The sequence below is a fragment of the Peromyscus leucopus genome, chromosome 19, assembly GCF_004664715.2.
Source record: "Peromyscus leucopus breed LL Stock chromosome 19, UCI_PerLeu_2.1, whole genome shotgun sequence".
In the NCBI taxonomy this organism is placed as follows: Eukaryota; Metazoa; Chordata; class Mammalia; order Rodentia; family Cricetidae; genus Peromyscus; species Peromyscus leucopus.
In genome coordinates, this window is record NC_051079.1 from 58,001,890 (window position 1) to 58,146,068 (window position 144,179).

Sequence of the window (144,179 nt, forward strand, 5' to 3'; positions counted from 1 at the left end):
GAAGTCAGACCCAATTTCAGTGTTGGTGCTAAGCACCTAAGATTCTCCCATGATATCACTTCTCTTGGGATTTGATGATAGACATGCAATATAGGAAAATATTTTCTTATGCAAGTCAGCTGTGTGTCTAAATCATGGGAGTTGTTCTTCTAATGCTTATGAAAAAAACATTTTTTTCTGTTTTTATTAGCACATATTAATTATATAAATAATAGATGTCACTGTGACATTGCATATATACAATATGCTGAAGCTAAATTTTATAAAATTCACTTTGAATCACTTTCCTTGGCTATGAGGGACACATGACTGCTCTAACATCAGCAACTGATAATAATCCAAAAAAGCATCACCAGTTCCTGTTCTCTGCCCATCTTTCTGCCTTTAGTCTTTCTATAAACATGACCAAACATTTCATTCCAGGCTGTATAACATTAAGAAGCTGAGGGCAGAGGGAATCCTTAGCAGCTTTAAATATACCAAAGGAAAAGAAACTGTTTACAACAAAATGTGCTAAGCTTCATGCTCTGAGTGCTAGAGTCTGTGCATGGTCTCTGGAGATAGAAGGAAGAACGGCTGCCTGAGGCATGTGTTCCGTGAAATGTCCTTTAGAACTGAGCTCTCAAGTCCCAACATAGAGTCACTGAGACACACTGATTCAATTACAGGAGATCCTACAGTCCTGGCTTGTCCACAAGCAGCTCTACCACAGACCAGATGGTAAGAATGCAAACCCTACCTAGACCAACCAGCCTAGGCCCCAACCAGGCTGCTTATAAATCCATACTTAACTGATGAAGAACTGACCTCGAAACCTTCCTCCATATATATATATATCAAATCCAAGGAGCGTGGTTTACCAATCTGACATCTCTGTAAAGGGAAGATGTTTAAGATGAGTAATCTTTAGACTCACTGAAAAATGGTTTATACAATCTTATTACTGTTTATCGGACAATGGTAATATTCAGATCATCAGAGCAAATTCTACATGATTTTACATGATTGTGTTCCTCTTCTCTCTTGAATATGTAAAAACACTCCCCTCTAGTACCAGCATTATTTAGACTCTGTGGGTTTTTTTTTTTTTTGCATTTATTTAAACAGCTGGACAAGCAAATCATCAACCAAACTATACTAGAATTTACTGATAAACTCAATCAAACAACCACCATAGCTAGATAAGGTCCCTTTGATCTTTACAAATTAAAAAAAAAAAAATGAAGGTTCAAAGAGTCCAAGTTATTTTTTTCAAGTTAACAGAGTAGGTCACTGGCAAAGCAAAAACAAAAGTCCAGCTAGCCCCTGCTAAACAGCCTTCTTTCCATTGCTTCCAAGAACTTGTGTTTGCAGGGAGACTTCATTCTTTTGCATATATTAAATAGTTGAGAATAACCTGAGGATATAATAGAGACACATGGGTCACACAGAAGCAGGAGAATTATTGCAAGTTAACGACTAGCCTCCTACACATAGCAAGTTCCAGGCCTGGCAGTGATACACAGTGACACCTCGTCTCAGAACAAAACAACAACAACAATGGAAAATAAATTTAAGTAGAGGCTTGGAAAATGGAAATACTGTCAACATCACTGTGAGGCATGTGAACGTAATTCTGTGGTGTGGACCAGAGACCCCACTACAGAAATGCATGTACCAACCATTCACATTACCCCCAGAGGTGGAGCTGCTTTTGTTAAACTAGAAATGGCTAGCAGGCTGGGAAGAAACAAGGCAACACTATAAATTAAGCAGACTCTCTCATAAAGCCATATCACCAAGCAATATAAAGAATAAAAAAAAAACTTATAAATCCATTTCTATTTCTTTGTAAGACACCTAATGTCAGGTGTAACAGCCATGCTTACATGCTATAGCCAAAGACAAACACAAACTCAAACTGAGGGAAAATAATTGATAAGTATTTCTATTTGCACTTAGTTGTTGAAGTCATTGTGTCTCCAACTATAAATACGAGCACCAGACATATTTGCTGAATTCACTTACACTGTCAAATATAAAACCCACTCAATTCAAGCATAATTAGGAAATGCTGCATATTCACACTATATGTAGAGGCTAGAAGCTGATAATGTAAGAGTATACATCTTAGTAGTGGTTACTAGACCTCAGAAGGCAGGGAGAAAGCACTTGATGGGAAGAGGGGTGTGACTACCTAAGAAGATAACTTACAATGTTCTATAGCACAAGATATCCATGACTGACAACAAACAACTGAATACTCCAAATTCAATCATAGGACTTATTTTATTTTTCTCAGAACAAGGAAATGATGTCACAGAGTGATTACATATGCCAATTATCTTAATCAATCATTACACATTGTCTACATGAAACAAAATGCAAACACCATCTTTCATAAACGTGTCAAATTGTCCTATGTCAATTGAAAAGACAAAAATGGGATTTTTAAGTCAGATGATGGACTATACAATATTACTGTGTGACTCACTGAAGGAGAAATGTGGGGATAAGAAAAGCTGCTATTCCACAGAAAGCAAGCGAGGAAGAGCCCAAGAAACTCACAAAGTTAGCAACAGAATATCTGCAAAGATAAAAATCATTGTATATAATATATATTTTTAATATATATCTACCATCAAGAGCCATGTCTAGGTTCATGGTCCTGCTGCAGCAGGAGTCTGTGCTGATGTCTGTGGCCTGTCTTACCACCAAAGGCCATGCAGATGTCTGTGGCCTGCTGCAGCCTGAAGCTACTTTGATATCCATAGGCTGTGCTGCCACTGGAAGTCGTATTGATGTGGGTGACCTAAGGCCATGTTGATGTCCATTGTCTGGGCAGCCTCTGAAAGCTGAGTCCATGTTCCTGCTGCAGCAGGAGGCCATGTTTGTGGTCTGCACTGTCACCAGAAACCAAGTGGAGGCCCATGATCTGTGTTCTGGAGGACTTCAAAGAGCAAGGATACTACTTTTGCCATGACATCGATGACTGCAGATACACAGTTGAGGAGAGACATGGATGGCCCCTGTGATAACTCCTACCCCCATACAAACCTATCACAAAAAAGTAACATCCTAGATAGGAAGCCATCGAAGAAAACCCTTAAAAAGTATGATGGAGATGTCCAGCAGTAGCTCTCCACTACTGAAGGCTTCTGACAGAGGTGTAGGAAGGGAAGGATTCAGCTCTGTCTCAAGGGTCAGGCTGCTAAGAATTTGACCATGATGCAGTGAGTGTATAGATAACACAAAATCAATTTTTTCCTTTTTTCTTTTTATCTTTTACTTATTTGTGGGGGTGGAGTCACAAGAGGGGGCAGACATGAAAGGACTGGGAAGGGATTGTGGTCAGGCCACATAATGTGAAACTCCCAGAGAATCAATCAAAATGTTATGTGGAAAAAAATATATATAATGTATATATAATATAAACATATTATTTATATATAATAAATCTATATAAATCTTTTTAAAACAAGACATGATCAGAGAAGAACCTCGCCATGATGTGAGAAATATGAAGCAAAAGACCTCAAAACAAGCTAGAACCATAATATTAAAAGCAGTAAGGGCAAACATCTACCTAACTACAAAGGCAAATAGAGATTATTATTCCAAAATCTCTCATTAGTAACATTAAAATCAAGAAGTCATGGAACAACATATTCAAGCCCAGATATTTCACTCCCAAAGAAGCTATATATCCATTGTAGCTATCTTTTAAAATTGTCTGGAATGGCGGTACAAGTCTGTAATTCCAGCTATTGGGCTGAATGGGGCAGGAGGACCACAAGTTCAAGGCCCATCTGAAACTCAGAGTGAGATCAAGGTCAGCCTGAAAAACTTAACAAGACCCTGTCTTAAAGACAAAACAAACAAAGAAGAAAAGAAAAAGAATGATGTGGTATGTCTGCGTAATGAAATCCTATTCAGCCATAAAAAAATGAATTTAATATTTGCATCTCTGTGTATGCATGTGTATGTGTGTCAATGTCTGTGTGTTTATGTGTGTCTGTGTGTGAGAATGAGAGTCAGAGAGAAAGACAGAGAGACTGAAAGACACAGATGAGAATAGAAATGTATGGAGGGGGACTATAAAAGAAGACTCTAAAGAAGAAAGGGAAGAAAAGATAATGAAATATACATGACCTGAGAGCAGAATGGTGACTTACAGGCAGTGGCCAACAGGGGGAAATCAGAATAAAGCACAAAAATACCATAATGAAACTCATTACTTCGGATAATAACTTTAAAATCATATTTTTTACTTCAAAAAGAAATAAATCCATTTTAAAAGTGGCTAAGTCTTAACTGTAACTGTTACAAAAGGAAGTGACTAGGGGAAAAATGACCTTTAGGTGAGATGGATCCTGTAAGGGACAAGTGTTATATAACAAGAAAAACTCATGAAATCTGGGCAGGGACCCTCTACAGTTGAGTTAACAGTGTACCTCACTGTTACACACTTGGCTAGTCTGTTTCTGTTGTAGCTCACTGTTACATGCTTGGTCTAGTCTGTTTCTGTTGTAGCTCACTGTTACATGCTTGGTCAGTCTATTTTACCACCAATCAAAAACATATTTACAACCCTCCTCCCTTTTAGTTCCCATTGGGATTTGCTGCAGACTTCCTTCTTTGGAATGCTTATCTCCATCTCAAGGAGTAGGCAAAACTAATAATAAATATAGCAAGTGCAAGAGCGGTAACTGCATTATTCAGCAAAGAGTAATCTAGATAGATATCACTATAACTCATTACGTGAGTTTTGAGTGTGCACATGCAGGTCATGATACCAGAAGAAGGATCTTGAAGGAGAGGAAGCAACCATGGGCTGGGTAGGATGGGTTTAGAAGACTTCTGTTTATTTTCCAAGAACATATCAAGGCACAAGAGAATATTGTTTGAATATCCTTTAAAAAAAAAAAAACTGGGCCACATTGATCCTTCTCTATGCCATTCTGAGAGAGAAGAAAGGGCTGTGGTTCTTAAGTCTATTAACAAGTTGTACGCACTTCTGTTATCAGCCTTGCTAAACCCAACAGGAAATATTTTATTTACTAGTAGCCTGACTCTTCCCCCAAATATTTAACAACCTAAAGGGCACAGGCACTGACCAATCATAAGTAGCTCATTGTACCACCTTAGCTTGCCAAGTTTATACTGAAGTGGTTGAGCATATGAAGTCTGGAGCAATTAGTGATAGTAGCCGGATGATTGTGGAGAGCTGACAAGGAAATGTTGAGCATGAAATGTCTACACTAACAAGATTCATTAATGCTCTCATTATGTAAATATATCTTATCTGCTGCTTATGTCTAAGAGGATGAGTGGCTGTCAGAGTGGATGTCATGTACCAGACAATGTTAAAAGTTATGAGGTCAAGAAGGGACACAGACCTGTACCTCAACTATATTGCAATGCAATGATTCACTCTAGCTAATAAATGCACAAGGAAAAGTAAACATTTTAAAGTATGTTTTATAGTACCTTGATATCAAGACAGAAAAGGCACTTTACTGGCCCCAAAGCAAATCAGTAACATACATTGGATTTACCTGATTGTGGGGAAAGATCAATACATATCCCCAGTGCTTCCACACCCACCAATACTCCTTTGAGAAATGCCCTTGCTCTTATGAAAAACTAGCAAGCATTGGATGGGAATCAACTCATGAAATAAATGGAAGAAAATCAGAGCATCCTAGAACTTTTGAAGTAATATAAAAATAGTTTACTGATTTAGCTGTATTCCATATCCTTGCTAAGTCAGTTTCCTTATGTGTATGAATTATTAAAGCTAGAATAAATGGCCTTACTGATGTGAATACGGATTACCAAGCAAACATTCATGCAGCAGATATGTGTTTTCCAGTGAGAGGGTGCTGAGGTGGCAGAACCCATAAGATGTGGTGCTTAATGAAAAGTAATTAGGTCACAGGGTCTCTAGCCTTAAGAATATTAGTGTTGTTTAGAGCACTGTGTCAACTCTCTCGTGACTAAATTTATTCCATTGAGAATGAACTGTCAAAAACCAAGTTCAGCCATTTTGGCTCTATATTTTACATTGAGCCTTCTGCAATTGACCCCCTTTCCACTTTTCTCCCATGCTGTTTGGCCTTTCCAGGCATCAGAGTCATAATCCATGTAAGCTTGCTTCCTTTATAAATTTCCCAGCCTCAGTTATTTTGTTATAGCAGAACAGCACAGAATATAATAGACACAGTTCTACAACTTGAGTTAGTGATGATACTTTGAAAAATATCAAACTGTTGACTTCCCAGCTTTCTCATTCTTTCAAGATTCCATTGGATTATGTAAAAATAATCCTGTCTCCTTCCCTTCAGCAGAAAAAACCCACATAGAGCTCTCACACTCCTGATAATGATACAACATCACACTTTGTTCAAATTTTCACCTACCTTACCTACATTGGATCCATTCAAGAAGCGTTAAGCTCTCTCATGGAATCAATCCCTTCCAGCTATAAGTTGGAGATTTTAAGTAGACCTTCTCACATATGTTCTATACAAATTTTAGGGGAATAATGTTTCAGTTTGGATTTTTGCTTTATTTCTCTATTTCTTTTCTTTCATGTGCTTGTATGTATTAACTGGGGGTGGAGGGGAAAGAAAGGGCCATATGTAACCCAAACTTACCTCAAACTTCCTGCTATGTTGTCAAGGATGATGTTAAAACTTCTGATCCCATTGTTTCAGCCTCCCAGGCGCTAAGATTACAAGCATGCACCACCAGGCCAGGTTTTATGATGGATGAAACCTAGAGCTCTGTGTATGCTAGGCAAGCACTCTACCAACTGAGTTGCATCCTCAGCCCAAGAAATTACTTTTTACAGAACAAGTCTTTAGTGACCGTAGTTAAATTTCTTCCGGGGCCCCTTGTTGCCTCCAGTATTGCATGGCCTTTCTCAAGAAGGTTTCCTTTTCTTTACCACCCAACTGCCAGATGTTACAAATGCCATTTTCCTGCTTCCATCTTTCAAAACACCAGCATTCATTTTGCACTACACTGACTAGACTAAGTGTTCTGGCACTCCATTCTTAGAACACTCTGCCTGCTTCACCTAAAGTGCTCATTTCAGTTGACAACTTGTAAATTTTTTTTTTCTTGCATAAGGTCTCCATTGTCAGGTCTGATTACACAGAGCAGACACCATGGCAATGGCACTCAGCAGGCTTAAGTGAACAAATATTGGCTCTTACATAATCTTTACAATTCAGTACTAACATAGATAGCCTGCATCATTCTCCATTCATCTTTCCAGGGAGCTGAAGATTTTGACAATCTGGTCTCTGGATATTACACTTACCTTGTAGTTAAATGGAATAAATTAAATAAAATGAACTCAAATAAAAAAAATAAAATTCGATAACACTTATAGTAAAATGGAATAAATTCATAAGTTCATAAATTCAAAATGATACTCTAAAGATAAGAAAAAAATATACAAAGTGTCGATACCTGCAGCAGTAACGTGAAAGCACAAGTAGAATGCACGCCACGTGCACACAAATAGAAGAGACATTAATATTAACGGCAAACCTAAATTACGTATTTCTATGTGAGCACAGTCAGCATGAGGAAGAGAACAGTGGGTGAGATGAGGAGCCCTAATGAGGACAGATGCTCTACCCACAGAAGAAGGATGAATTATCTGAGTGTTCACATACAAAAGGGAAGAAAGAGAACTCAAAATTTATCAGCACTGAAGTTAGCCAAAGCCCTGTCATGTGCAGTGTTCAGCAGCAAGGTGAGACAAGAGCACAATATGTGGTTTCTGTTGGAACTATGCAGAATTGGAGAGGTCATGCTAAATCATACACACACACACACACACACACACACACACACACACACACACACATATATGCACATATAGATATATATGTATATGTGTTGTGTGTGTGTGTGTGTGTGTGTGTGTGTGTGTGTGTGTGTGTGTGTAAATATAACAGCTGAGGCTATTTTTGTTGTTTGTGTGCATATTGTTTCAGAGCTGACCACATTGTTTTATGTAGCCAATTAAGGGCATCATTCCTGGGAGAGACTAACTTTCCGTCTCTCAACTATCATTTGTTGCCTAAGGAGATTTATCTAGGGGTGTACCCCATGAGGATTTCCCCTTCCACATTACCATGTCTATTGATACTGTCACTGTTCAGGTATTGTTTAGGCAGCCATTTCTGGGATACAGTCTTGCAGCATACATCTGGTCCTCCGGCTCTCACAATCTGCTCCTTCTACAACGTTTCCTCAACCATAGGTGCTGGAGTTGTGTTGTAGGTGTATTAGTTTGGGCTGGACTACCCATAATCCATAGATCTCTGCATTATGTCCAGTTGTGGTTTTCTGTTATGGTCTCTGCCTGCTGTAAAGTGGTTTCTTTGATGAGGGGTAAGAGCTAAACTTATTTGTGGTATAAGGATAAAAATATTTAGACTGTAGTTAGGAATTGCATTGATTTAATAAAGTGGCAGTAGTATGTTCTCTTCTAAAATCCATGACCTCACTAGCCCTGGGATGTTGGTTTCTAGCACAAGGCATGATTTCCTCCTATTGAGTGGGCCTTAAGCCTAATTGATCAGCTGTTGGTTACTGCCAACATATGAGTATCATTATTGTATCATTAGGGATGTCTTGGCTCACTGGTCAGTATTGGGTTTTATAAGCATCATGGCTGACTATGACTACTGATTGCTTCCCTCCTTGGTAGCTTGCACAGTACTTTCTGGTACTATGGAATTAGGCTTCAAGAAGGAGGCTTCCCAGTTAGATGCAGCTTGAACCATCTAAGTCCTGTGTCCTAAGTGTGCAGTGTCTTGAGCAATAAGGACTTGCCTTCAACCTTTGGGAGGCAGCCAAGGGCAACAGCAAGATCCTATATAGTTTTGGAAGTCTCTTGGAGTCACCTGACCACTAACTCAAACAGAGGTTCCCCCTATCTGGTACTGGATTTTTGTTAGATTAATTAAGGCTCTTGTGGGAGCATTGTCAGCCTGAGGAAAGAGAATATAAAAAAAAAAAAAAAAAATATATAGAGAGAGAGAGAGAGAGAGAGAGAGGAACTTATACGTACTGTATATAATTTTCAGTAAATAAATGATTTCCTGAGGCTTTATCTAATGACCAGAATATCTTCCTCCTCTTCTCTTTTTACTGACCTCATCCCCCAACACCCCAGGTGGAGTTATTTCCTGCTGCTGTCAGCTGCATGAATATGAAGTAGGAATTCAGCTGACTCTGACAAAGCTAGACCTGGAAGAAGCCAAGGGCCTTTCCAGAAGACAAAGCCAAGGTTTAAGGAGTCTTGGTGATATTGGCATTTGAATATTGGCCATTTCCTGCTATGAATTTCTCAGGTGCTATTTTAGCTTTTCCATTCCTAGAACAGTGTGTTTGATTATTCATTGGGAACAATTTCCCTATACAATTAAAGTATTTGGATACATCTCCCAACTGTGCTAAAAGCAGTCACACAGCCAGACCCCTAATTTCAGACCTTTCTATAATTATTGTCATTAGCAACATCCGACCAGACCTTCTCCAGACAAAAGCATCTTATCTGAGATATTTCCAAGACTTTCAGAGAACAGACTGCAATTTAGATAAGCATCCACTGAGACTACTGCCTAGGACTGGCAGATGTGCTAATTAAGCTTAACCCTCCTCTCCTCCAAGTGTTATCTCTAACTCTAGATCTCTTAACTCAGAACTAAAGGGTTTTTACTTACCAGGTACATCAAGCTGTGACTCAGGTTGCCTAGCTACTGAGTACACTTCCTCTATCCTCCCAGAAAATAACACAGCCAAGACAGATATGGCTCCAAAGGAAAGAAAAGGCAGTTTTATTTTCACTCATGATTTAGTGACTCATGGGCTCCTAATAACTAACTCTTATCACTTCTAAGAATATAGTTTGAGCACATGAATTCCCCTTTTCCATCTCTTAACTGGATTAAGCCCTCAGTTGACTCTATTCCCCATTAGTCACTTCCCCTTTCTGCTGTAAAGGATAACTGACAATTACTGCTCTTTGGGAAGATCTTATCTCCTCTGTTTGACCCTGTAAGAATTCAAGCCTGTGTGACCTTGCCTTGGTGAGAGAATTGCTACTTTGTATGGATATATAACTGAATACCTCAGAGAACTAGGGAAAACTAGAGGACAGAGACTAAAGAGAGAACTAGAAGAATGAGATGGAAGATGGGGAACAACAAGGTGAGGAAGAACTAGATGGGAAAGAACTAGATGAGAGAATATGGTGGTATTTTATTTGTACTGAAATGTGATTTTAATTATATGTTAATAAATAAAGTTGCCCAGGGGTCAGAGCTATTAGCAAGCCATAGGAAAGCGGGGCAGTAGTGGCGTATGTTTATAATCCCAGCACTTGGTAGGCAGAGCTAGATAAGTCTCTATGTGTTCAGGGATACAGCCAGCATTGGAGACACATGCCTTTAAGACCTGGAGGGCTGTACATACAGGCAGTGATGAGGCAGTCACGTGTTTGGGCTTACAACCAATGAGAAGGAAGAACAGAAAGACTATATCAAGACAAACACACAGAAAGTAGATCCCTTTCAGAGAGGTAGGACCAACCGCAGGAGGAAGGGTAAGGTTTTAGCTCTGGGCTCTGACCTCTTGGCTTTCTCTTTTACATTGGTTCTATGTTTCTTATTTATAAGACAGTTGGTTACATCTACAAGAGAATTGAGATAGAACTTAGAAAGAACAGCAGAAAAAGCAGAAAAATGTAATGAGAAATCAGGCAAGAAAGGAGCTAAGTAAGTAAGAGAGCAGACTAGGAGCTATGTAGAGAGAGAACTGACTCAGAAGAATAAAGTGTATGGACTAAAGAGTTTCATATATGTAGATTTATTCGAGAATCCCTCAGATTAATTGATCCATCACTGGTAGTGTCTCTTCTGGAACTCTGAGAAAAGACTATAGAAGGGCTAGACCCCATTAGCTTTTGTTAACCTACTTAGTTAAAATATAATCATATCACTTTCCTCCTTCCCTTTTCTCCCTCCAGCTCCTCCTAAGGACTGTATCCTCTCAAGCTCCCAATCTCTTTATACTTTCCTGGTTTCTGCAGTTACTTCATGTAATAAACTCACATCTGAAGACTTGGAGCTGAGATGAGAATATTCATCATTTACCTTTCTGGGTCTGGGTTATCTCACTCAACATAACTGTGGGAGCTCATTTTCAGGTTCCTAGTTGATTTACCAAGCAGGTCTGCATAGAGAGGATGATTGGACCACAGGCCTGAGTGCAGGTATCTGAGGTAGTCTGCACTTGGCTGTGTTGGGAAAAGGTCTTTTGCTCCACCTCTTGGTGTTTCTATAAATACCCTAGGGCAGAGACAGTCAGGGCCCATTGGAATAGGTTCTAGGTCCTCTCATGGCTATCCTGTAAGTTTCTGTTTATCTCCACACTCTAAATCCTTCTATCTAATGTTTCCTGCTACTCTCACTCAAAAAAAAAATTCTCTGGGGAACTGTGGGATTAGTTGGTAGCCACCCCACACATAACCTTTTCTAGGTCCATCCATGTACCTGCAAATTTCATGATATCTTCTTTTCTTCACAGCAGAATACTATTTCATTGTATATATGTACCACATTTTCATTATCCAGTCATTCATTGAAGGGCTTTCAAATTGTTTCCATTTCCTACTTTAACTTTTTATTCAACCATTTAAAAAACATTATTTAGCTGGGCATGGTGGCACACACTTTTAATCCTAGCATTTGGGAGACAGACAGGCAGATCTCTGAATTCAAGGCTAGCTGGCCTACAGAGAAAGGTCCAAAACAGCAAGGGCTACACAGAGAAACCCTGCCTTGAAAAATCAAAAAAAAAGATAATATAAATCATATAAACTATTCTTTTCTGATGTGCTGTATAAAACCCAACAACAGTGCCGGGCGGTGGTGGCACACGCCTTTAATCCCAGCACTCGGGAGGCAGAGGCAGGCAGATCTCTGTGAGTTTGAGGCCAGCCTGGTCTCCAAATCGAGTTCCAGGAAAGGCGCAAAGCTACACAGAGAAACCCTGTCTCGAAAAAAACAAAAAAAAAAACAACAACAAAAAAAAAAAAACAGGTCTGTTTTGTCCCTAAACAAAAATAAAAAGATTGCAAAAGTCCAACTTGTATTACTATCTAATAGTAATGAATTACTATCTAATAAGAAATGAACATAGTACACAGCCATGGTTATCATTTGCAAGACACTAGCTCCTAGAGAGAAAGAAAACACAGTAAGATGCACCAAAAATTCCAATCCCCCTTTGCCTACACAATACAAAATTAGCAGAATACACAGCTGTCTCAACTGGATGTTCAAGCCATCCTTTCTGCTTCTGCTCTTCAGTAAACACATACTCACAGGACATTTACTGCTAAGAACTAGTCAATGCATGAGATAAAGCCCCTACTATCAGCATCAAATGAAGACGAGGACAAATGACAAATACAAAAGGCTGTTTGGTCAGGGTGGTCCCCGAGCAGACATCTGATGACAGCAAACATTGAGTAACGGAGACAAGTTTATCCGGATGGAGAGAATGGGGCAAAGACCTGGAGGAGAGAGCACAGATGTAGTTATTATAAAGGTTAAGGCTAAGCGGTCAAATCTCAAAGTAAATGGAGTGTAAGAAAATGTTCTGGTTTGAGGAGATGAGACAAGAGTTGTTGCCATGTTACAAAGGAGTTTTACGCTAAGTTAGGAACTTATACTTTACTATGATAGGAAAGTATCAACTTGAGAAGAGGTGCACTATCATCTAATATTTGTAATGAATGTGTTCTTGGTGGAGAATAGAGCAGGGAGGCACAAGGGTAGAAGTAGCCTTGTCTTATTCCTAGTGCCTCCCTTAACTAAATTATCAACACCATAGCAGCTAGTATTTGCTGAGAACACAAGTACTCAGCCATACCTTTTCTCATTTACCCTTAAAACTACAAGGAGTAAAGGACCTATGGAAAAATCTCAGTAGTACAGAACCTGCCTAGCACAAATAAGATCCTGGGTTCATCCCCCACCACCACCAAGAGAAAGTTCAAGGAAGATCAAGTTCACTTGTATACAACTAAGGGCTTGTAAATAATGGAATCATAACAGAATCTACCTGGTTGAGAAGTACAAATTCTATCCCATATAACTCAGAACATATCCTTTTTAACACTGGACTTGTACTGGACTTTGTTCAGATCTTTGCAAATATGACCTTTATCAAGAATAAATGCACTTTTGCCCAATTCCTTTAGGAAAACCCAAGTTTCATCAACTAGATCAGCTCATGCATCTCACTCTGGATGAACTCCCAGGTGATTTAGCTGTTTAAACTTGTATCTTTACCACCTTTTAAATTCAGGGTCTAGCTATATAACCAAGCTAGTCTGGAAGTCACATACCTTATTTGTTGGCACCTCTTACCCTATACTTCCTTCGCTCCTCAGACATCCCCCATCTGGCACAGTAACAAACTATTTAAGAATCAATTTCAGAATCTACTTCATTCTACTACATCTTAGATGTTTGGTGTTGCATTTCAAAAAAACCCACAACACTGAAAGATAGAAAGCAATCAGAAAAAAAAAGTGATATAACAAAACTTCACCCCATGAAATAATTTAGAAACTATATATTTAACCTTAACATTACATGTTAATATTAGGAAGACTGAAATATATATGAGGTTTATCTTGAAAGGTAAAATTATAAATGATCTATAGATGGCATAGACAAGCAAATCATAGCTTAACTGAAGCAAGAATAAGGAACAAAGAATTTCAATTATAGAGAATTTTCTATTTCTAGAAACAGTTATGGAAAAGTTAAATGGTCACCTTAATAAAAGTAATGCTTTATATTGTACGTGATGTTTTGTTTAAGGAAAACACTCGTGTAATTCCGAGGTAGGCAAGCAGGAGAGACAGTTTGGTACTCTGGGAACCCCATTTGATTTTGGGTTATGCACAACCCTCCTCTTATATACACTAGTTCCTTCACTTATGTGTATACGCACACACATTCCTTTCCAGGCATGCACTTAGCAACCTTGGAACACCCTCAACCCCTGACCTGTATCATACTACACACACTATCTTCTTTGAACAAATAGTTTTGCCACCCCTGGAAACAATCAAATTTAGAGCATTCAAGTGCAGTCCTAAGGTATCCAGGTATGCAGACTAGAAGGGCCAATTCAACCTCTACTGTTGGGGGTGCAAGAGCAGTAAAAAGAAAAACTGTTTCCATTAGTAACCTATTAGGAAGAATCCCCTATTTATCATATGCCTATGCATAACTGGGCATGCATATGATTAAAATCAGATGCATTATGGGTACATACACAGTACAGAAATGATTATATAACCTGATCAAAACAGAGAACCACCCAAACTATGTCCCCTATTAACCAGCTTTTCCTCTTGAGCTCCATAAAAGCTTTAAATAGTAATTGGGGCTCTTGAGTATTCACTCCTGTGGCTTGCTATCAGTCTTTACAGTATGTCCTTCTTTAATCTGTACTATCACTTACCTCCAAGAAAATTACCTAGCTCCCTTTGCAAATATGTATAAACCCATATTTTCAATTATTTGAGTAAGAGGAGAAGAATATGGAATCACGCACTCTAGGCCCCAATCACCAAAAACAACTCCAGCATTCTTGCCATAGGTCCAGATTTCTATCTCATGAATTACTTTCTCTTATGAAGTTATCAGATTCGTTAGTGTTTGGAAACGCTAGCTCAAACATTTTCACTGTTCTTTGGTTTTAATAAGTAACCTGATAGTTTTATTATTACTTATTCTTAAATATTATGTTGCATAACAAGGAAGGCAAGAGTGAAAGCTAAGGTGTTTTGTTTCTCCTCCCAGCAATGCCTGTCTAGAACCTGATCAACAACTGTACTAGTGAACATTCTAAGGTCCTTCAGTGCAAATTTATCCTGAAGGGCCTTTTCCTATTGATTTCCGGCAACTGCACTATCAGTAAAGGGAGTGTAGTGTTAAGACATGTGACAGCACTCTGTCCCACTCTCTATGCCAGAATATGCTGTCCTTAATGACTTCCAATGCCAGGCTGGACAATCCACTCTCCATGATTCTCTGCATACCCACTCACTCACTGTGATGGTAAGTACTGTCAACTCAACAGGATCTAGAAACTGAGAAATGGACTTCTGAGCATGCTGTGGGACATTATCTTCATTTTAAACAGAGGAGGATAGACTGAATGAAAGAAGACAGCTCAGCAGCAGCAGCATGCATTCAGGGCTCTTGGACTTCTGACCGTGGGATACAATGTGACTGGATGCTTCAACTTCCTGCTGCCTTGACTTCTGTTCATGATGGAATGCTACACTGAACTCTGAACTAATAGAAACCTTCCTCCATGAGACTGTTTTATGACAGCAACAGGAAAAGAAACTAGATACATCAACAACTTTTCTGTGCCATGGAGAATGGCTGTTCACCTAGTGACTAACAATGAGATCTGATGTAGCCAAGAGTAACCTCCATCTGCCATCTAGTGGACTCCAGGTACTTCAGTAAGGTCTTAATTCTAATTTGCTCTCATCTTTTCCAAGTTTGTCTTTCTTCAGCTCTAGCTTACCAAGTAAGAGTTCGCTCACATCTTTTGTTTGTAACTTTAAAAATTACTAAAAACCTCCCATGTTTTCAATCACTATAAAAATTTATTTCTCTATTAGACCCAAACTGATAGTTGTCACCAAGCCAGGCTCAAAGCAATATGATGCAAAAGCAGTGTTTTGTTCTGAGTCCCTCCACATCTATGTACTGCAAACTCCCAACTCATCAGCATTAGGAGACAGGACTTTACAAAAAGTATTTGTCATAAGCATTTGTAAGATAGGTTGCCTATCTAGCTAGTAAAATGCAAAATACCAAAACCTTTAAACCCCCAACTGTTCAGAGCTCAAGTAATGAAAAGACATAGCTATGCCCAGCTATAATAGTTAGAAAACTTCTGATCCTATTTGAAGAACAGCAGAAATATTAAAAAGGAAATAAGTCTGAAGTAGGTATGATTTATCTCATTTTAAGGTGGCTTTCCATGAGTGGAGGTGATGAATAGGCAGTACAGAGGACTTTAAGGAAAAGAAAATCCCATGATAAGATAATGGTGGCTCCATATCAGTCTGGTGAATGTCCAGACTCAGAGTTTAAACACCAAGGGACAACCTGTGCTTGGCAGCACTCTGCCACCAAATAGCTTTGAAATATATTGTGAAGGGTGAAAGAGAAAAAAAATCTATTAATAGAAAATCCATGTATCCAAAACACAGGAAAAATAACTGTCAGGACAAAGATGAGTGTTTATTCAAGTGTGTTTGACAGTATGAGTGAATGCCATATGTGTACAGGCGCCTTCAGAGATGAGAAGAGGGAACTGGGTTCCTTGGCACTGGAATTACACATGGTTGTGAGCTGCCCAACCTGGGTGCTTGGAAGCAACTGTAGGTCCTCTGTCATCTCTTCAATAATTGAGAATTTTATTTTATAATTTCATGTAATAAGGTATTAGCCTAATCTATTAAGTACAAAATAATAAAATACTAAGTATAAAATAACAAATTAAGTACAAGAAAACCTCCTAACATAAATTTTGCCAAAAAAAAAATAATAATAATGTGACTACAGAAACATAAACCAAGGCTAATTCAAGGAGACAGTTCCTCAATCGGTCAGAAATCTCTATGAAGCTGAATGATGAATTCACATTGATAGTAAGGCCAGTATACTTCAGTCTTGACTGAATTTTTTCATATCTTTAATTTCTGATCTCAAATACTATGAAAGTATCTTGAGTATGTGTGCATGCAGATGTGGAGGCCAGGACGACAACCTTGGATGTCAAGCCTCAGGAATGTCTGTCTCCCTTATTTATTAAGAAAGTATCTTTGACTAAGATGGCGATGAATTTTGAGTGGCTTTGGCAGTACCGCTTCCCGCCCATCTTTACATTACAGCCGAACGTGGACACTCGGCGGAAGCAGCTGGCCGCCTGGTGCTCTCCGGTTCAGTCTTTCTGTCACCTGCACAAACAGTCCAGCATGACGGTGATGGAAGCCCAGGAGAGCCCGCTCTTCAATGATGTCAAGCTACAGTGGAAACTTCCTGTAGAGTCAATCCAGGTTGTATTAGAGGAACTACGGAAGAAAGGAAACCTCAAGTGGTCGGATAAGAATAAGCCTAGCTTCCTGATCGTGTGGCGGAGGCCAGAAGAATGGGGGAAACTCATTTACCAATGGGTTTCCAGGAGCGGCCAGAACAACTCTGTTTACCCTATATGAACTGACCAGTGGGGAAGACACAGAGGATGAAGAGTTAGTTCCATGAGCTGGATGAGACGACCCTACTTCGATGCTCTACAGGCCCTACAGCAGGAGCACAAGGCTGAGATCATCACTGGCAATGACGGCCAAGGAGTCAAGTTCTTCTAGCAGAAACCTGTCTCCGTCTACTTCTTACCTCCCACTTCTCCAGGGCTTTCAAAAGGAAACAGACCAAGTGTCCCACAGACTGGACCCGTCACTCCACCCAACTCAAAGGGCTCAAGTCCTGAAAGCTCAGACTTACAAATCTTTCCCGCTTAGTCCATTCTATCTGTCCCCGGGATAGAGTGAGGCCACGGTGCCAGGGAAAAGGATGTTTCTTGCCCTACCTCCTTTCCCATCCTAGACCGTCCCTGGGCCAATGTCTATAAACCTGACACTTTACATGTGTTCTCACACATGAGTACACACCCATATGCTCCTGCACACTTTTCTTTCCCCTTCCACTCCTTAGCTGCTGTTGTCTCCCTTCTCAGGCTGGTGTTGGATCTTCCTAGGGATGGGGGAAGCCCTGGCTGCAGGCAGCCTTCCAGGCAATACAGAGATAGGAAGCCACAGAGGGGGCTTGGCAGTGAAAGGCGGGCCCACTCTGATTTATGATATTAATATCTCTACTCCCACAAAAAAAGGAAAAAAGAAAGGAAGGAAGGAAGGGAGGGAGGGAGGAAAGAAGGAAGGAAGGAAGGAAGGAAGGAAGGAAGGAAGGAAGGAGCAAGGAAAAAAGGAAGGAAGCAAGGAAAGAAGGAAGGAAGGAAGGAAGGAAGGAAGGAAGGAAGGAAGGAAGGAAGGAAGGAAGGAAGGAAGGAAGGAAGGAAGGAAGCAAGGAAAGAAGGAAGGAAAAGGAAAGAAAGGAAAGAATCTTTGACATGGAGCTCACTCATTAGTCTACAAAGCTGGCCAGCAAGCAGTAGGAATCCTCTTCTCTCTGCCTCTCCAGACCAGAATTACCACATGTGCTTTATCATTCTTAGCTATTTTTTAAACATGAGTTAAGCATGAGTAGCAAGCACTTTATCAATAAAATCATCTCTCCATTCCCTTTCATTTTTTTTTTTCTTTTTGAATTTGAGACAGCGTCTCACTATGTACCTCTGACTATGCTGGAATTCACTATGTAGACCAGGCTGGCCTCAAACTCAGAGGTCAGCCTGCCTCTGCCTCTCAAGTGCTGGGGTTAAAGGCGTGAACCACCACACTCCACCATACCCTTTGATTTTTAAATTTTTATGCTCAAAAAATTGAAGCCCCTTCTTTTTTCCTATTTAACATTTTCCCAATATACCTTAAAAAGTAAGAGCAATGAATTGATACAATTTTACATTTATAATACAGCTTTAATATCTAACTTTTCTCATTATCTAAAGTCTCAATTCAGCTATCTCATTACTGACATATCCTCCAAAACTCTAAAGAAAAATGTGAATATTAATTATACATGTAACTAATGACTTTTTGCAGAATTTCATGAACATTTAGATTTATTTTTCAGTTGTCTTTCTTATATATATTTTTAAGTTGGGATTAATAACTGGTTCAGTCAATTCCTTTTATTAATAACTGGTTCAGTCAATTCCTTTTATTTAGGTAAAGGCTACCTTTCTTCATATATATATATATATTTTTTGGTTTTTTCGAGACAGGGTTTCTCTGCGTAGCTTTGCGCCTTTCCTGGAGCTCACTTGGTAGCCCAGGCTGGCCTCGAACTCACAGAGATCCGCCTGGCTCTGCCTCCCGAGTGCTGGGATTAAAGGCATGCGCCACCACTGCCCAGCCCTTTCTTCATATTTATTATAAAAGAAAAAAGTAATGCTCCTTTGGTAATATAAAACTGCTTTAAAATATAAGTTATAACATAATTTTAGAATAAGCTGGTTATATTTAGTATAAGGGATGTGTTCTTGCAAAAGGGAACATTAACCAAATGAATGTTAGTCAGTCATTAGAGCACCATGTCTTTGCTGATGCTTTCCAGCAATGGTATAGATTATGTGGGACAAACACATAATTAAAATGTAATTGGAACTTACAACCTGGATCTCTCTTTAGAAACTGTCGATAGTGCATTTTGCTAGGTGAAATGACTCTCCCAGACCTACCTGACATAACTGTTACAATCTTCCTTTTCAAAGCCAGGTATAACTTAATGTACATGGAAATTCTTTACTTGGTTGAATAAAGCCATTTACTGTGCAGTAGAACATGTCACAAAATAGAATGTCAGCAGCACAGACATCGTCTCAGTGTTAACAAATTTACTGGCAAGAGCTTCTTGAACTAGCCAGACAAATAGGTGGGAAACTTCACTGACTAGGGAACACAAAAAGACAGGGTCTCTACTCTACACCATCTGATGTTAAATGATGCCTTAATAACTTGAGAAAAAAAATTCTTTGGCCAAATGTGCTTAGAAACTCCACATAACAATAAATTTATTTATTAAAGCTACAGCCTTTTGGGTAGTATGCTAATTTGTAGTATTTGACCATATACACATACACTCTTTAATTTCATCACTTTTAAATGCATTAGTTATACTTTATTACATAATTTTAGTCTCACTAATGAAGATGTTTCCTACTTATTATAAATATTAATACTCAGTAGAAACTGCAAAACACAGCTCTGCTCAGTTCTATCTAGAGATAAATTCAGAAAACTGTAGGAAATAGCTTTAAATTACAATCATTTCTGGATTTTCCACACTCCTTTTTTGTTTAGTTTCAGATTTGTCATAAGATCATGGTTTTTAGTAAATTGGGATTAATCCAAAGCTAAAATCTGGGCAACAACAATATATCAAATATACTCTCTAAAATGATTTGTAAACTATCGAGTAATATCAAGATTATTACAAAGAATCAAAGCGCTAATTAAATAACAAGGTTCCATGATATCACAATAAAAGAACATTCCATTAGCACTGAGTCACCAACTATTGTAAATCAATGTCATTTACAAATATAACATGTTAAATATTCAATTTATGACATCTTAGAAGTAACAAAACCCTTTATGATACAACAATTTAAGTTATTCCTTAAGCTGCTTAAATATATTTAGTACACACACACACACACAAATATAAAACATTCCTTAGCATCAAAGAACTAAACGAAAAATGATGTAACAGCTGGGTCCAGATAAATGGCAAGAAAGGAAATTATCCACTTCTGAATATTAAACATTTTCTGATCTGAAGATCCAAGGACTACTTCAGGACATATATTGGGGTCTTCCAATTGTGTTTTTGTATAAAATCAGGCCTATGAATATTTCCAAGTTTAGATTTTCGAAATATACTTGATATAGTCATAGAATAATGTATGTCTTATATTTACTTTGTTAATGTAAGTAATAGCAAAAGTACATAATGAGTTGTATGGTGACTGTTTATTGTGGTTAAAGTTTTATTTTCCTCTTCACATTTTTGATGACTGTTTCCCACTGGTATCATCCACTAGGTCTCTCAGGCGTGATAAATGTTGTAAGGCCCTTCATTAAAAAAACAAAAATACATTAAACCAATATTCAGAAGTGACTAGCCAATGTAGAGCAAGAAACGATGATTACATTATTTATTGACTTCAAAATTACTGTAAGAAATGAAGTTATAGAAAACCATAAAACTTTGAGAACTATTTCTTATAAACTTTAACATCTGAACAAGTAACAACTAAAATACTTTAATGTTGTCTAAATATTTGCTTGTTTTTAACTCAAGTTTTAGTTAATCTGCCAGAGCCTAATTAAAAAAAACATAGCATCACAATTATCATATTTAATAAAAGGTTTTTCATATAATTTTCCTAACAGCTCTGGAAAACTAATTTTTTCTTTTGTCATGCTATATGTATCATCTAGGAGACAAGGCATATAATTCATTTAATAATCTACAGTAAAGATAGCTTAAATCTTAAAAATATCAGTAAAAATTCTTAGTAAAACTTATTTTTGTCAAGAAGAAAAAAACAAGTAAGTTCTTCAAAAGGCTGAATAATGCATACACTGAAAATCTAGGGTTGTTTTTGTTTTTGTTTTTCAAAATACACATTAGATAAAAGACCACATCTTCAGCAAATACTGTAGGTCAAACTCAATAACTACATGTAGAAGAATGGAACTCAATCTTTCTCTTTTATCCTTTACAAAACAATTCCAAATACATCAAGGACCTCAACATTAGACCCAATAACTTGAATCTGATAGAGGATAATTAGGAAATATGCTTAAACTTATAGGCACTAGAAGGAACTTTCTGAACAGGAAACCCAGGAGCACAAGCATTCAGACAATAATTGATAAAATGAACACCTCAGGCACCTACATCACTTCTTGATGGCAAAGGACACCATCTTTTAAGTAAAGAGGCAGCTTACAGAGGCAGAAAAAAATCTGTACCAGATTTTTTACAGCTAACACAGGTTAGTGTCTAGATTATAACCCAGTTCGCAGCAGCGCAGCGATTTAAGAGCACCTGCGCCCTTGTAGAAGACCTGCTGGTTCCAGTTCCCGGCACCCGTGCAGTGGCTCACAACCACCACTAACTGCAGTTCCAGGGAACCCAATACCTTCTCCTGACTTCCACACATGTGATACACATACACACACACATGCAGGCAAAACGTTCATGCATATAACATAAAAATAAAAGTAAATCCAAAAAATAGTTTTAATTAAAGCACATAATTAAACAGTTCTCAAAAGAAGAAATACAAGCAGCTGATACATATAACTTTCCTAACATCCTTAGCCATCAGGGAAATAAGAATTAAAAGTACCTTCAGATTTCATATTACTTTAGAATGTTTAAAAATTTTTAAATAAAACAAATGATAGAATGGATGTGGAAAAATAAATACATATGCATTGTTGGTGGGAGAGCAAATTAGTGCAGCCACTATGGAAAACAATATGGAGATTCCTCAAAAACTGAGAAACAGATGTACCCTATGATCTAGGTATACCACTACTAGACATATACTCAAGATTCCATAACCTACTACAGAGATATTTGCTCATCCATGTTCATTGCTGCTCTTTTCATAAAAGCCAGGAAATAAAATTAGCCTAGATGTCCATTAGCTGATTAAACAGATAATGAAAATGTAATACATTAGACAATGAAATATTCAGCTCTTAAGAAAAATGAAATTCTCAGATAAATAGATGAAGCTGGAAAAAATCATTGAGTGAAGTCATTCAGACCGAGAAAGAAAATGTCACATGTTCTTTCATGTAGATAGTAGCTTTGAATCTTTAGATGTGTTTCAAATGGAGTACTCACAGAAGTTGAGAAACTTGTAAGGAGTCATATGTGGAAGGGATTTTCAAAGGAAAGGAGCTAGAACACAGGTGGCGATGAAGCAGGAATGGAAAATAACAGAGCAAGAAGTGGGATAAGAAGAGGTATGAAGAGGAGTAACACTAAGAAACCTTGAAAATCTGTGTGGAAATCTAATACTATAGAAGCTTCCTAAAATATACGCAGGCACATAGAAAGAGTTGAAATAGAATTACCCTATTATAGTGGACAATGCTTCTCCTAGCACCACAGACTATCAAATAGAAAACCCAATGCTAGTTATGAGTTCTCTCTCCCCAAAGGGTTTGTCAGTGAAGTCCTACAATCTCCCTGAAATATTAGGCTATGGCCACTGTTCTTGGCTACCCTCCAGAACTTGATGGTAAAACCCTATTGCTGAAAACACCACATACTTGAGTCATAGGGTGTGAAGAAATCAAACTAGTACCAATGTGAAAGCTTCATCCATATTGCTTAGTTTTCATAGTACTGAAAGATACTATGCACGTTAAGGAGAAAATTAATTATAAATCCTGCCTAGTTGTGAACTCTATAAGCTACAATAACCATCAGCCTGGCAAGATATGCCACTGTTGTAATAGTGGCATGAATGTTATAGGAGTAACCAAACACCTTCTATTGGATTTAAGGTCCACTGAACAAGACATAGTTCATATTCTGATTCCAATAATACAGCCAAGAACTCATAGCTAAGTGGCCATAGGCCCTAGGGGAGAACCTGCTACTAATATTCTTCTAAATGCACACTGTATTACACTGACTCCTAATAACCTATCACATCATCTTCATTAGAGAAAATTCTTTTTGTAGAAGACAGTGATTAACACAGAGGCCCACATCTGGCCAACATGCAGAAAATATGAAAATGAGGGAGTGTTCAAAGCTAAATGGGGGCATCTGTATCACACCCATTCCTTCAAATGCTCAGAGATCATCACATTTCATATTTCTATAACTAAATGCAAATGTAAAGAACTTAATTACCTGACAATAGAAACAACTTCTAGTATTCAATAATTATTTAGCACACTATGACTAAGAAAGTTAAATGTACTGTTATATAAAACTTAATATTCTACTTCAGATGTGTAAAGTATCTTTTACACGTTTAGTGTGTGTGTGTGTGTGTGTGTGTGTGTGTGTGTGTGTGTGTGTGGTGCGTGGTGTATGTGTGTATGCATGCTCTTGGCACTTGTGTAGAACTCAGAAAACAATCTGTAGGAATCAGTTATGCCCTTCACTACATGGGTTCCAGGAACTGAAATCAGATCATCAGGCTTGGCAGTAAGTGCTCTTACCCACTGAACCATCTAGTTAGCTTCATATAGTTAACTGATGCATTAATGGCTAGATGAACTCATTTCATAACAAACTATTGTTATGGTCTATCCACAACAGTACTATATATCTCAAATTGCTGCCTTTATTCTGAAATGAAAAGAGAAACTGAGCCAGGCAAATATATACATTTTAAATGAGTATCTTTTTAGTCCTTAGGACTATTTAAATAGGAAGTTGCACAGGTTAAAGAGAAAGAAATGTTCTTAAAAAAATAATGCACTCCATGAATAAGGAAGACACTCAGTGTTGATCTCTGGTCTCCACATGTACGTGCGTGCGCGCACACACACACACACACACACACACACACACACACACACACACACACACACAAATACAACATATAAGCACACACACATTTTAAAATAAATTTTTTAAAAAAAGTGTGCTGCCGGGCAGCGGTTGCACACGCCTTTAATCCCAGCACTCGGGAGGCAGAGCCAGGCGGATCTCTGTGAGTTCGAGGCCAGCCTGGGCTACCAAGTGAGCTCCAGGAAAGGCGCAAAGCTACACAGAGAAACCCTGTCTCGAAAAACCAAAAAAAAAAGTGTGCTATAAGAAGCTTAAATATGCCTACCATAGATTACTCTTGGAACTACTGAATTCCACCCTGATTTTTTGTCAAAGGAATGACTAAAATGGATTTGTGTCCATATTAGTAAAGAATACTTACTTTTGAAGAGACATAGTAATAGGAATCATATTTTCCTTCAGCTGTAATTTAGAGAAATCATCCTCTGACACCTATTATTAAAAACCAAAAAAAATAAAAATATTTGAAATAATTAGTTATACCAAACTATTTTTAGAGAGCAATTATACTTTCATTTTTCTTTCATTCTAAAACTACACTTAGACTCACCATTCAGTTCTTCTAAAATATGTTTCTGAACACATGCCCATTAAAGAATCTTACTTTAGCTTGAAATTACACCTTCACAGAGGTTAGGTGTCAATGATGTTTAAGAGAGTAAGTGAAGGACAGGTTACACTGTGTCTTAATGCTATGATTAGAATGTAGAAACCGAGAGACGGGATTTAATTGGCGGAAGTTGCTCCCTGGGGCCTTCCTCACTTTTCCTCCTCAGCAGGATCGTGAGATGCTCAGCTTCTCCCCTTCCTACCCCCTAACTACTCCTCCGGCTGCCTCCATGTCCTGCCTCATCGTGGGCCCAGAATCAGGGGAGCCCAAGACTATGAACTGGAAGCTCTGAAACCATGAGACAAAATAAATATGTTTACGTCACAGCTACTGCCACAGTGAAAAAATTAACACAATTTTAGATATAATCACACTTCTCAGTTCATAAGTCAATGCTTACTTGTTTAATCTCTTCTTTTGGCTCTCGATTTTTATTCTGATTAAAACTTTCTTGTACTGCTTGAAGATTAAATAACATTTGTTTCAAGGCTTCAACAGGACCATGATGTTTGCCTCCAGATAGGGTAGAGCTCTAAAATTAAATGAGATGATAAAATTAAACTATTCAAATATAAAAGGAAACAAGTACATTGGTTATTGTGTATTATTCCCCAGCAAAGAATTAATGCAAAAATCCAGACAATGTATTAAAATTGGTGTTTTAAAAAATCAAATCTGTTATATCTGTGGTCTTACCTAGCACCAGACCCTGCAAGCCACAATACCAACCTGTCAAAAAAAGATGTGCCTACTGGTAAAATAGTGCCATGACTGCTACAGGGTAGTCTTTCTGATTGGATTTGAGGAATGCTCCACAGAAGGGAATTTTATGATGTCTGTCAGCAGTCCACAACTGGGGAAGGTCACAAGTCTAAGGCAGAACTTTACTATTGCTATTCCATTAAGTGGTCAAGCTGTCTAATTGCTTTCTACACATTTAGAACCACAGACCTGAGCTGCTTTTGGCCTTGGTCAGGGCAGCTTCTTTTTGTAGTGGACTGTAGTCAATGGAGAGATGCAAAACTAGTTAAAATGATGAGAATACAGGACTGAGTTCTCAGCCATAATTCAGACACCTATATTAGTACCACATGGCTATGGGAACACCATGGAAGAGGAAAGAAGAAAGAGCCCAAGGAGAGGAAGGAGTGCTGTGCTGTCCTCTGGAAGGAGAGGAAGGAGTGCTGTGCTGTCCTCTGGAACTCACAGCAGCTCTGGTTCCATGTACAAGACCTACAGAAGACATCTCTAGAAGACCGAACGAGCCATCATCCCAGCACAGATGGCATAAATGATCTCCAGGCCCATCCTTTACTGAGGAGTGAAGCTGCTGGGAGAGGAAGAATCATTCTGTTCTGAGGATGTGGCCACTGTAGGTTTCTCTGCTCCTGTGGATGATGCCACACCCATCACATATGGGCTGTACTAACTGGATTTAGTGATTAACAAAAACAAACAAACAAAAAAAGAAAACAAGACATAAAGCTGAGAGAGGGGCAGGTTGGGGGCAAATGGGTGAACTTGGAGGGTGAAAATGGGGGCAGGTAAGATTGTATTTCACTGTATATATAAAATTCTCAAAGAAAACTGTGTGTGTGTGTGTGTGTGTGTGTGTGTGTGTGTGTGTGTGTGTGTTAGCTAATTACTCCTAGGCATGGGGTCTGACTTGGAGGGTCCTTGATACACACCCAGTGCCACCCCACTAAAGAAGACGGATCAAAGAAAGTGTTTTTAAAAATCAAAACTACTAACTCACCACCTCACCATACTCAGTCTCCAGGTAAAATTATTTAGAATTAATAAACAGTTTAGCATATTTCTCCTAATCCTTGATACTTTAAAATGAATATTACACTTAGAAGCGTAAAACCACAGCTTTTGGACAAAAAGAATCCATGTAAACCAAAACGTTCTTTTCAAATGTCTAAAAAAAAAATAGTTATCAACTGAATGAGGAATCTTTTTCAACACACTTTCAAGTATGTTTTCCCTGGTCAGAATAAGGGAAAGAGTAAGCCTTCTTCACTGCCTTGTGAAAATTTAAGATGTTTGCAGTTACCATGCAAATGGACTGATTCATCCTCAAAAACTGAAAGAAGAATGTGTGTGTGTATATGTGTGTGTGTATACACACCAGCTACTCCTCTTGGTTCTACACCCAAAGAACTACATCAGCATGCCACAGAAGTACTTGCACATCCGTGTGTACTTCTGTACTATTCATAATGGCCAGGAAATGGAACCAACCTTGATGTCTAGCAACAGCTGAATATATAAAGAAAATGTAGTACATAAACACAACAAAAAGTTTATGCAGGCATAAAGAAAAATAAAATCACATTTGCACAAAATGAAATCATGTAAAATAAAATAAGCTAAACTCAGAAACACTAACTTTCTCCTCTTAGACACGAGATTTAAAACTAGGTTTTCAATTATATGTGAGTGTACGTGTGTGCATGCGTGTGTATATGTTTTCATACAGAGATGCTATCTTTTTACCTCTTTAGAGCCTTCCACTTAAAGATCTAACAACCAAACATGCTAACTTCTCATGTATTCTAAAAGCCTGACAATACTTAACTATACAGGATGGTCAGTTCTTTGACATTAGTCTGTAAGGATATTCAATTTATTCATCTATTTGGGAATTTATATCTTATGCTGGCCTGGAACTCACAATCCTACTTCCACCTTCTGAGTGCTAATGTCTCATGACATTTCTTAGGAGATTCCTAAAGTGGCTACTTCAGTTACAAAAAAAAAAGACAGCCCTTTTATCAGGAGGTGGGGGAGAAGAATGAGAAGTTAGTGCTTAAATGGTAATAAGATTTAGTTGGGGAAGATGAAAAGGTAGGACACAGTTGTTGGTGATGGCTATAATATCAAGTTATTAAAATGTCACTGATGGGGCTGGAGAGGTGGCTCAGAGGTTAAGAGCACTGGCTGTTCTTCCAGAGGTCATGAGTTCAACTCCCAGCAACCACATGGTGGCTCACAACCATCTGTAATGAGGTCTGGCGCCCTCTTCTGGCCTGCAGGGACACATGCAGGCAGAATACTGCATATATAATAAAAAAAAATATGACTCTTAAAATGTCACTGATGAACTATATACTTAAAAATGAATTAACATGGCAAATTTTTGGCCATGTATACTTTACTACAATAAAATAAAAGCTCAAAAAAAGTATTAGTACTTAATTATTCAATATTCTAAGACTTATTACTGAACTCTAATAGTGAATGTCTCTGAGGACATCATCTTTTTCCTCCAACTCAGTAATGTTCCATACATTCAAAAAACTAACAGACCAAAAGCTGCCTCCATGTGAGCTGGTTACAGAGAAGTATCAGAACAAGAAAAAAAAAAAAAAAAAAAAAAAAAAAAAACCTATCCAAACAGAACGAAGACCGGCCTATGGGAACTGAGAACACAGATAGGACAGCTAAGCAGTGCAGAGAAGCAGAAGGTAACTCAGTGGGGAGAAGTAAGCCAAACCAACAGCTCTCTGGTAAACAAGGGGACACAGCTTCATCAAAAGGTAAGTGAGGGAGTCCTAGTGAGCGTGGACAAGCAGTCTTACCCACAGATAAGATCGCTTCATAAATGGTTCAAAGTTTTGTTAACTTCTTTTGTGACTTGTCCAGCAGGATGGGTGAGCAATGGAGAGTGTAGCATGAATTTTAAAGGTCTTATTAATAAAAACAAACCTGGAGCCAGGTATTGGGGTGAATGCTGGAAGATCAGAGAAGCAGAACAAGCCACAGCCACCTCGCCAATTCCTCACCTGATCCTGTTTCCTCAGATTGGAAGCCTCTAAGTCCTCATCCGGAATGAATCTCAGCTGAACTGCTGCTAAAAGCCTTAAAGCTTAACCAGGCTCTAGTTTCTGGTCTTCAAACCTTATATACCTTTCTGCTTCCTGCCATCATTTCCTGGGATTAAAGGCATGTGTCACCATGCCTGGCTGTTTCCAGTGTGGCTTTGAACTCACAGAGATCCAGATGAATCTCTGCCTCCAGAATGCTAGGATTAAAGGTGTGTGTGTGTGTGTGTGTGTGTGTGTGTGTGTGTGTGTGTGTGTGTGCCACCATTTTCTGGCCTCTATATCTAGTGGCTGTTCTGTTCTCTGACCCCAGAAAAGTTTATTAGGGTGCACAATATATTGGGGAACACAATGTCACCACATTTCCCTTTCTTGTCAAAAATTTTAAAAAGCTTATACCTAAGAGCCGGGCGTGGTGGTGCACGCCTTTAATCCCAGCACTCGGGAAGCAGAGCCAAGCGGATCTCTGTGAGTTCGAGGCCACCTGGCTACCAAGTGAGCTCCAGAAAGGCGCAAAGCTACACAGAGAAACCCTGTCTCAAAAAAACCAAAAAAAAAAAAAAAAAAAGCTTATAACTAATACAAGAAAAACTATATCCAAAAAGTATATACAATATATACAGTCAAGAATTACATTAACGATGTCTAGTCCATTAACATTTGACAGATTTAGAAAAAAAAATTTTCATTACTTATCCTATTTAAAACAAGTTCCTTTTTAAAAGTAGATTCAATAATCTCCCTTTTTATCTTATCATATCCATATTCTCTCTTTTTTTTGAGTAGATCTAAAAATCTACCTTTTATCTTATCATTTCTATATCTTCTCTTTTTTCTTTTTGGAGTAGATTCAATAATTTACCCTTTGATCCTATTATTTCTATATCTTTTTTCAATGATCTACCTCAGGAGAGCACTCCTGTTACAGTGGCATCTTGACAGCCACTAGTCTTAGTTATATTTCCGTTGTTGTGATAAGACAACTTATAGAAGAAAGCATTTGTCTGGGCTTACAGTTTCAGAGGGTTAGAGCCCATGACAGTAGCAGGAACAGCCGAGAACTCACATCTTGGTCTACAAGTAGGAGGCAGGGAGGAAACACACTGGGAATGGCACAAGTCTTTTGAAACCTCAAAGCCCAAGCCCCAAGAGTGGAGATGACACACTTCATAAACAAGTCCACACCTCCTAATCCTTCCTGACCAATTCCACCAACAAAGGACCAAATATTCAAACATGAAAATATAGAGGTCACTATCATTCAAGCTACCACAGTACCTATTTGCTTAAATTAAGATATTCTCGGGCCTAAGAACCAGGAACCTAAATTCAATTTGCTGCTGAAATAGATGCTGGGAGAATTTTATGGAGAATAAGAGGCTCACACACTGTTAAACCAAATAAATAAATAAATAAACAAGTAAATTAATAAATAAACTGGAGACATCAGGTGGTTTAGCCCAGGTAGTAAATGGTACAGGGAGAAGGAAACCCACTCTTGATAGTTTCATCAACTGAGAAAAACAGATAGTCGAGTCTGAGGTCAGCAAGTGTGTGAAACCCTGAAGCGACGAGATTTACTGCAGTTGATTCCAAGAGCTCTGAAGATCCAGCAAACTGATGCTATCCAGTCATATCCCTCTAACAGAATGGTTAATGTTTAAGCGTTTTGAAAGGTATCAGCCTACACAATCTCAGTGCCAAAGCTGCCTTCTCTCTGTACTCCAAAAATATTTGATAGATTCCTCCCAGGTAGAATATTAGCCACTCTGCTGGAGGGTGGGCAAATCTATCTAACACGCTGACTGCAAATCTAAGTACAGGCAGCAGAGGCCCCTGGTGCCCAGCACAGGGGAGTTAATACAGACAGCTCTAGTAGACATCCTAACCTTGCTCAGCACAAGCTCAGCTCAGCTTCCAGTCCCAGGAAGTCCAGCTGGCCCTCCACCCACATCCAGAGCTGACAGTCTCCAATATCTGACCACCAGAAAGCCATTCCAAGCCAACCTTATTTTCTCTTTTCTTCTTTCCTTCTTTGCTCCATGTTTCCCTTCCTCTTTGTACTATTCATTAGCAATTACTTTCACTTTGTTTCTATTTTTACTCTCCTCAATATACTTATCTAATTTTTTTTTATATATTTTTTCAGAGACAATTTTTTGCCTCATGTTTCCCCTTTGTATTTTAGTACTATTTTGACTTTACCTTTTTTTTTTTTTTAAGAAAAGCCTCTTAATATTTTTATTGGTATTGGTCTACCATTATATTAGTCTAATTTTAGTTATGAAGTTCTTTATTACTAGGAAATCATTTTCATTTGTTTCTTTCATTTTATTATTTATTTCTTTTAGTTGCCTGGTCTCCTTTTTCCCCTTCCAAAGTATTCTTCTCTACCCCTCTACTTACTTTTTTTGTCTTTTTGTTTGTTTGTTTGTTTGTTTGGGGTTTTTTTGTTTGTTTGTTTTTCAAGACAAGGTTTCTCTGGGCAGCTTTGTGCCTTCTCCTGGAACTCACTTGGTAGCCCAGGCTGGCTTCGAACTCACAGAGATCTGCCTGGCTCTGCCTCCCAAGTTCTGGGATTAAAGGTGTGCACCACCACCTCCCGGCCTTTTCCTGTCTTTTATTTCACCTCGCTTCTCTCCTTCCCCTCCCTCACTTGCTGCCTCTACACCCACTCTAAGTACTATCTGGCCTAACAGCACACTCTATGTAGGCTGTTACCAGGGGCATAATAATGAATGGGCTTTCATCAATTTCACCTGTATTTCTCTCTTTGATGAGTTAATACTGTTGATGCTACAAGGGTCTGTCCTCAGTTATTTAGTGCTATTGGTGAGCGATGGGAGTTTCCTTGAAACTGAAGTATTTCCTCCAGGAGGGCGAGGGAGACTCAAGAGATTAAAAAAAAGAAAGAGAAAAAAAATTCCTCACAGGTGGAAAAACAGAACCTTGGAAGCAAGTCCAAAATAAATGGGATGACATGAGCATCTCTCCAGTGAAGGAAACAGATACCAAGCAAAGAGACAGAGGATGGGTAGGAAAACACTATCTAGGATCTGCCCTAACCTTAAAAGTTCTCCTAACGCTTGTTTCTCTACCAATGTTCCTTTACTAAGTAATGTCATCACCCTAGCTGCTTGGCTAAAATATCTTGGATTCCTTCGGGACACATCTCAAACCCAGCCACTGCTGGCCACCTCCAGTGTGCCCACTCTACCCAAATCACTCCTCTACCATTCCGGAGACTGCAATGGTCTCCGCCATGAGTTCGATACTCCCTCCTAGGGTCTCACTGCATTTTCTACTTCATAAATCTCCTGGTCATACAGCCACTTTTTACCATTCTTTCGTTTGCTTCTTCTGACGGAACTACACTGACTCCCTGAAAATCCTTGAATATGTCAGTCATACTCATGCTTTTAACTCAAATCATGTATCATTTTTAAATGCATGTATGTACATTTATATTTGTAAGATATACAAAGTGACTTTGTAAAATAAGGTAAGAATTTAAATTATTATGGTATGTATACTACTGGAGAACCAGCCTACAATGAAATATCATTTCCCCTACAATGGTCTCCTTTATGTTTTCCAGGGGAGAAAAATAATAATATGACAATTTAAGCTGCATGTATAATTCAACTCTAGTTTCTTGTACTTTAGAAAACTAAAAATAATTAAAATAGTCACGATTTTGTGGGTATGTTGGAGAAAAATAGATTCGGGTAGTTTTACTGTTATTTTAAAGATTTAACAGAAGTCAGTATCCACAAATTAACTACAGACTTTCCCTTACTATAAAAATTAACTTTACTCACCTGATTCTCATCACTTAAAAAGTCTTCAAGAATCTCATTAATACACTGTGTCCCAGAACTTTGTTGAAAACGGTCATCGGCTTTAACAGGGACAGGAGATTTGCTAAACAGGTTTTAAAAGATACAACAGTAATTAAGTTCCCAAAGTTTAAAAAGCAGGCATTACATAATTCAAAATTTTTCAGTTAAAAACAAGTGAGGCTATAGAGACAGCTCAGCAGTTAAGAGCACTTGCTATGATTACAAAGGACCTCATTCTTCTCCCGGCACCCACATCTTGTGGCTCATAACCACTTGAAACTCCAGCGCCAGGAGATTGATATATATCACACCCTCCTCTGGCTTCCAGGACACTGTAATCTCACACATGTAGGCACACATGCACACAGTTGACAATCTGAAGTTGTGAGCAAAAAAATTAGTATCATGAACATGACTCATATTAAAGGTATGTACTAATTGCCCCATCTTGTCCCTAACCCAATACTCAGCCTCCTGTATCCCCTTGCTTCTCCTCCAGCTTTACAGACAATGCATACACCAAGGAAACTACTTCTCCACTGACTCTCGCAGCTATGAAGTAGCTTCAGAAGCTCATGTTTGACAAGTACCTTCTCCCAAGCAAATATGGGGAAGCTGGGAGTGTGGCTCATCGGCAGAGTCCTAGCCTAGCATCAGGAGACTCTGGGTTCAACCCCCCATGCCATGCACATCCCAAAAAAGTTATTTATCTAATGATAATCAGAAAACACAAAAACTCTGCAACAGAGTCTTCACTTCAGTTTTATGTTCTCCAACTTCCAGACAAGACAAGCCCACCTACAAAACTGCTAACAACACAGGGAAAACGGAGAAAAACTAAATTTTAAAATCTAAATCCCAAACTGAAAATTCTAATCCCAGTCCCACTTCCATATGACTTCAGATAATTTGTCTGTTTAATCCTGAGTATCTATATTTATTGTCCTTATTTCACAGAAGTACTGTAAAATAACTAATTTTCTATGGTTATATATATAATATATATTATATACATATATAAAATAGTCACTTCTATCCTGATGTTTTGAGTAGGGAAGGAGTATTAAGGCAAAAATAAGAATGTTCCCAAATTGACATTCTATTTATCACAGAAATGAATGAAATTATCCTATTTCTTTATATATATCATTATAAAGTTATATTTCTAACTTAAAAACACAATATCCAATAACCTTCATATAAAATTTGAACATTACATGCTAATCATTTTCTAAGTAAGAACTTCTTTGTTGACATATCTTACTTATACTTTGCTATAAGCTTTTTCTCAGTCTAGGTAGTCTTTTCACTCACCACTCAAGAGTATAGTTTTATATATCCAGAGCAGTTCACTACACTATCCTATTTTTATATTTAAAATTCTCACAACACAATTTGTTTAAGGAGCCAGGCATGCCTTTAATCCCAGCACGCGGGAGGTAGAAGCAGGTGGATCTCTGTGAGTTCGAGGCCAGCCTGGGCTAGAGAGTGAGTTCCAGGGAAGGTGCCAAAGCCACAGAGAAACCCTGTCTAAAAAGAAAAAAAAATTTGCTTAAGGTATAATTAGTTGATTTTGATTATGTCATACATTTTACTATATGTGTATGGTAGGTGGATGTATGGACATGTTTGAGCCAAGATCAACCTCATATGCCTTCCTCTACTATTAACTATCTTATTTTTGAAGGTCTCTCACTGAACCACGGCTTTCCAATTCAGCAAGACTGAATTTGCCCAAAACCCAGAGATCCTCGTCTGCCTCTCCAAGCCCTGGGATTACAGGTGCACACCACCGTACTCAGCTTCTTACATGGGTGCTACAGATCCACACTCAAGTCCTGTGCAAGCACTTTACGAACCAACCCATCTCCCCAGCATCTACGTTCTACCTTTTAGAACACTAACTATTGCTTCCTATTCTGTTCTGCTTCATCCTGGAATACTTTGCCAGTCTTCGACTGACGGCTATTTATTCTTCTCAGCAATCTATCTTTTCTTTTTCTATAAGCATAGTTGTGAGTTGACTCTCTAAAAATGAAATGCTGGGTGCAAGTTCCTGGGTCAAATCATTGATATTACTTGTACAAAAACATAAGTTTTATAGCCTACATGCAAAACATATATACAGTAAATGCAGTCAAAAATTCTACTCTTACAGAGCTCTTATATTTATTCTGCATTTTGGTCTCAACTGAAAACAAAGCACTGTATTTATTTTTTAATAACACAAAGACTAACTGATTAGCAAATAAGAAAAATGAAGGAAGCTAACATTAAATAAGCTAGTTATAAATTCCTTTTTAAAAAGATATTATTGAAATTAGTTGAGAAATAAAACTAAAAGGAGAAAATAGTTTACTAGCAATCACCAACACCACATGACTCATAAGACAGTTAACCCTTGGTCAGAAACTAGCCACAGTATTTCCATTCTCAAATCAATTGAATCCTCTTAACAACCCTAAGTAACTACAATTTCTCCATCCTCAAAATTTAAGGAACTTACACTGGTATCAAAGCAAAAGAGTAAGAGATGAGATGGGATGGCAGTCAGAGCTGGCATTCCAAAGCGAAGTATTCAACTGAGAACCATCGGGAAAGAACCCACATACTTGGCAGGCTGCCAGGGGAGGAATGTAGGCTACAGAGCAGGACACTGTCTCAGAAAGGAAAAAGGATCAGGAATTCCGGCAGACACTCGACTATTAGAGCCTAAGAAACAGGACAGATACAGCTTCCAAAACTGTGTTTCTGGTGAGTCCAGATGCAATAATACACTACTGAAAAACTTTCTTATATAAGCGCCGATCAATACCATGCTCATCTTAGGTGTGTAGGCACTTTTGAATTATTCCAAAAATAAGTGTCACAGGAAGACTGAGTATATAAATGAAAAGAACTCTACAAACTACAACAGACCATATCTAAAAATGGACTGCCATCTTCAAAAGGTAATGACTAAAAGAGAAAATCAAAATATATATAAGAAATGAATAACAAGTGTCAGGAAGACAACATTTAAAAGGTAATGAGAACTCAATAACACTACTCCAATTACAAAATAAATTTTTGTCAAGTTCCTTTATATATATATATGTGTGTGTGTATATATATAATATATATATATATATTATTCATATAATTCAACACTAAAACAAAATGAACATGTAGCATGTATTTTATGGAAGTATATGAAACATTATACCATCTTGTATTAACAAATGAAAAGTGCAACTTAAATAAATGAAAGCTAGATCATAACACTGTTAATTATTAAGTTATGTGGAAAGCAAATCTGATGTTGGCATAGCTTTTTCACTTGGCACACTAAACAGTATCACTTACTTACAAAGTAACAGGGACATTTTCCCATGATCGCTCTGCTTCAAGCTTATCTAAGGAGCAAGGGCTGTCATCCTTCTCCACAGGCTTTGCTAAGTTTTCAGTAGACTGCTTGAGATTCTTCTTAGCCTTCAGGATAAGCAATTCGAGTTTGTCACCTAATTTTAAAAAGACTCTTTAAGAAAAAAAAATACAAGTCTCAAAACATCTCACAGTCAACAGGAAGTAGACTATTTGGAATGTGCACATCTATGACAGCAAACCATGACAAAGTGTGATACTTGAAGCAAAGAAAAGAGAGAACTTCATAGCTTTAGTGTTAATCATACACATTACAAAAATGTTATCCCATCATAAAACTTCTACAAAGTATGTTAAATTTTAACATATCCTTCGTTTTAAAACAAAAGATGAAAAACAAAGTATTACCACAGAATGGCTTTTGGAATTGTCCTGGGAGAAGTGGATTCTCACACTGACATTGGCTATTTTCAAAATCACATTTATAGTCATTAACTAATCCTTTATTCTCACTGAAGGAATTTGTAAAGTTTGAAGGTTGAAAAGAATATTCAAAACAATCTACTTTATTTGTAAGCTGAGTAGTCCTTTGTGTTTGGTAACTATGCATAAGGGAGTATTCATCTTCATTAAGAAATTCAGAAACCCTTTGACTATTTGCATGAGGTAGCAAGTCTTGATTGTGGAGCCAAATTGGATACTTAAAATCAGGTATACTAGTTACCCCTGAGACATTAAGATCAGATTTCTGGCTAGTGAGCCATCTTGGATAATTCTTTTCAGGACCAGACTTCGAACTGTCCTTGAAAGACGATTCTTTAGGAAAAAATAAAGATGACTCCAAAACATATTTATTATTTCTAGTCATAGGTTTTGGGGCTCTGGAGCTACTATATTTCTTTCCATTTACATTGGTATATACATCAGGAGTAACTACATTATCCTTGCTCTTGGGAGTAGAGTCTACATGAAAATTTGGATTCTTCTTAATGTCTGACGAAGCCCGTCTTCCAATGTTTTTGTTTTTCTTGCTCGGTCGGTAACCAGGTTTCACGTAAGTGAAGGAAAAAGATCCATCTGCTGGAAGTCTTAACAAATCGTCAGTTGTTAGACTAATGGAGTCCATGTCATTAACAGTCTCTCTTCTATAGTGTACAGAGTTTAAGTGCTGTTTGTGATCAAGATTTTCAAAAGCTGAAAAACAAAGCATAATTCTGTTTATTTTCTTTATCATCTGTAATAATCAACAGTAAATAAGAATTAAAAATTTAAGAATCTTTTTGGTGTTTTCCCTTTATCATTAGTTTTAAATAAAAATATTAAACATATAAACTGGTAAACGTGCTTTTTCATACCTCTTCAGTGTTTAATTTCTATATGTATCTCCAATCAGCTGAATTTGTGTGTGTTCTCTAACTTACTGTTTCTCCAACTTTCTCTGCACAGACATTCCTTTTACATTAATACACTTACAGTAAGGTTGAGGACTGAAAACTGGCTACAACCTAGGAAGAAGTGTGCTATTAAAACAGGTGGAAGGAGTCTGCTTTCTCTCCTAGTCACCTTGCAATGGCATGACCGCACAGGGAATGCTGTCGTAGGTCTATCCTAGAACATGTCACCCACATCCTTCTCACGCTATACTCATCTGCAGTGTTTAGTAGACTGTTTATCAACAACTCATTTGTCCAGACTTGTCTTCATGAAAGCTTTGTTAAGGACAAACTCAACATATTGTGACTATTGATCCACAGAATACAAATGATAAAAAATAACATTCTTATCTCACCAGCTGAAACTGAGCAAGTATAAACTCAGAATGATTGGGATTATTTAGGCATTAGCTTATGAAGACAATAGCAATATTTTTTCCATCATTCTATTACAGAAAAATGGATTAAGAGCTCAGGATCAGCCACTTACTATTGTCAACTATATTTACTGGTGTCCTAGGTGTTCTCTCCAAGGTCAAAAGATCTTAGCCAAAAACTCCTAGGATCATGACAAGTATACAATCTGTTTTAGAAAATATCAAGACTTCAGTAATATAAAAGTTATTTTTATTCCAAAATAACAAAAAAAATCCAACTTTATAAGGCACATCTCTCAAATGTGTTAAATCACTGGACATAAAAGAATGCAAGAAAGCCTAGAGAACAGAGCATACCATTGTTAGGTTTGTGCACACAGCTGGAAAATGGCAGCCCAGTATCGGACTCCTCATCAACATTCCCTCTGCCCGGGTTTGCTCCAGGATAGTCTCTGCTTCGATCGAAATCATCAATATAAGCCTGCAGGGCCTCAGACGCAGAACTGTACAGTTTGTCCTTATACTGAAAAGAGCCATCCGCGTTGGAGGAACCACTCGCACTCAGGCTGCAGCTTGCCAGGAGAGAAGACACTGAAGATTCCCGAGAACATACTCTGTGTTTTGTGCTTGATTTTGACATGGTTTTCTCAAAATAAGTTATTCATTTCCATTAAATACTGCAATAGAAACACAAAATGTTACAGTGCCAATGGATAATGACTATAAGCAATAAAAACTATGAAATATGTAAACATAATTTTTTTCAGTAATAAAACTAGTTATCAACAATAGATATTCCTACTTAAGCACTGAATGTTTCCTATTATCTATACTGTTAGTCATTTCATGAATGATTTAGAAAAAAATTTGAATACCTGCTATGTGCTTAGAAATACACATATAAAAATACACACATACATATACATGGAATATACCAAAGAAAAGGTACTCACTGTCTTAAAAGTCCAAAAAACTACTAATGGACAGTCCTTTTTTATTGTGGTGATATATTCTATGACATCACAATACCTATCATTCTCCAACGGATGGTATTTTTTTTAAGACTTACAAGCCTACTGCCATAAATTACAGATAGCAGGTAGTCCGTTTTCATGCCATCAAATAAAGCATTAGAAACAAGAACAAGGAATGGCACCTTCTTTTAATTCTGCGAGCACCAATATAAAACTTTAGCCAACTGTTTCCCTCTCCAAAAAAATAACTACAGAGAATAAAACATTCATCTACAAAAAAAATTAAACTATAAATTTTATTTCCGAATGGGCTAGCTATAAGCCTTTTAAAAAATAAGTTAAGAATCTCCTCTTGACCTTCACATCCTTGGTAATTTTAATCCTATTTTAATTTTTAAAAATATTTTATGTGTATGGACTTTTTACCTACAGGTATGCCTGTTGTCCAGGAAGGCCAAAAAGGGTTACAGATCCCCTGGACTGTAATTACAGGTATTTACCAACATGTGGGTGCCAGGAATTGAACCTGGGTCCTCTGGAAGAGCAGCCAATGCTCTTAATGACTGCATTTCTCCAGCTCCTGTATTTTCAATTCTCAAATAGATTCAGTTCACCTTTCTTGAGCAAGCTTAAATGATTTGGAAATTCATTTGATGTATTCAACTTTCTGTTTTTCTAGTTAAATTGAGAGAACTCTTAGCATAACAATGAGTATATCTGTAAACAAGAAATGACAGACAGACAGGTATTAACTCAGAGCATAACAGTCATTGAGAACTGAAGTATTCTCTCAACTAAAAAGTCACGAATAGGATGTGCCGCATGCTATGATGCTGCAAGGTCAATACATTTAATTCTGGCGATAATCTTGGAAGTTTGTTGTTTAATGTAATATTAGTAATGTCAAAATTGACTTTATAACAAATTTCGTAATTAAATAAAAGTCAAAGGGCTGTAGTTGCTCCTGCCCGTATTCCTAGCACTCAGGGGCTGAGGGAGGAGGGTATCGTTGGTTAGCAACAGCAAATTCTAACAGTCTGATTCTCGGTTGCTCAATGTCCTGCTATTGGTTTTTCTTTAAAAAGGAACTGAACAAAGTCAATTTTATGCTTTCTTTATCCTTCTTACGAATCTTTAAATTAGCTCAACTAAACCCGTTTGAGTACCATTTATGTCTTATCAGAATACAAATTCGGCTGCCGATTCTACACAAAACCTTAAGAACCAGCAAAATCTTCAAAGGGGAAGCCTTTGGATTTAGTTCTCAGTGAGTGGCTACCGGTTAGCTCCATTTACATGACAAAAAGAAAACCCGAAATTCTTATGGAAGGTTTTCAAGCCTGTGCAAAAGTAGGTAATTTAAGAAAACCCTGAGCACCTGTAGCTAGCCCTGCTTCCAACAATTATCAACATACTTTAACTGTTTATGATACCCTCCCTCCCATTTCAGCCACGGGACTGTTTCCACTTACATCTATTTTAAGTAAACCCCATATATCTTACCATTCCCCTTCGAGAGCGCTTCGGTGTGAAATCTCCAAAATGAAACCCATCGTGTTGAACGATAAACTTAGGGCAAGAAATGTCAACGACTCTTAATTCAAAACACAGACTTGTCGATCGTGTCAAGAGTGCAAGGAGGGGATACCGAGATCGCTTCTGGAAGTTACGAACAACTCTTGGAAACCGCAGCTCTCAGAGTTCTAAACCATGGAAGCCAAGCAAGGCCGGCTCAGTCTGCGGAGGGAGCGTCGACGGAGCGGGAACACGGTGACTTTCGCCGACCTTAGGCTGCACGGCGTTAGCCCATCGGTGTCTGCGGGGTGGCGGCGTCCCTGTGGGTGGCGGGCACAGACACGGCCTTCAGGGAGACGCCAGGGACGCTGCGTGACAGCGGTCAAGGCCCCCGACCCGAACCCGCAGCCCCCAGCCTCCCGCGGGCCCCTGGATCACCGCACCCCGGGTCCGAGTCCGCTCCCTTGGACGGGTCCCGGGTCCCCTGGATCACCGCACCCCGGGTCACCCGGAGCCATCACCGTCACCCCCACTCTCCTTCCATAGAGATCACCGCTGAGTCCGCGGACGGGTCATCCCCGCACCCCGGTCACCCCGACTCTCCTCCATAGAGTCACGGGTCCGGGTCCCTGGATCTCACCCCCACTCTCCTCCATAGAGTCCCCCGGGTTCCCCTGAACCGCACCCCGGTCACCCCGACTCTCCTCCCTTGGGCGGGTCAAGGATGCGCGATACTCACCAGGACACTTTTTAAAGCGCACACCTCCAGACCCTCGTCGAAAGCCCTGCCCTCGCCAACGGGACGACGCGACAAAGCATCCCCGGACCCGAACCCGAGCCCGACACCGCCCTCCTCGGGAGCGCTGGCTCCTCGGCGGCCCCGGGCCAGGTAGACAGACGCCCGCGCCGGCTTTCAAACCGACCCAACATGGCGCCGGCCCGCGGAGCGCATGCGTCGCGCTTGGCTCGGGGCGGGCGGGGAGGGGAGGGGCGGGGGGGAGGGAGGGCGGGGGGGGGGGGCTCGAGAGCCCCGCGGAGGGTTCAGAGGTCAAAGGGCGTTGAGGGGCGTTAGGTCGCCGTCCCTCCGGGGAGGTGGGCTTCTCCCTGGCCTTCTCTCTCCCTCTCTCTCGGAGCTGGGTGGGAAGGTTCTAGGCTCCACCCAGGTCCCATGCCATCCCCATCCCGGCCACCGCTCTTCCCAGAGCAGGGAGGTCGGGCTCCCTGGGCCGCGGGAGGGAACTGTGCTGTAGGAGACTTGCAGGCGCCCTCGGGAGCCGGGTCCCTTTTCGGAGAGTCAGATCCTCAGCCCACGCCTTTCCAGGGAGCTTCGCGCGGCTTCAGAGCATCCCCTCCCAAGATAAGTACCAAGTCAGCCAGCTCAGTCAGCACTCTGCCCACTAAGTCCTTCCTCGGAGCCATCCCCATCCAGCCCCGGAGCTCTGACCCTCCTGGGCTTCCACCCAGACTGGGGAAGGAAGGAAGTCCGATGGACTTGTGATGGGATTTAACAAACTCTTCCGGGGACCTTGATTCTCAGGAAAGAATGGCAGTGACCCAACACGGATGAGGGACCTGGTCGGGCAGCACAGAAGGAGGGACATTATACCAACATAAAGATCACTGACTGGTGTGAACCTGTCTTATCAGGCTGGGACAGGATATGAGGTGGAGAGAATCAAGTGGCCACCGAGTGCTCTATCAAAAAAGATGCCGTCTCAGCATCGGTCTGTGTTGGTTTTCCACTGACCCTATGACTGAAGACATCCTTGACTTCCATCTAGTTCATCCAATGTTACATCATCAGGTAATAGAACTATAATTTGGCTGTGCCCTGCACCTCTGTAGCATCTCTGGCCTTCTGAACTTCACCTTCCTGTTTCTCTTAGCACATGAAGTTGGCAGGTGCCTTAGGATACAGTTCAGTGGTTCCTTAAACACACATCTATTGTGGAAATGTGAAATGGTTTTAAAATAATTATACAACCCATGCAGAAACTTAAAACTAGTGATAAACGCTAACAATGGTGAAATTTCTATACCAATATTAGATAAGTCGCTGAGAAGTAAAAACCTGTGTTTTATTCACTAGGACAAGCTCATGTTGGAGACCAGCCAAACGACATTCGTGCATGGCCTTAATAGAACTAGATTCTTTAAAAGCCTAAATTTCATCTTGGTATCTTTTTAACCTGTCCTTTTAAAGGTTCTTTATAAGAAGTAGCTTTACAGTTTCTTGGCTTTGGGATGCAGCTTGGTGGTAGAACACTTGCTTAAGGTGATAAATTCAATCTTCACACTGAAAAAAAAAAAAGAGTACTTTTCAAACTACTTGGTGGTGGTTTGAATAAGAATGGTCCCATAGGCTCAGATGTTTGAATACTTGGTCTCCAGTTGGTGGAACTGTTTGGGCAGGATTAGGAGGTGTGGCCTTGATGGAGGGGGTGTGCCACTAGGGAGTGGTTTTGAGGCTTGTGCCATTTTTAGTGTGTGCCTCTCTCTCTGCCTCCAACTTGCAAATCAAGATGTAAGCTCTCACCTGTTCCTGCCACCCATGCCTTTGCTCTGTCATGATGGACTCTAATCCTTGGAAACCATAAACCCCAAATTAAATGTTTTCTTTTGTAAGTGGCCCTGGTCATGGTGTTTTATCACAGCAATAATTTTATCACAGCAGTAGAGAAGTAAGACCTTTCACTTCCACTTTAGGAATGTGTTTTTAATCAAGATATAAAGTGTTAATGAAGGACATTATGGAGATGCAAAATAATTTATAAAATATGTTGACCTAAGTTGTGGATCAAAATAACTCTACCTCTGCTTTATCCCCTTACAGGTTAACAGATATGGACATCTCCACCAGGATTTGGAGAATAGTTTCAATGGGCACTAAAATTCTGGATTAGATTTGTTAACAAAGGTAAAGAAACCAGGAGTCTAAAATGGTTTTTCTAATAGAAAAAAAATATATCACCTAGTTATTCTGCCTTTCTAGGAAAGTAAGCAAGAGAATACAAATTTGTGATCCAACCAGAGAATTTTAAGCGAGCGCTAAGGATCTTCTAAAGGTTGTGATACTTATGTGTTAAGATGTATTAATGCACTTAAGAGCCAGTTATTTGAAGAACATTTTTAGTGATGGTTATAACTATTCATTATAAGAAACTCACCTTATTTGAGCCCCTTGAACACATCTCCTCAATGCTTCAAGCACATTTGCGTATAACTCTCTTAGCCTTTATGGATCTCCGTGAGTAGTAGTATCTCAATTTCTATAAATGTAGAAAGTTGAAATTCAAAGCCTAAGCGGTTTGCCAGCTTCTGTGTCAGAGTTGGGCTTCAAATCCAGATATGTTACTGTGTTCTTTGTAACATCTCTCCAGCCTCCCCAGCTGAACACTGGTTGGTGGGCTGAAGGACCAATGATCCCCCAGATGCCTGAATGCATTCACAGGAGACTCAGTGTCTTCATTGTTCTTGCTATAATTACTGTTGTACTTAGTTAGGGACCCACTACATATTACTATAGACTAGGTGGGTTATAAATAGCACAAGTTGATATACTATATGGCACCAGAGTGCCATAATGTTTGGTTTCTGGTCAGGGCACTCTTCTGGAATGTAGATTGCTACATTATGGCTGTGTCCTCAGGGCAGAGGTGGCAAATAAGCTGTCTGAAGTCACTTAGAAAGACACTAATCTTATATCCATGAAGTCTCTGCTCTCATGACCTAATCACCACCCAATTTCAGTCTATGAATGTGTGGAATGAAAACAGTCATTTGCAGTACTTACCAGCAAGGAGAGATTTAGTAAATGTGTTTAAACTGAATTGCTTTGAATATGATCTTGTCTGAATAGTTGACATTTCAGTAAAGGATTCAATGAAGCATAATCTCTCATGATTTTTTTCCTCGGAAAGAGAACAGTAAATATAAGAACCTTGAGATAGGAAGTTTCTGGGTTGCATTTGAGGAATATCCAGGAGTTTGTGGCTAAGTGGACAGGAAGATAGCCAGTAGGTGTAGGCTTGGAGAGGAAAACATATATGGTCTCTGACAATCACTTTAACAGTGTCACTATGAGCACATGTAGATGTAACCAACCGTCTTATTAAATAAGAAACACAGAAACAATGTAAAAGAGAAAGCCGAGAGGTCAGAGCTCAGAGCTAAAATCTCACCCTTCCTCCTGCTGTCCCAGCTTCCCGAAAGAGAGCTATATCCTGTCTTTTCTTTTTTTTTTTTTTTAAATAATATTCTGTTCTGCCTTCTCATTGGTTGTAAACCCAAACACGTGACTGCCTCATCACTGTCTGAATGTACAGCCCCCTAGGTCTTAAAGGCATATGTCTCCAGTGCTGGCTGTATCCCTGAACACACAGAGATCTATGGGATTAAAGGCATGTGCCACCACCGCCACACTCTTGCTATGGCTCTAATAGCTCTGACCCCCGGGCAACTTTATTTATTAACATACAATCAAAATCACATTTCAGTACAATTAGAATACCACCACAAGCACATGATGAGGAGAGTGTGACACATCATAAGGAAAAAAAGAAGCTTTTTAGAAATAAAGGTTTATTGAATGACTATAACATGCCATGCTCTGGGCATTTGTTTAACCCACTTAGGACTTTATTTAACACATTGACTCTTCAGGATGTTATGTATATGCTAATTTTACATCAAGAAGAAAATAAGAAAGTAGAAATATTACATATCATACTTTACATAGGGCAAAGATCGGATTTCACCCAGGTCCCTGATTCCAAAATCTGGCTTTAGACAAAATAGCACATCTTCTCATTTGAAGAAAAGTCTTTGAATGCAAGTGATCAAGTAATTATTTTGAATTGCTAAATGGCAGATGTGGTTAAAAAAATAGTATTAAAATGTAATAGAGCACACCTATAACACCAACTATCTGAGAGACTGGGGCAGAAGGGTGGCTTCAGTTTATGAATTCAAAATTTTCTGCAACATGGCACTTTCTTATTTATATGATTCTATTTTACCAACCATTTGTTTTTAAATTTTCACAGGTAGATGGAGTTTAAGGCAATTGCCCAACAAACTGCTGAAGAAATTTTAGCTTACAGTCAAGATATATCTGGCTGGAAAGTTGTTAAGTCTTCAGTAAGAAAAAAGTATTTTTCAAGAGTTTATTTTTAAATTATTTTTTACTATAAAGACATTTTAAAATAATATGTTCTTTTGTAAGCCAGAAAAACATAGTTTTACTTTTGTTTTGTTTTTTGTTTGTTTTGTTTTCTGTATCTGACAGTTAATTTATTTCTGGATTTTATTCCCCTTTGAGAAAAAGATAACTGTTTCCAAGAAGACTTCTAAATTATTCCGTGGAAATCTGTAAGTACATTTTCCCATTTACAGACATTGTTTTAAGTTCAATGGCATTACCAAATCTGGAAGTCAATACCACTTCATAACTAGAACAAACTATTTAATAGTCACTGGGAAATGATGCCTGAAGTCATGTGCTTTTCATAAGCTAGAGCAATCGTGTATTGTGCAACAATTTTCAGACATGAATACAGTCACAAAGTAAATTGCTTCTAGACAGTGTAGAGCAACTTGTTCATATGCACAAGGCCCTGAGATCCATCCCTAACACCAGAAAACTACAATATGTGCACAAAATACTCCTCATTCAGAAGAATGGGAAAGTTCTGCGGAAGTGCATTGACATTTCTTGCCAACAGTAGCATTTTTAAGATGTTTAGAATGCTTCACTTTTCTCTCAAACCACTAAAAAGTAATTTCCCCATCAGTCTTTTTCTTACTCTTAAGTGCAGATATTTTTCCTATAAAGTGCTTTAGAAGCATGTTTTTTGAGCTTGGACTATTTCAAACACAAGTACACTAAAGGTGAATGTGCTGACTTTTCTTTTTAGGTGTTCACATATAGTTCTTGGTATCACATCTGTTCCCTCAGATCACTGTGTTATTGAGACAACCATGACCAAATTTTTAGAAAACACTTCTTTGAAAACCTATACTTGCACCTCTGCCTGTCAGTGCGATGTTTGTGGGGTTTTTTTTGGTTTTTTTTTTTTTTTTTTTTTTTTTTTTTTTTTTTTTTTTGGTTTCTCAGCTTACTAAAGTGTACCTGTATTTGTACACCAGTTTTTGTGGGTTTGTTGTTGTTTTGGAGATAGCTCTCACTAACTCAGCTTCTCCTGCTTTAGACTCCTGCATGCCACTTCTTTTATTAATAGATAAGGATGACATGAATTTCTCTTGGTCATTTTAATAAGTACCAAGAAAGTAATTCTTTCTGCTGTTGTCTAAGCAATAGATGACCTTAACAGTGGCACTTTCCAAAGTGAACCGAGGGTGGGAGAGCTGTAGGAATACTCAAGTCCAGGCATACCAGGGAAGTCAAACCTGTTTTAATGGTCAGCTTGACACAATGTAGAATCACTTAGGAAAATAGTCTCAGGGAAGGATTTTCTAGACCAGGTTGGTTTTGGTATGTTGCGGGGCAGGGGCGGAGGGGTGTCTTGATCAATTGATACAGGAAGACCTAGGCTGCTGTGGGTGACGCCATTCCTTTAGCCTGCTTTTGTCATGGAAATTTTTTCTTTCACCTTCAATTCTGATATACCCAGATAGTTTGGCTGGGTATGTTAGACTAGGTTGGCAATTGTGACCTTTTACAGCCTGAAAGACGTCAGTCCCATCCCTTCTTGATTTGGGTTGAAAAGCCAGCAGTTGTTCTGATGGCTTGCCTTTATAGGTGACTTGGTCCTTCTCTCTCACAGCTTTTGATAGACTTCCTTTGTTCTATAAATTTAGTATTTTAACTATAATGATTTAGGGAGTTCCTTCGCCTGGTTCTATTTGGTGTTCTTTGTGTCTTTTGTATCGGGGGTGAGGGCTTCTCTTTCCCTATTTCCAGAATTTTCTGCTATGGTTTTATTAAAAATATCTTATATGCCTTTTGCATGAAATTCTTCTCTTTCTTGTATGGCTATAATTCATAGGCTTGCCTTTTCATAAACTTGCATAATCCATTCATACTTTTTTTAAACTTTTATCATTGACCTTGACTGATTGATCCAGTCCTATAGTTTGTCTCCATATCCTGTTTTCCCTTCCACATGAGTCACTGTATCACCAAAGCTTGCAACTATACTTTTATTTATCTATTGTATTTTTTCATTTCCATCCTCATTTTGATTTGAGCTTTTCTCAGAATTTCCGTCTTTATTTAATCCTACTTTCGTATTATGAATTGACTTCATTATTTCATTCAGCTCTCAATATTTTCTTGGTAAATATGGGAGTCCTCTTTGAGTTGTTTTACCATATTTATAATCATTCTTTTAAATTATTTATCTGGAATTTCATCTAAAGTCATTTTAATTGGGGATCACTACTGTGGAATTGGTAATGTTTGGAGGTGTCAGGTTGTCTTGGCTCCATGCTCCTTGTGTTTTCTCAATGAGATCAACCTATCTTGAAGTAGAACATTGGTTAAGATTTTTGCTGTTGTTCCCATAATTCAATCTACCTTTCTTCTGTTCATGGACCTATATATAGTGTTTGTGGGAGACTAGACTGTAGTACAGCTGTTTGATATTTTTATCTGGTAGACTGGTGTTCCAGCACAGGACTCTCTATCTGTAGTCTGTCTGTCCTTGCGGGTTAAGTATTATCTACAACATGTCACTGTCCAGTAGTTAACCCATTCTGAAAATAGACTAGCAAAGCAACCCTTGTTAAATACTGATTAATTTGAGAAGCCAAGATAACCCCGATAGTACTGTATATACTAATCTGTTAGTATTAATGGAAAGGGAAAGAAAAGGAGGCAATCAATCACAATGAGACCAGTGATAGGTACTAGGATGTTAAGTGGGAAGCTGAGGAGAGGGCCATACACAGGAGTGGGAATGATTGCATAAAGGAGAAATGGCATAGGTATGTGGACAATACGTACCCAGATATAAACCAGGCCAGCCTCTGGACTCTGGAGAAGTAACAATGAGAAGAATAAGTACAGAATGAAGAGCAAGGAATCAAAAAGGGGATGAGGAGGGGGATAATAAATGTTCAAACAGTAGGTGGCAGTATTGTCCTGCTACAAGGCCTGCTGAACTGCAGCTAAGAAATATCTGTAGTAGGGAAGCAGGGCTGGATGGTGTTGTAGGCTAGGAAAGGGCTGGTGGAAGAAGGGCTCTGTTCTCACAGAGCTAGGAGCAGCTGGTGCCCAGAACATTACCTAGTTCCATAACTCGCCTTCTTATTGCACATTTGTGTATCTTCTCGTGAAAGGTGTCTGCTCAGTTTATTGGCCCTTTCACAGATAGGCAGGGAAGGTTTTGGTGTTTAATCGTTGCAGGGTTTTTTTTTTTTTTAATACAGTGTAGGCATTAACAGTTTGAAGTATAGCTGGCCAAGATTCTCTCACTCTGTGGGCTGCCGTTCTCTCTGCTGGTTTCCTCCACTCTACAGTAGCTTCTTAACTGTGTGTCAATACTGTGGCTACTTACTATGCTGGCAGGATTCTAGTCACAAGTTTATTTCCTAGACCTGCATCCTGAAGTGTTTTCCCTTACCAGTTTCAGAGTTTCATGTCTTACATTAAGGTTTTTGATCTAGTTTGAATTGATTTTTGTGCAAGGTGAAAGATACAAACCCAATTTCATTCATCCGCAGGCTCTGCCTTTCCAGCACCATTTATTTAAAACGCTGTCTTTTCTCAAGTGTGTATTTTGATTCAACTTTTTCATTTAGATTGCATTACTCTTTTGGTCAGTTTGGCTAAGAGTTGGTCAATTTCATTCTTTTCAAACAACCAACTCATCTGACAAATTCTCTTTTTCTTTGGAGCAGTGACCCTAGTCTCCTCTTAAAGATGGTGTTGCCATGGTGCCTGGGTTAGATCACTGTCTGCCATGGACTGTAGCAGGAGAGGAGGATTATGAGCATTGGTAATCTCTCAATCTCCGGTTCGAATACCCTCCTTTGTCAATTCCCTGAGCTCTGCAGGAGACAGGTCCACCTGATTTGGATTCCCAGACAGGTGTAGCACTGCTGAATCTGCATCCTTACACAGTTCCGTCTGCGGTCACAAGCACAAAGTTGGCTCACTCATTTTTTTTTTAATAAGAATGTATTTTTAAAACGGACTAGGGAAAAAAATGGTGGTGGCGCATGCCTTTAGTCCCAGCACTTGGGAGGCAGATCTCTGTGAGTTTGAGGCCAACCTGGTCTACAAAACAAGTTCCAGGACAGTTGGGGCTCGAAAAACCAAAGAAAAAGGTAACCTGTATGTTTTATTAACATTTGTGCTTTTTGTCAGTAATTTACTGCCCCCAGAAGGACCTTCAGTGGTTAGTTTTGAACACTTGGTTTTATGCATCAGAAGAAAGGCATATCTTTCCCCTTCTGCTCTCAACTACCCATGCCTCTAATGTTGTGAGGCAGTACACCAAATAAAATTTTAATTCACTCACGTATATTCCACAATATAAATATCATTCCTCCTCCTCCTCCTTTCAGGTGAATAACTGCCTACATAGGTGACTGTCCCCAAGGAACCTACATTGTAATAGTGAAGGGAAAACTTTCAGAAGCAAGCAGGACTTTGCTTCAAAGGCTGTCCGGGTTACCCTTAATCATCATTTCTTCGGAGCCCTACATCTATCCCATGGATGTATGGAATAATTGAGGCACATTATCCAGAGAAGGTGTCTACCAAAGTCTGCCTTCTGCTTTAACATTTAATGCTTATTTACTATTTCCCATTGTCTCATAATATTGTCATAAATAATCAAAAAACAGACTTCCAAATCTCCCAAAAAGAGCTTCGACACAGTGTTCCCTCTTTACCCTCCATAATCCTATGCTTTCTAGTTCATCCGCACTTCTCATTCTCTCCAGTGAGGCCTTGGGTTATATGTTTGGCTATCCAGCAGGATGAAGGCCGTAAGGGTAGAAACTAGATCCTCAGAAGTACATTAAATAGTTTACATTTGGTCTCACTTGGTGAACAGCTATTAAAAGACAGTGTTAGTCATCATCAGTAATTACATTTCAGAAATAACTGCTTCATGAAAGGGTAATTAGGTGTTGTTAGGTGTAGGTTAGAAATGCAAAAAGGTTGTCACTATCATTAGAGTTTACAGTCTTACTACAGAGAGACATTAGATAAGTAAAGGACAATCTGTGGCTGTGTGTGCAAACGTCTGAACAAAAATTTGTATGTAAATTTTAACTGTTTCATGTCTGACATTGTTGCATTACATGGTGATTATTTGAGTTTATTTCTCCCCAGGCTTAAAACTGAGCACTCTCGCTGGCTCATGCTCTCTCGCTCTCTCTCTCTCGCTCTCTCTCTCTCTCTCTCTCTCTCTCTCTTTCTCTCTCTCTCAAATAGTAACCTCTTAAAAACATTTTTGGGGGCTAGAGGAACGGCTCACCAGTTAAGATCACTGGCTGCTCTTCCAGAGGTCCTCAGTTCAATTCCCAGCACCCACCATCTATAACTCTAGTTACATGGGATCTGATGCCCTCTTCTGATGTGCAAATGTACACGCAGACAAAACACCCATGTACATATAGCACATAAATCAATAAATCTTTAAAAAAAAACTTTTTTGAAAGGCCAGGCAGTGGTCTCTCACACCCTTTAATCTCAGCACTTGGGAGGCAGAGACAGGCAGATCCCTGTGAGTTCGAGACCAGCCTAGTCTACAAAGCGAGTTTCAGGACAGCCAGGGCTACACAAAGAAACCCTGTCTCAAGAAACCAAAAAAATAAAACATGCTTTTGACATGAAAGAAATAAAGCTAACATTAAGGAATTTCAGAATATCTCATAAAGGAAATTGGGAACCCGCTTCTAAAGAAAAAGTCAAGTGTACAAGGAAGTTGTCTAAAGAATTTCTTGTCTGACCAGATCATGGGAGCCAGCCAGATACACGGGCACATGCTGTAATTCTAGCTTTGGCATTCAGGAGGCTGAGGCGGGTGTGCATAACTTTGAGACCATCCTGAGCTTCATAAAACGTTGCACAGTTGGGGCTACACAGCTTGGCCCTGCCTCAGTAAACAAAAAGTAAAAGTAGAGGGTAATAATTTCCCACACATGTGACTACTCTTCTCTCTAGTAACGACATTTTTGTTCTTTTCACAATCTCTGAAGAAATTTTAATTTTTCAGAGACTTAAAAGTTTTACCTCAAAACATCTGTTCTCCTTCTTTGAAAGAAATGGAAAAAAAAGGGGGGGCGTGACCATACCATTCTGATTTCACTTTCAGCTGGCAACTTTCTGCAATAGTGGATTTGAATCCAGTTTTCTCCCACCACATTAATTTCTTGATGGATAACAACATCACACAGAATTTAAAAGTCATTGTCTGTATTAAAAAGGAAAAAATAGGGTTTCACTAAATGACCCAGTCTGGTATGAACTCACCTTGTGGCATAGACAGAAATCATCCATAATGATTCTCCTGCCTGCTCAGCCTCTTAAGTAGCTGAGATTACAGGCCTATGCCCTCGGGCCTGAATAGAAAAGTAAACTTTGAAATAATTGCTGCAATGTTTATTTAAATAAGCTACGCTAGATCCAATTCAATACACTGTATTAAATAAAATTATTTAAAATATTATATAAAATTCCTTTTAGAATATGTAAGATAAAGAATCTAAAGTACAAATGAATTTTGTGCTTATACTGAGCTCTCATCCCCAAGATATCTCATTTTATATATATGCAAATAATAAAAAAGAATATAAATATTAACAAATTGTAGATAATAAAGTATGTTTATATATTACCTATAAAATATAATAAATTAAAAAGTGAAAATAAAAAGCACTTTTGGTCCCAGGTGTTTTGATATCAGATACCAATTTCACAATTTCTTAACTATTGTTTGCTATCTTTTATTTCAATAGCACTATATCCTCAGCTTAAACTAAATTTTTTAATTTTCTTTACTTTGATAACCATAGATACCGCATTGAAGGAATAATTCCAGTATCAACAGCTAAGCTCTCCAGTTTCCTCTACCAACCTGAAAACAGAATTAAGTGGGATAAATTATTGAAAGCGTACAATGTGTTACACAAGATTGATTCGGTAATTTACTGTTGAATAGTAAAGAATTATTTACTGTATTACTGTATTTTTTAACTAATGTGAGTTATTAAACCTGCGTAGTATTCAATAGTGTCTTATAGATTCAAATTAGCTGTTTTTCATTACAGGGTTTGGGATTGAGCCAAGGGCCATTTGCATGCCAAGCAAACACTGTATCACTAAACACACACACACACAAGCAACATATACATATACCACTACTTTTATACTCCCAACCTCTGTTTTCTGAGTTATAGAATTATAAGCATGGACTACACCTAGCTGGAATGTTACAAAAGCCTTAAAATATCCATTTTTATTAGTCAAGAGTTTAATTCCAATTAGCTTTGTTTTGTTTGTAAATAATTATCACATTCCTAATCTGCCAGTCTCTTGTTGATATGTACATTTTGTTATGAGGGAATTAAACTTAGCTATTCACCTCTATTATCTGAAAACAAATTTAAACATGCCTTGTTGATGAGGCGTCAAAATTGTATTGGGGGAGAGGATGGTATATCCACACGAGTGGAGGTGCTAACGGGGGACAGAGGCAGAGGATCCCTGTGGAGCTGTCCTTACTAATGGTTGTGAACTGTCTTGTGTGGATACTGGACACCAAACTCGGTCCTCTGAAAGAACAGGATGTGCAGTTATCCTCTGAGCCATCTTTCCAGCCATGAGTTTTGGGATTTTTGTTGCAGCTGTTTTGGTTTTTAAGAAACCCACATGGCCCCAGTGCTTCTTACACTGCCTGGAACTGGAGATTCTCCTGCCTCATCAGTAATATGACTGCAAGTTTCCTGGCGCAGTTCAGTGTATGAATGTGACAGTAGAGAACAAGTACAATATTGATGTGTACCATAAAGACTTAAGAAGAAAGAGCAGGACTGGTGAGTTAGCCTAAAGAGTAGGTGCTGAAAGATCACAGATGCTAAATCAAATTAAGATGCCCAGTAAAACTTCCCATGACAACTGAAGGCGGAAAGCTATCAAAACAATCTAAATGGAATCTTATGCTAGTTTATGCTGGGGTGATAGCAGTATGGAGCAAGGAGAATCAGGATGGAAGACACAGCCTAGAGATGAGTCAGCACTCATGGGCCAGCTAGCCTGTTGTATACGGTAACAAACAACAGAGATGTCTTGCTTCAACCGAAGTGGACCGCAAGAATCTACAGCCAAGGTTGTCCTCTAACCTCCACACATGCATTGTTGTAAACAGGTGCGTACACACACACACACACACACACACACACACACACACACACGATAAAAAAGCAAATCAAAACATTTTGACAGACTCAAGACAAAGTGTGAACTAATGAAAGAACATTTTATGGCAGCACATATACTAAAAACCATACAGAGAAAATTTTATGACTTCTATGTAAGCATGACATGCAAACTAGTGAAGTGTTCCATATTTTAAAATATGGGAAATCCCAATGTAATTAGCCAAGCAATGTGAAAAACAAAATATCTTGTTTGAAGATCACCAATCCTATAGTAATGGTCCCTAATGAGAACAACATAGACAAAATTTAAAACAATTATAAAAAAATTCAAAGAACTGAATAAGGGCACAAACACCAGAAAGAATTTAAAGACAAATTACTCTCCAATGAATTCCAAGAAAACAAAACAAACAGGTTAATAAAATAACAAAGTCGATTCAGGATATGAAACAAAACTCAATAAAGATATAGAAACATTAAAGAAAATCCATGAAGCTGTGAAGCTGAAAATGAAAAGTCAAATTTAAAACTCAATAAAAAAAAAAAAAAACCTAACCAATCGAATGTATCATACAGACGATAGAATAGCAGAGCTTGAGGATAAAGTAGAAAAAAAAAATGAATCACTCAGTTAAGAAATAACATTTAAGTGTAAATGGAATGTTTGAGATCTCCTTCAAATTATGGGCATAGTAGGAGAATTCCATGCCAAAAGCCTAGAAAATATTTTCAATTAAAATCCTAAAAGAAACAATTTCCAAATCTAAGGAAAGAGATAGCTATCCAGATACAAGAGGCATATGGAACACCAAATAGAACCAGAAAAGAAACACTCCCTGTAGTATTGTAGTTAAAGCACAAAAGACACAGAAAAAAAAAAAAGAAAGAAAGTGTAATCAAAGCAGTGAGAAAGGCTGAGTTACATGTAAAGGTAGTTCTTATAAGAAAAACAGCTGACATTTCTATGGAAACATTAAAATCCAGAATGAGGGAAAAAACTGTTGCTAGGGTTTTAGCTAATATTAACATTAAAAAGAACTAGTATGTGGCAATGATAAGACTAACTTTTCATGATATTTATAGCTGAATATTTGTAAACATCTAGATTACTGGGTCCTTGGCTCTTTGAGTCTTCATCTTGCAGAACAAACAAAGGAGCAAATATCTTAGGTGCATGCTCCTCAGATTATCATATATTTATGCTTCTGTAATTTTACTTGCTTTATTAAACTTATCTTAAAGCCTAGAAAGACAAATTGTTGGGAAGCCCTGAAAGATAGATCCTTGTATCTGTAGAGAGACCTTATTTTCCTATCCTCTAAAAATAAAAGCAAATTATGTCCATGATCTTTTCAAACTGATTTGAGCAGTCAGTTTGAGAAACAGTGTGCCTCACTAATGAAAACCCAGACATGAGAGTTAACTGGTTTGAAGGGTCCACTAGCTCTTCAAAAATGTCTGTTGTTGCAAGTTAGTAGCAAAGAATGCTTCATGGGCACTAAAAAACTTAAAAAGCAGACTGAGGTCATGTGACTTGCCCTAGACTCCTTCGGCAAGTATGTGCCGCTGCAAATATGTGACAGAACAAGGCTTTGTACACCAGTCCTGCCCCTTCCAGTCCATACTCCATTTATCTCTGAATAATGTCATTTCACCTTCCTGTTCACATTTATAGTATTGCTTTCACCTCCAGGAGTGTTAACTGCCTGTTATGCAGCCCATGGATGAAGGAAGAATTGTCACTCTTGAAAAACAAATATACAATACAATGGGCAAATGAGATAAACAATGGTATATAATCATGAATCCTGGACTGGGAGAAGAGGGCATAGTACCACATAACATGAAAATAGATTTAATAACCAGAGGCTGTGGGAGGCAGGCTTGTGGTGCCAAGATGTTGTGTAGCGTTTTCTCCAATTTAAAGCCTTACGTCTTGGAGAGAAATTTCTTGAGACATAGGATATAAAGGGAAAGTGAACAGGCTACTTTATGACAGGATGTTTATAAGGAAGTGAAACATTCCATCCTTAAGGGAAGCTCCATTAAGACAGGAAGTAAGCAACTCAAATAGCTTCAGGAAGTCCCTGAAACTAAAAAGATTCAGTAGGTTCCTCCCTCTTCACGAGTATGTGAATTGTAAAGATTGCTGAGAGTCAGACAAACCAAGCAGCCAAAAAGAAGCAGAGAACTGTCCAACTGCCTGGAAGAGACAAAGACCAGCTGAACTGCCTGGAAGAGGCCCAGACAAACAGAGCCACCTGGAACAGACACTCTCAGACTCTGAGCTGCTTGCCGGTAGTGCAGTGAGCTCCAGGTTTCCAGCTTTTATGAGCTGATTAACTGTGCTGGGTGGGCTTTGGTAGTGCAGATATCTTTGAGTCATTTCTGCTCCTGTCAATAAGTAACCTCCCACCCATATTCCGGAGTAACCTTTTTGTTCAGACTTTGGTGTATCCTTATGTTGCTCTCTCGTGGGCACCCTTTCTGGGATGAGTAGACCTGTGTTTTATATCTCCCAGAAAAAGTCTGTCATGCTACCCAGGCCAACAGAGAACTGAAATCACTGAAAGGGATAGTGACTGTGGGATCTCACATGCAGGCAGGACAGACTTGGAAGTATTTGCAGCTAAGCCATTCAAAATCCAGTTTCACCAGATGGTTTCAAACACTGGTCATTAATTTTAGGCCTTATGCCATAAAGTGCCAAATCAATATATTTTTCAGAATATTTTACCAACCCCACGGAGGGACAAAATAGTGCTGTAAAGAAATCAGAAGACCTCAGCTCTAATTCTGAACTGCTTTCTAGCTATGCGTAGGATTTCATCTGGTGGGCCTTGTCCTCTCTATCTACAACTAGAATAAATGATCTTCAGATTCCTTGCCAAATGTTGTGCACACCTAACTATGACTGATGTTCCTTAACACTGTCAATGCAGGCTGATTTGGTGAGACCGTCTAAAGACAGGCTAAACATACATGATGAAGTTTTTGGGGAACAATAAATCATTGACATTAATTTTTGCAACCTTTATGGTTTGATTTGTTGCAGGACACATTTATATGTCATACCATTACGAATAGTTTTGCCATGGGCTCTATTTCCCCTAGAGACTTTATCGACGTAATATACTTCAAACACTATGAAGGGAATTTTGACATTATCTGTGGTGAGTTGAAACATTTTGCCCATGTTTTAGAATTACTATGTGTCATTAAAAATGTTTTGCCTTTAATAGTTAGTATTAATAGTTTAGAAGAAACTATAGTTTCAGTTCTTTTGTTTGTTTATTCAGTGCAACCAAAAAGCTTGTGCCATGTACACAGGCCGGGTATTTTACCTAATCCAAGAGGTGCTGTGTAGATAAGTTGCTCCTGGACTTTTGCAGTATGAACTGTGGAATCAACACAGATAGAGACTGTAAACTAAAATTTCAATGTATACATTTTTAATCCTATGAAACAAAACTAGCCTTTTATATATAATTTTATACTTGGCTCATTTAAAATGGGCATATATAATAATTGTTACAGTACTGAGTATAAAGTATGATAATACTGAGTACTTCTGGGTGGGTCTTTCCTTAAATGGGCCTATGTCTCTTCTAGGGAATGCAAGTTTTGATATAACCCTAGCCTACTCTGCAATAATGTGACTCTGTGGAACACAAATATATCATTATTTGCTAAATTGTGTCACTGACACAAAACCTTTTCACACCACAAGAGTTTGGACTCTGAAAGCTTAAGATCATGTTTGATGAAAGTATTTTGACAGAATAGCAGTGAAGATCCCAATTTCCTTCTTGAATTTGATCTAATCCTATAATTTCTATAAGAATATTTTCTCTCCTATAAGCTACTCAGGGATAGACAGTGAAGCTGTGTTATTACTTCCCAGTACTTAGATGACTGCAGTATTCTGTTTCACTGACAAGACTTTTCAGCCCTCTGACTCAAAGCCAGTTTTCTGGGCTTTATAGCAGATCATTAAAGATGAATGTTCTCACCGGGCAGTGGCGGCGCACACCTTTAATCCCAACACTCGGGAAGCAGAGCCAAGCAGATCTCTGTGAGTTCGAGGCCAGACTAGTCTACAGAGCAAGATCCAAGACAGGCACCAAAACACACAGAGAAACCCTGTCTCAAAAAAATAGAAAAACAAAGAACAAAAAAAAAAAACTAAAAGAAAACAAAAACAAAAAAAGATGAATGTTCTCATAAAATATGCATACATATTTTAATCATTGTTTTCAAAGTTTCATCACATAAAATGTTTTCACTACCTACTATATGAAATTTTGCCTTTTCTGAATTGTAAGGGCTGTAATTTTCCATTTTAAAAACAAGCTGTTTCTGGCCTCTATTAAGAGTCAGAGGGAAGGTCAAACAACAGCTGGGGTTTGAGCTCAATGTCAGAGTACTGTCACCGCCACCTGAGGCCCGAGGCTCCATCCCACCATAGCAAAATTAGAAAATAATTAAACAAACGCACGATGGAGCATTCCTTCATCTATATGAATTTGAGGCCACCCTTGTGTACATAGTGAGTTCCAAGCCAACCAGGACTACATATTGAGATCCTGTCTCAAAAAATAGTAAGTAAATAAAGCAACATATAAGTTTAAACTAGTGACTAGAAATAACCATTCATTTTATGCATCAACAAAGCTAAATTTTCTTAAATTTCCACTGAATAAATGTTCAATGTATAGTCACTTTTCTTCTTGGTGTTTTTAAAGCTTTATTCTGCACCTTGCTTTGAGCTAAATATTTTGTATGTGTGTCTCACTAAAGTTAAAACTGAAGTTTACAGAAACTGAGTAGTAAAAATACTGATTTAGCTATCTAATAAGCTACTGAATTTAAAACTCTAGTCTTTCTGATTTTCAAAAAAATGCTACCTACCACAGTACATGCCTCACTAAAGACTCACACTTTTTGGTAAACTAACAGATATAAGAAAAGAAAAGAAATACAAGCATAGTCTCCACGTTTTAAATGGAAAATATTTCTATCACTCTGGCAATACCAGCATAATGGGCTCTGTTTAGAAGTGAGTCAAAAATGGAATATTCACTCAGCCACATTCCTCCTCTACACTAGTGCATTTTGGATAGACGTTGCTAAAGTAATTTAGGAAAATTCATGTTCTCTGGCTGTAGCAAAAGTTATAAATTTGTAAACTATTTAGAAAATATATAATTGTTTTAAATTTCACCTTCTTTTCACTGCAACATACATATTATGCTGCATAATTAATTACTAAGGTAAATTCTACTAAGTTTTAATTACACTTTGAAATTAGTACATGGAATTAACAGAAGAAAGCATTTAAAGTGTCTAAGTACTTCAGATAGTTCATGGAGAATGAAAGTATTAACAAAAGTCAATGAGCCCCAATAAAACAATCTTTTATGCTTTGTTTATTTGTTTCAAACCTCAGAAAGTAACTAAATGATACTTTTAAAGAACTTTTCTTGTATAAAAATATACAAGCATCTTTAGATACTAGTATAAATATATGTACACTGTGAAACTAGTGTTAACATTGAAGTCAAATGCCATCATTTATTTTAAAATTATGCTTCTAGAAATAATGTTTGTCCTTGTGAAATTGTCTCATTTCACCTTTTGTAATCACAGCTCGCAGTGTGGACTTCCCAGGATATCCTCCGACTTCACATTATGTCCGTGGCTATAACTACCCTTCTGGCTATGTGTGTTCACCTCTCAAAGAGTAAGTGCTATTCATACGTGTCTATTTTAACAGGGTTTTCCACTTCCACTTAGGATTTACTTTAGGATCTCTAGCTTACCAATAGAAATATGTACCAACATAGTTTATTGGGAGAAAAAAAAAAAAAGACTGCCCCATAAGCAATTTTAAAAATAACTTTTTATATTTTTGTCTTAAATATAAGAACAGATAACTTACTATGAAATATATTCTAGGGCTCTGGGCATAATGAAACACACAAATATTTTCCCACAACTAAACCTTCCATGATGTCTGTAGCCGAGTGTGGTCATATAAGCCGGTAACCCTAGAACTCAGACAGTGAAAGCAGGGGGACTACCATGATGAGTTCCAGGCGGAGCTGGTTATACTACAGTGAATTTAAGGCCCAGTTGAGATGCATAGCCAAACTCTGTCTCAGAGAAGAGCAAATTAATACAATTTTATTATTAAAATTATAGTTATATAATTATTAAAAATAATTATATAACTATAAGCATGATGTTGGCTTGGCCAGCTTTATGATGATTTTCATTTTATCTTGTTAGATTTTGTTTTGCTATGGTTTGTTGTTCTCTTCTAGAAGCCTGTTCTTTCCTAATAAGAGACAGAAAAGAGTGGATCTGAATGGGAGGGAAGATGGGGAGGAACTGGGAGGAGCAGAGGTGGGGAAACTGTATTCAGATTATATTGTATGAGAAAAGAATCTATGTTTAATAAAAAAGGAAATATAAATATATCTCAATGAAAAAAACTGCACATATATGCAGGAATATAGGTATATAATTTTCCTTATTTTTTCATTTTTAATAGAGGCAGATATTGTTTTTCTTATTAAGTAAAGATGTATATATATGGGCTCTATAAAGTTGATAAATGCTACATAAACAGGAGTAGAACAAATGTTTAGAGAAAAGAAAAGGTATGAATTCTGAGGACTACGTTATCTACTCAAAGGATAGAAGAAATAGCAAAAGGAAAGGGTAACTAAAGCTGAGATTTTAAGATACCTTCTTACTACTTATATTCTATGTAGAATTTTTATTTTATAAGGTCACTGTCCCTTCCCCTTTTAGTTAATTGTCTTGTCATATGCCAATAGAAAGAATTGAAGAAAATTAATTGAAGACTTCTGCTCTCTATAAACTTGTCACTTCCTAAGGTCAAGTTAAGAATGCTTTATCTTTTGTAACTCTTTATTTGCTTACAGAAACCCAGCATATTCCAATCTAGTGGTATTTGTCCAGATAGACATGAGAGGAAAATGGCTTACATCGTTAATTGAGAAAGTTATGCCATCCAACTTAGTGAACTTCTTCCTCAATGCAAAAGATGGCATAAAGGAGTATGAAACTCTATCAGTACGGAGACGTCACAGTGGGCACCCATTAGTACACAAAAAGAAATAAAGCAATTCTGCCATTAAACATAGCAATTGCAGACCGTACAAACTGCTAGTAAGTGTAGTTTGTCCCTGCTGATTACTTCTAAGTCAATATGTGTAAATCTATTATATGTCTCTAGACATTATCCTTGTACCGAGGACTTGAATGTTTTGTCAAAATAAGAACTTCATTTTACAAGAAAACTCCATTATATATAGCTTTTAATCTCACATGACATGAAATAATGTGCTATTAATACACTTTGCCCACCTGAATATGCTCCACATTCAGATCATAAACAAGCAGATAGAGTCAGCTGTCGACAGAATTAGAAGTTCATTAATTATTCATCTAGGGATAGTGGCAAGCACCTGTAACCCCGGCACTGGAGGGACTGAGATGGGACCAGCACACGAGAGCAGCCTGAGCTACACAGAAAGACCCTATCTCAAAAATAAATAAAAAGTGTATTTTAAATTATCTTTCCCTCATTTACTACTTCAATTGAGAGTTATGGAAACTTGAACATAAGAACTGAACACTAGGGAACTCAGAGTGCATCTAAGGGTAGAATAATAACCTACCATATAACGACCCTGGATTCCATCTTTCATACCAGAAACTGTGGTGATATTGTGTCCCCCAATATATTGTGCACCCTAATAAACTTTTCTGGGGTCAGAGAACAGAACAGCCACTAAATAGACATAGAGGCCAGAAAATGGTGGCACACACCCCTTTAATCCTAGCATTCTGGAGGCAGAGATCTGTCTGGATCTCTGTGAGTTCAAAGCCACACTGGAAACAGCCAGGCCTGGTGACACACACCTTTAATCCCAGGAAGTGATGGCAGGAAGCAGAAAGGTGTATAAGGTTTGAGGACCGGGAACTAGGGCTCTTTTAAGGTTTTAGGCTTTTAGCAGCAGTTCAGCTGAGATCCATTCCAGTGAGGACTCAGAGGCTTTCAGTCTGAGGAAACAGGATCAGCTGAGGAATTGGCAAGGTGAGGTTGGATGTGGCTTCTTCTGTTTCTCTGATCTTTCAACTTTCACCCCAATACCTGGCTCTGGGTTTGTTTTTATTAATAAGACCTTTTAAGATTTGTGCTACAAGAAACCAGTAACACTCCAGTACATAACCAGTGATGTTTATCTGAACCTCCATTTCCACTTGGGGATCAACAAGGTTGAGAGTCACAGAGCTAATCTCATTCTGTCTCCATTTCCTTCATCTATGGTGTCATTGGTGGCACCTAGAGAGACGAGCTCATGCCCCCACTGCAAAGGCAGCATACATACGCAAATCATTGTCCACTTCCACCAAGAAGGTATCAACAAGGGCTGAAATGGCATCGATCTGTGACATGCCTCTGCCATGAGATTCAGTCAATGCTGTGCTTTCTCCAGGGTAGAAATAAACACTACCCAGCTCCTGTGCTAAGAACACCTAGCGGTGAATCTGCCTTCTTAAAGGACCATTCTAACAAAGAACTCTCACCTGAAATAAACAGGGAGCTTTCAAAATGTGTAGTAGAAAAGCAATCCAGTTGAAAAGTAGCCAAAGACAATGGCCCTAAGAAAGATACATGATTGAAAAACAAACTCAAAAAAGAGAAACATGTTCCACAATATTAACCGCTAGGTTAATTCAAGTAAAATTCAAACTGAGGTGCAGGCACACTTAGCAGAATGGCAGAAAGTTTTAAAAATAATGATAGGATGAAGGGTTGGCACACATTCAGAGAATGTCCACCTCCTTATGTCATTCAGCTGTCTGTATACTCAGCACTCTTCCAAGAGTTCTTTTTATTCTTTTAAATTCATTTTCTGAGATAAAAAATCTCCACTGTCATGGAGGACATTACTATAGGATTAATACTTTTTAGAGGACAAAGATTGTCTTGGTTTTTCCTGTTACTGGTGCTTTGGTGTTGGGATTCGCACATTTGGTGTTAGGTCGTTGATTGGTTGAATTAATTATTTGATATTTTTGCTCACCCTTGGTCTTCCAGAGAAACTTGCACTGTTCAGATTGTTGCTAACACCCCATGGGATGGGGGATATGCAGCATCAGTGGGATGCTGAGCTCACTAGAGTGATTGATAGGACCAGAGTCTCCCTGGAGTGCCTTCTTTACTGATTTTTCCTGGGTGTGCTGTGATGCTTGCCTGGGCAGTGATGGAGTTGGACCTTCCTGAGCATACAGTCTTCATTTCTACCTTCAGATGGTTAGAAGAAAAGAGTCTGCACTACTTAACGGACCCACGTTCCCATAGCCACCCTCAGCCTTAAGCAGCTCAAGGCCGGTTCACTGAAGGAGTGACCACTGGGACCTCTCAGCCTCCAACTAGGTACTGAATCTTCAGACTGAAAAGAAAGACAGACATCAATAGGGATGAATGAACCACTCTTCAATAGTAGTTAAACAAGAGAGGAATAAGAAAACACCAAATACTACAAAATCCACAAAATGAGAGGAAATGATATGCATTTTTCAATAATAACTCTAAATATTAGTGGTCTTGATTTTGCTGTCAAAAGGCACATACTAGTATATTGGATTAAATGCCGGATCTTTTTGTTATTCTGAGAAACCACGTCACCATAAAAGAGAAATGCTACCTTATTAGCTACTTTTCCATCCTTTTGAAAACCCCATGTCTGAATCAACTTATAGATAGAAGGTTCTATTTGGGCTTATGAGAATCCATCACCATACAGCAGAGAAGCATGGCACCAGGGAGATCCTGCTAGCTGGAGCAGCAACAGAGAGCTCACATCCTGAACCACCAACAAGATGCGGAGAGCTCACAGGGAAAGGCACAAGACTTTTAAACCTAAATCCCACCCCCAGGGACATAGTTCTTCCAGCAAGGCCACAACTCCTAAACCTAGCCAAGCAGTGTCACTAACTGGGGACCAAATATTCAGAATGCCCGAGAATATATGGGGGGGGGTTGGATATCTCATTCAAACTATCATTCTTAGAGTTAAAGGATGGTGGAAAATGTAATCCACTTGTTCTTATATCTAAAAAAAAAATGATACTAAGCCAGAAATAATCATTTCATGATGACTTAGTGAAGAATCCATCAAGAGCACGTGGCAGTTCCAAACAGTCGGCATAGAACATGGGCATACCTAATTTTATAAAACATACTACTAGAGATGATTAACCCTGACACAACAGTAGTGTGTGACTCCTACACTCCCATCCAGGCAAAAAAGGTGGGGGGCAGGAAGAGTACCTGAATTAAATAGCATAATAGACCAAATGAACTTAAAGGTACTGGCAAAGAATTTCATACAAATACTTAAGAATGAACAGCTCATAAAACTCTCTAAAACACACACACACACGCACGCACGCACGTACGTACGCACACCTACAAAGAGCAAATCTTAACATACAGGAAAAGTGCATAATTCCTTGTATTCTGTTTGAGCACAGTGGAATAAAACCACAGGAACATAGAACATTCAGAAACTCATGATTAAACAACACAGTGCTGAGTGAGGAAATCAAGATCAGCATTACAGTATGCTGTGTCATCTTGAGAACCAAGGCTGGAGTGAATGAAGTCTTACATTCAACACAGGCCATCACAGAAACACCTCAAATGCTTTGCATGTTTGAGTTCAAAGTTTTGGTGAGTGCACATTCAGAAACCTTTTCCTATTGCCGAATTAGTGACTCCCACACAATGTCAGTCATGTGACTCCACGTGGAATCAAGCCCACAATTTAAGGAGGGTGGGGAGGATCTGGGAGGAGATAAAGGAAGGGAAATTATGACCAGAATATAGCATATGAAAGAAATTTTTTTCAAGAAAAAAGTGAAAGAAGGAGGAAGAGGAGACGGAGAAGAAGACAACGATGAGAACAACAAAGATGACAACTGACATTTTAACTAAAGTTGGAGAAACGAGAACTCTTAAAAAAAAAAAAAAAGTTTAATACCTTAATCCTATGCAGTAAAACACCACCAGGTGGCACGCTCCACATTTTGCTTGTAGATACCTTAGGCCCAAAGCAAACATTTGGTCTGTTTTCCAAGGAAAACATAACTAGTTTCTTACAGCAACTTTCTCAACATTATTGCAACTTTTACTAACAATTTCTTCAAACTCTTGTTACTCAGAAGCCTAAATATCATATATTATGTATTTTTGTGGGACAGCCCAGCATTTCTAGATACCAACTTTTGTAGCAATTACTTCCAAATACACACACAAAAAAACTTTGTTCCATTATAAAATGAACCTTATAATGTATTCTCTGAATATTTTGATATTGTCAATTCTAATCCTTTGCAAGCTCTTGTTTTTACATAAAATTATTTTACATTCATATTTCAATATTTCTGCAATAAAAATTAAGTTTATAGTTTGATGGAATGTAATGAGAAGTGAATAATCATCAAATTTTACTATATACTGGTTAAGATGTTTATCTGTATTTAGAAATGAATATCTGGGAGTTAAAATATCCAAATGGACCTCATTATTTGTTAGTGAGACTAGAATCGATGACCAGATATAATGGAAAGCTTCAATGGTTACATGACAATTGCCTGCATAGTTTCATAGGATACAACTAATGATGCTGATGTGGGCATACGCTTACTCATCTGCCCAAAACTAAAAACTGAATGTAGCTGAACACCAAGGCTTAAGCAGGTATCTCAGTAAACAGAGATGTTTCAAGTATGTGCCTTAACATTCTTTTCATTACTAGGGTAGTGAGAATGTAATATAATCATCAAATCAATGACCCAAGGGCCAGGGCTCTATGTAGTTCAGTGGTAGAGTACTTATTTGCCATGCATGCGGCAATTTCCAATTGATCTGTTTGGGAGGCGTCTAGGCAGTGGTACCAGGTCCTGGGCTCGTTGCATGAGTTAGCTGTTTGAAACCTGGGACTTATGTAGGGACACTTGGCTCAATCTGGAGGAGGGGACTGGACCTGCCTGGACTGAGTCTATCAGGTCGATCCCAGTCCTTGGGGGAGACCTTGATCTGGAGGAGGTGGGAATGTGGGGTGTGCTGGGGGGAAGGGGAGGGGGGCAGAAAGGGAGAGAACAAGGGAATCTGTGGCTGTTATGTAGAACTGAATAGTATTGTAAAATTTTTAAAAAAAGGAAAAAAAATTGTATTTCTGAGATGCAAGAAAAAAAAAGACCCTCTCCCACAAGATAAACATTTGAGCAAACTTAAACATCAGTCATATCAGATATTAATTGTAGGATGTTCGGGTTAAGGTGGCAGATCTGACTTCTATAATGTGTATGTAAAGGAAGTCAGGATAAGGAAAAATAGAGGAAGTGCTTTGTAAACCAGGAAGTATGTGGGGGTGAGGCGTGGACAGGCAACGCAGAGAAGTAAGGAGACACAGCTCAGCCACAGTTCACTGGTAGAGATGGAGGAGCAGAATCCCCTTCCAAAAAGTAAGCCTGACAAAAGTCAGGTGGTCCTAGCCAAAGGACAGACAAGCACAGATTATATTGGTCCAGTAACGTGGCAGTCGTTGCTCTCCACTAAGATCATGATTTCACTAGCTCTGGGTAGCTGGCTAGGTTTCCATTACCAATCACGATATCCTGTTGTGTGGGCCTTCAGTCCAATTAGAGAGCTGCTGTTTCCCACCCAATGTCAGCGCCACTACTGCACCTTTCGGGCCATTCTGCCATGCCGGTCATCGTTGTGGTTCAGAGGCCTCACACTGGGTAGGATTACTCATCGTTCCCTCCTTCGGCAGCTGGCAGAGCACCTACTTGTGTTGTGAAAGCTAGTCTTGAGGGTGGGATTGGGAAGGGTGTGGGAAGCTGGGATTAGAAAGAGTCACCAGGCTGGGCCACCGTGCGAGTTGTCCTGGGCAGGACTGGGCCTGGTCGTTGGATGTATTTGGGAACAGATGATGTCAGGTGGTCACAGGGTGAACTGCGCTGGCACATGTAATCAATTTTTTATGTTAAGTTTGATATTTACTTTGTTATATTCATCAGAACTTTCAACACTTACTCATTATTAGTAAATATGTTTTGTTGTTTTTCTAATCTCTTGCCCTCCATAACATTATTCTCTGCTGCTCTTTCACTTTCATTTACCCATTTCTCCTCCTTCCTGTCTTCTTCCTTTATTTCATTTACTCTTTCCAAACTAACTCTAAGCAGTTTTTAACATCATCATATTCTGCAATACTTTGCTGTTTCAGTTTTTGATCGCTAGTCATGTATCAGTAGTGGGCTATAACTGATTTTAAGTGCCTTTCTATCTCTTGCATGGTTGGACAAAGCTGCTGCCAAAGCAGTCTTCTCCTCATTGAGCATTTCTAGGGATGGAGCCTTCCAGAGTACAGTCTTCAATGAGAAGACCCCACCACCACCACCATCACCATAAGAAACAGAAGAAATAGCCAAACCAACAAATGTGCACTCTCACCATAGAAACTCAAGAAACTTGAGAAGGCAAAATACTTTCTTGAATGAACAGTATGGTCATTGAAGAAAAATCATGGAATAAATTTAAGAGTTCCTAAAACTAAATAACAATGAAACCACAACTTACTTAAACATGGTATAAGAAGAAAGTTTACAGCTATTTGTACTTACATACAAAAAACAAAGATCTCAAATAAATAATGATGCACCTTAGTGTCCTCGAAAAACAAAAATACCCCAAACCACAAAGGAGCAGATGGCAAGAAGTAATCAAATGGAGACTAAGTTGACAACACATAGTAGAGATGTATTACAGTATCGTTAGTATAAATAGCATCATAGCATATCTGGGTCTATGATACAGTCAAGATTGACAAACTCAAACTAACAAAAGAAGGAGAAGATCTGACTAAATCAACTGTGTGATGAAAAAGGAGAAACTACCACAGATGATAGACACAGAATCACTAGCGAGTACTGCAGATTCCAGGGGCTGGAGAGATGGCTCCGCAGTTATGAGTGCCCATTGCTCTTGCAGAGGAACTGGATTCAGAATGGAAAAGGAAGGAATACCAGCAACTCAATATGAAGCCAGTTTTACCCTGATACCTAAACAGGATAGAGACACACACAAAAAAAAAACTATAGACCTATAAATTTCTACTGTGAAATAAATACAAGATATTTTTAAATAAAATTATCACCACCTGAATTCAAAAACACAGTAATGAAATAGGTCATGGTTTTGTTCTAAGGATGCAAGGTTGCTTTAGTATATACGAATCCATAGATTGAATTCAGCACACAAATAGAGTTAAGGGTAGAAACCACATGCATATCTCAATTGATTTTTTTTTTTAAAAAAAGGCAGTTAACAAAATTAACAAGACTTCACTTAAAAAAAAATCCCAGAAGAAATAGAAAGACTATACCTAAGCATTATTAAGGCTATATGATGAACTTGTAGCTAACATTTCCTAAATGAAGAAAAACATTTCTAAAATCTAGACCAAAACAGGGGAATCGGTACCATTCTTGCTCAAGATAGTGACTGAACTTTTATGTAGAACAATAAGAAAAGAAGGAAATAAAAGGGATGCAAATGGGAAGGAGCACATCAAGATCTCTGTTTGTAAAGGACGTGACACTATATTTAAAAGACACTCCCCAAAAATCAGAAACTTGGTAACTTTTTCAGCAAAGCAGCATGATGCAAAAACCAACAGACAAAACAGTACATTTTCTGTTCACCGATAGTGAACTTGCCATGAAAGAGTTCAGGAAAAATATCACAATATTTTTCACATTCACAATAGCTTCAAAAAAAAAAAAAAAAAACCTAAGAATCAACCTAAGCAAGGATGCAAGAAGCTATACACTATATAAAGTTTAATAAAAACTGGAGGAGACACTGTGGAGATGGGTTAAAAATAAAAGCAAAATCCTCCACTCTTAACATTATCAGATCTTGGCTGACTGAAGATTGACTCAGTGATGTGCCAGCCTGCACAACTCTTCCTATGTGCCTCTGGATCTTGATCCCAAATGGCCAGTCCCAGGAAGGTTGAATAGTATTGTAAAATTGATTGCATATCAACATAGTTTGCTATAGACCGCTTACCTATTCAAATTCACTCCACACACGGCCCAATAACTTTAACTACTTATGGCAGTCACCAGAAGGTAGAAAGATCTCCCGTGTTCATGGATTTTCAGAATTAATGTTGTAAACATGGCTACATAGCTGTATTTCTGGAATTGATTTACAGATCAAAAGCATCACATCAGAATGCCAATAACATTTTTCACACTAGAGAAACAGTCCTAAAATTGATACTGAAACACAAAAGATCCCAAATTGCCAAAGAAATCCTCAGCAGAAAGAGCAAAGCTGGAGGTACTGTGGCTTGTGTGTGACCTCAAATTACATTACAGAGCCATAGTGACAAAAAAAAAAAAAAAAAAAGCCGCATGATTCAGGCACAAAACCAGATGTGTAGATCAGTGAAAGGAGAAGAGAATATCTAGCTATACACACAGCAAGTACAGCCACTGTTGACGAAGATGCCAAAATTCACACTGGGGAAAAGTCCATCTCTTCAAAGGGTGCTGGGAAAACTGGATTTCCAAATGTAGAATTAGAAGAGATTCATTTCACACCCTGAACAAAACTCACTTCAAAATGGGTCAAGGACCCTGGTGGGCCTGAAGCTGCTGCAGGACACAGGAGGAGACACTTCAGGGTATAGGCATAGGCAAAGCAGAGGATCCCTGCATTTCCCTGATGAAGAGGATGTCGAAAGCTTTTGATTGGCCACTTGTATTTTGTTATTTGAAAACTATAGCTCATTACCCAACTTACTAATTGGATCATCTTCTGCTGAAAAGCAGAGGAAAGAATCCCAATATTGACAGAATGACCTAAACTTTAAAAATATTTTTTTTAAAAAATGACTGCATATCAAAGGAAACCAATCATAGAATCTGGACCAGGCTGCTGCTCAGGCCACAAGCCCTGTAGCAGCCCTCCACCCTCCCACCCCACCACCTACCACCACCCCTTCCCCCATACACACACACACTCACCCTGACAGGCACACTGCTGAGAGCATTCTCCTTAATCTCTAGCTACCTAACTTCCAACTGCCCCAATTTCTCACCAGCAGAAGGGAATTTATAGCAAAGTGGGTATTAGGAGGCCACCCATCCTCCACCCCACCCTCTTTCCTGCCTCCTACTGGGGAATCCAGGAACCTGACTGCAGGATTGTGCTATGGACCACACCCCTTCCTCAGAGAGCCCTTAGAAGGGACCCTGATTTTGCTTGAGTCTGATTCCTTCCTTCAGAGTCCCCACACCCCCATGCCATGCTGTCTCTCTGTGATGCTCAGGCCCTGACTGTTCTTCATAGTGCCTCCACCTTGTCTAGCTCTGATGCTGGGGCCTGAATTCTGTTTGTGCTGTTGTTTGTCCGTAGCAATTAGTAAGTTGGGCAATGAACTATAGTTTTCAAATAACAAAATGCAAGTGGCCAATAAATTTTTGAAAAAGCGTTCAACATCCTCTTCATCGGGGAAATGCAAGTTGAAACTCATCTCAGGTTTGATCTCACCCAGTCCCAAAGGATATCAAGAAAACAAGCGACAATAAATGCTGACGAGGATGTGGCAGTGTGGGGAAAAGGAACCCTTAGACATTGCTGGTTGATAGGAAAAGTGTTGTAGCCACTATGGAGATCAGTATGGAGTTTCTTCAAAGCAACAAAAAGTAAAACCACTATATAATCCAGCAAGTCTACCTTTAGGTATACACTGGAGAGACTCTGTCCACATGCCACAGAGATAGTTGGACATCCCTCTTTATTGCTACCCTACTCACAAGAGCCTGGAAATGGACCCAGCCTCTTCATCCAGCAACAGATGAACACACAAAAAGAAATGTGGTACCTATGCCCAATAGAATTTTATACAGCCGTAAAGAACAACAAAATAATGCCATTTGCAGGAAAATCAATGCACCTGGAAATCATTAAGCAAAATGAACAAAGCTCGGATGAATATCACATTTCCCTAGTATGTGCAAACCATGTTTAAAATTAAAAATATGTTTGTGTATACATTGCCAAACAGGAAAGAGAAGGGAGAAATCTTTAGGGAGGTGGGAGAATGTGAAGACAAAGAGGGTAACGAAGCACACAGTAAGAAAGCAGGTGAACTCACTAGGAGAAGGGAGCCCGCTTGGGGGGAGCACAAAGCAGAGAAGTTGGGTGGGAAAAAAATGGGAATAAGGCGTAATATTATGTCAAAATGAAATAACGAAAGTTAATTGGGCATGGCAGTGCACACCTTTAATCACAGCACTCAGGGGGCAGAGGCAGGTGGATCTCTTGAGTTCTAGGCGAGCCTGGTCTATATACTAAGTTGCAGGACATCCAGGGCTATGTAGAGACCCTGTCTCAAAAAAAAAAAAAAAAAAAAAAAGGCCAAGGGGTAGGTATAGGAGAAATGTTCCTTACACTATTGATCAGGCCACATCTGCTTGGCTCCTGACTGCAGTAATTTATGTCCTGTATAATTACTTGAAGCCTAACCACTAATGGCCATGTGCCCTACCGATCCAAATAGCCAGTCTTTCGAGTAGTTGTGCTGTGAAATGTACTTGATAACAAAATAAAATGCCCAGATATGGGCCCCACCCAATTGTCCCACAAGATATGACCAAGTAATAGCCCCTCCAATTTAAAATAAAATAACTACTCATTCTCGACTATGGTTCCCTCTCTCTGGTCCTCTAGGCGGCCCACTGCCACCTTGCAGTGTCTTTCAGGAAAGTCTGTCTTTTCATGTCCTAGGACAGTCTTCCTCATTGCCTGTGTCACTGGCCTTCCAGATGCCCTTTGCCACAGCAAAATAATATCTAATTTGGAGATTAAATAACTAGCAGACTTGATTAGAACTAATATATTTCAATATCTTTGCAATGTTTGGAAAATGGGAGCAGATATTTATTATTTTTACGTTTGCCTTAGGGTTTTTATTATTGTGACGAGACACCATGACCATGGCAACTCTTAAAAAGAAAGCATTTAATTGGGGTGGCTCACTTACAGCTTCAGAGGTTTAGTCCATTATTGTCATGGTGGGGAGCATGGCAGCATTCAGGCAGACATGGTGCTGGAGAAGTAGCTAAGAATACTACATCTTGCAGGCAATAGGAAGTCAACTGAAACAATGGGCAGTATTCAGAGCATAGGAAACCTCAAAGCCCACCCCATAGTGGCACACTTCCTCCAAAAAGGCCATACCCACTCCAACAAAGCTATACCTCCTAATAGTTCCACTCCCTGTGAGATTATGGGGTCCAATTACATTCAAACTACCACAATGTTCAAGTATGTTAAACTTTTTTTTAAAAAAAAGATTGCATGGGGCGGGGCTGAGTGTATGTATTTGCACTATATGTGTGCAAATGTCCACAGAGGCCAGAAGAGGGTGTTGAATCCCCTGGAGTTGGAGTTACAAACAGTTGTGACCCTGATGTAGGTGCTAGGAATCAAGCACTATTCTCTGAAAGAGCAATAAGTGCTCTTAACCACTGAGATCCTCCTCCAGCCCCAAATATAAGAGTAAGTAAAACCCTTGTAGTAATGTTTACATTTCAGATCAGTAGAGGAAAATATATAATGGAAAATTCTACCCCAAGATGTTAAAAGAGAACAAAAGTAAGGAAAACCATAGAACAGAAAAGGAAAAATGGTGGCCGGGCAGTGGTGGTGCACGCCTTTAATCCCAGCACTCGGGAGGCAGAGGCAGACAGATCTCTGTGAGTTCGAGGCCAGCCTGGTCTACAAAGCGAGTTCCAGGAAAGGTGCAAAGCTACACAGAGAAACCCTGTCTCCAAAAAAAAAAAAAAAAAAAAAAAAAAAAAAAAAAAGAAAGGAAGGGAGGGAGGGAGGGAAGAAGGAAGGAAGGAAAGAGAAAAGAAAAGAAAAAGAAAAGGAAAACCAAATAATACAACAGAAAGTAGCAGTGGCACACACCCTTCATCCCAGCAGTAGGCAGGAGGCAGAGGAAAGCAGACCTGTTACTTGGAAGCCAATCTGGTATACATAGTGGGTTCCAGGCATAATGAGACCCTGTCTCTAGAGAAACTCTAAGTGGACTTGCATTTTGTGTGGTACCAGGTCATCCATGAAGAGTTTCTCTAACTCCAAGCAGTAGGTTCTGGGAAGAGCAGACATCTTGTTAATATTTCATTGCTGTACCAAATAGGGACACCTCTTAGGCCTGATCCCTCTACAGTCACATGGGGGTGCAGTCACTGAACTGAAACCAGTTGGAAAAGATCTACAGGCACCATCCAGCCAAGGTTGACAGGAGCCGATAACTGACTTCTACACAAAACTTCAAAACGGCAGCTTGGTCAGGGTGTTTAAACTACAGTGATGCCAAGGTGGTGGTGCCCCCAATGGGGACCACTTCACTCAGAACACCAAATACCTATCATCATCTGATGGAAGCAGCGACAGTCTCTACAGGACAGATAACATCTAAATACACTGATTTGTGCCTTTCTTTTGTTCTGTGACTATAAGAGTTCACACAACTACTTCCACAGTGGAACATGCCATTCATTCACAATGACTTGAATCTGTTCCAGGGCCAGATTTACTCTTACTTCATTCACAATACATTTTTTTTATAAAATATTTTGTGTGTATGTCTGTGTGATTACATAGGCAGGTGTGTTCAAGGTGTGTGCACCTGTACAAGGAGGCCACAAGGGGACATCAGGTGTCCTCTGACACTCCCTGCCTGTTCGTTTGAGGCAGGGTCTCTCCTTGAACCCGGAGCTCATACTTCTCAGCTAGGCAGGAAGGCAGCAAGCCCCAACAAACATCCTGTCTGCACTCTTAGAAGCTGGGGTTAAGGTACGCACAGGGATACCAGCTACAATGGTTTGATTAGAAATGTCCTCCCATGGGCTCAGGCATTTGAAGACTTAAGTCACCATGGCCTTGCTGCAGAAATGATGTCACTGGGAGCAGGCTTTTAGAGTTCATAGTCTCACCTCACTTGTAGTGACTCTGTCTGCATTTGAAGGTGTGGTCTCTCAGCCTGCTGCCCCCATCTCCACGCCTCCCCATCCTATGGAATCTTATCCCTCCAGACCTTGCACGATAGTCAAAAATAAAATGGTGGGCTGGAGTGATTGACGCCTCAGCAGTTAATAGCTCTTGTTGGTCTTGTAGCCTACCACCTTCAACTCCAGCTCCAGAGGATCTGGCATCCTATTCTGACCCCACAGGTACTAGATCTGCATATGATACACATGCATACATGCTGAAAAACGAATTTAAAAAAAAAACACATAAAAAATAAAATGGCAAAAAGTGAAATACTACTTGTGAGTTAATACTGTATTAGTTCTAAATAGTTGATTGGTGAACAACTTTGGATTTGAGCACAAATAGGTAAATAGTTTTAGCTAATCTCAAACTACTGTGCAAATTATTATATGCCTGAATTTGGGAGATGAAGGCAGATTAGGTAAAGGTTGAGACCCACGGGTTGAGAACCACTGCTCTAGACAGTATTTGTAAAAATTACAACCTTGAGATGACTCCTCTAAATCAGTGCTGACGGATACTTTGATATTCTAGAAATATCCTTAAAATTTAAGATATCCTCAATCATAAATCTTGTATTTAAATTGGCCAGGAAAGAGAAAAGTAAAATAACTTTGGAGAGAACACCCACCATTTAGTAATGATCTCTTTGTTGTTGACATATCTTAGTATCACATCCAAATATACAAGAGATGAAAACAATTAAACATCATCATCAATTGTTTCTAGACCCTATAAATTGCCTGTAAGGAAAGGGACTTTGAGTGTTAATAGACCCACCCCCTTGCATTCCTGATGTCTACGTTGACCTTAATAATTGTAAATAATGTTCCTTCAACCACTCTCCTCTACAACAATGGTTCTTTTCAACATGTGGATTGTAAACCCTTTGGGTGTCAAGCAACTTTCATAGGGGTCACCTAAGACCATTGGAAAACACAGACGTTTACATTATGATTCATAACAGTAGCAACATTACAGTTTTGAAGTAGCAACAAAAATAAGCTTACGGTTGTCAGTCACCACAACATTAGGAACCATTTTAAAGGATGGCAGCCTTGGGAAGGTTGAGAACCACTGCTCAACAACATACAAATCTCTCTCACCTACAATCCCTAAGGTAACAGGCCACAGTGTTCATTCATTCATTCAATGTTTACAAAATGCATTGTGGTATGTTCTAACTGGGTGAAAAATCAACAATTGCTATTTTAAAAGCAAATGATGGGGATAGAGAGATGGCTTAGTGGTTAAGAGTGTTTACAGCTCTCTCAGAGGACTGGAGTTCAGATCCCAGCTCCAATACTTGTTAGTTCACAAAGACATGCAACTCTAACTTCAAGGGATTACATGCCCATTTCTGGCTTCCATGGACTCACACACAGACACAGACACACACACTTGAACACACAAAATAAATTCTTCAAAAGCTGATTAGTGCATACTGATGTGGTCTTAAAATTCAGGGGTCTGAAGCAGAAAGATCACAAAATCGAGGCTGGTCTGGGTTACATAGTAGGATATTATTTCAAAAACAAAAACCAAACCAACTTGTTAAATTATATGTAATTTGACCAGAGATATTTATCTTTCTGAAATTGACAAGATTATTTCCTACTTGGATGTTATGAACTGACCTTGAGATATGGCACTGTTCACAAAAAAAACAAATAAAAAAACAACAACAAAAAATAAGAACTCTGTTCTTTCCTATAGCATAGAGATACTGTGCTGTGATGAACCTGTATTTTGCATGCAGGCATAAACATCTGTCCCACAACTTATGGTAAATAGCCTACTGTTGACCATGATATTCCTTTTATTGCAAAATGATATAAAACAGCTGTAGAAATAACAGGAAGATAACATTTTTTTTTTACATTATCACATTATGGATATTTTCCCCTTTGTACTAGAATTTACTTCCTGCATCCATTTTTGCTTCATCTGGAACATCTTATGTTGGGATTTCTATATCATAGAATGGTAGTTTTGAATTAAGAAGAGCTTATGGAAAGCTAATCTGAGAATGATGACTCCCTTGCTTTCTGGGCCTTTTCCTGGGCACACTTATTTATGTCCAGAGTGGAACTCTGCTCCAGCTGACTTCCACTCGGCCATCAATTCTTTTTGGACCTCTTCTGGTAGCTCATAGAAAACCTGAGGATCAATGTCAGATGGGAAAGTAATTTTTTCATCAACACAATCTTGTTCTTTATTTTCTACTAGTCCTTGACGAGAGGTGGTGGCTACTGTCTGCTTGTGGCTATCTGCAGTGCGGTGTTTGGAGAAGAGTTGTTCACTCTGCAAATTTGGAAATGAATGAAAAACTGAAACAGCAGGATTTGTATTGGCAAAGTGGAATCCTTGAGACTCTTTAGGTCCTTGGCTCATGCGTTCATCTTTTAACCGATTATCTATATAATAGGAACAATCCTTTCCGCATGATGGATGGGAGGAACTACTGGTACTCAAGCCTGATGTTCCTGGCTCACTGGAAGACACAGCTAACCCCTGCTTGCCAGTAAACGTAGCATCTCTGGAGCTTAAGGACCCACCTTGCATTTGCTTTGTAGAAAAGAAAGACAACACGCCTCTAGAGGCATGTAGTGGGCAACTTAAGCTTCCTTTCCCTTGAAGACTTTCTCTAGGTTTTCCAGAAAGGATTTCTTCTTGAATGTCTGCTGGAAGTTGCTTAAAGACTTCTTGGTCAACACCCTCGGGAAGTGCCTGGAATGGAAAGTCACTTGGGTCTTTTTCTTTAGAAAGACATGTGGCATCCGAAGGTGACTCCCCAGGTCTCATACTTTCAATTCTTCTACTTGGGAGACAATCCCAGGTGGCTTCTTTCTCCTTGGAAACATCTTCACTGTGAGTGTCTTTCACTTTCTAGAACACAAGGAGAACAGCAGAACTTAGGAGGCTGACATGCCTTCAATGTCACTGCCGCTGAAGTACTCCTACAGCTAGTGTCTCACAAATGATTTCCAACCTGCTCAACACATTCTGTCTTTGGTTGCCAGTGCCAAGTAGCTACAAATGATTAATCTACCCTGGGGAGTTACACTACTGTGCAGCTTATCATGATATTCATACTCAGCAATCATGTGTTCCAACATCCAATTGTATAACCTAAAGTGATACAATGTTATTAAAAATATATGCAGAGATCACCACCGGCTGATTTCCCAAAAATTTCTTTGGGAAAAAAACAGAAAGAAACAAAAATAAATAAATAAATAAATAAAAGTATATATATGTAGCTGGGCGGTGGTGGCACACGCCTTTAATCCCAGCACTCCGGAGGCATAGCCAGGTGGATCTCTGTGAGTTCAAGGCCAGCCTGGGCTACAAAGTGAGTTCCAGGAAAGGCTCGCAAAGCTACACAGAGAAACCCTGTCTCAAAAAACCAAAAAAAAAAAAAAAAAAAAAAAAAAAAAAAATGGTTTTGCTCATTATGTATATAGTTTTCTGTCTGCTTGTGTCCCTGCACACCAGAAGAGGGCACCAGATCTCATTATGGATGGTTGTGACCCACCATGTGGTTGCTAGGAATTGAACTCAGGACCTCTGGAAGAGCAGACCCTGCTCTTAACCTCTGAGCCATCTCTCCAGCTCCCAAATATATTATTTCTTTAAGCATAATACTATATTTATATAAAACTTAAACATTCACAACCCAAGTTTGCACAACTTTTCTTAAAATTTTTGCATGTGAATTTCCCTTCCAGTTTTATGTACCATAAAATGTCCACACACTGAACTACAGCTTAACAATTATTATAATACTATCCCAATCTTAATGCAATGGTAGTTAATTTCTAGAAATGTTTATATTTATAAGTCAATCCACAATATTCTTATATTCTTATATTCCTCTAGAAAGCGTGTTAACACTTCCTGAACAGAAGCACCATACTGCTTGTCCCTTTTATTGTAATGGTTACACTTTCCTCTTGGATTACAATATATTTAAGGCCAGCGGCCATCCTATGATAGGAACTACAAACAAGTGAACCGTTCAAACATTAACACCTCAAAGAATCTCCAAGTGGCACTAGATACAAGTGTGCATTGCATGCTTTGCCACAGCGGCGCAGTAAGGGTACTCACAAAGCTGCGCTTGCCAGAGTGGGATGTGGTTGACAGGGACGACGTTAGGTAGAAATCCATGGGCCCCTTCTTCGCAGTGTTCAGAGCCTTCAGGTTGCAGAAGCACACACTTAGAAGAGTAAGGTGAAATGGCATCTTCACATTTACCATATTTCGGAAAAGTTTCATAAGGATATCAACCAGGGGAGTCATTGCATCATAATTTCCTAAGTCAAATGTTGAAGGATATAATAAGCACCTGCATCTTAATAATATTCAAAGCATGATATTATTTATATGACTAAATTAAATTATATGATTAAATTAAAAATCTAAATTGGGATCATTTGACATTATTTACTAAATATATTCTACATAATTATTATTCTACACAATAGTTTTGTACCCTTTGAAGCTGGGATATATTTTTAACTAAGTATGTACTGAGTAAATAACTGAGTATTTACTTTTATTATCTATTAAAAAGTTTTCCTAATGTTAATTCCTGGTAAAATTCAAGTAATTTTTTAATGCCATAGGAAAATACTTCTATGTAGCATGTTTCTAATTCAAAGTTTACTTTTTGAAGAGTTCAATATGCCAATTACATCCTTAGATAACCAGCGCATACCTGTCCCTAACTTCTGAATGACATGGGACGGTACAGGGCACTGTCGACTCTCACGATTACAGTGTTTCTCAGAATATCGACGGATGACTAATCTTATTGTATGCGGCTTCCTTCCATCATGGCATACTCTAAAATTATAAATGGAAAAACAGGATTATAAAATGTGATAACATGTCTTTAAGATGATAGAATACCTATTTATTGAAGTGTCAGATGGGGTAACTATGGTATCTGTATGTACCATAGAAAACGGCATATAATAAACAATGCATGTTCAAGAACACCCAAATAAATATCTCAAAGTCAACACAGCAAAGTTCTGACATTTAAAATGGGAGAGTCACTCAGAATTAAGTGCTATCAGAAATGGAGCGATCTATTTTGTAGTCCAAAACATAGTTAAAAAACAACCTATTAAATCAGCAAGAATGTTGGCCAGCTATAGATCCAACAGAGGACTAATAGCCAGAATATATAAAGAACTCAAAAACCAAAGCATCAAGAAAACAACCCCACTTAGAAAAAAAAAAATTCGTCTCTGCTCCCTAAATGCAGACTGATGGGATCGACCACCTCATGCTCCTTCCTGCCTTGGGCCACCTCACACTCCTACCTCCATGTCTTCCCCATTTGGAGGAACTGTTTCCCTCCCTTAGGCAAAGAAGCAAAATAAACTGTTTCCACAGAAAGAAAGAGAGAGAGAGAGAGAGAAGGAAGGAGGGAGGGAGGGAGGGAGGAGGGAGGGAGAGAGAGAGAGAGAGAGAGAGAGAAGAAAGAAAGAAAGAAAGAAAGAAAGAAAGAAAGAAAGAAAGAAAGAAAGAAAGAAAGAAAGAAAGAAAGAAAGAAAGAAAGAAAGAAAGAAAGAAAGAAAGAGGAAAAGAAAAAAAGAAAAAATTTCAACAGCCTTGGCAATCAGGGAAAAGTAAATTAACTACTTTGCCATTTCATCTTCCCTCACTCAGAAATGGCTACAATTAAGATAAATGATAACAAACACTAGTAAGGATGTGTAGGAAGGAGAATCCTCATCCACTGTTGATGAGAGTACAAACTGGTACAGCAACTATGGAAATCTGTGTGGAGATTCCTCAGAAAGCTAAAAGCAAATCTACCATATGACCCAGCCATTCCACTCCTGGACATATAATGAAAGGCCTTGATAAGGAAAATCTGGGGCACGTGTGGAAGAAATGGATGAACTTATGACACACAATATTAAGCAAGGTCATATAATCTCAGAAAGAAATAAACCACACGTTCTCCCTCATATGCAGAATCTAGCCAAATGTACATGTGGGTACAGTATAACATGAAGAAGAGAGGACAAGAAAGCTTGGATATAGAGGGATGAGGAAGGACTGAATTCAACTGGGCCACACCTTCTGCTCGCAGCCTATAGAGAGGACGTGGAAGAAGGAAGCTGACTGTCTCTTTGCCTGCGTGCTCTCACTCTCATTGGCAAATCCATTCCTTCACTGGCATTAGATATGAAGTTGGACTTAAAGTCTGCTGAACAGAGGAACTTCATGCCTTGTGCTTTAAGACCAGCCAAAAACCTCTGGCTGGAGAGGTCACAGACCCTAGAGGAAGACCTACCATCTCATTTAACTGCTATAACGTTGCAGGCAGTGGTGGCATGTGCCTTTAATCCCAGCACTCAGGAAGCAGAGCCAGGTAGATCTCTGTGAGTTCCAAGACAGCCTGATCTACAAAGCAAGTTCCAGGACAGCCAGGACTATACAAAGAAACCCTGTCTTGAAAAACACAAAACAAGACAACAACAACAAAAGCTGGTATAACATCTAATTGTCTTCTAAATACTTATCTGTATACCCATAGATGAATGCAGCTCTCACCCCACAGCAAAGAAGCTTCCTTTTGTAGCTGACTTTGGAGGTCATTTCAGAGGATCACAAATGGACCAAGTGCAGAGACTGAAAGTGCCTGTGGTGTGCCCCACCCCAAATATGGCATCGACAACAAAACCCCCATGCCAGGGCAAAGGGCGCGGTGCCCAAGAGGGAGAAGACAGTGAGAGCCAGAGGCCGGGGAGGACGGTTACAAAATCACGTCTTCTGGCCAGGCAGGGCTATGCAGCCATGAGCTGTTAAGAGTTATGACTGCCTACACAAGACCAGAGCAGTGGTCTCGGCTGGACAGCAGAAGGGGTTACACAGCCCCTCTCCCAGTTGGGGAGTGTGGTAGTTTGAATGTAATGACCCCCATATTCTCATAGGGAGTGGCACTCCTAGGAGGTGTGGCTTTGTTGGAGTAGGTGTGGTCTTGTTGGAGGAAGTGTGTCACTGTGGAGGAGGGCTTTGAAGTATCATATATGCCCAAGCCAGGCCCAGTGTCCCAGTCCATTTCCAGTTGCCTTCTAACCAAGATGTAGTCAGCACCATGTCTGCCTGAATGCTGCCATGCTCCCGGCCATGATAATGGACTAAACCTCTGAAACTGTAAGCTGCCACCTGAATTAAATGTTCTGTTTTTTTTAAGAGTTGCCATGGTCATGGTATCTCTTCCCAGTGATAGAAACCCTAAGACAGGAAGCTGCAGGCAATAGATGGCTCCTGAGGGAGTCAGCAGAAGTAGAGGACACGAACTAAAAGGGATATGGCAGGAGGGTGTCGGAAGAGTTGGTGGGGGGGAGAATGGATATAATAAAAAAAAAAAGACATACAGGAAAATATCTTATATTCACCTAAAATTATATATATATATATATATGCAATACACATAAACTATATAAAGTATATATGCGCATATATATGCACACACACACACACACACACACATATATATATATATATATATATATATATATATATATATATATATGATTTAAAGACGTTATAACACTTGGAGCAGTAATGGCCCCCAAGAGCCATAGTCTAACAAAAACTCCAGTAGCATGCATGAGAAACCTCCTCCCAAGTTACTGGTCAGGACAGTCCAAAATTTTCAAAACCATACAGGCTATTGCTGTTTCCCTAGACTGCCTCCCAGAATTTTATGGTAAGGGCCTATTTCTGAAGACACCGTGCGCTTTGGACACCGGTCTTGGGAGTAACAGAGTTGGAACTGATCCAGAAGCCTCATCCCTGAGGTGTGGCGCTCCCAGTATCAGAAAGTACAATGCAAACTGGCAAGGGAAGGGAGCATCTAGTCGTGCTAACCAGCTGTAGCCTGGTTGAACCTAAACTATGACTAGACTGGCCATGTTTTAGAAATGGTGTAATGGTGGTGCTTATATTTTGGTGATAGCCAACAGCTGCCTGACTGGACTTAAGGTCCACTCAACAGGACACGAGGAAAAAGCTGAAAGCAATTTTAAACTAGTGCCCAGAGGATGGCTTTTTAAAATACAGCTTACCTTCCTTTCCTACCCATAGGATTAATCAATAGATTCTCTAGAAGAAAAATGTATTTCACACACAGACCCAAGATATATGAAACGATGTTTACACCAGTCACTTAAATTCTATTATCCCTCCTTCATCAAAACAAGGTGCTGCGGTGTGGTGTTGGGGGCACTGGCAAGCAAGACATGGACAGATGCGAACAGCTGGTGTCTCAGAGGTTTAGAGCACCGGCTCTCTTCAGGATTGAGTCCTCAAGGCCAAGCACTTGTATACAACACACACTTCCTGTGGTTTTTCTATGCAGGGCCCTTCTCCACAGCCACACATTTCCGAGTACTCGTGAGCTGAGGCGGAGTGATGACCCAGTTTCAGCAGCAGACTCCCCAGAACAGAATGAGCCACATCACTGGAGCTGAGTCATGCACAGCCTTGAGCATGCAGCCAACAGTGAGCTGCATGGCTCTGCTCCAGACATGAGGCAAGCTGCTCATGACAGCAATATGGAAGGCAACTTCGGATCATCTGTTTTCTGAGACAAGCATCAAGTTGTGTCATCTCTATATGGATAGTCTTCCTCGGATCATTCCAGAAGTACACATGTTCTAAACCAATGTGAGATACTTCTAAGGAGATGAAGTGATAGAAGAGTAACATTTTCTTGTGAGAAATGAAAAGTGCACATTTCAAAGATAACAAGGAGCACCAGGAAACATTTCTTGTTCAGCTTACGTTGTATGTTTGCATATTTAGACCCCAGTTGACACATCATTGTTAACTCCCAGGCCAGAGTCCCTGAGCACACTCGGATCTACCCACGCACGGCCCCATTCAGCCATCCCTTCCTTTGACTCCACCATCTTTTCAACAATCTGAGGCTAGGGGAAAAGGAGGTTTCCACTGCTTTCTCTAGCATTGCCACCTCGGCATCTTCCTGTTCTGAACCATCACGAACCCGAACACCCAGGACTACATAAGGAGTGTTAGAACTGGGGCAGAATTCCTCTTTTCTGCATCTTCCCTAATTTAGCTGAAAAGCGAGTCATTATGATGTCAGGAGCAGAGGCTATGCAATAGTTACAGAAGTTTTAAAATGTCCTTCTCACCTAAAGACTACAAATCCAGGAATATTAGAAATGCTTAAGATCAACATAACCACCATGTTGTGTGAATGAAGACTAACAGAAGTAGGTAATTTTAATTAAGACCACGTGATGAGAGAAATCTGATAGCAAATGATCTAGCTTGCATACAGTTAATCTGTAAAACCCAACATAGAACATGAGGTCGTTTTTCCCATGTGGTGCGTACAGGATGAATATAAAGGATGACAAGGTAAAATGAGAAATACCTGTTCAGAAGGCTGGAAAGTAGTTCTTCAATCTTAGCTTTAGCTTCTGCTTCCGACGAACACTTTTTAAATGTATCTTCTTCACTAAAGGACTACCACAGAAGTATCAATTAATAGAAACTCAAACACAGTGCTTGCGCCAAATCATCTTTACCACCTTATGCTAGGGCCTAACTTAACACGCGGTTCTCTTTTTCCTTAACTCTCAGTGTGTGCAGTTGCTGTGCACAAGTCATGAAATCTGAAAGCATTAGGACCAACTCCAGTCTCTCTATAGGACCACAGCAAGGCTCCTATTGCCCTAAAACTCTGAGTCTCTACTTGGGTAAGTTATTTAACCTTTGAAGGTACAGTGCCCTACTCTTAAGGGAGGAAAGAGGATGCAAGGGAGGCAGGAAGGAAGGTATGAATCCATAGCACTGTCTATCTCCAAGGTTTATGGTGAAAATTAAATGCACCAAATATGTGGAGCACTTTCCAAAGTGCCTGGCATATAAGAAAAAACCCACACTAACTGGATAATTATACCTTACCCATTCGCCAAGCCTCTGGATTATTCTGAAAACAAAGATAGTTTTAAAAGATAAAAATGTTTTCTTCACGTGTTTGTGTGTGTGTCAGGATTTTAAGGCAGTAGTAAAAAGAAAATAGGTAACGATTTAAAACTACCGACAGGCAGGTTTCAATTTCAGATCTCACATAAATCACCTCTCATGGGGAAGGGATCACGTACAAGCAGCAAAGCAAACTAGGGTAGTGAATACTGAAGCCACACATCTTTATCTTAAGTGGCATCATAGCCAGCACCTCATAAAATAAACACCATGCTCAAGTACGTACCTGAGGGGGTCCTGACGGTGTGACAGGAGAGTTATCCTCTCCAAAACTGAGCTTCTGGATGCGCTGAGCAACTGAAATTCCTAATTCCTTTTCTAATGTTTTGATTGAAAAAGTCTGGAGATCATGGACACTGTTGATTCCCAGTACTTCAAGACGTTTGGCAGTTTTATAGCCAATACCTGAACAACAGAAATGCATCGTGTTACCGAGGCTTTGCTTCTGAAAATAAAACTACTCTAAATATTAATAATGTTTCCACCATATGATAAGTTCCTTAATACTTTACTAAGATCAAACCTCATTACAAAATACATTGATTTTCTTCCACTCAGGGCTCTCGAGTTATACAAACTTCTTTGAAGCCCTCCTAACATGTAGCATCATCTAAGAGATAGCCATTGTGTTCTGTCTGAATAAAACATACTTTTTATAGCCTGTGATGTGATACTGTGGAAAAACTCAAAAATAAATAATAATTCATGTATGCAAAAAAAAAAAAAAGACTGCACTGTACCAATTAGGACTGCCAGGCAAATTCATAAATGTCACACTACCCAGGAACCCGCAGTCACACTAAGTAATACTTGCCATCCAGGACAAACTAAAAGAAAAAAAAATGCAAAAATTTTCCTGCTAACCAAACTCCATTAAACTAGTCATATTTTATGGACAGGAGAAATAAGCTATGAAATGTTTTTTTTTTTTATTTCATTTAAAAATAATAATCCGGTTTCCTTTCCAAGTAAAAGCAGTAAAGTGCAGGAAACAGGCATGTAGGGGGAATTATTAAAATGGAGTGACAGATCACTTTACAGCGGAATTAAAGACTGACAATTAGAATAAAAGAAAAGGTAAAAGTGTACAAGAAGCACAGCTGAGGGCTGGGGATGCAGGCTCAGCTGGCCGAGTGCTTGGCTAGCTTCCGGGAAGGCCTGGCTTTTATCCCCAGCACTGCATGAAACCAGGTGTGGTTGCAGAACTCAGGATGCGGCCGTAAAGGACCGGTAATTCAAGGCCATCCTCAGCTACAAGTTCCAGGCCAGCCTGGGCTACAGGAGACCCTGTCTCAAAACAAAACACAGATACCTTAACTAAAAGATTAATTCAAGCAAGAATGTTTTGTATGAGTATAGAGATCTCAGTTGATTACAAACTAACATCTAACATGCTTCTTCAGAACAAACTCAAGATTTCCATTATACTGTATTCAAGAAGGTAAGTCAGGACATAAAACAAATTAAATCATACCAACATTGGTCTAAAAAAGGAAGTTATATCACTTATGGTGAAGTTTCTGTTGTCTCAGAAATCCATTTTCCCATCTTATTCCTAAATCCCTACAAAAATGAACTTTAACATACTCATTAATATTAATAGCCTATCTGTCCATGACTACTGAGTAGGTCACTTGTCCTTAAAATGAGGAGCTCGGGGACTGGAAGATGGTTCAGTTAGGTAAAGTGCTTGTTGCACTAATACTAGGACCTCAGTTCACACCCCCAACATCCACATAAAAAGCCATGAGCTCTGGTGCATAACCATAACCCCAGAAGTGGGAAGGTAGAAACAGGAGGATCCCACCAATCCATGAGCTCAGGTTCAGTGAGAGACACTGTCCCAAAAAAATATGGAATGACAAAGATACTTGAGGTTGACCTCTCGGTACACAGTTGTACACACACAAACACATACACACAAAAATACAGAAGACACAAAAAAACATTTTTTTAAATGCAAGGGTTGGCCTAGAAGCTTCTGGAAGTTCACTGTGCCACTATACATACAAGGTCCACAAAGAGATGTTGTGGAATATTGTTTACACTGTGTGAAGATGTGTCACTATGATTGGTTTAATAAAAAGCTGAATGGTCAATAGATAGTCAGGAGAGGTTAGGCAGGCAGAGAGAGGAACTCAGGGGGATGAATCTAGGCTCATGGAGATGCCAGGGAGAATGGAGAGAGGTAAAGAGCTGCGTGGCAGAACATAGACTAATAGAAACGGGAATTTAAGTTAGAAGAGCTAGTTGGGAACAAGACTAAGTTAAAGGCCAAGCTTGCATAATTAATAAGTCTCCGTGTCATTATTCGGAGGCTGGCGGTTCAAAGGAAGTCTGATGAGAAAGACCTACTACAAAGAGACATTGCAAACAATGAACTCCCCTCTCTGTGAAACGTACGGAGACTGTAAGTATGGGACCATATGGCTCCAGGGCACCACTCAGAACCTTACATGGAAAAGTACTTTCACATATAGCTTCATATAGATTTGTTCCAGAAAACATTTCAGGTTTTTTGGTTTTTCTCCAAAAGTCAAGTGTGTGCCTCTAGGACTTAAATGCATAAAGAAACTACAGCAAAGCCAATAAATATACAGTCTTCAAATGTATTTGTCTTACCAGGCATTTCCTTTATGTGGTTCAAACTGTGAATGAGATCTTGACAACTTTCAGGTAACAAGACTGTTTGCTGATTTGGTTTAAAAACACCAGAAACTAACTTGGCCAAAAGTTTGTTGGGAGCCACTCCAGCGCAGCCAGTGAGCTCAAGCTGATGATACATGGCTTCCCGCATCTCCGCCGCAATCTGCGATCCAACCACAAGTCTCACGTGGGTGATGTTGTGCAGGTTTACCGCTATAATGACAATGTTATTACCACAAAAACACTCATTGTCTTTTCCACGAAAAGCTTTAACAAGCCCAGGATTTTGTTTGTATCCAGCCCATCCCCCACCACCCTTCTACCTATTTCTTTAGTTCTTCATAGGTTTCTACAAAGTGATCAGATACCTAGGGTCTGTGATAATGAACACATGCTGGAAGTGCTTAATCATTAACAGACTATGAAAACACTGCTCAAAAGAAGTTCCGCTGATGTGCATAAAACTTTTATTCACATTTACCAATAAATAAGTATTACCAAGAAATTATGTGTATTTTTCATATTACCAAGAAATAAATATGTATTCATGCATTACCTGAACACCCTAATAAAAACCCATGTCTGACTGGCTCACAAGTTAGAAGATCTGTTTATGACATTATATATAGGGAAATTATAGACACATTTTCTTTGGTGTGGAACAGTTGTTATATGGACCCATTTTTATCCTTTAGGGCTCATGCTCAAAGAATCCGGGATGACTGTCACAGGGCCTATAATTTACTCCCTCATAGCTCATTGATCAGCCTAGCTCAGAGCGAGCGCACAGTTGGGAGAAAAGACAAAATAAATGTGCCAAAATAATAACTGGTTTGTCTATAACAGACAAGACTGCTCACACCATGATGCTGCCAATGTCTAAACTCATTGGAAAGAAATTGGTTTTAAATCTGTGTGGAGCCAGGCACTTGGGAGGCAGAGGTGAGCTGATCTCTGAGTTCAAAGCTATCCTGGTCAACAAAGAAGTTCCAGGCCAGCCAGGCTACATAGTAAGACCCATTTCAATAAGTCACTTATATAGAAGAAGAAAAAGTAGTGAGGAATGAGGCAATTTTTACTTGAAATATAAAATCTAGCTCTCTATACACTCATGTGTTTGTTCTATACAGCAAGGTCTGCATCAGCTTTAAAAGCTGTACAGAGATGTATCTGGAATCTTACTGGCTTTCCACCCTGCTGACCAACATTTGGGTTGTCTTAGATACTAAAAAGGACTATACCTCCAAAAAGGCCACGCACCTGTCAGCGACCTCACTGACTATGGGATGCACACAGTTATGGTCATGATGGGAACAGGGAGGAAGCACTCACACTGGTTATTGTAAACATGGCCCGACACAGTCACTGATGAAATCTCATCTCTTGGAAGCTGCTGGAGTCTTTTCTCAACCATTTCTGTTAGATCCACAAAATTTTCATCAAATCCAAGTCTCTCAACAACTGGACTAAATTCCTCCAACAATTCTAAATTGAAATAATATTGGAGCACAGATATAATTAAGTTATAACTAGAACAGAATTCACTGTTTAATGATTAAAATACCAAATACAGCATATAAAAATGTGTATTCCTTATGTATGATACATATGTAACACAGCTTCACACCTTTTTAATTTTTAACTTAAATTTCTGCTTTATATGCTTGCATGTTTTGTATGCATGTCCATCTGTGTACCATGTTTGTACCTGGTACCTGCAGAGGCCAGAAGAGGGCACTGGATCCCCTAGGACTAAAGTTACAGATGGTTGTGAGCACCCATATGGGTGCCAGGAATTGAACCCAGATTCTCTGGAACAAGCAGCCAGTGCTCTTAACCACTGAGCCATATCTCCAGCCCAGTCCCACAACCTTTGATAACATCCTCAGTTAACAGACTTGAGTAGAGGCAATATTAAAGGAAAAAATCCAGAAATAATATTCCCAGGATAATTAATCACAGTATTACATCTAATTCAATCTTCCACATCTATAACTTTTTTTTTAATCTGTAGCATACTTTAAAAAAAAAAATCCATGCTTAGAAGTAGTTAAAATCTTGAAGTGGATGTCAAGCAATAAATTACAATCTTAGAAAAGTATAACCAAGTGATAATATATTTTAGCTATATTTCCCACAAGCACTTGCAATAGACTAAACAAAATGACATTTAAAACTAGTTTTGAAAATACACTACAATGAAGTATTTTGATGAATCCTTCCTTCAGTACATTCCCTAAGGATAAAGTAGCTGAAGTAGCATCACCTTCAAGAATTCAAATCGCTAGCATCAAGGCAAGATTTAGCCATTAAAATGTTCTGAACCAAAACTCAGAATGAATTCAAAAGGACTATCAATTCTGAAATTAAATTGAAAACTAATCACTAATTACAACTTTGAAGTCACTTTTACTTACCCCTGGATCTTCTTCTAACTAGATGATAAAAAGTACAGTAGTTCCATGGCATTCGCATATACCAAGTATATTTTTAAAAAACTGGACAGTAACAGAAGACACTAATATTGACCTTTGGCGCGCACACACATACACACACACTAGTGTGCATGCACATACACAAACACATAAACTTCATATGCACAAAAATATCTTTCTTCACAATATTTATTTTCATTATATATATATATATATATATATATATATATATATATATATTTGGTTTTTTTCGAGACAGGGTTTCTCTGTGTAGCTTTGCGCCTTTCCTGGAACTCACTTGGTAGCCCAGGCTGGCCTCAAACTCACAGAGATCCGCCTGGCTCTGCCTCCCGAGTGCTGGGATTAAAGGCATGCGCCACCACCGCCTGGCCATTTTATATTTTAAAACTTTATTTACATTTTTCTGTTACTTACATAAAATAGTATTCGTGACCGAATTTAAATTACATTCAACTATTCATTTTCTCACCACAGCTATAATACTGAAAGATACCTTCTTACAAAATTAAGTATTTGTATTAAATTTAATTATTTTGGAGCACATAAAGCTACCTTCTTATATAACTTAAAATTTATTACATTTATTTATCTGGTGGGGGCAGAGGCGTATATGCTACAGTATGTGTGGAGGTCAGAGGACAACTTGCCCAAGTCAGTTCTCTCCTTCTATCATGTGGGTGCCAGGGATGGAACTCTGCTGGGGGGCCTAACATCAAGAGCACAGATCCACTGAGCCATCTTGCCAACTCCTTAATCATTTTTGAAGTGAGCAAGGCCTGATGTTTTTTTACAGTGTTAGGAAAAAAGAACTAGATATATGGCACTTTATTAGCAATATTTGTATAGTGAATAATAATCCCACATGCTAAAATATGCGGTGACTAACTTGTACCTGTGACCTTATATGACATCTCCCTATAGCGGCTCAGGTCTTCTCCATTCACGAGGACCAACTGGGGACATTTTTCTTTTGCATCTCTGACGGTCATAAGTTTCTTAACTCCAAGTTTCCTGGCTTCATAGTTGCAAGTAACCACCAAGTATTTCTGCTGAACACCTATAAAAAAAATTAAGTATCACCTGAGGAAATGAAGTCGAATTGAGCATGTTAAAATACAGTTTCCTGGTTTGATGCTATCTGCTGCTGCAGCTGTTTGCAGCAATGAGGCTCACCCACAGCCTTGTGCATGCTGGTCAAGCACTCCACCACTGCTCCGTCCAGAGCTTTCGGGGCTTTGCTACTTCCCTACCCTCCACAGAGGCCCTGAACTCACCGTGTAGCCCAAGCTGCCCTCTAACTTGTATTCTTCCCACCTCTGCCTCCCTTTTGCATGGGCTGGGATCACAGAATTGTACCACCGTGCCCAGCTCACAATGGGATTTGACAAGAATGAAAAGATATCTGAGTTAAGAACAACAACCTCTATCAAAATTCTAAGAAAACATCAATCAGGGTTTTTGTTCTTTTCATTCTCTTTCCCTTTTTTTTTTTTTCTTTTTTTTTTTTTCTTTTTTATCAAGACAGAGTTTCTCCGTGTAGCCTTGGCTGTTCTGGAACTTGCTCTGTAGACCAGGCTGGCCTAGAACTCACAGAGTTCCGCCTGCCTCTACCACTTGAGTGCCGGGATTAAAGGCATGCGCCACTACCACCCGGCGAAACATCAGGTTATTGAGCTATCGGCCACTTACAAATTATAAAATACCAATTTTATTCTCCCGTATCTTAACTTTTATCTTTAGATTTTTCCAATCAGAGGAGAAAGAAATTGTATTAAATAAGAAAACACAGAATAATTGTAGCAAAAATTGCATAGAAGAATATGGACAGTTACTCATACACAAAAGGGAAGCTGTGTTTCTCAAATTTAAATTATCATTAAGTCAATATACTCTAAGGAATTTTCAGTGATAAAACAAATTAAATCCTTCAAGGAGTCTTTTTTAGACAACTCAAAGCCCAATTAATTTATATTGTCATGTAATACACTCGGGTATGTTTACCAAACAATAAGCCCAATGAATTTATCTTCTGAGCAAACCACCAATGAATATAAGCAATATTCTAAGAGCCAAACTGCAGCAATCATAAGAGATCTTGTCCCACTAAGAACCTTAGCAATGAACTATAGCTCATAATAATTTGTAATTATACCATGAGGAAATATTTTGGGCTTCCTTTAAAAACTGACATCAATATGACTACCTACAGAATACATTAAAAAAAAAATCACCAGACATTTAAGATTGCTAAAATGATTTGCTTTTCTCTTTTTATACAAGTTGATTGCTTCATGACACTGTAAGTCACATTCGTCTGTGTATGTAGAATGTATGGAAAAGAAAAAAATCTATACAAAGACAAATCAAAATTAGTTTTGCAGATACATCTTTCACATATCTGATAATGCCTAAAAGTCTCAGTAAGTACATAAAAAGGTCAGACTGGTAAACTCCTTAGCTAAAAGGACTCCCCACAGCATGTTTTGGCCTGAGTTGGTTGCACACTTATAAATAAAAGCTGACTGAGCACTCACACTCCTCAGTTCAGGATAACCACTACTGCTACATCTTAATCATTCAATACCTTTTAGTACAAAGTAACTACTGGGCATCTTGTGCTAACTAGAAATGATTTCAGAAGGAAAAACAAAACAAAAAAACCTGATCTCCTAATTTAAATCCTTGACCTCTTGGGAAAGTTTAAAGATTTAGCCTCACCTCAGAGAACTAAAACCTAGTCATCCCTTTGTTCTTCAGGGAAGACTTGGAAAACCCAGCCAGGCCCAAGATGAAAGCAGGAAGCAAGCACTGCCCTCTATGCTTACACTAAAAGATCCTCCCCACAGGCGTGAAGGAAAGGCTGTTTTCCTTACTGAAGGCACATGCCTACAGAGGGGAGCCACGACATCTATTCAGAGCTCATTCTGGTTTCTGTGCATGTACCACCCATGCTAGTGTGGTCATGTTTATTAAAGGGGCAAGACTTGGTACACTCACTCTTGGTACCAGAGCAAATACGACTGCCGATCAAGTCCCTAAGAATGGACTCCAAGAACTGTCTTAATATGGTTAATAAATCGGGGAAAAAAATAAATCATGCTTGAAGCTCATTTTATCACCACCCAACAAAGACACCATCAATATGGATTACCTAAAGGTTTGTCCTTTAATTCTGGATTGGAGATCATTTCTACTTGGGCATAAAAGCAATCAAGATCCACATGGACTATGACTCTGGATGAAGAGATTCGTGTTGGCACCCCTCGATCAAAAACTGCTGCACAATACACAAAGAGAACAAATATATTCAAGCTGCTTATCATCAGTGAGCAACTAACAGATCCTTAAAACATTTTATCTGGAAAAGAATGTACAGTGACTGGAAGAGTTTTTCCACTTGAATTTTATGATGTGCCAAATGCCAACTTTTTGAATACCCCAAAGTATCTACAAATCATAAAGGCATGAAGCCCCATCAATAAAAAATGTCTTCAGTCCTGTTTAACTAACCAGCACTTCTTCAGGTACTTCATTTTTTCCCTCCTCAGAGTAGTTAATTTAAGGGAGAAACCCTCGATCAATAATGAACTGGCACAAAAGCTAGTACTATTGTAAGTTTTTTTTTTTAGAAAGTTTTAAACAGTAAGTTGTAACAATGTTATTTTCAACCAACTTGAGAATTACTCAACGTGGCCTGTTTATTTAAAAAAAGATAATCAAACGGCACAACACAACCTGTGGGTTCCAGGACACTAAACTTAGCTCCCATGAGAATAAGATTTCCTGTTCTGAAGTCCCCAGTGCCCAGAACAGTGCCTGAGGCACAACAGACAACAAATAATTAATCACCGAGTTTAAAAACAGAGTTATCTGATTTCAAAAACTAGGGTCAAGGATGTGCCTGATACCTTGGGGCCAGTGAGTAAATAGCAGTTTATGTTATGGGTGGTAAACCGGGTAATAGGAACAGTTCCCTTCTCTAGTTAGGAACAAAACAGCCTAAATGCAACCCTGGGCTAGGAAAAGCACATTTGTAGGAAAACTGACAAATTCTGAATTCAGTGTGTCCTCCAGGGGATTAGTTGTGTACTGACTTTAATTTTGACATTTTGATATATGTATCAAGGAGATATTAGAGATATTGATAGTAGGGAAATAAGACGTATGCCACAACTTTTCTGTTCATTGGGGGGGTAGGGGTGTCAGGGAATGGAAATCCAACGCCGGGCCTGGAGCCACAAGGCTGGGGTGGAAGTGGGTCACCTCGGGACTCCAGCCAGCTTGCTAGATCCGGGGCCATCCTTTCCTACCTGGACTGAGGCCAGGTCTCTACGCCTAAAGGGACGCCAAGGTCCTCCTATTCTCCGACTCGAAACCGCCGGAAGCATCAGGGGTCCCCCTCGGGAGGTCAGGAAAGCCTGCCCGCCCCCAAGGAGACAGGTGCACCCTTCCCCATGTGTGCAGGAATATGCAGGGTCGGCCAAGCGTGCAGGAGCCGGGCGCAGAGTGCCCGCACTCCCCAGGCCCTGGCGGGACCGAGAGGCCGCGCCCCAACGACCGCCCCGGGCGCCCGCCCTTCCCAGCCTTCCCTTCCTTTCCCGCCATCACCGGGGCGGGGCCGCCCACCCCGCGAGCTGCCCGCCGCCCCCACGTCCAAGGGCTCCATGGCGCGAGCGGCGTCTTCTTCCTCCGCGGGGCCGCCTTCCTCCTCGGGCTCCACCCCCATCTTCACCGGGGGCCAACCGCAGAGCAGCTGCTGCACGGTCTCCTAGGAAACCACGGCCCAGCCTCCGGCCTCGCGCCTGCGCACTCGGGCGGAGCGGCCTGAGTGGCAGAGGGCGGGAGAACGGGCAGGACCTCTGCAAACCGGTGGAGGTCGTTAAGTGGAGGAGGAGGAGGAGGAAACCAAATGGCCTTTTCTTTTTTTCTTTTTTTCATTTCTCCTCTTTAATCTTTTAAAAAGAATTTTGTTAACGTGTATGTGAGAATGAATGCTATGTGAGTGCTAGTGCCCGCAAAAGCCGGAAAAGAGCGTTGGACCCCCTAGAACTGGAGTTAACCGGTGGCTGTGAGCCCCTTGATTCTGGGAACTGATCTTGGGTTCTGTGAAAGAGCATCAAGTACCTCACCTCTGAGACATCTCTTCAGCGCCATTCTTTTCTTGTATTGATTCGGTTTTCCCTGAAGGCTTCAGTGTTTGGCTCATACCAAAATTTATAATTTCTTAAGTATATAATTTTTCAGGTGTCTGATGATCCGTTAGCAAAACCGCTAACCCCTAAACATGAGTGGTGTGTGTTAATGGGATTGGAGAAAGAGTATAAATTATGTTAAGATCGAGGTAACCAGGTAAAGGACATGATTAACAAGAATGTGAAGGTTTGTTGAGTTTTGTTTGTTTTATTTAAAGAGGCTCTGATGCATTGAAGCCCTGAATGGTTTATGTTAAAAATAATAATAATAATAAGGTTTTGACATACTTGCTTTGGGTCATAAAGTCGCCATTCTAGACTCTTGATTTTGCTGACAGTGTAGTTAAGTATGTTGTGTAACTGATCTGAACCTGCACCACTGTAAAAACAAACAAAACAGGCAATTTCGATTACATAAATAGAGATAAAACAACATAGTTTGATATTCTGATGTCTGTAAAGCACATGGCACATTAGGAGCTCAGAGTATCCTCGCCTTCTCCTGGGGTGCGTGTGTGCCTGTATGTTGATTTTTTGGTATGTGTGTGCATCTTCCAACACATTTCTCCCTTCCCTGGTTCAGTAGAACATATTGATTGTAGAGAGGAAATGCCACACTTTGCTTTCTACTGCTTTGATAAACACCATGACCAAAACCAACATGGGGAGAAAAGGGTTTTGGTTTTTTTTTTGGCTTACACTCAGCCTGCTCTTTTAGAGCACTCAGAACCACCCTCTCAGGGGCAGCACTGCCTACCCTGGCCTGGGCCCTCCCACATCAATCATTAATCAAGGAAATGACACACAGACTTGCCTACTGGCCAGTCAGATGGAGGCATTTTCTCATTGGAAGTTTCTTCTTCCCAGATGACTCTACCTTGTTTCAAGTTGGTGAAAACCTCATCAGCACACCATGAGAACCTCAGGCTGTTTTGGGCTCTTTAGAAAAAAACAGCTATTTACCTTTAGTCTTTGTGTCTTATCTTGAATGTATTGTTGAATTTAGCAAATCAGGAACCTCTATGGAGTTCCTGGAAAGCTTTGCCGGATTCACTGTGTCCTGGTCATCTGATACTACCACAGATGTGTTTGTTCACTGTATTGATTATAACTGCACTTTTCCTTTCGCCGAAGAAAGTTCATGGCAACCACTTTCATTTTGTAACGGGTCATCTGGGGTGACTTAAAATCCATGTTCTGAGTGTCACGTGACTCTTCCCGAGGAGACGGGAACCCGAGTCTACTGGCCCAGGACAGGAAACTGACAGCAAAGCAGTGACACCATCGAAGCCCACCTTGGTGAGCTAATGAATTCGTTGAGGTTGTTTTCAGATCTAAGGGTGAGGACTCACCCACAGGAGCATGGAAAGCTCAAAGACAGCTCCATCACCGGATTCCCACCCCAAGAGGGATGATGGCTCAAGAGAGCTGCCAAGCTGCCTCTGGGATGGAATGCTGTAACCTGAAGGAAATGTCTACACAACGTGCGTTTGGGTCAGGATAAGCTATTTTGTTTCTTTTACAGCAAAGTTGTTATTTTATGTGAATAATTAGTATACATGTGTAAATATACACACACACACACACACACACACATATATTAAACATGATTCTAGTCCTTCCTCCTCTCCCCCTATCTCTCTTCTCTACTACCTAGCTCAAAATGACCTTGAACTAACTCTCAATCCTCTTTACTGAACCTAAGAACTTCTGAGATTATAGGCAAGGGCCACCCTGCTCAGCTGTGATTCTGTTTCTTATCAAATATGGAGTGAGGGTCTTGAGAAAGAAAACTCCTTTAAAACATGCTGATGCATCCATACAGAGCAGCAAGCAACACAGTGTGTGTGTGTGTGTGTGTGTGCGCGCGCGCGCGCGCGCGCGCGCGCGTACGTGTTTCTCCTAATACATTTTTTCCAAATCACCTTTGCAAATTTAATTCCCAGACAATTGGAGCAATTCTCAAAAAGCCTACATAGGATCAAAATCACTTCTTAAGAAGCATACTGTCCCATGCAAGTTTCCAAGGGGAGGAACCATCCAATAGTCTCACCCAGCTATGCTACCTTCGAAATAAAACAATGACTAACATTCATGCTATCCCTAAGGATGCAGTAGTGGCACACATACCTTAGCTATAACCAACAGCTCTCTACTTGGACTTCAGACCCACTCAACAAAAGGAAAATTACACCTGGTATTGGAAACCTAACCAACTACCCAGGAAGTCATGGATCTTGTAGGAGAACCTCTAATTGACACTTTACTAAATCAGCCTAATTCCTAACTACAGTCTAAATACTTATCCTTATACCCACAGTAAGTATAAATCTCACCCCTCATCAAAGAAATGTCTCCTTGCAAGAGGTGGAAACCTTTACAGAGAACCACAATTGGCCCCAATGCTGAGAACACATGACCATGTGGAGCCCAGTCACAGCTGATGCCTCTACAACACAGCTCTTGTACCGAAGGCTCAGAGATCACAGCAGAAACGAAGGTAGAAAGAACGTAAGAACAAGAGAACAGGAAGTTGGCTGTCAGAGTTCATCTAGAAATGTCAGAGAAGCAATACACATGAATTGTGGTCAACTTGGCTGCCTAAACAAGACCTGAAAAATGATGATGCCAATAGTCATACTAAGATGGAAGGGGGAAATCTTCCTCCTTTGTCTAGAGTTGAGGATGGGGCCTCAACTCTAGACAAAGAACTACAGGCAAGTAAAGAACGCTGAGAGTAGGAAAAATAGTCTTCCCCAGGGTAGAGCCTCCTAGTTGTTTACCCAAAAACCAAGCAGTCAACCCGGAAATCATGCTCATGTAAGTAACATTATATGGACTGGGCAGGTTGTATTTATATATTTAGGAATATCTAAATACATAGACTCGTGTGTGTGTGTAAAACAAGAAACAGAGGTCATGAATTTGAGAGAGAACATGGCAGGGATAAATAGGAAGAGTTGGAGGGAGGAAAGGAAAAGGGGGAAAATGCTGTAAATATATTTTAATTTCAAAAATATATTAAAAAGACCATGCTGTTTCTTCAGTGAATTCTATTAGGCAAGCCTAAAAACAGAACCTTAGAATTAAGTTCCTCTTTGGCCATGAGTGTCTCTTGGACTATACCTCAAGGCTCCAATCACTTGTAAACAACTAGTTTTTCTTTTTCTTCCAATTCTTCTAGATTTGCTAATGATGCAAAGCACTGAAATAGCCTGGCAGATGAACACAGTCCCTTCAGAGGAGTCCTAGGCTCACTAGCATTCAGCATGTTGCTTGAGTTAAATGGACCAGCATTGAAAAACATCTCACACAGCCAAGTCATTATTAGTCAGTTGTATTCATTTCCCTGTCAATTGTCAGACTTGCAGCGTAGCTTTTCATTTAGTGGGAGGATGGACAAGTGGATCCTTGGAAATGCTAGTTAGCAAGCATAACTCTAGGCCCATGAAATCAATAGGGCCCACACATAGTTAACTGTTGTTTGTGTTTTTTTAAAAAAGAATGGATTTTCATTCTGTAACTGAACCCTTCAAATTTATTAACCAGTGCTGGGGTGGGGGGAGAACAGAAGTGGCATCTACAAAATGACACCTATAAAACTCCTGAAGATCAGAAATAGCTGATAGCTTAAATCAAGTTACATACAGTATACTATTAATAGCTCTTTTTTAAAAAATTTTGTTTTATGTGCATTGGTGTGAGGGTGTTGGATCCCCTGGAGCTAGACTTACAGACAGTTGTGAGCTGCCATGTGGGTGCTGGAAATAGAACCTGGGTCCTCTGGCAGAGCAGCCAGTGCTCTTGACCACTAAGCCATCTCCTGAGCCCAATATTAATAGCTCTTGAGTGTAGATATTATCATTCTCATTTTACCAAAGATGAAAGAGGGGAGGAGGAGATGTGTGTGATGCCTCGAGCTTACAGTCAGAGTACTTAGGAGGTAGAAACAAGAGGATCGGTACAAGGGTCATCCTCAGCAACAGAAGAGTTTTAAATCATGCTGAACCACATGAAATTCTCTCTCTGAGAACAAGGAGTTAGGGAGTGGGCAAGGGGGAGGAAAAGGTCCTTGCTTGAAGATAGGAATCTAGCAATGGCAGATCCACTTTTCTGAGTTCTTCACAAGAAAAATGAAGTAATTCTTCTTCCTAGAAGAAATCAGTGCCCCTTGGCTATTTTCCATGGTGCAGCACACAGCAAATTCTCTGGAGTGGGAAGAATAAAATGTCCCTCAAATATGTTAAGCAGGCTGTGCTGGCTAGTTTAAGTCAACTTGACACAAGCTAGAGTCATATGGGTAACCTCAAAGGAGAAAATGGCCCCACCAGATAGGTCTGTGGGCAAGTCTGGGTGCATTTTCTTGATTGATGATTGATATGGGAGGGCCCAGTGTAGGCAGGCTTTTCTGTCTAGACTGCTGACCAGCTCTGTCCCACCAGCCATTCCCCAAATAACCACACAGAGACTTAATGGCAAATGCTCGCTAGTAGCTTAAGGTTGTCTTTCACTAGCTCTTACAACTTAAATTAACCCATTTCTGTTCATCTCTGTGCTGCCTGAGGCTCGTTTGCCTCATGGACATACTTTGCATCCTCCTCACTCTGCGTCTCATGGTATCTCCTCTGACTCCACCCTTCTTCTTCTTCTTCTTCTTCCCAGAGTTCTCTTAGTCTGATTCTCCCACCTAACCTTATCCTGCCTAGCCATCGGCCAATTAGCTTTCTATTCACAAGGAGAGTAATACCTGTTTACAGTATATGAAGACTGTTCTGCAGCAGCCCAGCCCGGGAAGTGCTATCCCTAGGCTGAGGAGCCAGATACTCTAAGAGAAGAAGCTGAGCAAGCCACAAGGGACAAGCCCGCAGCACTGCTTCATGGCCTCTGGTCAGTTCCTGCCTCCAGGTTCCTGTTTTTGAGTTCCTGAACTGACTTCCCTCAGTGATGAACTGCTACTCGGAAATGTGAGCAGAAATGAACACGTTCCTCCCCAAGCAGCGCTTGGCCATGTTTTATTACAGCAACAGAAAAGTAACAAAATAAAACAACATATGTTGCTTTGTTGGGAACTATTTTAGAGAAGAAACATTTTTATTCTATAAATTACTTGGTTTTAATTAATGGATTATAATCTAGGATAATATTAATGAATAAATATCTTGAGATTGGATTGCATGTATATTTGAGAAATGAGAAAAACAATAAAATTATAATTGAGACAATAGTCATGGGAGTGTGTGGGATTGGAGAGCATTGCGAGTGGATCAAAAAACAGGGCAGACAGCTATGATGGCTTGCACCTGCTAGAACCAGCTGCTCTTGAGGCTGAGGCAGGAGGATCCCTCAGTACAACAGTGTGAGATCAGTTTGGACAACATAATAAGACCATGTCTGTTCTTTTTTTTTAAAAAAAATAGTGCTTAGGACACTTCTAAGCACCAATATTCAATGTATTATGAATTTATGGATATTAAAAGCAATACATAAACATTCACATTTACTGACATATGGGGCACAGGTACCTGATAAGTGACTGATTCGATCCTTGCCTGCCAAGCTGGCCACTCAGGACTGAGAGGAGAAACCTAGACAACATTCAAAGGCTTTGACATGGAAAATGGAAGAACATCTCTGTGTGTCCAGCTTTATGTTGGTTGCTGGTAGAGATTGATTTTTTCTGGTTTGCTTTTTATTGCTGTGATAAAACGCTGACCAAAAGCAACTTGGAGAGGAAAGGGTTTATCTGGCTTACACTTCTGCATCACAGTACATTATCTAGGGGAGCCAGGGCAGGAGCTCCAAGAAGAAACTGAAGAAGAGACCATGGAGGAGTGTTGATTACTATCTTGCTTTCCATGGCTTCCTTAGCTTGCTTCCTTATACAGCCCAGGACCACCTGCCCCACAGACATGGCCACAGGCCAATCTGATGGAGTCAGTTTCTAAATTAAGGTTCCTCCTTGCGACAAGACTGTAGTGTGTGTCAAGGCGACAAGAACTAACCAGCATATTGACCACAGAGCCACCTGATCAATTGGAATTGGCAGAGGCCCAAAGAACTTGGTTTCACAAGGTCTTTTGCCTAGCACAGCACTGACCAGATGAAAGTGATTTTATTTTCTATGGCATATTTTGACATTTTTGATGAACACATTTGGGGGGTCTGGAATTCTGCCCCACTCACTGGCATCTAGCAGGTGGCAGTCATATGTTAGTGCTGAACATCCTTAAACATGGTGCAGGCTGTGCCACATAGAATTAATCTTTCCAAAGCACCCACTGGGCCAAGATGAGGGCTTCATTAGCATTTCTACCACATTACTCCCAGCCACCCACTTCAGATTAGCGTCCCTCTGGCTGAATTGGCCATTTCAGTTATGGAGTTTTAATTCTAAACTGGCTATATTTTTTATATTTACTTAATAGCCATATGTAGGACATTTTAGAGACAAGAGGCAATAAAGAGGGAAACAAGAATTACTTGCTTTTTTTTCTGTGGAAATTAATACACTCGAGCTAAAACAAATTTTTTTCCCAGCTATGAAAGATATTTAAGAAAAATAACCACTCATTTGTGGAGCTTGTTAGTTGCTCCAGCGGTGAAAGAATAACAAGTCAGGAATGATTTAAAGCATCAAGAAGCCCTAACCTCAAATCACAGAAAACTGAGTGATGGGCAGCAACTGTCATTGGGCTATCTTAGATGACCGCTGGAGAATGGGCATGCCCCGCAGGATTTACTGAGTAGCTTTCATCCCAGGCTCTTCAACTGATGCAAGCTTGAGCTGTCATACAGAAAACCCCACCCATGTCGCGTTGCACATTGTGGTTATCGTTTGCAGTCTCAGGCTTTCTCTGTGTAGTCTGAAAGTGTTTGCTGAATCCCGTGCGCTCCAGGCCAAGAAACAGTCTGAGACGCTGGGCAGGTTTTTTGGTTTTCATCTAGTCAAACTTTGCTTTGACCTTTCTTTGAGGTTCTGTCAAGATCTGGTGAAAAGCCTGCACAGTCATTTTGACAAGCTGGGTGCTGCTCAGCAAGGGTGCACACTTGATTGACCTCGCGTTGTCGTTTTGGTTGAAGAGAGTAGGAAGCAATGTCATCACAGTGCAACTCCTTTGGTTTTCATTTTCAACACAGTCCTCAAAGCTTAGTTGTTGAGAAAAGAACTACCTGATGTGCTAGCCAGTTGTCACATACCAGATATACTGTATTAAATATCTACACATTTCAGTTTAATCTAACAGTTCTCTCTAAAAGAACCTCTTTTGGGCGGGGTGGTGGTGATGGTGATGGTGGTGCACGCCTTTAATCCCAGCACTTGGGAGGCAGAGCCAGGTGAATCTCTGTGAGTTCGAGGCCAGCCTGGACAGGCTCCAAAGCTACACAGAGAAACTCTGTCTCGAAAAACCAAAATAGATAGATAGATAGATAGATAGATAGATAGATAGACAGACAGACAGATAGATAGATAGATAGAGATAGATAGATAAAAAAGAACCTCTTTCAGACTGCAAAGGCCAGGCATGGCTATTTTATAGAGTTAAGAAAAATATAAAAAGGATCTAAGAAGAAAACGGAAATTGTCTAACTTAGGGTTTTATTGCTGTGAAGAGATACTGTAACCACAACAGCTTTTAAAAAGGAAAACATTTAATTGGGGTTGGCTTACAGTTTCAGAGTCTTAGTCCATTATCATCATGGTGGGACATGGCAGCTTGCGGGCAGACATGGTGCTGGAGAAGAAGCTGAGAGTTCTACATCTTGACCCACAGGCAACAAAAGGAAACCGTGTGCCACACGAGACATAGCTTGAGCATAGGAGACCTCAAAGCCCACCCCCACAGTGACACACTTCCTCCAACAAGGCCCCACCTCCTAATAGTGCCACTCCCTATGGGCCAAAGCATTCAAACATATGAATCTACAGGAGCCATTTTTATTCAGACCACCACAGAAAATATTTGTAATAGTCTATGACTTGGTGCCCAGAGATAATTATTATTTGATAGTCTTTCCATAAAGCACGACTTTAAAGGAAAATTTTAATTCCACAAATACATATACACATTATATACATACATATATGTGTGTGTGTATGTGTGTGGGGATATATATACATATATATATATATATATATATATATATATAATAATATATATATATATATATATATATAATCGGACCTTAAATTTATGATCTTCCTTCCCCAGTTTGCCAAGTACCATCATACCTGGCACAAATTTTTTATTAGCACTCGCTTTTATATTTGTAAGATATATTTCCTAACGTTTATTCAAAGGAGTCACCGAGAGACTAGGGACATGGCTTAGCTGGTAAAGCACCTGCTGTTCAAGCATGCTGTGCAAGCAGAAGTTTGGATCCCCAGCATCAAAGCTCTTACATTTTCTTTAAACTCTGTAAAACTCACATGTAAGCACACTAAGACACATGAAGCTTGTCAGTTCTAACTCCAAATGTTCTCTCAAATTCCCCTGCTTTCCTATATATGTGCTGATATGTTCTGCACCGAGGCCACACTCACTCACTGGCTACCCTTCCAACATCTGCCCTGTTCCCAGAGCAACCACAGTGATATTTTAATAACATAATTCATAATTATTTGTTTTCCTGCTAAGAGGCCTTTCAAAGTCTTCTTACAATCTCTGGAATAAATCAAATCCCTCCTTTACATGGTCCTCAAGCCCCTGCAAGGCCCTTCCTCTACTCTGTTCTCATAATATTGATCTCCAGGATCATCTTTCTCTATTGGCCACACTGGCCTGGTATCATTCCATCTGCCATTGCTATAATGAAATACATGATATAGACTACTTATAAAGAAACAGAAGTTTGTGTAAATCACAGTTTTAGAAGGTGAATTCCACACAGCATAGTACCAGCTCTGGCGGGTATTCCCTTGGCTGTACCACTTCATAGCAGATGGTGGGAAGCCAGAAGCCTTGGAGGGGCCAGGCTTATACTTTTTGAAGAACCCCTCCATTCACAAAGGCTAACCAGGCTCCTAAGACAAATACCTCAATGTCTTCCAAGGGTATGCCCTCAAGACAAGTGAAATTTCCAGTAGAACCCACTTCTTGAAAGTCCACACCAGGGCCCAATACTGCTACCATAGGGACCAAGCCTCCAACACATGAACGTGGGTGAGGAGTGACCACAGCAAACTCCCTTTATGTTCTGGGCACATGCATTCATACTCGGTCAGAGAGCTGTGGAAATAACAGAGCCTACATTATTGTACTAATCTGAACCAGAAAGCCTGCAAACCAGGAGAGCTTGGGATGTAATGTGCATCCTCATCCACAAAGGTAGAAGACCCATGTCCCAGTTCAGTGGGACAGCAAGGCAGCAAATGGCCCATCTTCGGCCTTTTGGTTGCATGTAGGTCTTCAGTAGATTATATCATGTCCCTTGCTACAGTGTGAACTGTCCCCCATGGGCTCACTTGTTTGAATCATTGGTCTTCAGATGGTGACACTGTTTCAACAGTCAGGGAACCTTTAGAGAGTAGTGAGTCCTCACTGAAGGAAGTGGGTCACTGGAGAGGCAGACATTGAGGTTGTAGTTGGTGCCTGGTTCTAGCTGGCATCCTTTGGCCTCATAATTGTCCATCAGGATACAGTCAACTGCTGCACACACTTGTGACTATTTCTTCCCCTTCTTAATGGACTAGATCTCCTCAAGTGATGAAATAAAATAAGTCACTTTAATAAGGAACTTCTAAAGTTGCTTCTTATCAGGTGTTTGCTCATAGCAATGAGAATATGACCAAAACACCTGTCACATCAGGGGAGGTAATCAGTGTTTGCTTGGTCTACTGATTCAAACGTTAATCTCATCTAGAAATACACCCTAAAAATATGCCCTGAACAATATTTAACCAAATATCTGGGTTCTGCATCACCCTGTTGAGTTAATACTTGAAATAACCATGTCAGGACCATTTCCTGCCTCTAGACCATGCTATAGTTTAAAAAAAATCAGTTTGTTCTGTTTTTCTAAATTCTCTTTTAGAAATCAGCATCTCAGGCTGACCTCATGAAATTGTGATCTCTCAGATCTCCCCCAGAGTTATCATAATATCTTACACATTGCAGTTTGAGTTACTGTACTCATAATGATATATAATTACCTTCATTATTTATTGCTGCCTTGTTTTTAACCTTTTTCTCCCATGGAAAATAAACTGTTTTATGTGGATGCCTCATACGTTTTGTACATTATCAGAACCCACCAAAAACATATGCAATAGGTAGTTCTGTTTAGGCATCAGTGAAAGAATTGGATACCTGGATAATGTTAGAACATCATCATTGTTGTTTAGTTCTTTTGAGACAGTGCCTCTCTGTGTATACCCGATAATTCTGAAACTAACTTTTAAAAGTTCTCCTGAGACAAATTTTTCTTCCATATGAATTCTAAGCAATGTATGTAGCTAAGTCCTGCTTCAGGAAATGACTTCCATCTGCTATCCTTTGCTGGCTAGTTTTAGTGACTGTTTGCCAAAGAATAAATACTGGAAAAGAAGGGAACCACAGAGCACCATAATGGGAAAGCCCACAGACACCATTTTCACCAAATGATGGTGTGGATATGGCACCATGAAAGGGAGGGAGCCCACAGACATCTTCACCAAATGACAGTGTGGATATGGCACCATGAAAGGGAGGGAGCCCACAGACATCTTCACCAAATGACTATGTAGACATCACACCATGAAAGGGAGGGAGTCCACAGACACCATCTTCACCAAATGACAGTGTGGATATGGCACCATGAAAGGGAGGGAGCCCATAGACATCTTCACCCAATGACAGTGTGGATAGGGCACCATGAAAGGGAGGGAGCCCACAGACATCTTCACCCAATGACAGTGTGGATATGGCACCATGAAAGGGAGGGAGCCCACAGACATCTTCACCAAATGACAGTGTGGATATGGCACCATGAAAGGGAGGGAGTCCACAGACATCTTCACCAAATGACTATGTAGACATCACACCATGAAAGGGAGGGAGCCCACAGACATCTTCACCAAATGGCCATGTGGACATCACACCATGAAAGGGAGGGAGCCCACAGACATCTTCACCCAATGACAGTGTGGATATGGCACCATGAAAGGGAGGGAGTCCACAGACATCTTCACCAAATGACGGTGTGGATATGGCACCATGAAAGGGAGGGAGTCCACAGACATCTTCACCAAATGGCCATGTGGACATCACACCATGAAAGGGAGGGAGTCCACAGACATCTTCACCAAATGGCCATGTGGACATCACACCATGAAAGGGAGCACTCAGGAGAGCATAGCTCAGCATTGCTTCTGTGGAACTGTGAACAAAAATTCCCAACTTCAATCAGTTCATAAGAAAAGATCACATAAAGTCAAACTGAGAGAAATTACCCAACATTCATTCCAAGGTAAATATTGAAAGTAAATGCATTCTGGGTTAGATTCTGGAGCAGACAGACGGCATTAACGGAAAAGGCCAATGAAATCTCAGGTTTATAGTAAAAAACAAAAACAAAATGTTGCATTTATGTTGATTACTTAGTGTTAAGCTATATATCACAGTGATACAAGATGTTAACAAAATAAAAAGGGGCAATCAGGTTTTGTGATAACTCTATTATTTTGTAGCTCTTCTCTAAGCATAAGCTAAAATGAAAGTTGACCTTTGCTAGGTAGTACATACTTGAATCCCCAGCAGTTAGGAGGCTACAGCAGGGAGATCAGAGGCTTGGGGCCAGCCAGGGCTACACAGTGAGTTCCAGGTCAGACTGAGCTACAAAGCAAAGCAGCACAACTCAAAGCAGTACCCCAACTGCCACCAAAAAGGAGGAGGATGGTAATCATAAAAGTCAGAACCTAAATAAACCACACTCTTTAACCTTTACAAAAAAAAAAAATCCTCAGAGGGTCACACATACACACATATGCTGCTAATAGTATTCAAACGTGCGTGAAAAAAATTTGCCTTTTTATGTTAGTCAAATTGTACATAGAGTGATAACCACCATTTAAAGACAGTTAGGCTTCCTAGGTCTCAACTGTTCATTCTGTCTCTGTCTCTGTCTCTGTCTCTGTATCTGTGTGTGTGTGTGTGTGTGTGTGTGTGTGTGTGTGTGTGTATGTATAACATATGTATATGAGTGTGTGAGTGTGCAGATGTGCTCACCCATGCATGCTTATGCCAAGGCCCAACGTTGACACTGGTGTCTTCCTCTACTGCTCTAAGCCTTATTTTCTGAAGGTCTCTCACTGAGTCTAAAGCCTGTTGAGCCAGCTGTCCTGATTGGCCAGGGAGGCTCAGGGATTCTCTCGTGTCTGCCTCCTTGATGCTGGTATTACGGTTGAGCAGTTTCACACCTGGCTTTTCTGTGGTTGCTGGGGAATCTGAATTCAGGTCCTCATGCTTGCTCAGTAAGCATTTTACCATCAGAGCTGTTCATTCTTATTTCCATCATCATGCGTTAAAATCCATAAACGATATTACATTTCAGTTTATGAACATTTAATGTTTATAGCTGAAGAATTTTAAAACATACTGACACTAAGCGATTGTGACTGTTGAAATCATTTAAAAAGTTTCAACATGAAATCATTCTCAATTGTTTACAAGCTTTAGCTTGTTTTTCTGTTGCACAAAAGCCAGAAAGGCTCTTGGGAAATGAATGGTATCAGGACTTGAATGTAGAAATGCTATATCTCCTGTCCCTCTGAGGTGTTAGATATCAAGTACTACCAAGAAATTCTGCAAGTGTGTGAAATGGTTCTTTCTGGAAGGTACTACCTATTGAAAAATAGGGGTAGCTTGCTATTTGAAGTATTGCTGAGGCAGTTTAACCCCAACTAGTAATACTTTCTGCTACAATCGCTTATGTAATGTCAAAATAATAGATAAGCTATTACAGAAAATATCCTGGACTTTTGTTTACACAGAAATATTAGAGAAATAATACAGAAGACAAAAAATATATTGAGTTGATTTCATTTCTTTACCTTCATGGAACCACAGATCAAAGTCACAACAGGCAGAAGAAGAAAGATTCATCCTAGATTAGAGAAGATTTTTAAACATGTGATGACTTCACTGAAGTCTGGAACCTGGATCAGATCTTAGGACAGAAAGACGAAGTTCAGGAAAAGCCAATGAGTGAGAACAAGGCCTGTTATCTAGTTCACAATTCTACCTCAGTGTTCTCTCCTGAGTTTTGGTAGTTATGTTATGGTTAAACTTGTAAACACTAGGGGAAACCCAACAAAGAATGGAAAACAACGTTATGAACTACTTGGCCATTTTTGCAACTTCTATGAGTCTACAGTGGTTTCAAAATAAAAGGACTGTAGAATGTGTCCTGGAAAATTCCTCAGGAAGCTGCTGCTTACAAACAAGGCTCACTGTTTCCCAATAGCTCCAAGACAACCAGTGCTCCCCCACCCAGCTTTGAAAACAAATACTGTTTCTTCAACTGAGCAGTAGAAAAAATACAATGGTTGACCGATGCCACAGGAATATTTGTACAAATACATACATTTCAAGTCTAAACGTGGTACACACCTGTAATCCTAGTACTTGGAAGAGGCAGTGTCATCAGGATATTGGGACCATCCTTGGTAACAAAACAAGTTCTTTAAGGCTAGCCTTGAGGGACATGATATTGTATCTCAAAAAGAAAAATACACATTTCAAAATACTGTAATTATACTCATTTCATAGAGACGTTTTTGCTTAAAGAGCCATTGAAACACATTTCTCCTTAATATTTATGCCAGAGCATCTGCTTATTGAATGAAAACTGAAAAAAACTGAAAATTGGAAAAAAAATGAAAAAAATTCCCTCTCTCCTTTTTCTTCCTTGTCAAATGCATATAATTGAATATTGATTTTTAAATTATTTATTCTTCTCTCATATATTGCATCTCAAGTGACGTTCCCTCTCCCTCCTTCTTTCCCAGAATCCCCCACCTCATCCCTTCTCCCTCAGATCTACTCCTCCTTTCCTTCAGAAAAGGGCAGGCCTCCCAGGGATATCAATCAAACATGGCATGTCAAGTTATAATAAAACCAGGCACATCCCTGCATATTAAGCCTGGATGAAGCCACCTAGTAGGAGGAAAAGGGTCCCCAAAACAGGCAAGAGTCAGAGACAGGCCCCACTCTCACTGTTAGGAGTCCCACAAGAACACCGAGCTGCACAACCATAACATGCAGAGGACGCAGGTCAGGTCAGACCCATACAGGCTCCCTGATTATATGTTGAGTCTCTGTGAATTCCTGTGAGCCCAGGTTAGTTGATTCTGTAGGCCTGTTTCTTGTGGTGTCTTGACCAGCCACTCTGAGCTCCTACAATCCTTTCTCCAGAATTGTATTCTCCAGGATTCTCTATCTTTTCCAGGATTCTCTGGGTTCAGCCTAATGTTTGGCTGTGGGTCTCTCCATCTACTACCATCAGTTGCTGAATGAAGACGCTTTGATGATGATTACGCTAGGCTCCAGTCTACACGCATAGCAGGATATCATTAGGAATCATTTCATTGAATGTTAATTCTTTAAATTCTGATGTCATGAGGCTGGAGAGATGGCTCAGCAGTTAAGAGCACTGACTGCTCTTCCAGAGGACCTACAGTTCAATTCCGGCATCCACACGACAGTTCAAAACTGTCTGTAACTCCAGTTCCAGGGGTTCCCACACCCTCACACAGACACATATGCAGGTAAAACACCAATGCACATACAATTAAATAAATAAATAATAAACAAATGAATAAATAATAAAAGGAGCCAGGTGTAATGGAACATACTTTTTATCTCAGCACTCTAGAGACAGAAGCAGGCAGGTCTCTAAGTTCCATGGTCAAGGTCAGCATTCCAGGTCAGCCAAGATGACCTGTCTCAAAAAAAAAAAAAAAAAACTGATGTCATGTGATCACTGTTACCCAGTAGAGATACAAACATACAAGGATTTTGCTAAATACCACATGCTTTCCCATTCAATTCCTTTTAATCTAACACTTAAAACAGCTGTGGAAAAAGAACCACAATGCCTGAGGTTGTTCTCTGACCTCTGCCTGAATGCTGTGGTTCATGCCTGCACTCAACATTTATTTTATTTTTTAAATGGTGTGTGTGTGTGTGTGTGTGTGTGCACGTGCACACAAGTGTCCATGGAGGTCAGAGGCTTCAGATAGCCTTGGAATGGAGTGAGAGGCAGGTATAAGTCACCAGAGGTACTCAGTGCCTCTGTGAGAACAATCACACTCCTAGCCACTGTGTTGTCTCTTCTACCTAGATTGGCCTCTCAGTGTCCTTGTTGTTACATCCTTTGTAGAGGTTGATCTGGCCATAACAAGTTCTACCTTTTGTGAATTCTCTCATAGTGAGATCTCAGCATACAAAGTCTTTGAAAATACTTAACAACTTAATTTTATATGAAATGTGATATTTTACTGGAAAAGTCATATACAAATATATTTTATTCAAAATATATAAATGCAGAAAATCTGAGGTCCTTTAAATATTAATTGAATTGTTAGGTTCTATCAATAAATAGCAGAATATACTCAGCTAATTAATTAGCAATTTTACCAGTATATTAAATATACCGATGTCCCAGAGACATGTTTAACAATGTATACTATTTCAGAACATGAAGTGTGCTTCTTCAAAGCCAGAAAAGAACTGATGCTCTAAAAGAAGTCACTCTTAGTGCTTTCTGGGAAATATCTGCTCCCTTGGGCCTTTATTTACCCTCAGAACTACGGTGAGGATTCTATGGTTATCTCCTTGGTTGGAAGAAAAGATAGATAATTACCTTTACGGCAATCTCATGAAGCCTTCCTACGAAAAAGTTTATGGACTTCAAATATGGGAAATATTTTGTCATTTGAGCTCTCATTTTTCTGTATGGATGCCATATAATTGGACTTGTGGATAAAGACCATTTACCTGGTAAAGAGTGTGTGTGTGTGTGTGTGTGTGTGTGTGTGTGTGTGTGTGTGTATCGCTATTGTTGCTTTCACATTACTATTAAATGTGCCATAATTAGACACTGCACTTCTTCAGCACCCTGTCATAAGATGCAGGTTTAAACCCATCCCTGGCATCATGAGACCAGCACATTTCATTCCATGCCCCCCTCCTCCTACCCCCCAGCAACTCCACTTAGAGCAGCCGAACTGCACTGGAGGACGCTAAGATCCTCTTTGCCTGAGAGGACAAACCTCTTTGATAAAAACCACAAATACATCATTACCTACTTGAGTTTGCAAAACTGCAGTGTGACCTAAGTGGTTACTTTTTTAAAATGCTCAACCAATTACCAGTGAAAATCCCCTTTTCTAGGCACCTCATAGAGATATTCTTGCTTAGCTAAGAAGGGGAGATGAAGGAAGGTGAACTTTTATAATTTCCTTGCCTATTATTTATTTAGTAATAATTATTGCAGTGCTGAGAATCAACACCAGCGTACTGTATGTATTCTGCCTCTGAGCTTCATACCCAGGCTGAGAATCTGAAACTCAGATGCACATAAGCAGACTTGACTCACCATTTATTTTGTGTGTGTGTGTGTGTGTGTGTGTGTGTGTGTTTGTGTGTGTGTGTGTATAAGTGTATGTGTGTTTGTGTGGGTGAGTGCAGGCACAAGTATACTACAGTATGCATGCGAGGTCAGAGAACAACTTCCTGTGTCAGTTTTGACACGGGTTTCTTGTTAACCGATGCTGTGCTAGACCAGCAGGCCTAGGAGCCTCTGAGGGTTCTCCAGGCTCCGCCTTCCATCTTGCTTTGCAAGCTTTGGCTTTACAGACATGTTTCTGTGTCCTGCTTGTGGTGAGTTCCGGGGTTCAAAGTCAGATCCTCATACTTCCGTGGCAAGTGCGTTACCTGCTGAGCCATCTCCCTGCCCTTGATCTCAAAGTTCAAAAATCAAATTAAAATAAAGTATCTTCTACAAGGTGTTATTTAGGAATTGGAAGGAATGTGAACTTGGCTGTCAGAAAATCTTCACATTTCTCCACTGAACAATTATTTAGCCTCATCATTTTTCTGTTTCGAAAGGTGATGATGACTAACTTTCAAATTCATTATGACAATTATGTATGAAACCTCTTGGCTCTTGTTTCACAACACATGACAGGGACATTCACAGACCACACACTCCGAAAACATGCTAAAAATGCAGAATTCGAGACCTGTTCCCAGACCTTAGGAATTAGACTTTGCTCAGACCATCCCCCGGATGAACTGCACCGAGGCAGCTGAGGCACTGACCTCGTCCTGCCATACGTGTTCAGGAAATGCCAGCTTCTCTCCTTCTCGTCCTGATTATTTTAAGTCAGCTGGGCTCAGTGTCTGTCATTGCCAGTTGTGGACTTAATTCCAGAGGGTGCACTGTGAGCGGTCACACTGGGGATGGCATTCACAAGAAACAAATGCCTGAGTTGGTAACTGCAAAAGGTAAGGTGGAAGACGTCACTCAGATTTGTCTCTGTACACTGTTGCAGGCATAAAGCACACCACAAGTAGTTTTCCGTTTTTCTGGCTGGTTTTGGACCTTCTCTGAGACGTTTCCTCTTAGAGAAGGTTTTCATTATCATTAGGAATTGTCGTGAAGAGGGCAGGCCTACGGCTGATAGTTAAACCGGTCACTGCTTGAATAAAAATGTAGGGGAGGCTTCTAAAAATGGCTCTGAGTTTTCTCCTTCTTTTAATCTCCAGAGTTTATCCATGAGCCCTGAGGTGTCAGAAGAGAACTGGGTAGAACCTGTCTTACCACATCAAAGAGATGTTCAGTACTTGCCCACATTAACATGTGCAGTACAAGCTGGCACATGAGGAAGACTACATTTTAAACTCTGGGGGCGTACTTAGTGAACAATGGAAAAGGCTTGCTACTACAATTAAAGTTTTGGCTACAATGCCTTTATTAAAATAGCAAGTAAACCTAGTTTTATATTTTAAAAAAGTAAATTGGCCAATCCTTGGATTTATTGAGATCTTGGCTTAAGAAGGAAAGCTTTCTACCATGCCCATGCTTCTTCGTGCTCCCAGCAGGTGTACCGAGACCCAGCATTTGTAAGCCTTCTGACATCGATACATTCCTTACAGGAATATTCTTTAGGGGCTGAGGTACTAGTTCAATTGGTAACACTCTTGCAATGTGAGTACAGAAATCTGAATGGGATCCCCAGACCCGTATTTTAAAAAGCTGTGGCGGGCGGCACCTGCTTGTAATTTCAGCTCTGGAGACACAGAAAACAGGCAGATCAAAGATTTAGACATAAAACCCGAAACACAGAAAAAGAAGAAAACATAGGCAGCACTTCACAGGATACAAGTGTAGGAAAGAGCTTCCATAATAGGAGTACCAGCCAATTGCCCTCTAGTTTCTACATGCATACATGCACGCACGCGCGCACACACACCCCTGCATGATACACACATGCACACTCACACAGGTGCACCTGCATACACATGAACATACACACAAATGCACAAAACAGTAAAAAATATCTTTACAGAATACTATTTTTCCCCTTTAATACTATTTAAAGAGGGATAAGCATTCATCCTCCCTCCTGCTCACACTGTACTCTGGAAGCTGGGCGTGGTGACACATGCCTATAATACCAGGATTAGAAGGCCGAGGCAGGAGGAGTGGTCTCCTTAAGAAACAAAACAAAACAAAACTCAAAGGCTGCAGTGCAGTTCAGTGGTGGATGCAAAGGGCCCTGGATTCAAATCCAGCACCAAAAAAGACAACTTAAGACAAACAAACAAATTGGGAAAAACAAACAAACACCCTTCTATTATGTAGCTAAATGTATCCACAACCACACTTCTTCCACTTTTTACAGGTCTTGCAGACAGTGGGAAGGTCCTGCCCCCTCTCTCTGATTGAACCCAGGACCTCATGGTGGGCAATGGTTCTACCATCTACCCCGGAGCCAAAGCCATTTTCCTCATCATAACGTGTTTGTTTATTTTGTACTGCATCTGTCTACTTAGGGCGACCTCATCCTAAGGTGTTTATTTTGTACTGTATCTGTCTACTTAGGGTGGGAGCACTCCATGTGGAGTCTGTGGAGTCCAAGTCTGTGGAGGTCTGAGATCAGTCAGCTTTCAGAAGTCAGGTCTCTCCTTTTACCCTGTGGGTCTCTGAGGTAGCTCTCGGGCTGTTGGCTTACTGGCAAGCTCCTTTACTCACTGAGACGTCTTCCTGGATCCTCACTTTTAGTTTTGAGATGGAGTCTTGATAAATTTCCCAGGCTGGCTTTGAGCTTCAATCCCCTTCCCTAACTTCTTAATTAGATTAGTCTGGAGTTCCGGCCCATGTCACCTGGCTCCACTTCTCCAGTACAGTAATATAGATTTACTAGTAGAGATAAGACTTGCTTGGGATTGAGAAAATAAGCTCCCCTCCCTTCCTCCTTCCCCAGCCCTCCCTCCCTCCCTTCCCTTCTTTCTGTGCTGAGGATCAAACCCAGTGCCTCAGCAAGTACTTTACCACTGAACTATAGAAGTTTTTTGTTGTTGTTGTTTTTGTTTTTTTTTACTAAAATCAGTGGGTTGCTTTTGTTTTAAAATTAAGGCATTTGGAAATGGGTCTTGTACAAAGCCCTAGATTCTATTCCCAGCACTACAGAAAAGGGGAGAAGGACTTTTGATTTAACTTCTCTATGCTATGGGTTGAGTTGTATCCCCACCCCAAATTTCTATGTCGAGCCTTCAGTAATTCAGGAAGTGTATGGAATGTGCAATGAAATCTTTCATGGCTGTGTTAAGGACTGGTGGTACTGTCTACCTAGTCAATGGCTGTGCTCCTATCTCAATATTTTTTAAAAAAAAAATGTTATATTCAATTTTCAAATAATTCAGACCTCTGGACAAGTTGTAAGACTCACAGAAGAAGCTATCAAATATCCTTCACACACACACACACAACACACACACACACACACACACACACACACACACACTCCACAATTCTTCTCTGGACTATTTAGGAATTGAGTTCATATATGCTGTATCTTTTACCTGTCAGTATTTCCTATATCATGTCACTGTTTTGGGCATGCAGTTCTTCTATTGTACTCTAAATATCAAGAGGTTATCCTTTCCTGGTCTTATTTTTTTATAATATAATTCACAGTAATGAGCTTTCTGTGCTCTAGTGTTTTTAGTCTATGTATTTTTCCTTTTAATCCGTTCTCCAAGGTTCCTCTTTTCCTCATAATGTTATTCTTCCAAGCTCCCTGCACTCTATCTTCACATTTCTGGTAAAAGAACCCGTGCTGGTGTGAATGAGGAGGACCCCCATGGGCTCGTATGTTTCAATGCTTGGTCCCCAGCTGGTGGGACTATGTGGGAAGAATTAGGTGGTGTGGTCTTGTTGCAAGAGGTAGGTCACTGGGGATGATCCTTGAGGTTCAAAAGCCCATGCCATTCCCAGTTAAAAGTCCAGTTAGCATCCACCCCCAGCCTTGTGGTTGTTGTCTCAACATGTAAGCTCTCAGCTACAACTCTAGTGCCTGCCTGCCTGCCTGCCTGCCTGCCTGCCTACATGGTCCTTGCCGCAATGGTCATGGACTCACCCTCTGAAACTGGAAACCCAATAAACATAAACCCTTTCTTCCATAAGTTGCCTTGGCCATGGTGTCTTATCACAGCAATAAAACAAACAAATAATGGAGACAGGGCCCATAACTGAACGACAGCTTTTTTTGCACAGTGTACCTTCAAATCTACCCACAAGGACTTGGCTGTTTTTTTTTTTTTTTCAATCCTGCAGAGTTACTCTCTTACCCATATTACAACGGAGGGTGTAGGCCATTTCCTTACTCTGTTTTGGCTTTGAATCACTAAAGGAAATATTTGTCACAGTTGTGATCCCTGCATAGAACTAGCTGTTCCAAACCATGGTGCTTCCTCTTCTATGTTTCTCTGTGGGGGACATAGAACTTAGCAGAAGACCTGAGGTGACATTCCACTTCTGCTATAATCTTTGCCAATCACCTAATCTCCCCTTAGTAACCACAGCTAAAATGATACACTCCAGTTATCTCTCAGTCTGCTGAAGCCCTACCTTGTCTCCATCGGGGATTCTTGTGAGGCTAAAAATGATGTTTGTGAAAGGGCTTTGTAAGAAATGTCAAAGTATTTTGAAACAGTAGATGCCTAAGTATCATTGGTGAGGAAGGGATCACGGGGATTATCCAGTCCTACTGGGTAATTTTACTGACAGGGTAACTAAAAACCAGGAAAATTAAGTAACTTGTTCATGGTCATGGAACCGTTTGGCAGGACAAGGTTTCCTGGTTCTTAGAGCAGGGCTTTCTTAAACTCAGCACACTGTCTTCCTAGACAGAGTGTGTAGCTCAGGTTACTCAAGCTTTCCTTCCCATATCATGGTTCGATGTTGTGAAAACACAACCACAAAAGCCAACTATGCAGACTTTAAGTAAACAGGCAGCTTTAGAAAGAGGGGACAATTTAAAGAAAACGCACACGAGTCCTAAGATAGCTGAGCACCATATTTGATGTTATTTGAATGGTACCAAGAAATCCCACCTGTCTAGTGAGACACTAACTCTTCAAATGCCCTCCCCCTTCAGCATCTAAGAGTCTAAAGATAAGCCCCTATTTTAAGGTCAATAAATGGCCAACAGACTGCCAATAACTGTGTCTTCTTTCAACTGGTTTGACTACATGATTTTAAAAGCATAACAAGTTATTGATGGAATTCTCCAACCTCCAATCCAATTGGATTCTGACATGAATAAGATTTGCAATTACCAAAGGTGATGCTTTCAAATGAAATATAGCGCAAAGTAACCTGCATGTGGTATTAGGTACCAGAAGAATGTCCTCTTGGACATAGAATTAAACCCACTCACTCAAAGACATCTCAGTAACAGGTTGTAAGAATGCCAAAGGGGCCGGACGGTGGTGGCGCACGCCTTTAGTCCCAGCACATGGGAGGCAGAGACAGGTGGATCTCTGTGAGTTCCAGCCCAGCCTGGTCTACAGAGTGAGTTTCAGGACAGGCTCCAAAAGCTACAGAGAAACCCTGTCTCAGGGTCGGCAAGCCTCCAAACTGACAAACGCAAACAGGGTTTTGAACTGTCCTGACATTCAGATCCCCAGTGTGCACCTGTTGAATTAAAAGCTATTGTTTAAGTGAATTGTCTGACGGTGAATTAACTGAGTTTTCAGAAAAGGCTGTGATCAAAAAAGATAGGAGCAATCATCTTAGGACACAAGAACTGGAGGGGCCTCCCGAATTCCTGCTCTAAAACCTTCATAGCCCCACACTCCAGAGTTGCTCTGGTGTCCTTAATGAATGTGGGGAGGGATGATTTCACACAGCATGTATTTAGAGGTAAACTAAAAATCACTGGATTCCTGGACAGTCTCCTCTGAATTTTTGCCTTGGACTGACTGATCATGAATGTCTGAATAGGAAGAGAAAGTCTGTGTTCATTTATATCTTTTGATAGACACCTGATGAAAATGTAGAATAATGAATATGATTTTAAAGCATATTGTTTGAAAGGAGAATATTTAAATATTTTCATTTTGATTACTGAAATTTTCTCTAAATGTGAATGTAATATGCGAATCCTTTATCGATTGTGACTGTTACATTCCTGGACAGTACTGTGGTTAGTAGGTCTACATAGCTAAGATTATGATCACAGAAAATACCCAGACTTGGGTGAAAAACCCACGCCAATGAACTACTTTGTACTTTTAAAGATTCCCTCTTATTTATTTACTTTGGAATTTGTGTTTGAATGCCATGTATGCAGATGCCCTTGGAGGCCAGAAGAAGGAGTCAGATCCCCTTGTAATGGCAATTCCTGAGGGTTGTGAGCCACCTGACGTGGAGGCTGGGAACCGAAGGGGGGGGACCTCTGCAAGAGCAACAGTTGCTCTTAACCATTGAGTCATCTGTCCCGCCCATGCTCTTTTTTTTTTAATTCAATATATAAGTAAAAGGCATCTACTCTTCAAGCAATCCAGGTTCATTCATTTTAAATATATGCTGTGGTAAGTCATCCTTTTCCCTAGTCACTTTCATTAATTATTCAGAAACTAGTGCCGAGGAGGCTCTCATGTGAGTGAGCATCCTGTTAGCAGACTGTAACTCTGCTCAAGGCCTTCGAATCTGCCCTTTGTATCTTGAAATGTACCGTTCCACTGACTTAATTTTCTCCCTCCGCTTGCAGGTCTCAGCAAAGGCTTGTAACACTCCCAGCCTTTTACAAGGCATCACAATACTCAGTGCTGGAGAGGAGAGGGCGGAGTTCAGTCCTGAAGGTGTATGGGAGAGGCTGTGAAGGCAGCAGAATCCAGCTATGTGGTCACATGGGTCAGTCACTTTTTTTTCTTTTCCTTTTAAAGCTCAAAGTTCAAATCCCCTTCAGACTCTACTAATTCAGAAATAGAGCCAAAGTAGTAGAAGAGGCTTTTAGTCACAACTTTCTAAGCAACCGAAGTCAGTTTGGAGGAAAAGGGAAACTCTCTCCTAAGGCCTCTTTCCTTCCGTCCCTCACAGTCCTACCCTCTGTGAATTGAGTATAAATAGTTCAGACTTTTCCACCCAGGAGCAAGCAAGAAGCTGGTTCTGAGAGAACACAGGCCTGTTGGGGCCTGTGGGAGAGAGAACACACCTGCCTGTCTGTTCACTTGATTAGAACCTAGATGCACAGTCTCCCACACTGCCCCCAGGCAGCTCAGCAGCCTTCTAAAGGCAATGCCCAGTGCCATTAACCCCACATCGCCTTTGATTGTCAGCCTCTCCTCTGCTCACTCGTTAAATAAATGAACGAGGTGGAGAGACGGGAAAAGTAAGTGCCTTGCCTTTGGAGAGTAGAACAGACTTCCCTTTAATTATTAGAAGGTTAAAGAGTACATCTTAAAAGCGCCGCATCTCTTCTCTCACATTAGCTTGAAATGGAAATAACCAGTACACTGGATGTGACTCCAGTTTTCATTTATTTTATCAAATAACACAGATTGTGATAATCAATTATATCTCAGCTTGAAAAGAGCTATTTAAAACATAGAGTGAGGGGCTGTCCATCACAGAGGCCAAAAACATACCTTCAAGATGGCCGAGCCAAGCGTTTAATTGTTTCAAATTAGCCTCTACTGTTTTTAAATTGATAATACTCTAGACAGGTTCCCATTGGGTTTCCACTAGATATACCTTCACTTACTCATGCATTTAGAGAGAATTATTCCCTTAAGTTGGCAAAATAAGACACACAATATTCCACTGTTCATTTGCAACAAGGCTTCCCGTAACTGCTGGGCGAGATCGAGCACTCACAGTACCTGCCTCAGATGTCAGATATAGGAACAGCTAACACTGAATGAGGCACCAAATTGCAATTGGACCTTTTCACAGCTAGCACGTGTCCTGGGAAAAAAGATACAAACACAGAGGTGACATCTGTCATTTGGATCTGAAATGACCCCAGAAGGCTCATGTGCTGAAGAATTGGGTCTCAGGCTTCCAGTAGCCCACGGTGCCATCTGGAGTTAGTGGAATTTTTAGGAGGTGGGGCCTTTCAGGAGGAAGTCAGTTCATTGGAAGCATGGCCTTTGAGGAGACATTGCTGCTTAGGCCAGACTCCTCATTCTGTCTGGTTCCCAGCTGCCACAGCTAGGTGAATATTCTGCTCCATCATCCTGCCGGGTCGTACTGTGTTGTCACAGATCAGGTGACCACAGACAGGAACCACAAATCACTAGAAATATTTCCTCCTTTTCAATTGTTTGTCTCAGGCATTTTGCCACAGCCACAGAAGCTGACTGGCTAAAAACATGTAAGAAAATAGGCAAGGGGATCAAGCAATGTGGAGTGATTTCTGGATGGGTCACCTTGATTTGTTAAAGACCAAAGTGGTTGACTAGTTGCTTAGGCAAACTTGTAACAGGAAGAAATGAACTTTCTGAAGACCAAGTCTTTCCAGATACTGATTTGAAATGAGTTCTTCAAATTGGAGGGAAAATGGGTAAAGTTTGAACAGATACATGGGGGAAAAAAAGATGTACAAATGGCTAAGAAGCACACGGGAAAGGTGTTGAACAACTTTAGTAACCAGGGAAATACTTGAAACCACAATAAGATGATAGCACATAAGTAAAAAACGGCTCAACTTTGAAAAAAAACTAAGGGGAGCAACTAGAACCTTTCCATGCTCTTGGTGGAAATGGAAAATAGTCCAACGGCTTTGGAATGCTGCTCACCCTTTCTTAAACAGTTCAGCACACATCTACCCAAAGAGAAGTGAGGGGCTGGGTGGGCGGATAGTGCAATGGTAGAAGGCATGGATACACGCATGCACACACACACACACACACACACACACGCACGCACGCACGCACGCACACACGCACGCACAGCCCTAGTTCAGTTCCCGGAACTACACAAAGAATCTTGTATCCGAGATACACGAAGGCATCTTTCCTGCATTAAGATGTGCATTGAGGGTAAGTGATGCGGCTCAGTGGTTAATGGAACCTACTGCAAGCCTGACTGCCTGTGTTTGATTCCCAGAGTCCATGTGATGGAAGAAGAGAATCAGGACGCCACGGTCTGTCTTCTGACTTCCACGTGCATGCCATGGTACATGCACACCCAAATAAATAAATTAATGATTTGAATACATTACCCCCATCAGACTTTTAAAATTTTATTATTAGTATTTTTTTAAGTGTGTATGGCTCTTTTGCCTGCATGTATGTCTGTACACTACTTGCTTGCCTGGTGCCTGTGGAGGCCAGAAGAGAATATTAGATCCTGTGGAACTAGAGTTACAGATGGTTATGAGCTGTCATGTGGGTGCTGAGAATTGAATATGGGATTTCTTGAAAAGCAACCAATGCTATTAATCCCAGAGCCATCTCTACAATCCCGTACTCCAGACTTATTTGCAAGTCAGTGTTGTACGACTTTCCCTGGGGAGGTGCAAACGACACCTAGTCACCTCAGATAAGGCACCAATGACAGAGCCCCACCCCCCCAAAAAAAACACAATTCCACCCACAGCTAACTTAGTGGAATAGCAAGTCCACTGGGATTACTTACGGGGGTGTGGGTAAAAGGTTGCTTACAGAGCAGCACCGGTGGTTCAAAGGTAGCTGTATCAGGGCAAAGCCCACTCCACCATGAGTACAGTTCACAAGGGCTGCCTCCCTGGAGCTCCTCTCCAACACCCAGCTCATCCTGTGGAATAGCCTCCTTTCTTCAGTAGTTATTACTGCTTAAAAAAAAAAAAAAAATCCTGGCGAGGCGGGAAGGGGAATCTGGGAGTCTTTGAAGTCTCAGAAGTCTTCTGAGATTTGCGAGTTTTATTTACTTCTTCAGTCTTATGAGCCCCTGCCCCCTTTAGGAGGACACATTGCAGTTTGGAGGGAATCACTACATGGTAGTAAAAATGCAAATGCAAAACAATGTCCACTGACTAGATAATCAAGTTGTGCCACATCCATATGTGGAATACTACCCAGCAATGGAAAAGGAACAGAATATAGACATGTAACACTCAACCACATGACAGCCTGGCTTGAATAAGCTGCCCATTGTCCACTCCCAACACTGTCATTATACTCTTTGGAAATAAAAGTGATTTGGAATCTAACAAAGAAGGAGTTGTAAGGAAGTTGAAGCTTTTTCAAGAGAAATGGAGTTACCTTCGTGGAAACTTCAGCCAAGACTGTTTCTACTGTAGACGACACAGTAATGCAGCAACCAAGATTTATGGAGGAAAAGCACAAGGACTCTTTGACATTAATAAAGCAAATGCCTTTGAAATTGCCTCTCAGCTTACTGCCACACTAACCAAATACGATGGATTCTGATCTTTGTGAGTGTAAAACCAGAACAAGCACAGGCAAGAAATGAAGGGTTGGAGAAAGATAGGTTGCCTGCAGCAGATAAAAAGAGCCTGGGGGTCATTTCCAAAGCAATGAGACACATTGGGATCTTCCTCGGACAGCTGATATATGTCCATATCAGAAAGCAAAGCATTTAGCGTGAGAAGCACATTTTTGAGCATGCTCAGATGAGTCGTACATTCTGAGCACACAGAGTTTAAAGTCATAGTTGAAGAAGTTAAGGCCGTAGACACATTTTGGGGCATGCTTAGCTCAAGGTCAAGGTTAAAATGGTTCTATGGGTAAAGTGCTTGCCACACAAGCATGGGAACCTGAGTTCAGACACCTACCACCTACAGTGCATCTGTAACGTTAGTGCTGAGGACAGAGACAAGTGGAGCTCAGTGATTCACTGGCCAGCCAGGTAGACAAAAACGACAGGCTCCAGGTTCAGTGAGAGACCATGTCCCAAAACAAACAAACAAACAAACAAACAAGGTAGAGAGCAATAGAGGAAGACAGTCGGCTTCTGGCTCCCACAAATGAGTGAGCACACCTGCAAATCACATTCATACCTCCTTACCGTTAGCGTGGGGCAGGAACACTTCAGAGCATATTCAGTTTGTTTCATAATGATGATGGACAGAAACATCTCTGGAAATGCCCAGTCTTCCACAAAAAAAAAAAAAAAAGTTTCAGCTGTAAAAAGGGAGAGAGCTCCTTGAAGATGTGTTCATCTAGGAGTCTGCTTCTCACGGAGCTCGTCTCACGTCTCTGCTAACGCTGCTAGCAGCGCAACTCAGGAAGACAATCAACAAGGACACCAAATAGGAAGGCTGCTGTTGAGTCTGTTTTTCCTGCTGAGCTGCTCGAATGAACGGAGCGGCTTGCTGTCTGTCTTTCTCCCTCTCGCCTCCTGCTTGGCTGAGACATGAAGTTATGAGAAACTGCTTTGTCCTTTGAATTCTTCTGGACGTTTGAATATGTGGTTAATGTCCCTGTTGTGGAATAGTATCTCAGCTGGGCAAAGATGTGTTATATTTGTTTATGCTGTGGAATATTACTTTAACTATATAAAGGTGAGTTACTTGTTTGTTTCTGCTGCCTTTGTTTACAATGGAAAGATGTGTTACATTTGTTTATACTGTGTAATATTACTTTAACTACATAAAGGTGCGTTACCTTTGTTTCTGCTGCCTTTGTTTACAATGGAAAGATGTGTTACATTTGTTTATGTTGTGGAATATTACTTTAACTACATAAAGGTGCGTTACGTTTGTTTCTGCTGCCTTTGTTTACAATGGGAAGATGTGTTACATTTGTTTCTGCTGCAACTGTTGAATGACTTAAGGATATGTTGCGTTTGTTTCCCCTTGCCTGCCTAAGGCATCTGATTGGTCTAATAGAAAGCTGAACGACCAATAGTTAGAGAGGAGAGGGATAGGTGGGGCTGGCAGACAGAGGGAATATGCAGGGGGAGAGAAGAAGAGAGGAGAGAACGAGGAAGAAAGAGAGGGACATGCCTGGGGTCAGCCAGGCAGCTGCCAGGCTGCTAGACAGTTGCTAGGTTGCCGCTATGATTATACAAGCTAAGACAGTTGTATATATTTTCACAGATATAGTTAGGATCCCTGAATAGTTGGCTTTAAGGTAATCAAAAGGTAGGTTATTCTTAGTACACCTGACTTTATCATAAATAGTTTGAAAAACATTTCTTTAAGTTTATATATATATATTTTTTTTGTTTTTGTTTTTTTCGACATTTTCTTGTGTTTGCGCTTTCTGAACTCACTTGTAGCAAGCTGCTCGAACTCAAGATCGCCTGCTCTGCTCCGAGTCTATAAGCGTGCCCACCCCCCTAGTTTATATATTTAAAAATGTCAATGTTCTTTTTTTTTTTTCTTGTGCTGGGGATTGAAGCTAGGGACATTGGCATGCTAGGCAAGCATTATACTACTGGTTCATATTCCAGCCTTCTTTCTACTTCTGTTTGTGAGAGGGTCTCACTAAACGGCGCAGGCTGTCCTTGAACTTGCAGTCTCCTTCAGTCTCAGGCTGAAGCCTCCTGAGCAGTTAGGTTCACAGAGCTGTGATGCCAGGCTCATCTATTTATTTATTTTTTAAACCATGACTTACCCTATTCTTATTGTTGTTAGACAGACAAAAGTATTTTTCATATATGCACTTGCTATAGAAAAACTGCATATTTAGATGTATTTTGGAAACACTTCTGCTTATATGTGTCTTTAAAAATGTTTCCCATAAAATGTGTGAACATTAATCTTTTCACCCATTGTCATCCTCATGACTTCCCCATGTAGTTGACATAGCTACTCCCTGATGAGCTATGGGAAGAATGGGTTCAGGAAGGACGAATGAGGGTCTGAATGGGCAAGCTTTGCCTCCTTTAGGGGTGGCAGTTTTGCTACCGGATCTTTTTTTTTTTTTTTTTTTTTTTTTTTTTTTTTTGAGAAAGGGTTTCTCTGTGTAGCGTTGTGCCTTTCCTGGAACTTGCTTTGGAGACCAGGCTGGCCTCGAATTCACAGAGATCCTCCTGGCTCTGCCTCCTCAAGTGCTGGGATTAAAGTCGTGCAACTAATGGATCTTTTAACATGGAACCTACCTAAACATCATGCTATCAAACTTGTCAAACACCAGCAAACAGACAGTACTAAGAAAACAAACAAATGAACAACAACCAAAAAAACCAAAACAAACAAGCAAGAAAAAATTCTGCAGATCAGAGTTATGGCTGAGCATTATTTCTGAAACTTCTACAGCCCTTTAAAACTGCACATTAGGGACTCAAAGGATGTTGTAAGTCCCAAGCCAAAAGCGCTGAAATCAGGACCTAACAAGTTCACAGAGCCCACACAGGGAATAAGCCGTTAACGTGTGCAAAACATAATATTACATATAAACAAAGGAAGGCTGTATTTCACGAGAATGAGTAATCCAAAGGGCTCAGGTTCCAAAACCAGATGGACCGAGGCTGCTTCTCTCCAGCTTTGTTATTACCAGTTGTGCGGTCTCTCCTGGGTGATTTAACATCTGGTTACCTCCGTGTCTGTATCTGTAACCTGAGGATAACAAGGGCTTCTACACATGTGGTGAGAATTAAATACAACGTATGAAAGGCATCCACTCCAAGGACTGTCACATAATAAGCACTTGGGGAAATGGCAATTATCTTTCATTTCATGAGGCTGTGTGAGGTTGTGAATTCGAGTACTACAAGTCAAGTCACATTATGACCCCATCCCGCCCCCTCTTTCTCTCTCTTTCTGTATCTGAGGCAGATCTTGAATCCTCGTCCTCTCGACCCTTCCTGCCTTCCCCTCCTGCATTCTCAGATATTAGGCAGGTGTCCCATACATACCACCCAATTGTCATATGCTTAGTGAAAATGCTGGGTGCACGTGCTTTTAACAAATTAAATGCTTCACTGAGTCTAAGGAAAATATATGGTTCCTGGCCCAACCCTGTGCCCCACTCTTTAGGGGCGGCAATGTCTGCTTCTTCGGCTGGGCTCTTTGCTCTAAGTTCACCTTCCTCCTTCTTTGGTTAAAACATTCGAATATTACCATGTATTGTAAAATACTCTAAAATTATGACCATGATTATAGTTATTTTCCTTCTCCCTGAAGTTAATGATGGTCTTTATTTTTTTCCTAGTGTTCTTTGTAATTATCGTGGATTTCCCCCCTAAACCTCTAAGAGCTTTTTGATATGATTTCCTCCAGCATCACCGAAATAGAAAGCCAACCCTCATTATTTAGCTAAGTCTTCCTGGAAGTCAGTGTGCCATTTGCTCTCTTTCTACTTCCTCCAAATGTGGTCCATGACTCTCTAGTCCCGGTTAAAAGCTGGTCTGCTGACTTGAAGGGTTTAATGTCATATAATCTAAAATGGAATATCTTCTTTTCATTACATTTTATTTGGTGTGTGTGTGTGTGTGTGTGTGTGTGTGTGTGTGTGTGTATGTATGTGTATAGATCAGAAGACAACTTTTGGGAGCTGGTTCTGTTCTTCCACCATGCGGGCCCTGGGGCTTGAACTTAGGTCATTAGACTTGTTAGTAAGCACCTCTACCCACTGAGATATCTCACCAGCCCTAAAACATTTATTTATTCTTGACAATGAACAATTTCACATTGTCATGATATTTGTTTGTTTGTTTTTTAATTTTATAATTTAATTTAATTTTACATATCAGCCACGGATTCCCCTGTCCTCCCTCCTCCTGCCCCTCCTCACCATCCCCCCAATCTACCCCCCATTCCCATCTCCTCCAGGGCAAGGACCCCTCTGGGGATTCAGCTCAGCCTGGTAGATTCAGTCCAGGCAGGTCCAGTCCCCTCCTCCCTTCACCCAGGCTGAGCAAAGTGTCCCAGCATAGGCCCCAGCCTCCAAAAAGCCAGCTCATACACTAAGGACAGGTCTCAGTCCCACTGCCTGGGCTCCCCCAAAAGTTCAAGCTAATTGACTGTCTCACTTTTTTTTTAAAAAAAAAAAACTACATATATTGACTTAAAGACAAACATCACATGATCATCTCAATAGGTGATGAAAAGCCTTTGACAAACATAGTCCAACATACTGTCATGTAAGTCCTAGAGAAAGTAGGACAAGAGGGAACGTGACTCAACATAATAGAGTTATATATGAGAAACTCACAGTGTACATCATCCTAAATGGAAAAAAATCTTGCAGCAATTCTACTAAAATCAAGAATGAGACAGGGCTGTTCACTATCCACATTCCTTTTCAATACTGTACTCAGAGCACTAGTTGGAGCAATATGGAAGAGAAGGAAATAAAAGAATAAAAATAGTAAAAGCAGAAGTCAAAATATAGGTTTGGGAGCCTAATCCCAGCTGATACATCTCCAACACAACTCCTGCTCCTGAGACTCGGGTATCATAATAGAAGACAGGGAGTAAAGATTCTAAGAGCCAGAGGGCCAGGGATTTTGCTGTGAGGTTGTGTCTCTTAGAAATGTCAGCCACTACACCCACGAAGTCTCACCAACACGCTGCTTAAACATGATCCAAATAAGGACAATAACAATAGACAAAGGAACTGGGATGGGGAAAATCTTATGGAGCCTCAGTCCTACACAAAGAATCACAGGCAACTGAGAAACGCTGAGAATGGGAGAAACCATCTTCCCCAGGGAAGAGCACACCAATTGGATATGTAATACCAAGTGGCCAGCCCTGAAAACGTGCATACAAGTAAAGTCATACAGATTAGGCAGGTTGTATTTATGTATTTAGGAATGTGTACACATATGTGTGAATACCCACACATAATACTATGATCATATATATATATATATATATATATGAATAACAATTGTTTAATAGACAATAAAGAATTGTTTTAATAAACAATGAAAGAATACAGGCCATGGACCACTTGGCATTTCTAGGCCTGGCAGGCGCTGCAGCACCAGCACAGCTCCGCCCCACGTCCCCAGACTTGGGGTGGGCAGAATTCACCCCTGAGGTCATGTTGGGAGAACCATTATGTTCTCTCAGCAGAATCACATTGCCAGACGAGATATCTGGGTAAAAGACTTTTGTTGGAAGCTGCATACTGTCACCTGCCAGAGAAGATGGGAACCTGTACAGCACCGATAAGAATGAATGGGAGACAAAGATCCACATGCCAGTCTGGGGCTCTCTGGTCTGGGCCTGGAAGAGAAAACGCGGGCCCATTCAGTGCCTGATGGGCTCTTTTATGGTAAGCAAATATATGGTGGAGTATGGGAGAGAGGTCGAGAGAGGGAGAATGGTTCACGTCCTGTGGAGAGAAGCAGATCCAAAGGGGTGAAGGTGGTGAGGAGAAGGCTGAGGTGGGTGGCCTACTTGCCACCCAGGGCCATGGTGCTGTTCAGGCCTAAGCTGCAGCCAAGGGCCATGTCTGCACCTGTGACCCTGTTGCAGCCTTGGTCTGTGTTGATGTCCGCGGCTCCTGTTACCCATGAAGGCTGAGAAGACAGGGCTGCACAGAGTTGGATCCACCCCTCACTGGCTGCAACACTAGGGAGAACTGGTCCTACCCCTCAGGGCTGCAGCACTGGAGGGAGGGAGTGGGTCCTGCACCTCACCTGGGCAGCACTGACAAAGCTGACCCTGTTGGTGGGGGTGGGGTCGAGCTGCCCTGAGGGCATGAGAGTGGGAGACCCCCTCCCACCTCCCTTCACCCCGCCTCCATCTGCCATGTGGTGGTGAGGGTGAGGGAAACATACCCTCCCCTGCACGCCCCTCACCACCTGTGGCAGGTGGGGGAGCTGAACTAGGCCCCTCACCAACTGCAGCTCTAGGGAGAACAGGCCCTGCACCTCTCCTAGGCTGCACAGTGGAGCTGACCCTGTTGACAGGGATGCAGGCAAGCAAGCTGGCCCCAAGAATGTGAGCATGGGAGAGCTGGCCCTTTCCCTCATCTGCCATAAGGTGGTGGGAACAAAGGGGAGGTGTCCTCCCCTCCCCCACCCCTCACCACCTGTGGCAGGTGGGAGAGCTGGCCCTGAGGTCAGGAGAACTGGTGAGCTGGCCCAGCATCTCACCGGCTACAGCACTGGGAAAAGCAGACCCTGCACCTCACCTGGGCAACTCAGTAGAGCTGACCCTGCTGGTGATGGTGCAAGGGAGCTGACCCCAAGGGCATCAGTATGGGAGAGCTAGCCCCACTACTCATCTGTGATGCAGTGTGGGTAGGGGAGAGATGCCCCCCCTTGATGCCTACAGTACTCAGGAGAGCAGGGCTTGCACCTCACCTGGGCACCATAATAGTGCTGACCCTGCTGGTGGGGGCACAGGTGAGCCTGCTAGGAGGTCATGAGAGTGGGAAAACTGGCCCTGCACCCCTTGACTGCCATGTGGTAGTGAAGGAGAGGGAAAGATACCCTTCCCTCCTTGTCCCTCGCTATCTGCAGTGGACAAGAGAGCCGATCCTGCCCATCAACAGCTGCAGAACTAGGGAAGGTGGGCCCTGCACCTTGCCTGGGCAACATAGTAGAGCTGACCCCATTGATGGAGGCGTGTGTGAGCTGGCCCCAAGAAAGTGAGTGTGAGAGACTGAGCCCTGCTCCTCATCTATCGTATGGGCAAAGGAGAGAATCCTCACCCCATGTCCCTTGAGGCCTGTGGTGGGGGGAATTCCATCTCTGAGGTCACTAGAGCGAGAGAGATGGCCATACCTTTCACCTCAACTATGAAACAGTAGAGCTGGTCTTGGTGGTATAGGTGTGGGTAGGCCAACCTTTAGGACAGGAGCGTAGGAGAATTGGCCCTGCCCATTGCTGCTTACTACACAGGGTGAGCTAGCTAATGCAGTACTGGAAAGCTCACCCTGGTGTCAAGGATGAAGGGAAACTGGCAGGCTGACCATCCTAGCAACTACCCAGACTCAGAGCCAGAGCTATGAATTGGCCTATCCCACCATCCACCCCATCTATGATCTGTTGGAGCATGTGAAGGGATTGGTCCTGCAGACCCAAAGTTGCAGGATCTCCATGACACAGGATATTCAAGAGGAGTCTCAGTGAGGGCCCAGTATTGATGATGTAGCAAAAAACAGAGACCTTAAACTAGACTAAAGACTCAATGCAACGAACACTTCCAAGCAACGATATTTGGACTAAAGGATTATGTGACTCACTGTGTCACACTACAGCTTCCACATTGAATTTTTTTCTTTTCTTTTAAATTTTATCTTGCTTTATCTCAGGGGAGGGGTGTGGGAAGGATAGAGAGTGGATGAGAAGGGACAGAAAAATGAGTGGAATTGAGATGCATGATGTGAAATTCACAAAGAATCAATAAAAAGTTAAACTTGAAAAAATTTTAAAAAAAGAGGCCATGAATTTGAAAGAGAGCAAGTAGAGTTTATGTTCATATGGGAGAGTTTGGAGGGAGGAAAGGGAAAGGGGAAATAATTTCATTATATTATAATCTCAAAAGAGAAAAAAAAGAAAAAATTCAAAATAAAGGGACATCCATTTCTTAGAACTCACTGAACATGAGGGATTTATAATTGTCTTTTTTCTCAAATTTGAAAAAGGTATTTTTATAAATATATATTATATAAAATATATATATATATATATATTTTTTTTGGTTTTCTCCTTTTTTAATCAATGACCACCTTTATCCAGCTTTGGAAATCTGGACAAAAAGAAGGCTGAGAGGAGGCCTGGTCCAGTGTCTAAGGGTCTCTGAGTGAGTCTGTCAGCACATGGCCCAGCTGGGCCTGTCCTCAGTTGGGCACAGCTGTTTCCTGAGTATGAGCCAGTCCCACCCTCAGGGCAGCGTCCTGGTGCAGAGAGGAATAAAGGCCCCAGGTAGGGCCTATTCCCAAGGCCTTCAGGACGGTCAATAAATAGGTTAGATTCTGAGCCAGGCCTGGGAGGATGGGGTGTAAAAAGGGCAGGATCAGCTGCCCAGGGATCCCAAAGAGGTCCTGGGTACTCTCCTGCCCTTCTCCAACAAGGAAGTAATAAATAGACCTTAACCTCAGGAACAGGGGTGTTGGAGCAGGGGATCCTTCCCCTTAAAGTTAGTAATGAAATCTCATGTTAAAAACAAACCAGCCCTAACCCCTACCAGCATCTACAAAATCCTACAGGATGGGGCGACGGGCCAGCCTGCCTGGGGTACACAGTACCCAGCCCTGCAGGGTCCTGGAGGAGGCTTCATGTTTGTTCAGCGGCCCCTGGGGCTCCTTCTTCCTTTGGGGGTGGCTCCAGGAAAATAGGGGTGACTGGTGGTGGCTTCTTCACTGAGTACGGGGAGGCTGGGACCCCCACCACCAGAAAGTGGTTCTTCTTCCGAAATAATCTCCACAGGCCCTGGTGGTTACCACGAACATCCAGGTCCCAAATATGGAGGCACTTGGCAAGCTGAGTCCAGGTGGTGAAGTCATCATCTTTTTCCATTCGGATAAAGGCCACATAGGTATGGCCCTCTGTGTCTGGCAGGAAGGAGTCCTCACAAGGGTCCTTGCTGTGGTCCAAAAACCTCAGCTTCGCTGAGCAGCCTGTGAATTTCCACTTCATAAGCTTCTTTCTTCAGACTGTCTACATTCCTGAGCTGGACACCTGGAACCGTGTTGAACTTGTGCTTCTTGAAGTAGGCTTCATGGAAGTAGCCGTTCATGTTGAGGCCCACGATGCCAAAGTGATAGGATCGGGAAACATCTGGGATGATGCACTCTCGGCCCCGCCGCTGTTCCGGCATCCGCATCCACATGTCCCAGTCCCACAGCTTTTCTGGTGTGGGCCACTTGGGCTCAAGCTCCTCCTTGTATAAAGATTTCCTGAGCACCCATCCCAACCCAGGCATGGTCTCCACACGGTACAGTAGTGCTGGATCCTCAGCTGTGTGTTCATACCCCTGGTCGTTCTAAGCAGAGATGCAGTACAGGCTGTCATCTTCCTCCAGCAGGTGGATGGACTGGCTCAGGAAACTGAAAAAATCCACAGCGATGTCCAGGTCCTCTTCCAGAACCACAGCAAACTTGGCCTCCGGAAACAGGTTGAAAGTGGCAGTGAGGCTGGCCTTGTAGTGCTGAGACACACGGGCATTCTTGATGCTAATAGGAGTGTGCTGGATGCCCCCCAGACCAAACAGCGCCACCACATCCATTGGCTCCTCATAGTAGCCATCAATGAAGACCGTTATCATCTGCGGAGATACCCCTTGGGCTGAGAGCAGAGAGCGCAGCATCCTGTACAGGTAATTGGGCCAGTTCCCTGCAATGACAGCCACAGGCACATTGAGGACCTTATTGTCTGGAAGCGGGTCAGGGCTGAACTCAATCGGCGTTGGGTCCTTGCAGCTGCACACACTCCCGTAGCCCTCCACTTTGCTGCAGAAGCGCCTGCGGCGGCGGTTCAGCTCCGTGTCTGCCCAGTGACACTCAGCCTCTTCAGCTGAGCTCAGTGGCACATCTGTCTTCAGCAGGAGCGGGTCACCCCAGGAGGAGAGGGCGGGAGACTTAGAATGTTTCTCGCCAAGTACAGGACCTCCTTTTCGTCCCACGAAGGCCCAAGTGTCCCTCCATCCAAGGGCAGGGCCTGCCTGGCTTCCCAGGCTCCTCAGCAGAGCCTTCGCTGTATCTTTGAGGTGGAAGGAGCCCTCATCCTTAACCGTGCAGATCAACACGCGGCCGGGTGCCACCATGTTGAGGAACAGCACCATGGCTTCATCCTCGTGAGGAGAGTACGTATCAAATACACGTTTTGCCATCACGTGGCCCGTGGCCTGGTTGAGGACAATGACGTGGATGCCGCGGCCCTGCTCTCGGGCCTCATCCTCCAGCACCGTGGTGCCATCCACTGCCACATACACCTTGCTTCTACTTGAGTACACTTCCACGTCCAGAACCCGTCGAGGACTGCTTCACGAATTTGCGTGTCATCCTTGCGCAGGGGCCATGCTAATCTTCTCTGTATCGTTCCAATTTTAGTATATGTGCTGCCGAAGCGAGCACTAAAATATATATTTTATAAGAAAAAATAAATTATTGAGGACCCTTCCCTTAATTCTGTTAAATGATTATTCTTGCTGGGAGGTGGTGGCACATGCCTTTAATCCCAGCACTTGGGAGGCAGAGCCAGACTGGTCTACAGTTTGAGATCCAGGACAGGCTCCAAAAGCTACAGAGAAACCCAGTCTCAGACCAAAAACCAAAAACCAACCAAACAAAAAAGATTATTCTTATGTTTAGTATGTGACACTTTTTTTTTTATGTTTATGGCTCTTATTACTTATGTAAAGGCTGGACAAATTTATATAAAGTACAGGGAAAAAATCACAGAAATGGTAATCAAATTAAGCCAGTTTTCTTTTATGGATGATTCCTATTACCAGAAACCAAATCATTTATATGCCGGCAAGAGTTGCCACCAGTGTAGGTACTGACCTACAGATGACAAGGAATTTCTGCTACCTGTGTCTGGTGGGATAATAGCAGAGTTTATGTTCAGTGTACTCTGGAGTTACTTGATCTACTCATGACAAAACTTGATCATTCACATTATGTTGGTATCTGTTCCTTCTGTCAGCATCAGAGTATCATGACTTCTTGCTAATTAGATAAAACCTGTGCAGTGAAATAAAGTGGTTATGAGGTCTATTGTGATTGTATGTTATGGCTTTAAAAAATGACATTATTATTGAAAAGAAATATTTATGTTAAAAATGTTTTCAGGGGCTGGAGAGATGGCTCAGCAGTTAAGAGCATTGACTCCTGTACCAGAGGACCTGAGTTCAGTTCCCAGCACCCACATGATTGCTCACAGATGTCTGTAACTCCAGTTTTAGGGGCCTCAAAACCCTTACCCAGACATACATGCAGGCAAACACACACACACACACACACACACACACACACACACACACACACACACACGCTGTGGAATAATCTCTTGTACACTGTAAAGATTTGTCACTTGAATTGGTTTAATAAAATGCTGATTGGCCAGTAGCCAGGCAGGAAGTATAGATGGGGTGACCAAACTAAGGATGATGGGAAGGAGAGAGGGGCAGAGTCAGGAGCTGCCAGCAGACACAGAGGGAGCAGGAGATGAACATGCCATGCTAATAAAGGTACCGCCATGTGACAGAGCGTAAATAAGGAATATGGGTTAACTTAAAATGTAAGAGCTAGTTAATAAGAAGCCTGAGCTATTGGCCAACCATAAGTAATATTTAGCCTTTGAGTCAATTATTTGGGAAGCGGCTGCTAGGTATTTGAGAACAGGCAGGCAGGAGAGAAATGTCTGTTTACACACACACACACACACACACACACACACACCCCAAACAAAACAAAAAAAAACATTAAAAAATGTTTTGATAGAATATTGGGAAACCAAGTCTATTGTGTATCTCATTTATAAAACCAATGATGGAGGCTCTCCTGTTTGGCAGCAAAGAGGACAGTTGCGTTGACATAATCAAGTTCAAAGGTCATTTTTAGTACCATTGTCTCTGAAGTTTGAGCTTTCAATGTACCAAACCAGGAGATTAGAACCCAAACAAAGATGGTCCATTGGAACATTTTTTTTTTGCTTCCGCCACAAGGTGACAGAAAACCATTCCTGCCCACCCTTCCTCCTTCTCCATTCCAGCTCCTCCCTGACTGCCTCCTTTAATTCAGCAGTCTCTGACCCAGGGGCTCACACTAGAGCACTGCCTGAACTGCAGCATGGCTTTCATGGTCAAGGAGGGTAGAAATTGCACGTTATCAAATAAAGTGTTCTGCTGAATGGCTCCATATGACCTAGGTTCTCAGGTAACAAGAAGTCTGGAGATAATAGTTGTCCGACTCTGTTCAGTAGCTTCGTAATGTCACTGATTCTTCACCTTTGGTTCTGCCATTCTTCAATCGGGGGTCTTTTATCTTTTGTGTCCTTTGCTTCATAGTTGCGAACTGGCTTTCACACTTTTGAGAAACCATGCCTGTTACTTTAGTAACACAAGGAAGAGGGTGATGCCATCCCATCTTCTCTTGTGTTAAACAAAGGCAAACACTTTCCCACAAGCATTCCCACTTCTCTTCTGAGGTGCTCATCTGAGGGGTAGTGAGAAAGTGTTCACATTTTCTAGTTCTAGGCGGGCAGATTTGGTACTGGCTGTTCGGTGTCGCCAGCTAATGCATCTGCCACAGACAGGGACAGAAAAGGTTGCTGAATCACAGTTGTTTTCATCTTCCACCCAGGGGACAGGCTTCCAGGCTCTGCAGAAGATGATGTGCCAATAACGGATGCCCAGAGGCAAGCAACTGTGATCAACAAGTCTCCCACTGAAGAAGGTCTTCAACTAGGGGAACATAGCTTCCTCTGGGGCTGGATGAGGAGTCTGAAGTTATTAATAGAAAAGCTGCTCAATACCTAAGATACACGTACCTTTTTGTACTTAGAATAGTGAGAAGATAATGCACGTTTCATAATTCTAGGGAAAATGCCTTTTATATCACTTATTGAAGCAGTACACCACCATTGGGAAGTTGTGACCAAATTTGGAGATTTTTGTCTTTCTTTCAATGTCAAAGATCTTGCTGGTTTATTTTAGGGGGAAAAAAGCATAAACCTAAGATTAGTATGAAATCTGGCCCATTCATCAAACAATAGAGTTTTAATGACCTGTGCTTTCTGCCTCCCAGGTGTACAGGCAAGGACTAAACCACCAGCTGTCACCCTGAAAGACTATCTGCTCTTTCAGATATTTTTCTCTTTGCTTATCAACTGAAAGACTATCTGCTCTTTCAGATATTTTCCTCTTTGTTTACCAAGTGAAGAGGAGGTTAAGCCAACAGACAAAAAGTAGTTAAAAAAATACACTGTTGTTCTATTTTATTATGAAAAAAATAGAACAAGTTCAGGGATTGAAACCTAACTGCTAGGGGCAGGAGGCCTGTTTGAGTCTTCGGGCTTCACACTGACCAGCAGCTACCCTTGTCAGTATCTCCGGGTGCCACAAAATAACCAAAAAAGAAGGAGAATATTGAAAACAATTGAATTTTTGCCCCTGAGTGTATCAGTGTTAAGGGAGGACAAAATCATGACCACCCGCCCCCTCCCTGAGCTCAGAGGGTAAGGACAGAATTTGTCAGACATTCCCGAAGAGTGGGAAGGCAGGCAAAAAGACGGCCCCCAGCTCTAATTAGCAGGCCTTATGACTCACCGAGTTGGCACAACTACTGTTCACCTAATTTCCAACGAAAACAAAATGCTGCTGGCAAGGCATGTCCAAGACCTAATGACACTTTCAAGTACACATGGTATCAATAAAATAAACCATCCACTTGGAATGACTACAGAGAATTTTGTGCTGAATAGTTTCAGCTAAGAAGAGTTAATTGTCTGAAAAGCGAGTGAAAACAAGAAGAGGTGAATTTTGAGCCACAGAAAACCATTTAAGAAATGACTTACACTTCTCAAGTTTCTGCTGCTTGTAACTTTATCCGTAAGTGATTTGCTGGTGGGCCATGTACAAACGTCTATAAAGTACGTGCTGCAGGAGAAGGAAAGCGGTTCTTTAGGTTTCAGGACCATGAGGCAACACTTGATATGCCAAACAGTGGTTTTGAACCATAATCTGGCCTGCAAAACACCAGAATGTTCTGATACACGATCCACCTGAAATCAAGCCTGGCAGGGGCAAACACTGAACACCTGTAATCGATTCAAGCCACCCTAAGATCTCGGAGGGCAGAAGGGCTTGAGCCCAGGAGCCCCAGACAGTGTAGTAAGATTCTGTCTCAAACAACTCAAAAAGGAAACAGGGGCTGATGAAGGAATGCTGGGTAGAGTGGTAACGTTGCATCAGAGATTACATCTCAACAAGACAGAGTTCCGGCCTGCGATTGACCATCCCAACGTCTCAGTGTCTCCCAAGAGAAAGTGGAGACCCTGTTGCCTGACCCCAAGCTCAGAGCCTGGTTTGCTAGATCACCTGACCCCTCCCTGCTTTTCCTGCTTTCTTCATCCGCACAGTTCTGCCACTCAAAGCTGGAGAGATCTTATGTGCTTCTTCCAAGAACGTTTCATCTAGCAAACCCCGTGTGCGCCACCGCCATCCCATTTCTTTGTACACCCCACTTTGTTCACTGAAACATCCTTACCACTCCAGGCCTCCGCTCCTGCTCAAAGGTACTGGTTTTTATACATGGTGCCACTCTGCCCTGAGGTATTCCCCTCACCCATGTGCTGTGCTTTATTGTGATTATTTAACTCTTTCTCTCACCAGCTCACAAATCTCACCTTTAATTTCACTACTGGATCCCCAGTGCCTATTGTTGGGCCTGCCTGGCACCTGCGAAGGGCTCATCAGATACCCGATGAGTGCACTGAATGAATACAATTCATTTTAAACTGTGTGCTCTCAAAAAATGAGTAGCATGCTTACTCCTCCCCGTGACATGAATTAGGTAAAATAAAAACACATCATTTCAGTGCCCTGAGAAACATGTAACATGTTTTTTTATTTCATGAAAAACAGACCTCAAATTGAGTTTATAGACATTTGATTATATGACAGTTATGATGTTTTCTATAGCCTCTTCTACAACAGCTTAAACTCACAGTGTCCATTACTGCCTAGAAATGGTATAAGAGAAATGACATAAAATAGACTCATGAAACTAGACTCTACTTCACAACTATCCCTCAATTTAAATATCTGTCTCTTACGTTTCTGCTCACTTGAGTTAAAGTTATTTGACTCCTCCTAATAGTCTCTAAAATTATATGCGCACATTTTTATTTTTGTTTATTTTTGAATCAGGTATAGATTTCTTCTTGGAGTACTTTGCCTTGTATTTGGCTAATTTATAATTTGCCCCTAAACTATGGCATTTTTAAAAGCATATCTTTTAAAAGCAATAGCGTATGCTTTGGACTAATGACCGTAATGCAGTAGCTAGCAGTATTGGGTATTAGGTAGTAAATGATAGTAGTAAATGATGTTGGTGATCAATGATAAGGTCCCATGGTGAAAACTGCAAGGTGCTCACACTTTTTAGACTGAGAGCAGAGGCTGGGATTAGAAGGAAGATTGAAGATTAACAGGCAAGGTCTGAAACACTGAGGATGACTAGTAGGAAGTCTTATAGTTGGATGTGAAATAACCAGACTAGAGAGATGAGGGACAAGGGGTTCTGTACCACTAAAAGCAGACCAGCCTCCCCTCCCCCTTCACCCTGTCCTGGCTGGTTCCTTGTCAACTTGACACAAGTTTGAGTCACTTGAGAAGAGGGAACCATTACTGAGAAAATGCCCCCATCAGACTGGCCTGTATGCAAGCCTGTGGGCCATTGTACTGATTAATAATTGATTTGGGAGGACCCGACCCATTGGGGGTAATGCCACCTCTGGGTTGGTGGTCCTGGGTAGTGTAAGAAAGAGGTTGATCAAGCTGTGAGGAGCAAGCCAGTTTCTTCCATGGTCTATGTTTCACTTTCTGCCTTAAGGTTCATACCTTGGGTTCCTGTCTTGGCTTCCCTCAACAGACTGTGGCTTAGAATATGTAAGCCAAATAAACCCTTTACTTCTCAGCTAGCTTTTGGTCATGATCTTTATCAGAGCAATAGAAGCAAATGAAGATATCCCTCAAACCCTTGAGGGACATATGTAAGCCACCATCGGTCTCTCTTGAGGAGCATATGTAACCACCATAGTCTCTCTTACATTCTTGCTTGTTATGCAGCTAACTGTAACAGACAAAATTTTAAGGATTGCTTCCAATACAAAAACTTCCACCTCAGAGACCTACCTCAGACTACCCCATAGATGAGGAACTGAACACGAGAAAGACCAAAGCTACTGAAGCTTGGTGGCTGTGATAGGGCTAAGTCTCTGCCACAGTAAAACTATAAGTTGGTCACTTCATGAGGACAAAGGAAGCTTAGTTTAATTAATGGCACTGGAGACACCTGCAAGGTCAGATGGTATTAAAACTGACCAAGTGACTAATAGTTACCAGTCAATAACTAACAAAGTTGGAGGAAGAGACCCACAGAGGGGAGTTTCAACCACCTCTAACTGAGTAAGCACCATGTGAACAGCTCGTGAACATCTTCCTGGCTGGCCAGGCAGGGCATGCACACAGTTTGTGATTCTTGTACTTTTTCAGCCCATGACAACACAGATTAGCCAATTTCAGTAGAGATTACTTCATCCTTTGTTCAGATTCTGCCTTGGCCCTATGGAAACCTCTTGACAAAGGAGTTCCATGATTTTTTTCCCTCTCCTGAAGCCCCTCCTACTCTTAGAGATTTCTCTTCCTTAATTTATCACTTTTCCAGAAATCTTCTCAATAAAGTTGAATCTGCTCTGCACAGTCCCATCAGAGTCCACATCTTTAAGTTTTATTGTTGCAAGATAAGGAATTCTATTCAGTGTCCCAGACTTCTACTCTGGTCACTATGAGTGTCCAACATCCTGGGTTGCAGCAGGAATCCTAAAAGGTCTTATTAATAAAAACAAACCCGGAGCCAGGTACTGGGGTGAATACTGAAAGATCAGAGAAACAGAACCAGCCACAGCTAACCTCCAACTCCTCAGCTGATTTTGTTTCCTCAAACTGAAAGCCTCCGTCTCCTCATCTGAATGGATCTCAGCTGAAAGGCTGCTAAAAGCCTAAAAGCTCTAGGTTCCTGGTCCTCATGCCTTATATACCTTTCTACTTCTTGCCATCACTTCCTGGGATTAAAGGTGTGTGTCACCATGCCTGGCTGTTTCCAGTGTGGCTTTGAACTTACAGAGATCTGGGTGGATCTCTGCCTCCAGAATGCTAGGATTAAAGGTGTGTGTGCCACCATTTTCTGGCCTCTATGTCTATCTAGTGGCTGTTCTGTCCTCTGATCCCAGATAAGTTTATTAGGATGCACAATATATTGGGGGACACAATATATCACCACACTGGGTCCCTGTACATATCAACTGAATTGTAAAAGGTTTCATAGCTCCCAAACCCTGAATTAGCCCAGTTCTGAAACAATTCTAGATCTATGTTCCTTTACATTCCAACTAGCTCAAGACCCCAAGTCTTAAGGGGAACCTTTAAAAAACTTGATGGAGTTATAGTAGGAAAACTCACGTGTGACAGTAAAGCTTCTGGAATTCCTAAATGCATTTTTTAAATAGAGGAACATTAAATTATATTGACTGGAATTTAGTAAGTTGAATCTGGCGGGAGCTAAAATAATAACCTTAAATTCATGTGACTGACTCCATTAAACTACATTCATAGACATGATATAGACACAAAATGGAAATGTCCAAGTTTCCAAAAGTATGTATTTCCCCCATTTATGGTCTCACTATTGTTTGCAAAGAGATTTTGCTCCCGTTTCTTTGTAGTGCTGGGGGTGAGACCCAGGGTCTCCCATACACTTGTTTAATATACCATTGGGATGTATGCCTAGCTCAACTGTCTCCTCAGCTTTCACTTTCACCAATGACTCCTAAAAGCACACAGTTCCGGTACTGATCTCGCCATGACAATCCAACTCTTTGCCGGCCACATTTCTTGATAGATCGGTTTCCTACAGGAAGTTATTATGTAGTTTATCTCTAATCAAGTACATTAGAAGAAGTTTATGATTGGGCTCAAAGGCAAGTTTGTGTGTATGAGTGACTGCATGCTAGACAAATCAATTTTAATTTTCTATCACATTACATTAAATACTCTTTCCTAGATGTTAAAATTGGTCCTTAAATTTTAGGTTTTCTGTGTTCAGAAATCCAACTTTATCATCAATCTGACATGGTGTATTCTAGTCTTGCAAATATTTCATAGTATATCGTCTTGGATTTCAGTAGCACATCTCTGGAAAGGGTAGATAGTTATAAATAAATTTTTTTAAGACAGGCCTGGAGTGGCGTTTGCCATTGCAGTTCCAACTATATGGGAGGCTGAGGCTGGAGGATTATTTGATTCCAGGAATTTAAGGCCAGTCTGGACAACACAGAAAGATCCACCTCTCAAATATGAGTAATATATAACTTTCTAAAATTTAAATCAATCTCTTTAAATAATGTTCTACTATCCTCTAAAATTACACCAGAATAATGAGTTGGCTGACTTAGATGAATTACACACAGATTCCTGAAGTGAGTAGTTTAGTTGGTTAAATTGGACTTTGCACATAAAGATGTATTTACCAAGTGAGAGGCCACTGATATTTTTATGCGAGGCAAAAGGTTTTAAATCAAGAAAAGACCCCCTGAAATGAGGTCAATTCCAGATAAATCCAAGGACTTCAGGCGTTCTATGGAGAATCTAGAAGCCAAACCCTTACCACTGAAGAGAACAATCCAAATTAAAACGTCCTAGGAGAATTAGTCGGTGGCCCTGACCCCAAGCCCTGGAGGACACTGACAACCATTGCGTGGGGTTACGGCTTCCTTCGTTCAATCCAAAGTCCCTGGGAAACCATGGTAGGCCAGGAAGGAGGCTAACAATGGCTATGGAGCCCAGATAACAGCCGAGTTGGGAGATACAAAATGAGATCTGTCTTGTTTGTTTACTCCTTTAACTGAGGAAGCGAACCCAGGTCACCTCACACGGGTGGCTACAGTTTAACCTTGCTTGAAACAAAGTACCCCCGGGGTCACCCTTGCTTGACACTGTCAGCGAGATTTCCACCCGACCAACCTTCGGCTCCCCTGCGCGCCCAGTGGTGGGGGGGGTGGGGGGTTGGGCCGGAAGGGCGCGGCGGGGGGCGGAGCAGGTGGGCTCGGGGGAGGCGTGGCTCCGGGGAGGGAGGCGGGGCCAACACGGCCCGAGCCAGGAGCTCGGAGGACCTAAGAGGCGCGGCCGGGGCCACGCCCCGGGCGGGAGGGCCGCTCTGTGCGCGCCCGCCCGCTCTATGATGCTTGCGCGCGTCCCCCGCGCGCCGCGCTGCGGGCGGGGCGGGTCTCCGGGATTCCAAGGGCTCGGTTACGGAAGAAGCGCAGAGCCGGCTGGGGAGGGGGCTGGATGCGCGCGCACCCGGGGGGAGGCCGCTGCTGCCCGGAGCAGGAGGAGGGGGAGAGCGCGGCGGGCGGCAGCGGCGCTGGCGGCGACTCCGCCATAGAGCAGGGGGGCCAGGGCAGCGCGCTCGCTCCGTCCCCGGTGAGCGGCGTGCGCAGGGAAGGCGCTCGGGGCGGCGGCCGTGGCCGGGGGCGGTGGAAGCAGGCGGCCCGGGGCGGCGGCGTCTGTGGCCGTGGCCGTGGCCGTGGCCGGGGTCGGGGCCGTGGCCGGGGCCGGGGCCGGGGCCGCGGCCGTCCCCAGAGTGGCGGCAGCGGCCTTGGCGGCGACGGCGGCGGCACGGGCGGCTGCGGCGTCGGCAGCGGTGGCGGCGTCGCCCCCGGCGGGAGCCTGTCCCTTTCCCGTCGGGGAGCGCCGGGCCGGGGCCCAGGGGACCCCGGGCCACGGAAAGCGGGAAGAGGATGGACTGCCCGGCCCTCCCCCCCGGATGGAAGAAGGAGGAAGTGATCCGAAAATCAGGGCTCAGTGCTGGCAAGAGCGATGTCTACTACTTCAGGTACCTTTCTGAGGGGGGCGGGTGGGGTGGGGTGGGGTGCAGTGTCAGGTAGGGGTCAGGGGTCCAGAGCTGTCCTGGGCAGGGGTTGCAGGCATATGACAAGGACCGGGTGAGCTGGTATGGAAGGGGAGCCGAAGCCCTCCCTTCCTTGGCAGAGGTTAGACCACAAGTGAGGGGCACAAGTGTCTGAAAGGTGAGGAGGGCACATTCTGTTTAGAGGGCTTCCGGGGGAAAATGGTTCGCAAACGAAGGGTTAATGGGAGGGATGGTTAGTCAGTCCCTGAAAGGGTTAAAAGAAGGTGTAATTCATCGAAACTGTAAAACCCAGTCACTGTTGGCGCCTGTCCCAGCATGTCCCGGATTCATCATCAGAAGTGCGTTTAATCTTGCACATGTGGAAGAATTAGCCGTCTACGGGAAGAAAGTTCCAGTTAACTTCGTAGGGTCCAGGGAGGTTTCACTTATCAAGCCGGCGTTTGTAACTCCAGAAACTGTGTGGAATGCTTTGGCGTGGCAGGACATGCTCATCTTTTGACAGCGGAAGTTGTCAGACTCCCAGACCCACATTTGCTCCCCCAGTGAACATGTGGCAGTGTCTGGAGACATTTTCGGTTCTCACCTGGGGAGAGGGTGCTGTTGGCGTCTGGTGAGGAAAGGCCGGAGGTGCTCCAGTATGCAGGACTTATGCAGCCCGTGCACTAATTATCTTTCCCCCAAGTGCCAACCAGAGTAAAGTTAAGAAAGATAGCTGAAGTGTTCACGGTTTCTCACTTGGATGTCATCTTGCGGTACTGCGGTTACCCTGCTCATGTCCTTCCTTTGTGGTAGGTGGCAAGCTCGGGAAAGGGTCATCGGCCACTGATACCCGTGGACTATAAACAAACTGACTAAATGTTCCTCCACACCATCCCATTTTTCGAAGAGTACAAACATGTTATATTGAATAGTTTGGAGGTCCCTTCGTGGACAGATTGAACGGTTTTCAGGCAGTGAAATATTTGAGTGTTTGGGAACTGGTTCTTAGTCATCCAGAAGCTGCAGTAGTGTGAAAGATTTCCTATTGGTCATTCACTGGAGCGGGAGAAATATGCTTATGTATAGTATTTCCAAATCATATATGCCATCATTTACGTTTAAAAAGTTGAAAAGTCGTCTACAAGCACACGCATCAAAATACATGAGTGTAGTTTTTGCTGATAGAGACCATAAATATGAACATACTGTTTTCCGTTCCTCCTTGGTGCTGTTGGTCAAACCCAGGGTCTGGTGCATCTATAGGCAAGTGTTCTGCCACTGAGCAGCAGCATCCCCGGATCCTGAATACATCCTTGCTGGTCTCTTAGATACAGGAATAAATAATTAGTTTACTCTTTTTAGCTCTTGCGTTCCAACTCATTCTTTCGCTTTGTTTGAGACAACTTATTTTCAGAGTTGGGAATTGAATCTATTTGTAGCACGTGCTGGACAAATGATGTAAACTGAGTCATGTCCTTCTCTCTCTCCCCCCCCCTTAAACTTTTGTGACCAGAGCCTTGCTAAGTTTCCCAGGCTGACTTGAATTTGCCTTGAGTTGGTGATGCTCTTGGGCAGCCCCCTGTGGAGCTGGGATTACAGTTCTATCCCGCCAGGCCTGACTAGAAAACGTAAAGTATGAAGATGATTGTGTGGGTTTGTTTCAGTTTCTCCATCACTGTTCGGTTCAGTGCTGTGATGGTGCTAAAAATAAAACACTAGCCAGACGTAGTGGCCCACGCCTTTAATCCTAGCACTCAGGTGGATCTCTGTGAGTTCGAGGCCAGCCTGGTCTACAGAGCAAGTTCCAGAACAGCCAGGGCTACACAGAGAAACTCTGTCTCAGAAAACAAAACAAAATATTAAAACGCTACAACTCAAAGATATATTTGTTCCATTTAGTGCTATTTACAATTCCTCTTTGCTTTGGATTTCATTTTACTGTTATCTTTTCTAGGCAGGCAGTCTGCATAGGCTTTGTGTGAACTGCTGCCGATGTTATGTCTTGGAGGCAGTTATATTTGACAAGAGTTTTTTGTTTCTGGGATTGAATCCCTTGAAGAAAAGCTCCATTCTTAGTTGAGCATTGTAGAATTTGTATTTCACTGCTTACAGAACTTGTCTTGGGATACGGTTTGTTTGCTTTTGGAGTGATGTATTTATTCAAACTAACTTGTGTTTTTCTCTTTTTGGATATGTAGCTGGAAAGGCTATTTCAAAAGCCAAACTGGGTGCAGTTGCACATGCCTGTAGTTACAGATACTCAGGAAATTGAGGGACAGGGTCACTTGAGCCAGCCTGGGTAATGTAATGAGATTCTTGTTTTTAGAGGCTGGAGATGGTTTGGCAGGTACAGGTGTGTGCTGTCAAGCCTGAGGACTTGAGTTTGATCCCTGGAGCCCACGTGGTGGAAGGAGAGAGCTGACTCTCCGAAGTTGTCCTCTGACCTCCTCCTCACCATGCATACTGTCTGCCACATATACACTAAATAATAAATACATATATGTTAAGAAATTAGAAATAAAATAACCAGAGCTTTGGACTGTTGTAGAGCTCTTGTCTAACATTTTTGATTATTTAGTAGTATTATCATCAAGATGGAATCTCATGGTAGTTCTGGCTGGCTTTGCACTTAGAGATCTGCCTGTCTCTGCCTCCCAAGTACTGGGGTTAAGGCATAAGCACCATACACAGCTAGCATTTTATGTAATGTATGCATAGGTGGTGTGGTGTGGAGGCCTGAGATTGACATCAGCTTTCTTTCTTAGTATCTCTCTACCTTTCATATTCAGTCAAGGTCTCTGACAGAATCTGGAACCAGTGTAGCTAGCCTCTCCCATGTGTGCTGAGATGAAGGGATTAGGCAGGACAGTCAGCTCTTGCATGGATTCTAGGGCTCACACTCTAGCCCTCACACTTTCGTTTCAGGTGCTCTACCCACTGAGCCACCTTCTCAGACCTTGCCTAGCAAACGCCAGGCACTGGGCTGGATCCGGTATTACACAAAAGTACAGA

At 40.8% G+C, this 144,179-nt stretch overlaps 5 protein-coding genes, 1 non-coding gene and 1 pseudogene across 16 annotated transcripts in view; 3 read left to right on the forward strand and 4 right to left on the reverse strand.

Annotated features, from left to right (window-relative positions):
- Window positions 1–16,951: 16,951 nt before the first annotated feature.
- Window positions 16,952–17,485, forward strand: LOC114690211 (annotated as a pseudogene).
- Window positions 17,486–20,745: 3,260 nt separating this feature from the next.
- Window positions 20,746–40,510, reverse strand: C19H18orf54 (chromosome 19 C18orf54 homolog). Of its 2 annotated transcripts, none has more exons than XM_028864707.2 (8): window positions 40,431–40,510; window positions 38,166–38,485; window positions 36,407–37,192; window positions 35,985–36,135; window positions 32,615–32,717; window positions 25,364–25,495; window positions 24,715–24,785; window positions 20,746–20,869 (listed from the first exon to the last, which is right to left on the reverse strand). In XM_028864707.2, the coding sequence occupies exons 2-8, from the start codon at window positions 38,446–38,448 to the stop codon at window positions 20,797–20,799; spliced, it is 1,599 nt and encodes a 532-aa protein (XP_028720540.1). In that variant the 5' UTR covers window positions 38,449–38,485; window positions 40,431–40,510; the 3' UTR covers window positions 20,746–20,796. The 2 variants fall into 2 exon arrangements, with proteins under 2 accessions (XP_028720540.1, XP_028720539.1); XM_028864706.2 differs by lacking the exon at window positions 40,431–40,510 and adding an exon at window positions 40,286–40,396.
- Window positions 40,511–41,320: 810 nt separating this feature from the next.
- Stard6 (StAR related lipid transfer domain containing 6) lies at window positions 41,321–67,936 on the forward strand. Of its 6 annotated transcripts, none has more exons than XM_037197200.1 (9): window positions 41,321–41,389; window positions 41,945–42,101; window positions 43,131–43,214; window positions 45,343–45,436; window positions 45,585–45,667; window positions 52,289–52,415; window positions 56,709–56,826; window positions 59,303–59,396; window positions 60,607–60,892. In XM_037197200.1, exons 4-9 carry the CDS (start codon window positions 45,347–45,349, stop codon window positions 60,803–60,805), a joined length of 711 nt encoding a protein of 236 aa, XP_037053095.1. In that variant the 5' UTR covers window positions 41,321–41,389; window positions 41,945–42,101; window positions 43,131–43,214; window positions 45,343–45,346; the 3' UTR covers window positions 60,806–60,892. The 6 variants fall into 6 exon arrangements, with proteins under 6 accessions (XP_037053095.1, XP_037053094.1, XP_037053096.1 ...); XM_037197199.1 differs by having other exon boundaries at window positions 41,326–41,389; window positions 41,835–42,101; XM_037197201.1 differs by having other exon boundaries at window positions 41,360–41,658.
- Window positions 67,937–75,648: 7,712 nt separating this feature from the next.
- Window positions 75,649–93,736, reverse strand: Poli (DNA polymerase iota). 5 transcript variants are annotated; one of them, XM_028864710.2, is made up of 10 exons: window positions 93,626–93,736; window positions 92,151–92,273; window positions 89,892–90,056; window positions 87,876–88,028; window positions 86,520–86,756; window positions 84,124–84,302; window positions 83,284–83,375; window positions 78,571–78,698; window positions 77,961–78,166; window positions 75,649–76,736 (listed from the first exon to the last, which is right to left on the reverse strand). In XM_028864710.2, exons 1-10 carry the CDS (start codon window positions 93,723–93,725, stop codon window positions 75,918–75,920), a joined length of 2,202 nt encoding a protein of 733 aa, XP_028720543.2. In that variant the 5' UTR covers window positions 93,726–93,736; the 3' UTR covers window positions 75,649–75,917. The 5 variants fall into 5 exon arrangements, with proteins under 5 accessions (XP_028720543.2, XP_028720542.1, XP_028720546.1 ...); XM_028864709.2 differs by having other exon boundaries at window positions 92,151–92,276; XM_028864713.2 differs by lacking the exon at window positions 93,626–93,736 and adding an exon at window positions 93,310–93,585 and having other exon boundaries at window positions 92,151–92,276.
- A 35,498-nt stretch (window positions 93,737–129,234) lies between these two features.
- On the reverse strand, window positions 129,235–131,512 carry LOC114690179 (protein O-linked-mannose beta-1,2-N-acetylglucosaminyltransferase 1-like). Its single transcript, XM_037197203.1, is given in 2 exon segments — window positions 129,235–130,131; window positions 130,133–131,512. Coding segments are annotated over 2 exon segments (1,554 nt in total). The 5' UTR covers window positions 131,366–131,512; the 3' UTR covers window positions 129,235–129,810.
- LOC114690219 lies at window positions 131,503–131,609 on the reverse strand. The gene has a single exon (XR_003734051.1). It is a non-coding gene; the product is annotated as a U6 spliceosomal RNA (small nuclear RNA).
- Window positions 131,610–140,479: 8,870 nt separating this feature from the next.
- The window catches only part of Mbd2 (methyl-CpG binding domain protein 2), a 59,904-nt gene continuing 56,204 nt past the window's right edge, over window positions 140,480–144,179 (forward strand). Inside the window, 2 exon segments of the mRNA XM_028864716.2 lie at window positions 140,480–140,968; window positions 140,971–141,152. Coding sequence (XP_028720549.2) covers window positions 140,606–140,968; window positions 140,971–141,152 — 545 coding nt within the window. The 5' untranslated portion in view covers window positions 140,480–140,605.

Coding starts and splice junctions, on each gene's coding strand:
- Poli (XM_028864709.2), bottom strand. CDS start 93,725: ATGGGGGTGGAGCCCGAGGAGGAAGGCGGCCCCGCGGAGGAAGAAGAC. Junction 83,376..84,123: donor CACCGTCAGGACCCCCTCAG/GTACGTACTTGA, acceptor CTTCTGTGGTAG/TCCTTTAGTGAAGAAGATAC. Junction 78,167..78,570: donor CATTCAGAAGTTAGGGACAG/GTATGCGCTGGT, acceptor CATTTGACTTAG/GAAATTATGATGCAATGACT.
- Stard6 (XM_037197200.1), top strand. CDS start 45,347: ATGGAGTTTAAGGCAATTGCCCAACAAACTGCTGAAGAAATTTTAGCT. Junction 45,437..45,584: donor GGAAAGTTGTTAAGTCTTCA/GTAAGAAAAAAG, acceptor TGTATCTGACAG/TTAATTTATTTCTGGATTTT. Junction 45,668..52,288: donor AAATTATTCCGTGGAAATCT/GTAAGTACATTT, acceptor TGATAACCATAG/ATACCGCATTGAAGGAATAA.
- C19H18orf54 (XM_028864707.2), bottom strand. CDS start 38,448: ATGTCAAAATCAAGCACAAAACACAGAGTATGTTCTCGGGAATCTTCA. Junction 32,718..35,984: donor GAAAATGTCCCTGTTACTTT/GTAAGTAAGTGA, acceptor AAACCTGTTTAG/CAAATCTCCTGTCCCTGTTA. Junction 25,496..32,614: donor TTTTAAGTGATGAGAATCAG/GTGAGTAAAGTT, acceptor ATTTAATTTTAG/AGCTCTACCCTATCTGGAGG.